At 45.5% G+C, this 144,179-nt stretch overlaps 1 protein-coding gene across 2 annotated transcripts; it reads left to right on the top strand.

Moving 5' to 3' along the window:
• Positions 1-40,319: 40,319 nt before the first annotated feature.
• RNF144A (ring finger protein 144A) lies at positions 40,320-137,556 on the top strand. Of its 2 annotated transcripts, none has more exons than XM_063915456.1 (8): positions 40,320-40,393; positions 80,914-81,059; positions 114,856-114,960; positions 120,734-120,794; positions 127,630-127,837; positions 129,192-129,339; positions 134,201-134,290; positions 136,711-137,556. In XM_063915456.1, the coding sequence occupies exons 2-8, from the start codon at positions 80,925-80,927 to the stop codon at positions 136,840-136,842; spliced, it is 879 nt and encodes a 292-aa protein (XP_063771526.1). In that variant the 5' UTR covers positions 40,320-40,393; positions 80,914-80,924; the 3' UTR covers positions 136,843-137,556. The 2 variants fall into 2 exon arrangements, with proteins under 2 accessions (XP_063771526.1, XP_063771525.1); XM_063915455.1 differs by lacking the exon at positions 40,320-40,393 and adding an exon at positions 40,816-41,017.
• Positions 137,557-144,179: the final 6,623 nt, after the last annotated feature.

Here is a 144,179-nt window from a genome sequence, read left to right as displayed (position 1 = left end):
ATTGTGTGAGTGCAGCTGCATGTATCTATCAATATATATATATATATATATATATTTATATATATATACAATAGCTTTGGTGCGGCACTCGGCTTGGAAAGAAAGATCAGTAGACTGGCGCATATAACAACGTTTCAGTGCTCCCTTTTATTGCACTATCATCAGGTTAAAAGAGGAATAACATACACAAACCTTTTATATGATCAACACCCATGTGAGACGCCGGTTCAGAAAACCCGCCCAGGGTCCCGTCCCGGAAACAATAACGTGTGACATCAGCGCGTTTGCGCTTACCAACCATCACCATAGCAACACATAAACAAAAGAAACAGACCTGCATCAGGAAAAGTTCATGTTAGTTTAAGAAACAATACATATATATGATCAATTAAGAAAATAGCATACAAGAACTGACTAGCTGAAACAAGCAAAGCTTATGTATTCATTGAGACACCGAGGTGATAATACATCAAGCCGATGTATCCATTGTGTCTCCCTCTGAAGTAATAATCTATTACGGTCACCTCCTCTGATAGGTTTCTGTACATAATCTATCATTCTATACCTCAAACTTGATATACTGTGTCTATATTCAGCAAAATGACGAGCCACAGGGTGTTCAGATTTTTTATCAGAAGTCAAAGCGGCTCTTATAGATGAACGATGCATTGACATGCGGTCTTTAAACCTACATTGGGTCTTACCTATGTATGAGAGGCCGCATGGGCAAACAATCTGGTAAATTACATAGGTAGAATTGCATGTGAGATGGTGTTTAATGCAATACTTCTTGCCTGTGTGGGGATGAAAAAACGTATCTCCAGCAATCAAAAAGGAACACGTGGTACAACCACATTTGAAACAGCCATTTTTCTTTTTAGGTAAAAAATGTGATATGGATTCTGTAGAGTAATTACCAATATCGGATTTTACAAGTATGTCCCTCAGATTGCGGCCTCTACTATAACAGGGCATTAAATGAAAATCATGAAAAGGTAAATTCTTGTCAGTCTGTAAGATACTCCAATGTTTTTTTAACTGCCTTGTTAACATTAACTGACTGAGTGTTGAATTGATTAACCATTGGAATTACTTTAGAAGTAGTGGGGTTCCTTTGTTTACATAACAGGGCTTCTCTATTCATATCCATAACACGTTTTTTTGTGATAAGGAGGTCTGATTTTGAGTATCCTCTCTGAATCAACTTAATAATCAGATCATCAATCTGAGTATTAGCCATCTCGGATTCTGTGTTGATTCTGCGAATCCGCAGCATCTGTGAGTAAGGTAAAGATTTTTTGAGGCCAGTAGGATGACAACTAGTATACTGTAAGAACGTATTACGGTCAGTGGTCTTACTAAAGACTGATGTGGGGAACTGCCCTCCACACTTAATATCCACATCGAGGAAATCAATCTGTTGCTCACTTATTCTTAATATAAATTTAATTGGACATTCCGATTTGTTATGTAATTCAATCAATAAACAAAATTCCTACTTACTACCTCCCCACAGAATAAATAAATCATCAATAAATCTTGTGTACAGTAAAATCTTAGATGAAACCGCCCTATCTGAAAAGAATATCCTCTGTTCGACATAAAACATAAATATATTGGCAAATGCCGGTGCCACCGATGACCCCATTGAACAACCGCTCAATTGAACATAATATTTCCTGTCGAACAGAAAATAATTTCTAGTGAGGATAAATTCAGTAATAAGCAAAACTCAAATTTCATGTCATACATATTGCATTGAATCAAAAATTCTTTAACAGCATGCATGCCCTCATTGTGCGGTATCACAGTATATAGGCTAACAACATCAGCACAAATCATTAAAGACTCATCTGTAACACCCTGAACTGAAGACAATTTGTTTAGAAACATAGTAGTGTCTAAAAGAAAGTTCTTGTGTCTTTGAACTAACGGTTGCAAGATAGAGTCAAGATAAATAGAGGCTGGTTGACTGAGGGAGCCTCGAGAGGACACAATAGGACGACCAGGGGGAGGGCTAATGCCCTTATGTATTTTGGGCAAAGTATATAACGAAGGTGTAATGGGATATTTAGGCCTCCATCAATTTATGCTCAATAATACCCTGATCGACTGCTGTATTTAGAATATCCTGTAGTTCTTTCTGAAACAACTCAGTGGCATCTTTCGGTAATTCACGGTATGTTCTGACGTCGGCCAACTGGCGTAAGATTTCCTCACGATAATCCTGACGATCCTGCAAAATATTGCTGGAGATACATTTTTTCATCGCCACACAGGCAAGAAGTATTGCATTAAACACCATCTCACATGCAATTCTACCTATGTAATTTACCAGATTGTTTGCCCATGCGGCCTCTCATACATAGGTAAGACCCAATGTAGGTTTAAAGACCGCATGTCAATGCATCGTTCATCTATTAGAGCCGCTTTGACTTCTGATAAAAAATCTGAACACCCTGTGGCTCATCATTTTGCTGAATATAGACACAGTATATCAAGTTTGAGGTATAGAATGATAGATTATGTACAGAAACCTATCAGAGGAGGTGACCGTAATAGATTATTACTTCAGAGGGAGACACAATGGATACATCGGCTTAATGTATTATCACTTCGGTGTCTCAATGAATACACAAGCTTTGCTTGTTTCAGCTAGTCAGTTCTTGTATGCTATTTTCTTAATTGATCATATATATGTATTGTTTCTTAAACTAACATGAACTTTTCCTGATGCAGGTCTGTTTCTTTTGTTTATGTGTTGCTATGGTGATGGTTGGTAAGCGCAAACGCGCTGATGTCACACGTTATTGTTTCCGGGACGGGACCCTGGGTGGGTTTTCCGAACCGGCGTCTCACATGGGTGTTGATCATATAAAAGGTTTGTGTATGTTATTCCTCTTTTAACCTGATGATAGTGCAATAAAAGGGAGCACTGAAACGTTGTTATATACGCCAGTCTACTGATCTTTCTTTCCAAGCCGAGTGCCACACCAAAGCTTTTGTATGTATATATACGGAGGTATATGTGAGGGCACCAGCTGATTACTTCATTCATTGGAGTGCCGGTCTAAGCATTGTATATATATATATATATATATATATATATATAATATATACATACACACACACACACACACGGCATGAATTCACTGCACTCACCACTCCTATATCCGGCGTGCATCTGGTATGTGACAACATACAGTACCACTGGGTCCCACTGCCGAAGCCGCAGCGAAGACGCCAGCCACCTCAGCAGCCACTGCCAGCACGCTGGGGACCAACAGAGAGGCACAGTGGTAAGTGCGGCAAATGCCGCTTAATGACATGAACACTTGCATTCATTGTCTGAATTGCACTCATACCTCCCAACATGACCCTCTCCAGGAGGGACACAATGCTCTGCTTCTGGCTTTCCTCTTAATGTATGATTGCCAGCACCAGTGGCGGAACTAGCAAGCGTTGAGCCCAGGTGCGACAAAATGCTTTGCCCCCCCCCCCCCCCCATCCCATCCAAGTCCACCCCCACACCCCTGGAGAGGATCTGGAGAGGGGGACCTGCTCAGGGCCAGAGAAATGGATACCTAGCAACAGTGCCGTAACTAGACATTTTAGCACTGTGTGCAAGAAACGACATCGGAGCCCCTCCCCTGCATGCAAAACAAGGGCCGTGCGCGCATACGGCGCGCGCAAAAATACATAGTGGCGTGGCTTCGTGGGGAAGGGGTGTGGCCACAAAATAATACCAATTCACAAAACGGTGCACAGTAGTCTCCATTATTCGAATTACGCCGCACAGTAGCACCACTACACCAGGTAGAGACCCTTTTACACCTTACGGCGGACAGATTCCTCTTTTTACACATTACAGCAGACAGCGTCCCCCTTTTTACACATAATGGCAGACAGCGTGCCCTTTTTACACATTGCAGCAGACAGCGTACACTTTTTACACATAACGGCAGACAGCGTGCCCTTGTTAAACATAGCGGCAGACAGCGTACACTTTTTACACATAACGGCAGACAGCGTGCCCTTTTTACACATAACGGCAGACAGCGTGCCCTTTTTACACATAACGGCAGACAGCGTCCCCTTTTTACACATTACGGCTGACAGCGTGCCCTTGTTACACATCACGGCAGACAGCGTCCCCCTTTTTACACATTACGGCAGGCAGATTCCCCCTTTTTACACATTGCGGCAGACAGATTCCCCCTTTTTACACATCACATCAGGCAGATTCACCCTTTTTACACATCACGGCAGGCAGATTCCCCCTTTTTACACATCACGGCAGGCAGATTCCCCCTTTTTACACATTGCGTCAGGCAGATTCCCCCTTTTTACACATTGTGTCAGGCAGATTCCCCCTTTTTACACATTGCGGCAAGCAGATTCCCCCTTTTTACTAGTGATGAGCGGGTTCGGTTCCTCGGAAACCGAACCCCCCCGAACTTCACCCATTTTACACGGGTCCGAGGCATACTCGGATTCTCCAGTATGGCTCGGTTAACCCAAGCGCGCCCGAACGTCATCACCCCGCTGTCAGATTCTCGCGAGATTCGGAATCTATATAAGCAGCCGCGCGTCGCCGCCATTTTCACTCGTGCATTGGAAATGTTAGGGAGAGGACGTGGCTGGCGTCCTCTCCATTTATTAATGTTGATGCAAATATTTGTGCTTATTGCTTAATTGTGGGGACTGGGGAGCAGCTGTATTATATAGTAGGAGTACAGTGCAGAGTTTTGCTGACAGTGACCACCAGTATACGTTGTCTGCCTGAAAAACACTCCATAATTGTGCTCAGTGTGCTGCATATATCTGTGCTCACATTGCTTAATTGTGGGGACTGGGGAGCAGCTGTATTATATAGGAGGAGTACAGTGCAGAGTTTTGCTGACAGTGACCACCAGTAAACGTTGTCTGCCTGAAAAACACTCCATATCTGTGCTCAGTGTGCTGCATATATCTGTGCTCACACTGCTTTATTGGGGGACTGGGGACCACCAGTATATTATATAGGAGGAGTACAGTGCAGAGTTTTGCTGACAGTGACCACCAGTATACGTTGTTTGCCTGAAAAACACTCCATATCTGTGCTCAGTGTGCTGCATATATCTGTGCTCACACTGCTTTATTGTGGGTACTGGGGACCACCAGTATAGTATATTATATAGGAGGAGTACAGTGCAGAGTTTTGCTGACAGTGACCACCAGTAAACGTTGTCTGCCTGAAAAACACTCCATATCTGTGCTCAGTGTGCTGCATATATCTGTGCTCACACTGCTTTATTGGGGGACTGGGGACCACCAGTATATTATATAGGAGGAGTACAGTGCAGAGTTTTGCTGACAGTGACCACCAGTATACGTTGTTTGCCTGAAAAACACTCCATATCTGTGCTCAGTGTGCTGCATATATCTGTGCTCACACTGCTTTATTGTGGGTACTGGGGACCACCAGTATAGTATATTATATAGGAGGAGTACAGTGCAGAGTTTTGCTGACAGTGACCACCAGTATATATATAGCAGTACGGTACGGAAGGCCACTGCTCTACCTACCTCTGTGTCGTCAAGTATACTATCCATCTAGATTCTATACCTGTGGTGCATTTTAGTTTTGCAGTTTGCTGACAGTGACCACCAGTATATATAGCAGTACGGTACGGAAGGCCACTGCTCTACCTACCTCTGTGTCGTCAAGTATACTATACATCTAGATTCTATACCTGTGGTGCATTTTAGTTTTGCAGTTTGCTGACAGTGACCATCAGTATATATAGCAGTGTCGTCAAGTATACTATCCATCCATACCTGTGGTGCATTTCAGTTGTGCGCAGTATATATAGTAGTAGGCCATTGCTATTGATACTGGCATATAATTCCACACATTAAAAAATGGAGAACAAAAATGTGGAGGTTAAAATAGGGAAAGATCAAGATCCACTTCCGCCTCGTGCTGAAGCTGCTGCCACTAGTCATGGCCGAGACGATGAAATGCCATCAACGTCGTCTGCCAAGGCCGATGCCCAATGTCTTAGTAGAGAGCATGTAAAATCCAAAAAACAAAAGTTCAGTAAAATGACCCAAAAATCAAAATTGAAAGCGTCTGATGAGAAGCGTAAACTTGCCAATATGCCATTTACGACACGGAGTGGCAAGGAACGGCTGAGGCCCTGGCCTATGTTCATGGCTAGTGGTTCAGATTCACATGAGGATGGAAGCACTCATCCTCTCGCTAGAAAACTGCAGTGCCACTCCTAGATGGGCCAGGTGTTTGTGTCGGCCACTTGTGTCGCTTAGCTTAGTCACACAGCGACCTTGGTGCGCCTCTTTTTTTCTTTGCATCATGTGCTGTTTGGGGACAATTTTTTTGAAGTGCCATCCTGCCTGACACTGCAGTGCCACTCCTAGATGGGCCAGGTGTTTGTGTCGGCCACTTGTGTCGTTTAGCTTAGCCATCCAGCGACCTCGGTGCAAATTTTAGGACTAAAAATAATATTGTGAGGTGAGAGGTGTTCAGAATAGACTGAAAATGAGTGTAAATTATGGTTATTGCGGTTAATAATACTATGGGATCAAAATGACCCCCAAATTCTATGATTTAAGCTGTTTTTGAGGGTTTTTTGTAAAAAAAACACCCGAATCCAAAACACACCCGAATCCGACAAAAAAATTTCAGGGAGGTTTTGCCAAAATGCGTCCGAATCCAAAACACGGCCGCGGAACCGAATCCAAAACACAAAACCCGAAAAATTTCCGGTGCACATCACTACTTTTTACACATTGCGGCATGCAGATTCCCCCTTTTTACACATTGCGGCAGACAGTCCCCCTTTTTGTACATGGAAAGACAAGAAAGAAAGAAAGAAAGAAAGAAAGAAAGAAAGAAAGAAAGAAAGAAAGAAAGAAAGAAAGAAAAGAATTATACTTACCCTTTCCGCTGGCTCAGGCTCCTCGGTGCAGCTTCTGATCACGATTCCCGGGCAGGAGAGAAGGAGGGAGGTGGAGGAGGGAGCCGCAGCAGCGCTGTGTTATTGGTGGAGGCGCTGCTGCTGCTGTCCCTCTGCTTCACTATAGGCTGTTCTCGGAAGACAGCCTATAGTGAAGCAGAGGGACAGCAGCAGCAGCGCCTCCACCAGTTACAAAGCGCTGCTGCGGCTCCCTCCTCCACCTCCCTCCTCCTCCTTCTCCCCCGTACCCGCTACGCTCCTCTCCTCTCTGTCCAGACGGCTGTGTGCTGCGGGCAGCGGTTGCCCGCAGCACACAGTCGCATGTAATGAGTCAGTTTGACTCATTACATGCTTTGGGCCCCTGGACAGTGGCGGGCCCCAGTGCAACGCACTGGTTGCACTGGTGGTAGTTCCGCCTCTGGCCAGCACCTGTCTTGAATAGATTTTTGGATAAGAAAGGTGTTTCAGCACAGGAGCTGGCAATCGTAAATTAAGAGGGAAGTCCAGGAGCAGAGCATTCTGTCCCTCCTGGAGTGGGTCATGTTGGGAGGTATGTTGCACTACACAGATGAAATGCATTGTTGATTTATTGCCTTTTATTTATTATTTATTAAGTTTCTTATAAAGCACAGCATATATTCCGTTGCGCTTTACAATTGGAACAACAATAATACATACCTCCCAACTTTCTATTCCCTCAAGGATGGACTTCTCGCGCGCCGAAAAAGGGGCGCAGCCTGCTGAAAAGGGGGCATGTCCTTGCACGGGTGACACACTCGCGCGCCATGCCCCCAATTTTCTGCACAGTGGGGGCATGGCCAGGGCTCTGCGACCTGCTGGCCATGCCCCCAGTCCCTCTGCCTCACTGAGCAGAGCAGCGAGTGAGAGGGAGCCCAACTGCGGGACACTGTGGGCCGCGGGAGGGACAGCGGGACAGACCCAAAAAAACGGGACTGTCCCGCGAAAAATCGTGACAGTTGGGAGGTATGATTGATAATAGAACAAAACTGGGTAAAAACAGATAAACATAGAGGTAGGAAGGTCCTGCTCGCAAGATTACAATCTATAGGAATCCATAATCCATAATCCAATACATATTTTTTACCCAAAATGCAATGCAAGTAAATGAGCCCTCAAGATTCAGTAAATAAAAACTATAAGTTGCACTATACCTGCAATGCTTACAAGACAGCCTTAGCAAATGTTGAAGCCATGCATAGAATATTTTTCTCTCTCCTAATGATCACTAACTCGGTTGCTGAGAGACAGACTGTGTCCATGACATTTCTCACTGTAATGTGTGTTTACCATGTAGATCCGTAGAGGCTTGATTCACTAAAGCACAAATGACAAAACAGTTTCTACATCAGCATTCATCCAGAAGCTGCTGCTGGAGCAGATGTTGCAGGCTGTGACCTCAGCTCTTAAGGTGCATACACACTAGGCAATTTGGTAAACAATATCGGCATTATGACCCTCCTGAGCTATTTTGTTTACAATATCGCCCAGTGTGTATACTACAAGAGGTGACTGATGCGTGCTCCTCGGGGCTGCTAACGTCCCCTTGCTGTCGGCTGGACTTGCAGCTCAATCTCACTATATCATCGGAAGCTGCATGTTTTAACCGGCCGCAGCATGATGTCACTGTGCAATATCGCTTGTGATCAATGCTGCATCTATGGCAGTACCGGTAAAAAATTGCCAGCCGGGTGGGGGGCTAATACAGTGTGGGGAATTTGTGTATCTTTGTGTATCTGGCACTGTGGGGAATTTGTGCGTCTGGCAATGTGGGGCATTTGTGAATCTGTCACTGAGGGGCATATGTGTATCTGCCACAGTGGCGTATATGTGTATCTGGCACTGTGGGGAATTTGTGTATCTGGCACTGTTAAAAGGGCTGCACATGCCTTTAATCTCATTAATTATTTAAAACAATGCATTTAATCAAGGCGAGGGACACAATATGCTACTCAAACCACCCCTCAGACCCATCACAATACCCAGTCACTGTAACCATTGGGTTAATTATTTGATTTCAACATAGCATATGGTTTAATACCTGTTTACAGCCCTTTGAGGCCTAAGGAGTTTGCCTTCGTGTTGAGATGGTTGTAACCTTTAGGCGCCCCATAAATTGAGAAGCCTATTGTACCTGTCATTTGTATTAGATGGTTTCTAAGAAAGAGTACCTTGGCCCTCATTCCGAGTTGTTCGCTCGGTAAAAATCTTCGCATCGCAGCGATTTTCCGCTTAATGCGCATGCGCAATGTCCGCACTGCGACTGCGCCAAGTAAATTTGCTATGTAGTTAGGAATTTTACTCACGGCTTTTTCATCGTTCTGGCGATCGTAATGTGATTGACAGGAAATGGGTGTTACTGGGTGGAAACAGGCCGTTTTATGGGCGTGTGGGAAAAACGCTACCGTTTCCGGAAAAAACGCAGGAGTGGCCGGAGAAACGGAGGAGTGTCTGGGCGAACGCTGGGTGTGTTTGTGACGTCAAACCAGGAACGACAAGCGCTGAACTGATCGCATATGCCGAGTAAGTCTGGAGCTACTCAGAAACTGCTACGAGGTGTGTAATCGCAATATTGCGAATACATCGTTCGCAATTTTAAGATGCTAAGATTCACTCCCAGTAGGCGGCGGCTTAGCATGAGCAAATCTGCTAAAATCTGCTTGCGAGCGAACAACTCGGAATGAGGGCCCTTATATGGTGTAGCAGTAGACATTTAGCTACATTCCAATGGACTGACCACAGGAAGCTAAGCATTGTGGGTCAATTCTACACAAAGGGCTTTAGAAACTGATGGTGTGGCTTCAGACATAGGTTGGTATTCAAATGATATATCATATATCATACCCAATCTCCTTTCTAAAGTGATCCCCGTTATCGCACATATAGCGCCCATAGAAATCAGGTTTAGCTGCACAAAGGGTTGGGTGCCTGGCTACCCCAGGGGTAGCGAGCTGAAAAGATGATATCACGCCTGTCAGCAGAAACAGAACGGGTGTGGAAGGGTGGTAAAAAGAATTTAATACCGTGGTTACCGCCCATTGTGTCTTGGGCTAGAGCTTACTGTACATGTGTAAGAGATAAACACTGGTACTAGCCAGTGACTGGTGCATTATTATTATTATTATTATTTTTGTTATTATTATCTTTTACTTGTATGGCGCCACAAGGGTTGCGCAACACCAAAACAAAGTACATAAACAAATGAGCAAAACAAGAAAAACAGTGACTTAGAGTACAAGGTATATTGCTACATCAGGGGTCAGGACACTGAAATAAGTAGCAAGGTGGCCGAAGCAGAGGGCTAGTTGCCAATATAAGGAGTAGAAGATAGTCTAAGTAAGAGAAGGAAAAACCAGAGCCGGCCCTAGGCATAGGAAAACTAGGCAATTGCCTAGGGCATTTGGCATGCCAGGGGGCATGCATGCCAAGCCTAGAGCCGGCTCAACCTGGGGCAGCGGTAGTTTTGTGGGGCACCTGATGCTGTGCAGGTCCCGTACCGCCTCATTCATGTTCCAGCCCCTGCAACCCCGCAGCTAGCTGCAGCACTGCCATCCGCGGTGAGGTGTGCCGAGCTCCTCCACGCACCATTCATTTAGCCAGCGGGAAGCGCTGCAGGAGTCTGTGTGCATGCTCTGCCCCCTCCCGATTCCGCCACTCTCTGGCCACAGCATCTCCTGGGGTCTCACTCCCAGTCTCCCATGACCACAGTGCCCTGCAGCCACGAGGTCCGCGGTGTTTGACTGAGATGGGGATGGGGGGAGGGGGATGCGGGTGGGCAGAGGGAGCAGGACTCCAGCCTGAGAGAGTCAACCCCGCCAAGTCTCCAGCAGCAGCATCAGGTGCACCCAGATTGGAGTGGGACAGCAGCAGCCAGCAGCAGTGACTCCGGTAAGACACATCTGTCTGTCACTGTCACCACTGTTTTGTCACTAATACCAATCCCTCCTGTGCGCTCTGTTCTGGCATGGCCCTGTCACCACTATCCTGGCCCTGTCACCCCTATACTGGCCCTGTCACCCCTGTTCTGGCCTTGTCACTCCTGTCCTGGCCCTGTCATTTCTGTCCTGGCCCTGTCACCCCTGTCCTAGCCTTGTCATTTCTGTCCTGGCCCTGTCACCCCTGTCCTGGCCCTGTCACCCTTATCCTGGCCCTGTCACAGTTATCCTGGCTCTGTTACCCCTGTCCAGGCCGCGTCACCCTTATCCTGGCCCTGTCACCCTTATACTGGTCCTGTCACCCCTATCCTGTCCTTGTAATTTCTGTCCAGGTCCTGTCGTCCCTATCCTGGCCCTGTCACCACTATCCTGACCTGTCACCCCTGTCCTGGCCCTGTCACCCCTGTCCTGGCCACATCACCCCTGTCCTGGCCACATCACCCCTGTCCTGGCCACGTCACCCTTATCCTGGCCCTGTCACCCCTGTCCTGGCCCTGTCACCCCTGTCCTGGCCACATCACCCCTGTCCTGGCCACGTCACCCTTATCCTGGCCCTTTCACCCCTGTCCTGGCCCTGTCACCCATGTCCTTGCCTTGTCATTTCTATACTGGTCCTGTCATCCCTATCCTGTCCCTGTCACCCCTGTCCTTGCCCTGTCATTTCTGTCCTGGTCCTGTTATTTCTGTCCTGGTCCTATCACCTCTATCTTATCCCTGTCACCCCTGTCCTGACCACGTCACTCTTATCCTGTCCCTGTCACCCCTGTCCTTGCCCTGTCATTTCTGTCCTGGTCCTGTTATTTCTGTCCTGGTCCTATCACCTCTATCTTATCCCTGTCACCCCTGTCCTGACCACGTCACTCTTATTCTGACCCTGTCACTCCTGTCCTGGCCCTGTCACCCCTGTCCTTGCCCTGTCACCCCTGTCCTGGCCCTGTAATTTCTGTCCTGGTCCTGTTATTTCTTTCCTGGTCCTATTGCCTCTTTCCTATCCCTGTCACCCCTGTCCTGGCCCTGTCACCCCTGTCCTGGCCACATCACCCCTGCCCTGGCCACGTCACCCTTATCCTGGCCCTGTCACCCATGTCCTTGCCTTACATTTCTATCCTGGTCCTGTCATCCCTATCCTGTCCCTGTCACCCCTGTCCTGGCCCTGTCATTTCTGTCCTGCTCATGTTATTTCTGTCCTGGTCCTATCGCCTCTATCCTATCCCTGTCACCCTTATCCTGGCCCTGTCACCCCTGTCCTGGCCCTGTCATTTCTGTCCTGCTCCTGTTATTTCTGTACTGGTCCTATCGCCTCTATCCTATCCCTGTCACCTTTATCCTGGCCCTGTCACCCCTGTCCTGGCCATGTCATTTCTGTCCTGCTCCTGTTGACCATCTCTCCTGTCCCTTTTTTTCTGTCCTTGCCATGTCACCCCTGTCCTTTTCCTGTCCTGTCACTCTGTCCTGAACCCACTGTACTGTCCCTGTCAACTCGGCACTGGCCTTGTCACCCTTGTCCTGGCCCTGTTCCTCCTCGTCTTGTCACCTTTATACTAGCCCCTCTATCCTGGTCCTGTCCCCATTGTCCTTATTCTGTCCCTTTCACCTCTGCCCTGGCTCTGTCACTTTTATTCTGTGTCTTTCACCTTTGTCCAGTCCTCTCTGTCCTGTCCCCACTGTCCTGCCCCTGTACTGTAGGCAGGGCCAGAGTAAGGCTTGTGGGGGCCCCCACTAATAAAATTAATTGCACACACGCACACATTCACACGTTACTGGAGAAGGAATCAGCCAGCGTCACAAAATGTCATCTGTCGCGACAGCGTTACATGTAAACGGTGCAACATGCATGGTGTGAAGGCAGCAATAACTGTGATAGGGTCTAAAGGCTGCAGCTGCTGAGAGTGGAGGAGGTGGCGCCACCATTCCCTGTCTTTCTGTATCCCCGCTTCCTCTCAGGTATGGGGCCCCGGAATTGTACTGGGAGAAGGGTGCTGGGTCATAGGTGGAGCTAGGGCTTGTGCTAGGTGTGCACCAGCCAAAATCTTGCCTAGGGCATCAAACTGGCTAGGGCCGGCTCTGGGAAAAACACATGCAGGGAGAGGGCCCTGCTTGTGAGAGCTTACAGTCTAAAGTGCATCTTAATATGGGGTCATATACAGCTGCAACAGCCAGTTTATCATATACTAGCTGGAGTACCCGGCGTTAGGGATGGCCATCGGTGGGTTATCCATCGTTGGTTACCATCGATGGATAACCTCAATGGTGGGAAACCATTTGCAAAGGGTACCATCGATGGTTTTGACCATCGATGGTAACCATTACCTCAGTAGTAAGCTAGCCATGGGCCAATCAGGGCCCACGGGCGTGGCTTTGCAGGTGTCAGGGGCGTAGCTATGCTCCGTGACCCTGACATCCTGGAGAAAAGATCAAAAAAAATTTGATAGATCTGGTTACCCCCCATCGATGGTAAAAGTAGTTACCATCGGTCATAGACCATCGATGATTTCAAATCATTGATGGTCGATGGCCATCCCTACCCGGCATTGCCCGGGTTTTTAAGAATGTCTGTTTACAAAAATAAATGTAAATATTAAACACACAGTATAAATATCATTGTAGATAGCTGAATACCCGTGCTTTGCTACGGGATGAGGATGGTAAATTAGAATGATAGTTGTTTGTTAATTTACGTTGGTTGGAGATCTAGTATATACTAGTGATGAGCGGGTTCGGTTCCTCGGGATCCGAACTTCACCCATTTTACACGGTTCCGAGGCAGACTCAAATCTTCCCGCCTTGCTCGATTAACCCGAGCGCGCCCGAACGTCATCATCCCGCTGTCGGATTCTCGCGAGATTCGTATTCTATATAAGGAGCCGTGCGTCGCCGCCATTTTCACTCGTGCATTGGAGTTGATAGCAAGAGAACGTGGCTGCGTTCTCTCAGTTTCTGTGTTCAGTGTGCTGCAAATATCTGTGCTCAGTGTGCTGCAAATATCTGTGCTCAGTGTGCTTGCAAATATCTATGCTCAGTGTGCTGAAAATATCTACGTTCTCTGCCTGAAAAACGCTCCATATCTGTGCTGCATTGTAGTATATAGTAGGAGGACAGTGCAGAATTTTGCTGTGACCACAAGTATATATATAGCAGTACGGTACAGTAGTCCATTGCTCTACCTCTGTGTCATCAAGTATACTATGCATCCATACCTGTGCTGCATTTTAGTTGTGCGCAGAATATAGTAGGAGGACAGTGCAGAATTTTGCTGACCACCAGTATATATATAGCAGTACGGTACAGTAGTCCACTGCTCTACCTCTGTGTCATCAAGTATACTATGCATCCATACCTGTGCTGCATTTTAGTTGTGCGCAGTATATAGTAGGAGGACAGTGCAGAATTTTGCTGACTACCAGTATATATATAGCAGTACGGTACAGTAGTCCACTGCTCTACCTCTGTGTCGTCAAGTATACTATGCATCCATACCTGTGCTGCATTTTAGTTGTGCGCAGTATATAGTAGGAGGACAGTGCAGAATTTTGCTGACCACCAGTATATATATAGCAGTACGGTACAGTAGTCCACTGCTCTACCTCTGTGTCGTCAAGTATACTATGCATCCATACCTGTGCTGCATTTTAGTTGTGCGCAGTATATAGTAGGAGGACAGTGCAGAATTTAGCTGACCACCACTATATATATAGCAGTACGGTACAGTAGTCCACTGCTCTACCTCTGTGTCGTCAAGTATACAATGCATCCATACCTGTGCTGCATTTTAGTTGTGCGCAGTATATAGTAGGAGGACAGTGCAGAATTTTGCTGACCACAAGTATATATTAGTGATGTGCACCGGAAATTTTTCATGTTTTGTGTTTTGGTTTTGGATTCGGTTCCGCGGCCGTGTTTCGGATTCAGACACGTTTTGGCAAAACCTCCCTGAAAATTTTTTGTCGGATTCGGGTGTGTTTTGGATTCGGGTGTTTTTTTACAAAAAACCCTCAAAAACAGCTTAAATCATAGAATTTGGGGGTCATTTTGATCCCATAGTATTATTAACCTCAATAACCATAATTTCCACTCATTTCCAGTCTATTCTGAACACCTCACAATATTATTTTTAGTCCTAAAATTTGCACCGAGGTCGCTGGATGACTAAGCTAAGCGACCCACGTGGCCGACACAAACACCTGGCCCATCTAGGAGTGGCACTGCAGTGTCAGACAGGATGGCAGATTTAAAAAATAGTCCCCAAACAGCACATGATGCAAAAAAAATGAAAGAAAAAAGAGGTGCAAGATGGAATTGTCCTTGGGCCCTCCCACCCACCCTTATGTTGTATAAACAGGACACGCACACTTTAACAAACCCATCATTTCAGCGACAGGGTCTGCCACACGACTGTGACTGAAATGACTGGTTGGTTTGGGCCCCCACCAAAAAAGAAGCAATCAATCTCTCCTTGCACAAACTGGCTCTACAGAGGCAAGATGTCCACCTCCTCCTCATCGTCCGATTCCTTACCCCTTTCACTGTGTACATCCCCCTCCTCACAGATGTCAAATTCGAAAAATATTCCAGTACACACATCACGTACTAACAACACACACATGCCCGCTGCGCGTGCACTTGTTCCGCCATGCGTGCACAAATCCGCAATTTGCGTATGGTCGCTCCCGCGGTCCTGCGAGTGGTGTGGGTATTTACTGCGGAGTTTGTGAACGCATGGAGGGCTATCAAAACATTACATATTTAATCCAAATAGTGCACATTGTACACATATCCCCCCTGCACCACATCAGCAAGTATTAACAGTTTAAATGATTTCAGAACAAAGGGATTCACCTTTGCATGATAGGAGGGGACAGACTAAGTTTATAAGGTGGTGTCTGGTATCCAGCTGTAGGGTATTTTAAGGGTAACATTCCGGTGTTGGTTTGCGGAAGATTGCATGTTCCTGTGGATAGTTATGTGCAGAAGCAGAATGTAGATATAAACTGTATTTACTGTATATTATGTATGCGGCGGGAATCCAGAGAAGACCACCCACAAGAGCAGTTGAGAAAGACATCACCCACCTTTTCAAATCAACCTATGACCTCTCCTGTACTGTAAAGATGCATCCCTGTGTCCAATGGACAAAGGGATTACAGTATCCATTGTATTGCTTTTGGAAGACTTGTATAAATAAAGCCTGCTGCAGGCCGGCCAGACACAAGACTCTTAACGCTATCTACCTGATTAGCGGAGGACTGGACCAGGAAGCACATGCGAATATTCTCACGTATGTACATTGACTGTAGCCATTTACTCTGTTGTATTGTAGTGTATGAATTGTTTTGTTATCCCCTTTCAGATATATTACTCTGTGGTATCGGAACCCAGTGTTTAACTACAAATCGGTGTTGTGTCCTCTTTTCCCTGCTAGGGTTTAAAGTGTATTACATTGCCTAACTGTATAAGATTCAAAAGTGTAATAATAAGGTGTGTACGTGCTGCGGGTACTTTGTACCGTCAGCGCTGCATAAGGTGTAAAGTATAATATCATTGCATTGCATTACTACGAAGGTTTAAGGTGTATCAATTGAGTGTGTACGCGCTGCGTGTACTTTGTACCCTCAGCGCGGCGTTTGTACGCAGAGTCCGTACGTGGTACGGGACTCATTACGCAAATAGCGTAAAAGGTACATAGAGTGAATATTAAGTTTAGCGGCCGTAGCGGCTCCATGGTAAAAGTGTGTTATAAGGTATAGCTTTATGGTTTAAGATAATATCGACATTATCAGATTATTAATTCGTCCCCACTGGAATCCACCATCTCAGGTCCCTGTATACTTTCTGGAGGCAATTGCTGGTGAATTTCTCCACGGAGGAATTGATTATAATTCATTTTGATGAACATCATCTTCCTCACATTTTCTGGAAGTAACCTCGTACGCCGATTGCTGACAAGGTGAGCGGCTGCACTAAACACTCTTTCGGAGTACACACTGGAGGGGGTGCAATTTAGGTAAAATAAAGCCAGTTTGTGCAAGGGCCTCCAAATTGCCTCTTTGTCCTGCCAGTATACGTACGGACTGTCTGACGTGCCTACTTGGATGCGGTCACTCATATAATCCTCCACCATTCTTTCACTGGTGAAAGAATCATATGCAGTGACAGTAGACGACATGTCAGTAATCGTTAGCAGGTCCTTCAGTCCGGACCAGATGTCAGCACTCGCTCCAGACTGCCCTGCATCACCGCCAGCGGGTGGGCTCGGAATTCTTAGCCTTTTCCTTGCAGCCCCAGTTGCGGGAGAATGTGAAGGAGGAGCTGTTGACGGGTCACGTTCCGCTTGACTTGACAATTTTCTCACCAGCAGGTCTTTGAATCTCTGCAGACTTGTGTCTGCCGGAAAGAGAGATACAACGTAGGTTTTAAATCTAGGATCGAGCACGGTGGCCAAAATGTAGTGCTCTGATTTCAACAGATTGACCACTCGTGAATCCTGGTTAAGCGAGTTAAGGGCTCCATCCACAAGTCCCACATGCCTAGCGGAATCGCTCTGTTTTAGCTCCTCCTTCAATGTCTCCAGCTTCTTCTGCAAAAGCCTGATGAGGGGAATGACCTGACTCAGGCTGGCAGTGTCTGAACTGACTTCACGTGTGGCAAGTTCAAAGGGTTGCAGAACCTTGCAAAACGTTGAAATAATTCTCCACTGCGCTTGACTTGCGGTGGCTGAATGCCGAAAGTGGCCCGCAATTCTTCGGGCCACCGACAGCATCTCTTGCACGCCCCTGTCGTTTTTTAAATAATTCTGCACCACCAAATTCAATGTATGTGCAAAACATGGGACGTGCTGGAATTTGCTCAGATGTAATGCACGCACAATATTGGTGGCGTTGTCCGATGTCACAAATCCCCAGGAGAGTCCAATTGGGGTAAGCCATTCTGCGATGATGTTCCTCAGTTTCCGTAAGAGGTTGTCAGCTGTGTGCCTCTTATGGAAAGCGGTGATACAAAGCGTAGCCTGCCTAGGAACGAGTTGGCGTTTGCGAGATGCTGCTACTGGTACCGCCGCTGATGTTCTTGCTGCGGGAGGCAATACATCTACCCAGTGGGCTGTCACAGTCATATAGTCCTGAGTCTGCCCTGCTCCACTTGTCCACATGTCCGTGGTTAAGTGGACATTGGGTACAACTGCATTTTTTAGGACACTGGTGACTCTTTTTCTGACGTCTGTGTACATTTTCGGTATCGCCTGCCTAGAGAAATGGAACCTAGATGGTATTTGGTACCGGGGACACAGTACCTCAATCAAGTCTCTAGTTCCCTGTGAATTAACGGTGGATACCGGAAACACGTTTCTCACCACCAAGGCTGCCAAGGCCTGAGTTATCCGCTTTGCAGCAGGATGACTGCTGTGATATTTCATCTTCCTCGTAAAGGACTGTTGGACAGTCAATTGCTTACTGGAAGTAGTACAAGTGGTCTTCCGACTTCCCCTCTGGGATGACGATCGACTCCCAGCAGCAACAACAGCAGCGCCAGCAGCAGTAGGCGTTACACTCAAGGATGCATCGGAGGAATCCCAGGCAGGAGAGGACTCGTCGTCAGACTTGACAGTGACATGGCCTGCAGGACTATTGGCTTTCCTGTCTAAGGAGGAAATTGACACTGAGGGAGTTGGTGGTGTGGTTTGCAGGAGCTTGGTTACAAGAGGAAGGGATTTAGTGGTCAGTGGACTGCTTCCGCTGTCATCCAAAGTTTTTGAACTTGTCACTGACTTCTGATGAATGCAGTCCAGGTGACATATAAGGGAGGATGTTCCGAGGTGGTTAACGTCCTTACCCCTACTTATTACAGCTTGACAAAGGCAACACACGGCTTGACACCAGTTGTCCGCATTTCTGTTGAAATAATTCCACACCGAAGAGGTGATTTTTATTTTTATTTTGACCAGGCATGTCAATGGCCATATTCGTCCCACGGACAACAGGTGTCTCCCCGGGTGCCTGACTTAAACAAACCACCTCACCATCAGAATCCTCCTTGTCAATTTCCTCCCCAGCGCCAGCAACACCCATATCCTCATCCTGGTGTACTTCAACAGTGACATCTTCAATTTGACTATCAGGAACTGGACTGCGGGTGCTCCTTCCAGCACTTGCAGGGGGCGTGCAAATGGTGGAAGGCGCAACCTCTTCCCGTCCAGGGTTGGGAAGGCCAGGCATCGCAACCGACACAATTGGACTCTCCTTGGGGATTTGTGATTTAGAAGAACGCACAGTGCTTTGCTGTGCTTTTGCCATCTTAACTCTTTTAAGTTTTCTAGCGGGAGGATGAGTGCTTCCATCCTCAGGTGAAGCTGAACCACTAGCCTTGAACATAGGCCAGGGCCTCAGCCGTTCCTTGCCACTCCGTGTCGTAAATGGCACATTGGCAAGTTTACGCTTCTCTTCAGACGATTTTGATTTAGATTTTTGGGTCATTTTACTGAGCTTTATTTTTTGGGATTTTACATGCTCTCTACTATGACATTGGGCATCGGCCTTGGCAGACGACGTTGATGGCATTTCATCGTCTCGGCCATGACTAGTGGCAGCAGCTTCAGCACGAGGTGGAAGTGGATCTTGATCTTTCCCTATTTTACCCTCCACATTTTTGTTCTCCATTTTTTAATGTGTGGAATTATATGCCAGTAATATATCAATAGCAATGGCCTACTACTATATATACTGCGCACAACTGAAATGCACCACAGGTATGGATGGATAGTATACTTGATGACACAGAGGTAGGTAGAGCAGTGGCCTACTGTACCGTACTGCTATATATTATATACTGGTGGACAGCAAACTGTGCAAAACTGAAATGCACCACAGGTATGGATGGATAGTATACTTGACGACACAGAGGTAGGTAGAGCAGTGGCCTACTGTACCGTACTGCTATATACTATATACTGGTGGACAGCAAACTGTGCAAAAGTGAAATGCACCACAGGTATGGATGGATAGTATACTTGACGACACAGAGGTAGGTAGAGCAGTGGCCTACTGTACCGTACTGCTATATATTATATACTGGTGGACAGCAAACTGTGCAAAACTGAAATGCACCACAGGTATGGATGGATAGTATACTTGATGACACAGAGGTAGGTAGAGCAGTGGCCTACTGTACCGTACTGCTATATAGTATATACTGGTGGTCAGCAAACTGTGCAAAACTGAAATGCACCACAGGTATGGATGGATAGTATACTTGATGACACAGAGGTAGGTAGAGCAGTGGCCTACTGTACCGTACTGCTATATAGTATATACTGGTGGTCAGCAAACTGTGCAAAACTGAAATGCACCACAGGTATGGATGGATATTATACTTGACGACACAGGGGTAGGTAGAGCAGTGGCCTACTGTACCGTACTGCTATATATTATATACTGGTGGTCAGCAAACTGTGCAAAACTGAAATGCACCACAGGTATGGATGGATAGTATACTTGACGACACAGAGGTAGGTAGAGCAGTGGCCTTCTGTACCGTACTATTATATAGTATATACTGGTGGTCAGCAAACTGTGCAAAACTGAAATGCACCACAGGTATGGATGGATAGTATACTTGACGACACAGAGGTAGGTAGAGCAGTGGACTACTGTACCGTACTGCTATATATACAGTTATACTGGTGGTCAGCAAAATTCTGCACTGTCCTCCTACTATATACTACAATGCAGCACAGATATGGAGCGTTTTTCTTGCGAGAATCCGACCGCGGGATGATGACGTTCGGGTGCGCTCGGGTTAACCGAGCAAGGCGGGAGGATCCGAGTTGCTCGGACCCGTGAAAAAAAAGGTGAAGTTCGGGTGGGTTCGGATCGTGAGGATCCGAACCCGCTCATCACTAGTATATATATAGCAGAATGGTACAGTAGTCCACTGCTCTACCTCTGTGTCGTCAAGTATACTACAAAAGTTCAGTAAAATGACCCAAAAATCAAAATTAAAAGCGTCTGATGAGAAGCGTAAACTTGCCAATATGCCATTTATGACACGGAGTGGCAAAGAACGGCTGAGGCCCTGGCCTATGTTCATGACTAGTGGTTCAGATTCACATGAGGATGGAAGCACTCATCCTCTCGCTAGAAAACTGCAGTGCCACTCCTAGATGGGCCAGGTATTTGTGTCGGCCACTTGGGTCGCTTAGCTTAGTCACACAGCTACCTCATTGCACCTCTTTTTTTCTTTGCATCATGTGCTGTTTTGGGACTATTTTTTAAATCTGCCATCCTGTCTGACACTGCAGTGCCACTCCTAGATGGGCCAGGTGTTTGTGTCGGCCACTTGGGTCGATTAGCTTAGTCATCCAGCGACCTCGGTGCAAATTTTAGGACTAAAAATAATATTGTGAGGTGGGAGGTGTTCAGAATAGACTGGAAATGAGTGGAAATTATGGTTATTGAGGTTAATAATACTATGGGATCAAAATGACCCCCAAATTCTATAATGTAAGCTGTTTTTGAGGGTTTTTTGTAAAAAAAAAACCTGAATCCAAAACACACCCGAATCCGACAAAACATTTTCAGGGAGGTTTTGCCAAAACGCGTCCGAATCCAAAACACGGGCGCGGAACCGAATCCAAAACCAAAAGACAAAACCCGAAAAATGTCCGGTGCACATCACTAGTATATACGCATATCTTGCTTCCCTAATGCACTTTGTGCAGTGGCTGGACCCCTTTTTGGTCCCCCAAGGGACCCTGCTCTTCCCAGTATACAACTCTCAGTCTGTGGCTTCCTGCTGCCTACATTCCCCTCCTCAGTGCCCCTGTAAAATGAACAATTTTTGCACAGTTTCTTATCTAGCGCAGCACATTATGTATCTCCTGATATACTCTGTGCTGCTGGGGGACCGTGCTACTTCCAGTATATAACTCTCAGTGTGTGGGACTGTACTACCTGCATTCCCTCCTCACATCATGTCACTGGCCCTGTCACATGCAGCCCTGTCATCACTGACATATCATGCATGTCCTAATATAGTGTGTGCTACTGGCCCACCTCTAGGGGTGTCTTATCCCCACAGTGTTTGCTCCCAGCTTGTAAGTCATATGTGTCCCGAGTTTGTTGTAAATTGGTCCAGGCATTTGGAAGTTATGCTGTCTCCTGAAATACTCAGTGCTGCTGACCCACCCATAGGGGTGCTAGGGGTGTCTAACCCCCACAGAGTTTGTTCCCAGATTGTATGGCAGATGTGTACCAAGTTTGATGTAAATTTCTCCAGGCCTTCCACAGTTATGCTATCTGCTGAAATACTCTGTGCTGCTATCCCACCCCTAGGGGTGTCTTCACCCCACAGTGTTTGTTTCCGGACTGTAAGGCATATATGTACGCAATTTTTTTTTTTTTTTTTAAATTGTTTATTTAATTTTCAAGTTGTACAGGGTTACATTAGCCCCCCACAACAGGTGGGGAGGGTATATCTGTAAAACAGCAATATTTTTATAGCAGAGATATAATCCAAAAGCAGAGATAGTGGGGTTCCCATGTTGGGAAAAAAAAAAGAACATTGTGGTGATAATAAAGGGAGTGGTGATAAAGTATACATTGAGAGTGACCAAAGCACTTTGACTAATTAGGAACCGGAGAAAAAGAAAAACATTCTCGTGGCTGTATCAATAGAGAGAAGAAGAATAAAGAGAGGGCGAGAAAAGAAAAGAAAGACGAGGAAAGTATAGAGTAGGAAGTAAAGAGGTAGAGTTGGGGGGTCCGCCGGCACGTCACTATATACAGCAAGTACAGCTCGAAGCGCCAGTGTAAAATAGGGGGCAATGCTCAAGGTACACGATAAGGTAGCATGCAGGGCGGTCACACACCTACTCTATATGAGGCGAGATTACTAAAATCACAGGAGGATTGCCGCGGAGCTCCCAGGGGCGCGAGCTCTACGTGCTGGAGCTTGAGAGTTAAACCACAATTCCCAAATCACTAGAAACTGGAAAGATCTGTTATGGAGGTATGCAGTGATTTTTTCCATGCTTGCGAAGAACCATACTTTATCAATGACCAACTTAATAGGGGGGGTCTCCTTCTTTTTCCAATAGAGAGCAATTGAGCAGCGAGCAGCATTTAAAATCTGTGTCAGTAATTTACCGGTATTTGGAGGTGTGTTAATAACGGGGAGACCCATGAGTACATTGCTCCAGGAATTCTAGAGTCATGCTGTCTCCTGATATAATCTGTGCTGCTGCCCCCCCCTCCCCCACAACAGGGGTGCTAGGGATTTCTAATTGTTTTAGTTGCCTCCGCCGTGTTTTAATACACGCATATGTAAAATTTCACGATCTTAGCTTGTAAACTGTGGATTTGTATAGAAAGACAGAAGGACAAACTTTCGCTTTTATATAGTAGATAAGCAGCAGAAGCTGCAGCCCCTGGGCGCTGACCATACAGTGCAGGGGGGCACTTAGCACATATAAATATAGCTGTTATGCCGTATGTAATATATGTGCTGGCTCGTTACCTGTGGATCGGCATCGCTGTGTGTATCACAACCACCACGTGGCACCAAGGACTCAGCAGCAATAGTCTTCACACTCCTTCTAAGCCCGTCCCCAGACTTACATTGGCTATTTTGACAGGAGTATGGGGGCAGGCTTACAAGGAGAATGAAGCTTTATGTTGAGTCCAGGCTTAATACACACAGCACTGTCAAACCCTGGGATAACAATCCAGCAGATATATTAAATACAAAACAACATTTATGTTTATACAGTGCATCCGAAAAGTATTCACAGCGCTTCACTTTTCCCACATTTTGTTTTTTACAGCCTTATTCCAAAATAATAATTCTTTTTTTCCCCTCCAAATTCTACACACAATACCCCATAATGACAACGTGAAAAAGTTTTTCTTTAGATTTTTGCAAATTTATTAAAAATAAAAAAAATAAAAAATTACATGTACATAAGTATTCACAGACTTTGCTATGAAGCTCAAGATTGAGCTCAGGTGCATCCTGTTTCTACTGATCATCCTTGAGATGTTCCTGCAGCTTAATTGGAGTCCACCTATGGTAAACTCAGTTGATTGGACATGGGCACACACCTATAAGGTCCAACACTTGACAGTGCATGTCTGAGCACGAACCAAGCATGAAGTCAAAGGAATTGTCTGTAGACAGGGCCGTCTTTTCGTATGGGCTCAATGGGCTCAATGGGCTCTTGCCCATGGGCCCCAGGAGTAAAATGGACCTAGGCTGATAGCTGAGGGTACCCTATTGTCAGGGGTACCAGATTTTTGAAAATCGGCCCTGGGGAACCGGAGATATCCGACTTCAAAGCAGTAGTCCCCATCCTAGCCTGATAATTGTTCTTCCCAATAATAATATTGTTCTTGTTTTAGCCCAGTTTTTGGTGTTTTGCTGCAAACATGTTTGCCTTTAGGGACAATAGAAAAGATCTTTTGAAAACCATGTTCTCGGATGTTGGAGAGAATGTGGATATTAATGACGAAAACCTTAGCTCTGCTTTTAAAAAATTGGAAGGGGTGATGTTGAAAGAGAATAGGATGTGGTGGGAGGTAGCGACTTTAGAACGCTACCAGGAAGCCCACCTGATACCAAAAGGTTTAAAAATTCAAAAAGCCCCCTCTTTCAACTCACCTGATTCCGATTTTAGGGATGAATGGGATAAGATCTTATATTCATGTTCATCAGCTCTAGTTGATCTAATTATTAGGGAAAGGAGGGTAAATTTAATCAAATTGAATGATGAAATTACCGTCCTTCAAACCCTCCTACATCCCTATAAAGATTTAGACGAATTTTGCACATTGGAGAAAGTTTTGTTACAAAAAATGAATAAAAGCACAAATGAGTTAAGGCAGGCTTTTTCAACCAGTGTGCCGTGGCACACTAGTGTGCCGCGACCAGTTGCAAGGTGTGCCGCGGAACCAGAGCAGCTTCCTGCACCTTCAGAGTGAACTGGGCTCTTCTTAGAGGATAAGTCGTACTCCGGCCATGACCTATGCCTTGAAAACTCTGTGATATCATAGGTCACGGCCGCCGTGTCTCACCAGCCAGCCCACCTGCCTGCATACACATCTTCCAATTCCCGCCTGCATACACAGCTTTCCTTCCCCACCCACATCCACACCTGCCCAACCGCCCACTGCTCAGTATTCGCAGAACTCCTCTATGAACAACGCCCGCCACTGAGGGACAGGGAGGAGGACAGCTGATAATATTTGTTATTTATTTCTCCTGTGGGGAACAATAGGATTTTAATAGAATTTATGTGGGGAGAATAAGGATTTATGGGGGGAACAATGTGAATAATTCATGTGGGGAGCAATAGGATTTATGTGGGGAGAAATGTGATTGATTTTTCTGTGTAGGCCAATGTACATGCAGATTTTTCTTTTACTGTGAGGGCCAATGTGTGTGTTTTGTTTTTTTCTGTGGGGAACTGATGGTGTGCCTTGGCAATTTTAAAATATTGTTCGGTGTGCCGCGAGTAAAAAATGGTTGAAAATCACTGAGTTAAGGGAAAGGAAACAAAAGAAATTTAAAAGAGATTCGATTGTATTAAAGCAAGCCGACTCTGAGATGAAGGTTCCCATAAGGGAGGTGGAACAAAAAGCCCCTATGAAGAAAACACCCTTTGTTAATGCAAGAAAAAGACTGCATGGTTTTATGAATACCCCTAAAGTTAACTACCATAATTACAATCCTACTCCAGAAAAACCTCCTTCATGGAGGAAAAACAAAAATAAAAACTTTCAACCTAGACATGAGAGAATGTACTACTATCCTCCTAGAGATGAGTACTCAAATAGGCCTCATAGAGATCAGTGGAGGGATAGAGAAAGGAGGACAGAGGATGATCAGAATATTAGAAGGGACGAGTATCGTCCGAGGTATAAGGGAACTAACCCTGTGAATAGGCCCTTTGAGGTAAAAAACCTCAAATAGATTTACATCATTAATGGACAGAGATGAGGCTGATCCTTCTTTTTAAGAGTTTGGTACAAGGACTCCATTGGGAAGGAGATAGTGAATAGGACTGATGTTACTACTAAACGAGATCAACATATAAGAACTAAAAGGGGAAAAAGGGCAGGTAAAAAGACTGGAATAAAACAATCTAAAATTAAAACCAAAACTATACCTGGGATCATTTTGGTTAATGATAATCAGATTCCAGCCCCTGACCCAGCCCCTGAGCCTCTTAGTGGAACCAGCCTGGAAGGTAAAATATTCAACCTTTCTGATAGATCACTATCTGTACATGAAACTAAGGTCTTACAGAAGGGACTTAATTTTGCACCCTCTAGTAAACCAAACTCGTTTGACATCTTTCTGGATGTACAAAAATTTGTCCGCAAGCTTACTATTAAACGTTTTTTTCTAAACAAAGAGAATGACTGTGTAGATGTTGAGACTCCTGGGGAGGTATCCCGTTTCAAGGCACCATCCACTTTTTACCATATTCAGTCTAGAGGGAATTGTCTTGATGTGTTTAATAAGGTGGTCTGTGAGGAAATTGAAAGAGAAATACAAAAGATCCCTAAAAAGAGTAGGCCCAATCTAACAAAAAAAGAATTTGAGGCTATTAGTTCACTAAGTGAGGATAAGGACGTGATTATCAAGCCTGCCGACAAGGGTGGAGGGGTGGTTCTTATGAAGAGGGAGACATACATGGAGGAAGTGTACAAGCAGTTGAAAGATGGAAGTACCTATCAGAAACTCAGAGCTGATCCCACAGTGCGTGTTGCTAAGGCACTTTTGGAACTAAGCACTTAGGCACTGGACAATAAGATCATCTCAAAAGGTGAATTCGAGTTTCTGAATATTAAAAATCCATCTATTCCTACCATGTATGTTCTCCCCAAAGTACATAAGGACCATCTCCACCCCCCAGGATGGCCAATTATATCTGTCTGCAATAGTCTAACCCAGTGGTTCCCAAACTGTGTGCCGTGGCACCCTGGGGTGCCGCGGGACACTTGCAGGGGTGCCTCGGGTTGGTGGTCCAGGACCAATTCAAAATATTTATTATCCATGTAATAGGAAAAACTAGTACTTGTGGCTGCCAGTCATAAAATATGCGTACAAACAGAAGCAAATCTTGTCCCTCACCACATAACTGAACCTAAGTATGACATATAAACATAATTTACTTAATTTCATATTTTTTTTATAAATTTCCCAATTAAAAACTTTAGGACTAGGGGTGCCGTGATAAAAATTCTGATACTCTAGGGCGCCGTGATTAAAAAAAGTTTGGGAACCACTGGTCTAACCAGTAACCTTTCTGCAATGGTTGACCACTATTTACAGCCTCTAGTGGTTAGTACTAGATCCTTTGTAAAGGATACAGGAGATATTTTAAGAAGTTTAACAGGTTACGAGTGGGAAGCTGGCGACTTTCTCTGTACAGCTGATGTGTGTACATTGTACACAATCATAGAGATGGAGAAAGGTTTAACCACGGTTTCCCACTTTTTAAATGTAAGTGGCTATAACGAGCTTACCAAAGCTTTTATACTGGAGAGCATTAAGTTCATTCTCCTTAACAATTATTTTTTCTTTGATGGGGCTTTCTATTTGCAGCGAGTTGGCACCGCCATGGGCACCAGGTTCGCCCCCAGTTACGCCAATTTATTTATGGCGTACTGGGAGGACATTAAGATCTGGCCAAGTGGCAGTCTGGTGGCGGGCCTGGTGTCCTGGCAGCGCTATATCGATGATGTACTGTTTATTTGGCGTGGAGGTGAGGAGTCTCTGCAGCTCTTTTGCGACACGCTGAATTTGAACGATATGGCTATCAAGTTCACGTTCACTAAGAGTGACACTGAAATATCCTTCCTTGATCTAAGCATTTATATCGCTGGTGGTCAAGTTCAATCTAAGACATACAGGAAGGATACAGATTCAAATAGTTTTATCGATAGGACAAGCCAACACCATGCTAACTGGCTGGACGAATACCGTTCAGCCAGTTTACAAGAGTTAAGAGAAATTGCACAAATGCTGATATGTGCGACCAACAGTTAGATGAACTCTCGGATCGTTTATCGCAAAAGGGCTACACATCAAGAACTCTTGACATAGCTAGAAGAAAGGTGAATCACATTGATAGGGCCAATTTGTTGTAAATAAAAGAAAAATCTGCTTCTCATGATGACAGACATAAATGGGCTTTTATTAGTCAGTTTAGTAGGTCGTTCAAAGGCATAGAAAGAATATTTAGTAAAAACTGGAACATTCTTAAACAGGACTCAGTAATAGGTGACATATTGCCTGAGAAACCCACCTTTATTTACAGGAGAGCCCAGTCCTTAAAAAATCACTTAGTAACAAGCAGTTTGGACACAGAGATCAGGCAGAGCATTAGGACTAAAGGTTTCCACCGGTGTGGTGATTGCCTGATGTGTAGAACGGTCAAAGTACCAGTAAGAAAGTTCACCGAGTACACTGTTAATGGCCAAACTTATCCCATCAGGGATTTTATCACGCGCCATACGAAAAATGTTGTATATGTGCTCGAGTGCACCTGTGGCCTTGCCTATGTGGGTCGAACAGGAAGGAGTGTCAAGGTTAGGTGGGCCGAGCACATATACAACATTCGCAAAGGTCTAGATACTCATAATGTCTCTTCCCACTTTAAGAGAGTACATAGTTCCAATACTTGTTGTTTGAGGAACTTTTGGGGTATACAAGTGGTACATCAAAAGTGGAGAACGAAGGACTTAGAAAAGAGACTTGCACAAGCTGAGATGAAATGCATACACCGTTTGGGTACCCTTACCCCCAGGGGTCTCAACGGGGACTTCGAATTGAAATGTTTTCTCACTTAGTGCATGTCTTTATGAGCTTCTACCATCACTATTATACTTGCTTTATATATATCTCCTGATATGAGACTGCTAATTCTTATTTGTTTTGTTTTTGTTTTCTATGTAATATATGCCAGTTCGGGACTTTGTTCTTGGGACTCTATATATATATATATATATATATATGCACATACCCTCCAACATGACCCGCCCCACTAGGTACAAAATGCTCTGTTTCTGGACTTCCCTCTTAATTTATTATTGCCATCACCTGTGAAGAAACAGCTTTCTTATCATTTAACTAGTTCAACACAGGTGATGGAAATCATAAATTAAGAGGGAAGACCAGAAACAGAGCATTTTGTACCTAGTGGGGCGGGTCATGTTGGAGGGTCTGTATGCATGGAGTTCTAATAGGTACTTTATCTATGGCTGCGGAGAGCAGACTATGGGACTTCCTGTTTAATGGAACGTATGAATAGCTAAGTTGTGCATCTAGAGCAGTGATTTTCAACCATTTTTTACTCGCGGCACACCGAACAATATTTTAAAATTGCCAAGGCACACCATCAGTTCCCCACAGAAAAAAACAAAACACACACATTGGCCCTCACAGTAAAAGAAAAATCTGCATGTACATTGGCCTACACAGAAAAATCAATCACATTTCTCCCCACATAAATCCTATTGCTCCCCACATGAATTATTCACATTGTTCCCCCCATAAATCCTTATTCTCCCCACATAAATTCTATTAAAATCCTATTGTTCCCCACAGGAGAAATAAATAACAAATATTATCAGCTGTCCTCCTCCCTGTCCCTCAGTGGCGGGCGTTGTTCATAGAGGAGTTCTGCGAATACTGAGCAGTGGGCGGTTGGGCAGGTGTGGATGTGGGTGGGGAAGGAAAGCTGTGTATGCAGGCGGGAATTGGAAGATGTGTATGCAGGCAGGTGGGCTGGCTGGTGAGACACGGCGGCCGTGACCTATGATATCACAGAGTTTTCAAGGCATAGGTCATGGCCGGAGTACGACTTATCCTCTAAGAAGAGCCCAGTTCACTCTGAAGGTGCAGGAAGCTGCTCTGGTTCCGCGGCACACCTTGCAACTGGTCGCGGCACACTAGTGTGCCACGGCACACTGGTTGAAAAAGCCTGGTCTAGAGAGAACAGGAAACATCATCTCCTGAGACGCATGTGGAACGCAAGATCTACTTCCGGTTCCGGCTATTGATGGCGTGGAACGCAAGAGTTATTTCCGGTTCCGGCTACTGACGGCAGTGGCGCATGCGCTCCTTCGGGCGCACGATGTTTAATGAGATGGACATCACCTGAGATCCCTAATGGATGGCCTTTATAAACTGCCTTGTGGAGTTAATGGGTCATGCTTCTGAAGAAGGACTTAACGTCCGATACGCGTTAAGCGTGACCCCTGTTTTATCCTGTTAAGTTGACTCTGACACTAACGGACTTTACCACCTGCTTGGAGATCGACCCTGTATGCTGCTGGGCATCCGGAGAGCCTGTCTGCATCCCACATCGTTTACATCTGTGGTCCTGGGTCCCTCTTGGTGATATACCCGCTGTGCTAGTTTATGGAGTCTTTATTGACATGCTGTTGTATTTTAACTTTTTTGTAAATTTAATCTGTGGTATTAAACCTGTGTGTGTTTTTAATCCGTACTACACTATGGTTTGCCATTTTTAGTACCTCTCATTATTCTCATTCATATTGGGAAGAGAGGTACTTCTTGTTTCAGGTTAACTAAGGATCTATCAGTCCTACCTGTGTCCTGTATGTGAAGGAAAAGATTTTTCCAGGAAATCCTTATTCCATTTGATCCACTATTAAGGATTATCATCCCATTAAGGGTGAATGTATTCAGTTCATATCATTATGTCCGTCATGTCACACATGGGGTTAATATGGTAATTGGTGAGCGCTTCTTTTGTATGTGCACTAATTCTGCCTCCATGTAATTGTTCTTCCCAGCCAGATATCTTGGGTTCTGTCTGACTTACAGTTTTTATGAGGGTATATTCCAAAAGCTGGGACTCTCCCCTTTTGGTGCACACTGGCAGCTTGTCTATACTATGCCCAGAACCAGAGATATCAGCCTTCCAGCAGCTGGTCCCTGCTCCAGCTCCACATGCCCAATATGCAGTTTTACATTTTCATTGGTGGATTACTCTAGCTCCTGAACTCTGATCCCCAAGTCCCCAGCACCTACTGAAAGGTGGGACTCTAGCTTTTTATCCCATTCAAAGCTAAGAAATCTATTTTCAGGAACTTGAAAGCATGGTGGTGGCAGCATCATGCTGTGGGTATGTTTTTCAGTGGCAGGAACTGGGAGACTAGTCAGGATAGAGGGAAAAATGAATGCAGCAATGTACAGAGACATCCTGGATGAAAACCTGCTCCAGAGCTCTCTTGACCTCAGACTTGGGCGACGGATCATCTTTCAGCAGGACAACGACCCTAAGCACACAGCCAAGGATATCAAAGGAGTGGCTTCAGGACAACTCTGTGAGTGTCGTTGAGTGGCCCAGCCAGAGCCCAGACTTGAATCCGATTGAACATCTCTAAAGAGATCTGAAAATGGCTGTGCACCGACGCTTCCTATCCAATCTGATGGAGATTGAGAGGTGCTGCAAAGAGGAATGAGGGAAACTGCTCAAAGAGCCTAATTCAGACCTGATCGTAGCCCTGCAAAATTTTGCAGGGCTACGATCAGGCACACCTGACATGCGGGGGGGACGCCCAGCACAGGGCTAGTCCATCCCGCATGTCAGCCCCCCCCCCCCCCCCCTGCAGAAGTAGAAAAGCATTGCACAATGGCGATGCTTTTGCACTTAAGGAGTAGCTCCCGGCCAGCGCAGCTTTGCGTGCTGGCTGGGAGCTACTTGTTGCTGCCTGGGTCGCAGCAACTGGGTGTGACTTCACACAGCCACTGCGGCCCGCCCCCCTGCACGGACCGGCCATGCCTGCGTTGGCCGCACCACGCCCACAAAACAGCGGCTAAATGCCGCCGTGCCGCCCCCTCCCACCCAGCGACCACCTCTGCCTGTCAATCAAGCAGAGGAGATCGCTAGACAATGACAGCCGTTGGATGTCAGCCATGCGCCGGCGCACTGCGGCGCCGGCACATGCACATTTCTGACCTGATCGCTGTGCTACGATGAACGGCAGCGTACGATCAGGTCAGAATGACCCCCAAAGATAGGTGTGCCAAGCTTGTGGCATCATATTAAAAAAGGCTTGAGGCTGTAATTACTGCCAAAGGTGCATCAACAAAGTACTGAGCAAAGGCTGTGAATACTTATGTACATGTTACTTCTTATTTTTTTATTTTTAATAAATTAGCAAAAATCTCAAAAACACTTTTTCCATGTTGTCATTATGGGGTAATGGGGGTGATTCAGACCTGATCGTAGATGTGCTAAATTTAGCACATCTACGATCAGCTTCCCTGACATGCAGGGGGATACTCAGCACAGGGCTAGTCCGCCCCTCATGTAAGGCACTACCAATTCCCCCCCCCCCACGCAGAAGTACAAAAGCATCACACATAGAGATTTCAAATAGGCCTGCTTTTTGCTGGCGTGTTTTGATAGTCATGCACGGATCATTGAGATCCGTACATGCTTCTCTGTGTAAAAGTGTCTAACAGTGTTGAAAAAAAAATGTTAAAAATTCCGGCCTCTTGGGCCGATCCTGGTTCCAAAAATACGAGGGACAAAAGACATAGGGGCTGCAGCTAACTGCAAGGTTAATTTTGGTCACTCTTGATTTAAGGGGTCCCCACTCCCCCAGGGAACCCCAGCCAGGGGTAAATAGGTGGGTGGGTGGTGGTGGTGATGGGGGGGGGATGGGGAAGTGATGCCATGGCCACAGGGACCTACATAAATGTGTTCCCTGGCTGTGGCATTATCTACCTGGCTAGCGGAGCCTGGTGCTGGTATCAAATAATACGGGGGACCCCTACGCAGGGGCGTTTCTACAGAGGAGGGGGCCCATGTGCACCTCCGTGTGGTCCCCCTCCTCTATACGGTGCTGTAGACTCCGGCATTGTTCCGGAATCAACTGCGCATGATCCGGAGACTAATTTGGCTACCGCGCATGCGTGACAGCCATTTTGGCTGAGATTTCCAGAGCGATCACAGCTCCCGGCGCTGGACTCAGGAAAAGTAAGTATTAAAATGGGTGCAATGGGTGCAGTGTGGCCCCCCCTGGACCCAGGGGCCCATGTGCACAGCACCCATTATAGAAACGCCAATGCCCCTATGTACACTGCTCAAAAAAATAAAGGGAACACTAAAATAACACATCCTAAATCTGAATGAATGAAATATTCTTATTAAATACTTTGTTCTTTACATAGTTGAATGTGCTGACAACAAAATCACACAAAAATTATCAATGGAAATCAAATTTATTAACCCCTAGAGGTCTGGATTTGGAGTCACACTCAAAATTAAAGTGGAAAACCACAGTACAGGCTGATCCAACTTTAATGTAATGTCCTTAAAACAAGTCAAAATGAGGCTCAGTAGTGTGTGTGGCCTCCACGTGCCTGTATGACCTCCCTACAACGCCTGGGCACACTCCTGATGAGGTGACGGATGGTCTCCTGAGGGATCTCCTCCCAGACCTGGACGAAAGCATCCGCCAACTCCTGGACAGTCTGTGTGCAACAGACTGTTGGTGGATGGAGCGAGACATGATGTCCCAGATGTGCTCAATTGGATTCAGGTCTGGGGAACTGGCGGGCCAGTCCATAGCATCAATGCCTTCACCTTGCAGGAACTTATGACACACTCCAGCCACATGAGGTCTAGCATTGTCTTGCATTAGGAGGAACCCAGGGCCAACCGCACCAGCATATGATCTCACAAGGGGTCTGAGGATCTCATCTCGGTACCTAATGGCAGTCAGGCTACATCTGGCGAGCACATGGAGGGCTGTGCGGCCCCCCAAAGAAATGCCACCCCACACCATTACTGACCCACTGCCAAACCGGTCATACTGGAGGATGTTGCAGGCAGCAGAACGTTCTCCTTGGCCTCTCCAGACTCTGTTACATGTGCTCAGTGAGAACCTGTTTTCATCTGTGAAAAGCACAGGGCGCCAGTGGCGAATTTGCCAATCTTGGTGTTCTCTGGCAAATGCCAAATGTCCTGCACGGTGTTGGGCTGTAAGCACAACCCCCACCTGTGGACGTCAGGCCCTCATACCACCCTCATGGAGTCTGTTTCTGATCGTTTGGGTAGACACATGCACATTTGTGGCTTGCTGGAGGTCATTTTGCAGGGCTCTGGCAGTGCTCCTCCTGTTCCTCCTTGCACAAAGGCGGAGGTAGCGGTCCTGCTGCTGGGTTGTTGCGCTCCTACGGCCTCCTCCACGTCTCTTGATGTACTGGCCTGTCTCCTGGTAGCGCCTCCATGCTCTGGACACTACGCTGACAGACACAGCAAACCTTCTTGCCACAGCTTGCATTGATGTGCCATCCTGGATGAGCTGCACTACCTGAGCCACTTGTGTGGGATGTAGGGAGGTCATGCAGGCACGTGGAGGCCACACACACTACTGAGCCTCATTTTGACTTGTTTTAAGGACATTACATCAAAGTTGGATCAGCCTGTAGTGTGTTTTTCCACTTTAATTTTGAGTGTGACTCCAAATCCAGACCTCTACGGGTTAATAAATTTGATTTCCATTGATAATTTTTGTGTGATTTTGTTATCAGCACATTCAACTATGTAAAGAACAAAGTATTTAATAAGAATATTTCATTCATTCAGATCTAGGATGTGTTATTTTAGTGTTCCCTTTATTTTTTTGAGCAGTATATTTTGTCCCCCGTATTTTTGGAACCAGGACCGGCCCAAGAGCCTGGTGCTGGTTGTATAAGTATGGGGAACCCTACGCAAATCCCCCCCCCCCCCCCAGTATTTTAACAACCAGGACCGGCTCAAAGAACCCGGCGCTGGTTATGTTTAGGAGGGGGGACCCCACGCAATTTTTTTCCCCCAACTATTTCTGTACTGTACACAATGAAGCCTTGCACAGATCTCACTGATCCGGCTGGGCTTCATTGTGTTAAGTCCGGCAGTGTTTTACTATTCTCTCTCGTAAAACACAGCCGGCAATACAAATTACTTGGCCATTGGTGGGTGTAAATTGAAAAACACAGTAGTTTAGTAAATTACTGTGTTTTTTCTCAAAAAGTTGCAATCTCACACTGCCGATGTCAGCCGAGATTGATCTCGGCTGAATTCGGCAGAAATACGAATTTTAGTAAATGTACCCCACGAATTGAAGCTATCCTGTGTTAAGAAGATGATGCATCTGTATTGTGTGGTCACATAGAGAAAAGTGAGTTTTCATCTTGTTTGTTATTTATTTGTTTGTTAGTTTTGTAAAAAAAAGTGTAAGTTTCTTTATACTCAGTTAATTGGTTACCTGTCAAAATATTTTGTCACAGCGCGCCTGAGCCTGGCACTTACCGGTTCCAGCAGCGCTGGTCTTTGCCATCTTCTGCAGGTCAGCGGGAGGGAGGTTCCCAGCGCCCACTGACTTAGTGCCCTTCCATCTAGTACAGACGGCTGAAGCTCCCACAGGGACGTGCGCACGCCACTCTGGGTAGGATATAAAGGGGCAGGCTTGCCAAATATCACGTCACGTTTGGTGCGAGATTTATAAATCCTACATATAAAAAGAAGACCCTCAGCACACCCCTGTGCCAGAGTATAAGCACTTATACATTACTACAGCATTCAGACTTGTGCTTCCCAATGTATTGCTTGCACGTCCTGTTCCTGACTTCCCTGTGCTCCATTCCTGGCACCTGTCTCCCTGTGCTCTGTTCCCGGTTTCTGCCATTCTAGTTTCTACTGTCTACTCCCTGATTCCGTACCTGTTCCTGACCTTCCCATCCAGCTCAAACCCTGCCTGGTCTCAATCGTCACCATGTTTATACACCTCACGGCCAATTCCTATACCAGACTCAGTGTGTGATGGAAGCTGTGTTATTCCCATTAATATATCACTGTGCAGTCCCCTCTCCTTTTAATACATAACAGTGTGAGCTAGTAAAACGTGTCACTTCCAGACCCCCTCTATCCCTCTAGTGGTTCTTTTGCTTTTTCTATCCTCCCCAACCACAAGCCCTCTGTGCCTCCTGTGTCTATTCAGCCTCCAACTCCTGTGCCAGCCCCCTCCAATTTACCTCCTTCATAAAGAGACATTTTTCTATCCAGATTCCAGAAGAACCCTCCTGCAAGTAGGGCAGTCAGACACACACACCTACAGGGCGCGAGGGCTTCAGGGATGTGATGGGGGGCAGAGCTTTGCAAGAAATTTCCACATCTGTATCACTATTTTCTCGTGCATGTGCAAAACGGTAAATGATGCCCAGGGCCGGTGCTAGGTTGTTCGGCGCCCTCCTGCAAACTATAATTTTGCGCCCTCCCTCCCTCCCTTAACTCATAAAGAGACAGCGCACGCCTAAGGCGTGTGCCGCAAAAAGGGTGTGGTCTCAAAAAAATAAATTAAAATAAACAAATGCTTAGTAAATCTGAGTGTGGGGTTCCTCACAAACTTCATATACAGACTATACAGAGGGCCCCCTGTCACTTACCTATTATATGCTTAAGCACTGCCTCCTCTCTTCTTCAGGGAGAGGCAGCCGTTTGGTGATTGCACGCCGCAGCTATCTAGCCCTTTGATGTAAAGAGACCACAGCGGAGACGGAGCTCGGGACAGGACTCTGCTAGTGCATTGCAGTCTTCCTGGACTTCACTAGGTGGACGGCGACAGCAGACGTTGATTAATTAATTTATGAAGATAGGAGTAATAGGTGGTCTGGTACATACTCGGACCACCCCTTGTTCTCGCCTAATCAGAAAGGACGCAGAGAGCTGGGGAGGCGAGCTCCGCTCTTCATGATGCCGGCGTCGCTGCTGGCTGTCACACAGTGTGACAGGTTGAGCAGCCGGCAGCGACAGATTACATCAGCAAGGTTGCAGAGCGGGGACAGCGCCTCTCCAGCACTGCGCCTCCCTGCTTTGCAGACCTTGCTGAGCGGATAGCGCCGGCACTGATGATGCCCGATCGAGGCTAAGCTCCGATGACGACAGGCAGGCCATCCGGCGGTGGCAGGCCCCATTCCATTGTTTTAAGAAAAGTAAACTTGGGCCGCAAAAGTATTGCGGCCCAAGTTTACTGGACTGCATGTGGCCTGCGGCCCGCAAATTTGACATGACTGGTCTAATGCTAGGTAGGCAGAGGCATCAGGTATATAAGTAGAGTAGTACCAATTAAAGAAAAAACCCTTTCCCACGGCTCTGCTTCATAATAAATGTTTGTGAATGTTTTGTAAAGTTATTTCTATTCTCGCTACATATGAATCATTGCCTGTAATTGTATCAGTTTCAAAGCAATTTTGCTTTCACAAAAAAAACCCAATGAGGTTGATTCAATTTATCAGAACGCTAACAGATAAAAACGATTAGGGAAGGCGAACTAATGGGCTCATTAGTGAGTACAGAATGTCACCCGGCAAACAAACAATTACAATTCACTTTTCATTAACATAAAAGGAAAAGATTTGAAAATCTACCAATAAATACATAAAAAGAAAGCACTATTATTAATGCATGTTATACTTTTATTGGAATCATTTATATAAAGTGATGGAAAGGAAAACGTTGCTGTTAGTGTGGGGTTCCAGAGCCGGATTGAGGGCCACATGGGCCTGGAGCTGAAAGTGTTTAAAGGTCTATACTGAGAAGGGGAGGAGCTGTGACTAGAGCTGTGTGGGTGTGGCCAGTGAAATGTGGGCGTGTACACCATCTACATTATCAGCCCCACTGTCTCTCTAAACATATAAAATTAGAAAAATGTAAATACTTTGTGGAAAAAAACCCATAGAAATATAATTTTAATACTTACGAGTTATGGCTGGCTGTGTGCCAGCTAGGCCCCCCTTACAAGGACTAATTAAGCATTTGGAAGTTTCTATTTATCTTAATTAGTCAGTAATTACTCACCTTCCAAAGCAGGGTCTTCTTTATCCAACATTGGGTGCCACGTTGTGGAGTGTGTATGAGTCTTTGAGTGTGTGTAGGTGTGTGTGTATGAGTGTGTGTGTGTGTGAGTCCTCCCCAGAGCCAGCCACTGGGAAAACCATATCTCCCAGCAGCCCTTACCAGTGTCAGACTGGGGCACAAAGGGCCCACCAGGGAAACACAGTGGTAGGGGCCCATGTATATGGGTGTGGCCAGGCTCCATAGGGGTAGTGTGGCAAGCCACCATATTGGTTTTCCTATCCACTAGAGTTGCATGGGCTAGGCACCTTGATAAATATATACAGTAAATACTGCTAATGAATGCATGATAATGTGCCAGATTAATAACAGAAATGCATTGTAGAAAATACACCATAGTCCTGTACAGTATAACGTGACATATGTACACTGTATAATTCAAGAGCACAGTCTGGAACCTGATTCCTAGAGTAAGAGGTGGACCCACAGGTGTTGAGGCTCACCAGGGGTTTCCCCTGTGTGCCTGTGGGCCAGTCCAACCCTGGCTCTTGTACCTCCCAGCACCCCTGGAGCCTTCCAGCAGCCCTTGGGAGTCACAGCAGCTCCCTCCCCAGACAGAAGATGGAGGGGGGACCACCGGGAGCTTTGGAGACCACTGGAGACCTCCGGACAGGTGAGTATATATTTTTTTCCACAAGGCAAGGTTTTCAGCACTGAAAACCCCGCAACCACTTTTTAGTTAATTGCATACTGCGGGTATCAGTAGCGCGCATACCCATGGTAATCCAAAATAATTTTTTTACCTCACTAAACCTTGCTGCCAATTAAATCTACCCCATGGGGTCCAATTCAGAGTTACTGCAGTTGCACTTGTCTATATCATAGTTGCTGACTTTAGTATTCTCTTCTCCGGGAGAAGGCCGCAGAGGAGATGCAGGTGGCTGCTGATGGGTGAGGCTGGACTCTTTGCATCATGAGGTCTCTCGCAGCATAAAAATGTCCTGAATCAGGGGTCTAGAAAGAAGGGACGGGGCCAAAATAACAGGATTCTCATTGGTTCATGCAGTATTGGTCCCTCCCCTTCACCATGGACCCGCAATTCACACCATTATTTTACAAATCCTGCCCACTTCACTAGAAGTGGGTGAGATGACGGAGGTACCCTAGCTCTTCTGGGGGCCCGGGGAACTCCAAAACTTCAGGAGTCACTCTGAAATTCTGGGAGAGTAGACAGCTATGTACTACAGTTATTCACCCGTCTACAGATTTGTTTGCATCTACCTCTTCTATCGTACATTTGAAATAGACACTTTGAGTCCTGCTGGAGAAAAGAGCTATATACAGTAAATCAAATTATTATTATTAATAATATCAAGGCGCACTACCACCAGCTGTATACTGGGTGTAAGAGATCAATCTGACATCATGGGGTTCTCTATATTTTGTCTGCATTCAAGAGAATGTCAACATGGTCATAATTTCGACATGCAGCTTGTCAACATTGACTATGTCAGCATTAATTATGTTGACACAGATGAATTGTCAATATGATTAGCATGTCAACAAAACAAGTGTCCCAGTGCAATGCTGACTTACCAGGTATCGGATCTCACATGACAATTAGTTATGTCTATCATGTGGTGAGGAGTTACCCCTAACCCTTCTCCTAACCCCAGGGACGGATCTAGACTTTTCTTTAAGGGGGGCGGTTTACTGTTTAATCTTGACTCCTCCCTCTACAGTCCCAACTCCTCCCATCTGCAATCCTAACTCCTCCTCTCTCAATTCTGACTGAACTTTTTGAGTGAGACTGAGATAGAGCTTTGTGATTGTTCTATGTACATGTGACTGTGCTATGGGGTAATTGTATTTATTAGCCCTAGTACCCACACACCAGCAAGTGAGGGGCAAATGCTCTGTAACCCTTGCTCTCCTCTCTCCTCTGTGCTGCTGTGGTATAAGCTGCAGCACATCGTTCTGCCTCAGACTCTCCCCGGAGAGCTCTCTTCTGCTCAAAAGTGGGCGTGGCTATGACTGTGTTAGGGGGGGCGGTCGCCCCCTTCACCCCCCCCCCTAGATCCGGCCCTGCCTAACCCTAGTCCTACTGTGTAACCATTACCTTCCCCACCCCGCCGACTAACTCTCCCCCTAGTACCTAACCCTTCCCCTGTAGCCCAATGCTAACTCTCTGATCCCACAGCCTTACCCAGATGTCAGCATTCTGTTCCATGTCGACGCATCTTTTATTTACACATAGTAAACAGATACTTTGCAGCTTTGCTTTCACACTGCCATTTAGAATACAGCTAAGGCACTGCCCTTCCCATCCAAACTATAAATCTGTGCACCATTAACATCTGCAGTGCAACATGGTATTGTCAAGGTGAAACTTATGACTTCTGTCTTTATCCTACAGTAACTCTGAACCAGTCCTTACAGAATATGCCTTGTGTCAGTTTCTTACAGCTCAGAGCTTCTGGTTGTACTGTAAGTAGCATCAACTCCTGCCAGCACTCGATCACACAGCATCTTCTACTGCGCATGAGCAGCTGGGAGCCTGCCTGCATTAAGCTGCTGCTGCTACCACCAGGGCTGTATCTCAATGCCTGCTGGTAAGTAAACCATTGTGGTTATTAATCATCTGTCTCCTGATATCCCTTTGTCTTCTATCTCTTTCCTATCTGACTGCATCCACCCTGCACTGTCCAATCACCTACAGTAGCAATATAAGAATGTCAATGGCCTTTTGCTTGTTGCTTTTAATGTGCAGACCCTAGATCGCTGGGGCTATAGTATGAGCATAGATACAATGCTAAGGCTAGTCCTCAACCTGTATGATCACTACTATTATTACTTTGGCACTCTGCGTTCTGCTGCTGGATCTAATCTGTCATGTATTCCTGCAGCATGCAGGGTGCAATGGGTGATATTCCCTAATAACTGTCTCACTACAGAGACTGAGCGGCATTCAGAGCTGGTGTGATTATCAGCAGCAGATAATGCATGCACCCCCTCCCTCCTCCCTGGGAGCCCTGGTTAGGAGGCTGGCAGCAGGCACTGAGCTCTCTCCCCTCCTCCTCCTCAGGCTGCAGGCGGCGCTGGTGAGGTCACCAGATAAGGAGGAAGAGGAGGGAGGAGGAGAGAGCTCAGTCTGCAGCCTGCCCTGTACCAGCTCCTGGAACTACGGGGCACCCAGAGCAGAGTGCCGCTGTCCGCTGTCAGAAGAAGCAGACTGGGTAAGAGGAGAATGGAGTGTGGGGTGCATAGGGGGGCGGGCACAGCCATAGGGTGATGGTAAGGGGCACAATGGGATACTATTCTTAAGCAGCTGGATGAGACAAAAAAACAAACAAACAAACAAACAAACAAACAAACAGGTAGGACTTATTTGTTAACATATACTTACATAACGCCACCTAATTCCGCTGCGCTTTACAAGGCATATGCTCTATCACTTGTGCCACTGCTTGCTGCACTTTATGTATTTATTATTTGTAAACAGTTGCTTGTAAATGTTGTGTGTATTCTACTCCTGGATACATTGTATCATCATGTTACACGTGAGCGCTGCAGCAGCAGCAGCTCCCTTCCCTTCCTCTGTGCAGCAGTCAGAGGGTTACTGCAGGAGATTGCCTGCACACAATTAGCGGTCTTGTGTTACACAGAGGGGGAGTCAGGTCCCACTCCTAACCCAGGGCTGCACAGTGTACATTGATTGTTCCCTGGGATCTGTGTGCCTGTGACACATGGATGCTAACACCAAGGCAGCCCTCCCACTGCTCATTTGACGAAGACTCCAGCACTTGATTTTGTTTTGGAAATGTGTCAGATCTGCAGTGTTTATATTGGTTTACTGTAAGTGTGACTGGCATTCACAGGAATAGCTTCTGTCAACAAAAGGTATTTACATTTGTCTCCTATAAAATAGCATTGCATCACAAAGCCGAAATAAAAGGGGCATAATCCTTATTTAAAGCAACAGTGGTCCGAGGCTTTGGAATAGTTCCTTATGTGCCCGTTTAGGCCGGCTGTCTAGCCAGAGCTGCTGCTGTCTAGCGGATACAGCTGTTATGGTGAAATGGATATGTGAATACAGTACATGGAGCTACAGTTGGGGTGTCGGAAGTTCTACCCATTTGTGTGTATGTTAGCACTGTGATGTGACCCATTATTAAATGATTATATGACATCAGCCAAAAATCAGGTTTGCAAGCAGGTTTTTTCTTCTTCCAGCATTTAATGCAAAGTCCAAAACATCTGTGTGCTACCAAGACTTTTGTAGAGTCTTCCTATTTAATGCTGCAGTAATAATTTAGCTTGGATTTCAGGTTGTGTGTTATCTTGTCTGTGACACTGGTTTGTCTGCTAGACCCCCTGCTAGTTCTAGGCAGGAAAGGTCAACACTGCAGATGTTAGGGGCTCTCGAGTGGTAGAGTTCAGCGTTACCCCAGGTCTCTGGTGCTGTTTTTGGCATTTGAACTTGTGTACTGCTGCCATCTAGCCATGTCTTGGCATACATGGCATTTCAATCACAAGTGAGGAAGAGGTGATGTGAGCAGCCCAATTATTTTAACATGTAGCTCTTTTTGATGGATAATTATCTGATCTAAGCGTAGCCACCAAGTATAAGTAATCAGGTAGAAATGTAGTTAATATCCCATCAGTCGGGAACCAGGCAGTCAGAATACAGATGCCGAGATCCTGACTGCCGTGAATGCTGACAGCTGCGCCATGGCTATTCCCACTCGTGGATGTCCACGACACCCATCGCTCATTTCACCTGGTGGGTGAAGTGAGCCCCCGTCCCCCTCGCTCAGCACACATCGCACTGTGCTGAGCGGGGGAGAGATCTGTGCTGAGCGGTCTGTGACAGATCGCTCGGCACACATCTCTGTAGTGTGTACTGGCCTTTACAGAGACATCATTGTGTGTAATGTAAATGTGGAGGCAGAGGCGGAACTACCGGCAGGGCAAGCAGTTCGTTGCACTGGGGCCCGCCTCTGTCCAGGGGCCCAAGCATGTAATGAGTCAAACTGACTCATTACATGCCGCTGTGCGCTGTGGGCAACCGCTGCCCGCAGCGCACAGCCGCCCACAGAGGGGAAGAGCAGCGGCACGGACGGGGGAAGGAGGAGGACCGAGGTGAAGGAGGGAGCCGCAGCAGCGCTTTGTTACTGGTGGAGGCGCTGCTGCTGCTGCCCCTCTGCTTCACTATAGGCTGTCTTCCGAGAACAGCCTATAGTGTAGCAGGGGGGCAGCAGCAGCAGCGCCTCCACCAATAACACAGCGCTGCTGCGGCTCCCTCCTCCACCTCGTCTACTGCCCGGGAATCGTCAAGCTGCACGAGGAGCCTGAGCCAGCGGAGAGGGTAAGTATGATTCTACTTACTTTCTTTCTTTCTTTCTTTCTTTCTTTCTTTCTTTCTTTCTTTCTTTCTGTCTCTTTCTTTCTTTCTTTATTTGTTTCTGTCTCTTTATTTGTTGGGACTGCCTGCCGCTATGTGTAAAAATGAGGGACTGCCTACCGCAATGTGTAAAAAGGGGGTACTGCCTGCCGCTATGTGTAAAAATGGGGTACTGCCTGCCGCAATGTGTAAAAAGAGGGGACTGCCTGCCGCAATGTGTAAAAATGGGGAATCTGCCTGCCGCAATGTGTAAAAACGGGGGACTGCCTGCCGCAACGTGTAAAAAGGGGGAATCTGCCTGCCATAATGTGTAACAAGGGCACGCTGTCTGCCGTAATGTGTAACAAGAGCACGCTGTCTGCCGTAATGTGTAACAAGGGCACGCTGTCTGCCGCTATGTGTAAAAAGTGTACGTTGTCTGCCGTTATGTGTAAAAAGGGGGACGCTGTCTGCCGTTATGTGTAAAAAGTGTACGCTGTCTGCCGCTATGTTTAACAAGGGCACGCTGTCTGCCGTTATGTGTAAAAAGTGTACGCTGTCTGCAGTAATGTGTAAAAAGTGCACGCTGTCTGCCGCTATGTGTAACAAGGGCACGCTGTCTGCCGTAATGTATAAAAAGGGGGACGCTGTCTGCCGTAATGTATAAAAAGGGGGACGCTGTCTGCCGTAATGTGTAAAAAGGGGACGCTGTCTGCCGTAATGTGTAAAAAGAGGAATCTGTTCGCTGTAAGGTGTAAAAGGGTCTCTACCTGGTGTAGTGGTGCTACTGTGCAGCGTAATTTGAAGAATGGAGACTACTGTGCACCGTTTTAGGAATTGGTATTATTTTGTGGCCACACCCTCCCCCGCAAAGCCACGCCACTATGTATTTTTGCGCGCGCCTAAGGCGCGCTCTGCCCCTGTTTTGCATACAGGGGTGGGGCTCCGATGCCGTTTCTTGCACACAGTGCTAAAATGTCTAGTTACGGCACTGTTGCTAGGTATCCATTTCTCTGGCCCTGAGCAGGTCCCCCTCACCAGATCCTCTCAAGGGGTGAGGGGGTGGACTTGGATGGGATGGGGGGGGGGGGCAAAGCATTTTGTCGCACCTGGGCCCACCGCTTGCTAGTTCCGCCACTGTGTGGAGGAATACATGGTGGCCTGGAGGGCAGACATCCCGGGAGATAGAGATAAGCTAGCACTTAGGACAGCACAGAACAATAGAGATATGTGTGACAAGGAGAAAATAGCCTTGAGCACAATCTGCAATCTATAGTAAGCAAAAGGCTGAGCAAACAGGTGATTTGGAATAGGGAATGTCAAACAACTTTTACTCCATTTAATTCCATGTTTCTTCAAATGCCGCTCGGTGAAGAGTCCAGTGTACATCTCTAGAGAGAGAGAAGTAAATTGAGATATGACTGCAATAGAATGTACTCTACATAGGAGGCAACTATTATGTGGGCAAAACCAAAAGCTTAGCCAGAACTTTGTGGGCCCCATAGCAGCATTTTGAAGGGGCCCCATTACATTGTTTCTAGAGATTCACCTCTCCGCAGCAGTTGTTCATTTTATGCCTTATAATGATGCCCTAGTTCATTTTCTGAACCCTAGAAGTGCCCTATTTCACTCATTGTAGGACCCTCAAACCAGTTCATATTATGCCCCAGTTGATATGATGTTCCATTATAATGCCTTCCAGTTCATTTTATACCACATTACAATGAGAAGGGCCCTTATGTACCACCCAGTGGTGAAACATGTATATAATACATGTAACTGTGACAAGGAAGATGGGCCACTCTCACCTCTGTGCCCCATAGCAGCTGCACTCCTTGCACCATACGCGCACGTGGGGGGGATGGGTTCCGAGTACCTAGAAACCCCCCTGGCCACCGGTGTATCACCCAACAGCTGACCGATGTTTTCTTCCTTTTTTCTTTGCAAAAGAGTCCGGAGCTTAGCCTCAGGCAGTGACGCAATGCGTGGCTGCAGCAGGCCAGCAGCTGCCTCCATTACGTACACGCAGCGAGGCTGCATGTAGGAGGAGCAGCTCCTCTCCAGCTGGTTACGAGTGGTGGGACTTCTGCGCATGACTTGGTGAGGACATGGTAGCGCCGTCGCTGCTTTGTGTCTTCACTCCACACAATGACTTCCGTGCAGCAGCGAACGCTGGGGGTCATTCCGAATTGATCGTAGCTGTGCTAAATTTAGCACAGCTACGATCAGGCACTCAGACATGTGGGGGGACTCCCAGCACAGGGCTAGTCCGCCCCGCATGTCAGTGCTGTCTGTCTATGGAGGGAGAGGGGGGTGCTGTCTGTCTATGGAGGGAGAGGGGGGTGCTGTCTGTCTATGGAGGGAAAGGGGGGTGCTCTGTCTATGGAGGGAGAGGGGGTGCTGGCTGTCTATGGAGGGAGAGGGGGGTGCTGTCTGTCTATGGAGGGAAAGGGGGGTGCTGTCTGTCTATGGAGGGAAAGGGGGGTGCTCTGTCTATGGAGGGAGAGGGGGTGCTGTCTGTCTATGGAGGGAGAGGGGGGTGCTCTGTCTGTCTATGGAGGGAGAGGGGGGTGCTGTCTGTCTATGGAGGGAGAGGGGGGTGCTGTCTGTCTATGGAGGGAGAGGGGGGTGCTGTCTGTCTATGGAGGGAAAGGGGGGTGCTGTCTGTCTATGGAGGGAGAGGGGGGTGCTGTCTGTCTATGGAGGGAGAGGGGGGTGCTGTCTGTCTATGGAGGGAGAGGGGGGTGCTGTCTGTCTATGGAGGGAAAGGGGGGTGCTCTGTCTATGGAGGGAGAGGGGGTGCTGGCTGTCTATGGAGGGAGAGGGGGTGCTGGCTGTCTATGGAGGGAGAGGGGGTGCTGTCTGTCTATGGAGGGAGAGGAGGGTGCTGTCTGTCTATGGAGGGAGAGGAGGGTGCTGTCTGTCTATGGAGGGAGAAGGGGGTGCTGTCTGTCTATGGAGGGAGAAGGGGGTGCTGTCTGTCTATGGAGGGAGAAGAGGGTGCTGTCTGTCTATGGAGGGAGAGGGGGGGTGCTGTCTATCTGGAGGGAGAGGGGGTGCTGTCTGTCTATGGAGGGAGAGGAGGGTGCTGTCTGTCTATGAGGGAGAAGGGGGTGCTGTCTGTCTATGGAGGGAGAGGGGGTGCGCTGGCTGTCTGTGGAGGGAGAGGGGGGTACTGGCTGTCTGTGGAGGGAGAAGGGGGTGCTGTCTGTCTATGGAGGGAGAGGGGGTGCGCTGGCTGTCTGTGGAGGGAGAGGGGGGTGCTGGCTGTCTGTAGAGGGAGAGGGGGGTGCTGTCTGTAGAGGGAGAGGGGGGTGCTGTCTGTCTATGGAGGGAGAGGGGGGTGCTCTGTCTGTCTATGGAGGGAGAGGGGGGTGCTGTCTGTCTATGGAGGGAGAGGGGGTGCGCTGGCTGTCTGTGAAGGGAGAGGGGGGTGCTGGCTGTCTGTGGAGGGAGAGGGGGGTGCTGTCTGTCTGTGGAGGGAGAGGGGGGTGCTGTCTGTCTATGGAGGGAGAGGGGGGTGCTGTCTGTCTATGGAGGGAGAGGGGGTGCGCTGGCTGTCTGTGAAGGGAGAGGGGGTGCTGGCTGTCTGTGGAGGGAGAGGGGGGTGCTCTGTCTGTCTATGGAGGGAGAGGGGGTGCTGTCTGTCTATGGAGGGAGAGGAGGGTGCTGTCTGTCTATGGAGGGAGAAGGGGGTGCTGTCTGTCTATGGAGGGAGAGGGGGTGCGCTGGCTGTCTATGGAGGGAGAGGGGGGTGCTGTCTGTCTATGGAGGGAGAGGGGGGTGCTGTCTGTCTATGGAGGGAGAGGGGGGTGCTGTCTGTCTATGGAGGGAGAGGGGGTGCTGTCTGTCTATGGAGGGAGAGGGGGGTGCTGTCTGTCTATGGAGGGAGAGGAGGGTGCTGTCTGTCTATGGAGGGAGAAGGGGGTGCTGTCTGTCTGTGGAGGGAGAGGGGGTGCGCTGGCTGTCTGTGGAGGGAGAGGGGGGTGCTGTCTGTCTGTGGAGGGAGAGGGGGGTGCTGTCTGTCTGTGGAGGGAGAGGGGGGTGCTGTCTGTCTATGGAGGGAGAGGGGGGTGCTCTGTCTGTCTATGGAGGGAGAGGGGGGTGCTGTCTGTCTATGGAGGGAGAGGGGGGTGCTGTCTGTCTATGGAGGGAGAGGGGGTGCTGGCTGCCTATGGAGGGAGAGGAGGGTGCTGTCTGTCTATGGAGGGAGAGGGGGTGCGCTGGCTGTCTGTGGAGGGAGAGGGGGTGCTGTCTGTCTATGGAGGGAGAGGGGGGTGCTGTCTGTCTATGGAGGGAGAGGGGGGTGCTGTCTGTCTATGGAGGGAGAGGGGGTGCTGTCTGTCTATGGAGGGAGAGGGGGGTGCTGTCTGTCTATGGAGGGAGAGGAGGGTGCTGTCTGTCTATGGAGGGAGAAGGGGGTGCTGTCTGTCTGTGGAGGGAGAGGGGGTGCGCTGGCTGTCTGTGGAGGGAGAGGGGGGTGCTGGCTGTCTGTGGAGGGAGAGGGGGGTGCTGTCTGTCTGTGGAGGGAGAGGGGGGTGCTGTCTGTCTATGGAGGGAGAGGGGGGTGCTCTGTCTGTCTATGGAGGGAGAGGGGGGTGCTGTCTGTCTATGGAGGGAGAGGGGGGTGCTGTCTGTCTATGGAGGGAGAGGGGGGTGCTGTCTGTCTATGGAGGGAGAGGGGGTGCTGTCTGTCTATGGAGGGAGAGGGGGGTGCTGTCTGTCTATGGAGGGAGAGGAGGGTGCTCTGTCTGTCTATGGAGGGAGAGGGGGGTGCTGTCTGTCTATGGAGGGAGAGGGGGGTGCTCTGTCTGTCTATGGAGGGAGAGGGGGGTGCTGTCTGTCTATGGAGGGAGAGGGGGGTGCTGTCTGTCTATGGAGGGAGAGGGGGTGCTGGCTGCCTATGGAGGGAGAGGAGGGTGCTGTCTGTCTATGGAGGGAGAGGGGGTGCGCTGTCTGTCTGTGGAGGGAGAGGGGGTGCTATCTGTCTATGGAGGGAGAGGGGGGTGCTTTCTGTCTATGGAGGGAGAGGGGGTGCTGTCTGTCTATGGAGGGAGAGGGGGGTGCTGTCTGTCTATGGAGGGAGAGGGGGTGCGCTGGCTGTCTGTGGAGGGAGAGGGGGGTGCTGGCTTTCTGTGGAGGGAGAGGGGGGTGCTGGCTGTCTATGGAGGGAGAGGGGGGTGCTCTGTCTGTCTATGGAGGGAGACGGGGGTGCTCTGTCTGTCTATGGAGAGAGAGGGGGGTGCTGTCTGTCTATGGAGGGAGAGGGGGTGCTCTGTCTATGGAGGGAGAGGGGGTGCTCTGTCTATCTATGGAGGGAATATACATTTTTATATATATATATATATATATATATATATATATATATATAGTGTGTGTGTTGCACACACGTGGAAACTATCCCCCCGCCCCAAATCCTGCGTTTGCCCCTGTGCACCTATTTCAGCTACGCGCTGTGGTGGAACCAATATTCACGGTTTGGGAGATATAGGGACTTAAAATTTCAACCTGTTGTAAAGCATTTTTTTTTTTTTTTTTTTACACTAAAGTGGTGCTGTTACGTCATTGTGACCAGTGGGGATAAGAACATTTTTTATTTTTAAATCCCTATTGCAGTGGAGGACAAGTGGGGCTTGTCCTCCACAGTTTTAACATGTATACGGAGGATGAACCCTACTCAACCTCCACAGCAAAGGAGGAGTTAAAGTAATATCAGATGCTGCTAATATCTATAATACACTATGAAAAATAATTTCCCCATTGTGTGATCACAAATTTTTCCTTTCTTAGACCTGTTTTTCTGGCTATTCTACATATGAAAAGTATTATGCATTAAACAAGACAGTAGAATTGCACATTTTTATTATGCTGACCTACTTTGCTTGATCATTTCACCTGATATGGGCAGAACTGCAATGTCTGGAGGAGTTGGTTGACCAAGTCTTTAGTGGACATTCCGGTTACTAGGGTAACAGGTTGTGTGGCTCAGGCCTGTATTCCGGAATGCAAATTTAAAAGAAAAACAAATTACCAGATTTATCCTTTCTCCCGACCAACATCTCTCAGAAATACATTTTAGATCTATACTTTATTTATTTTACAGATCGATAATAAATATTTTAGGATGAATGCATGGAAACAGTAATTGTTTAATGCACTATTGCTAATTTTGCACAGTAGTTACACATTTGTGTATAATTTGTCACTGTACTTATTGAAGTTCAGTTGAAAATTTCATTTATTTCTGTAGTTTATGTAGAGGGCATTTGTGTTGTAAGGAGCCAAATTGGCAAATTTGTTCCCATTCATTCAAAAGTTAGATCCGTGACAATGCATTTTGTAATACTAGTGAGGTTTATAACTGTGGCAGTATACACTTTAGAATGTAAGCTCTCACGAGCAGGGTCCTCTTCCCTCATGTGCTTTTACGTCTCTTACTTAACCTATCTTCTTTTCAATACTCCCTTTGATGGCTCAAATCCCTCGGTTTTCTGCCACCGATACTTATTTCAGTGCTGTTTACTGACACAGCTATGTTTATATACCCTGTACTTGTCCTATATTGTATTGAATTGTAAGCAGGGTCGGACTGGCCCACAGGGGTACCAGGGAAACCACCGATAGGCCCCACTGCCTGATGGCCCACTCCTTCCTCTAGGGATATGGTTCCAGACTGTGCACTTGTATTATACATGGTAGATATGTTGCATTACACTGCACTAAACTATTGTGTATTTCAAGCCTCTGTGGAGGCTGGCCACACCCCCTTTGTAGGCTGGCCACACCCCTATGTATGGGCCCCTATAACTGCATCCCCCTGGTGGGCCCTTCATGCCCCAGTCCAACACTGATTGTAAGTCACTGTCTTCATGTTTTGCTTATTTGTTTACTCCGTAATTGGGCGCTGCGGATCCTATGTGGGGCCATATAAATAAAGGATAATAATAATACATTGCAACCAAGTCACTGAAGTTGCAGGTGTTATTTTAGATGTATGTAATGCTGCATTCAGACTGCAAATGCCGGATCCTACCCGGTAAGACAAACGTGTACTTACCGGGTGGGATCCGGCATTTGCACTTCGCTGCTGGCTTTCCGACCCGGCAATATACCGGGTTGGTTGCCATAACAACGGAGCGCGCAGCAGGGGCGGGGGTGGAGGCGGCGTCGGGAGATGAGCTCATCTCCAGCGCCGCCTCTCCCTATCTTGTGAATGGGAACCGTGTCGCATCGACACGGCTCCCATTCACACCGCACCTGACCCGGTAATCAACCCGGGTAAAACCCTTCTTTTTTACCGGGTTGATTTACCGGGTCAGGCGACCCGCTAAATCAGCCAGTGTGCTTTCACATCGCACACTGACCCGGTTCGACACGGCAATATGCCGTGTCGGTACCGGGTTATTTGTGCGATGTGAAAGGGGTATAATTTGCACTGACCCGCACATCCTGTCCTATAGACGCTGTTTTAAGGAAGTCCGTTCTCTTCCTGCATCTGTAAAAGCAAAGATCTGTTCTTCACTTGTCACATTAATAAAAATGAATTGTAGTCATAGAAACAATCTGTAAGACGAGCCTTTAAGTCCTATGTAGCTTTCATGTTTGCATGCTTAATCAGAGAAGTTCAAATCCCTCAGGTTTTACTGAAAAGCCCCATTCATCCCTCTTCTCCAGAACTCTGCCTGCTCTCTTCTGACACATTCCTCAAGTTTCTCCTCCCTTAAAGGGCTACTTAAAGCTAAATACAAGTTGATTTTTATAAAAGAGCATCTAATAACGTTCACACTGCCTTGCCTACTCTCACGGAATTGCTATTGAAGGAGTTGGGATAGGGGCTTGCTGATGTGACTCGCTGCCAATCATGTCATCCTGACGTCAGCCACTGTGGCATTATGCCAGGATTTGTGGCATCGCTCACTACTTGCACCTCCCTTCCAAGACCCCAAAATTGTGAAGTTTTCCATATACACGGTATCCGGACTCCAGGTCGACAGCACAAAGGTCGACACACCTTAGGTCGACGCCAATTGGTCGACATGCCTTAGGTCGACATGGGCAAAATGTCGACAGGAACAAGGTCGACATGGAAAAAGGTCGACATGAGTTTTACACGATTTTTTCCTTTTTTTTAACCTTTTCATACTTAACGATCCACGTGGACTACGATTGGAACGGTAATCTGTGCGGAGCGAAGCGGTAGCGGAGCGAAGGCACCATGCCCGAAGCATGGCGAGCCATGCGAGGGGACGCAGTGCACTAATTGGGGTTCCCGGTCACTCTACGAAGAAAACGACACCAAAAAAACCTCATGTCGACATTTTTCCATGTCGACCTTGTTCCTGTCGACCTTTTGTCCATGTCGACCTAAGGTGTGTCGACCAATTGGTGTCGACCTTTGTGCTGTCGACCCTCAGTACCAGACCCCATATACACGTATGCACACACCAATGTACACACATACAGGGCGGGATGTACAGTACTAAGCGGAAAATGCGGTAAACCCTCTGTTTACCGCATTTTCCTGATGTACTAACCCCCGTCTGACAGGTCAGCACCGCGGCGGGGTTCGCCAGCTTTAGCTGGCGATAGTCCATAGAAGCCTATGGGCTTCTCTCCGCGGCGCTGTGTGAGGGATCCGATCGGATCCCTCCCAGCATGCCCTGCGGCCGCTCCCGTCACCCCACGCATGCGCAGACTGACTTCTGGGGCCGAATCCCGGAAGTCAGGCTGCCGCTGTGCATCGCGGAGGACAGCTCTTATCGGAAGAGCTGTACTCCGCAATGCTGATCGCATATGTTAGTACATATGCGATCAGCATCGTGGCGCAGGGCGGCGATGTACATTAGTACATCCCGCCCACAGTATGTATGTGAATGCATACCAAAGCAGAACTGGTCCACAGTAAGTGGCCAGTGGGCAATTAGCCATCAGCATCCAGTAGTTGCTACACACATACCTACAATAGATGTAAGCGGGGTATGGTGCCATAACTAATCTTGACAACAGTAAGAGGAGTCAGAAACAGATAGTTAAAGGGAAACCCTATATCCCAGGAGCGGCATAGGGAGTGATTTAGACCCGATCGCTGCTGAGCGTTTTCGCACAGCGGGGCGATCAGGTAGTACCTGCGTTTGCATCGCAATGCGCACGTGTGTCAGACAGCAAGAAAGGGTCAGCGACAGGATGGTGCGAAAAAATCAGAGCGCATGGGCGTTTGCAAGGTGATTGACAGGAGGAGGCCGTCCATGGGTGGTAACTGACCGTTTACTGGGAGTGTCCGGAAAAATGCAGGTGTGTCCAAGCGTTTTCAGGGAGGTTGTCTGACGTCAGCTCCGGCCCCGACCAGCCTGTTCTCATCGCACTGTAGGAGTAAGTCCTGGGCTGTGCAGAGACTACACGCAGTGGATTTTTGCAGCTCTGTGTACACATGGAATCGCACACTTGCACGGTGAATTTACACTCCCTCCTAGGGGCGTCGACTATCCGAGCGCATGACAGCAAAGTTTTGCAGCCCAGCGATCAGGTCTGAATTACCCCTTAGTCTGCCTAATCTTGTGGCTCAGGAATAGTGACCCTGTGACCTGAGTGATGGAGTAAGCCCGTCCAGTCATACATAGGGGCAGATGTATAATTTATCACATTTGGATTGCGATCCTCCCCTCCTGTCTTCGGGTGCTTACGAGTATTAACTTGTGCTCGCATACATCAAATCTACTTGCCGGGACAGCTCTTCCGAACTAGGCACTTGAAATACCCCTGTGCAGCCATCGGCCTCTGCATTCCGCAAGTAACGGAGACAAACAATCGCTCTCGGGTGATTTGTCCGAAAAGAAGACCACTGGATTCAGTAGCCCAGCCCATCCCATCTAATAATTCTAGCTTTGGAAGCAGTTACCGCATTTCATACATCCTGCCATTAATCACTATGCAGATGCTCAGATGCTCCCTGCATCTAGTCTTGCACACCAGTGCCTACTAGGTTGCTTAGTGCATAGGAGAAGCCCACATTTTCTCTTTACAAAGAGTTGTGAATGATTTCATGTTGTTCATCAAACCTGGTTAGAACAATACCGCACAGTCACCAAATAATGCAATGGAATTGTGAGATTCCCCTTAATGATTCTGGAAACCCCAGGCTGCATCACACTACCCCCGCTGCTGCCAAGTCCCACGGCCAGTTATGACTTACTGTATTTATGTGATGCAATTGGGGATTTCCATCCTCTTTGAAACTGGAATTGATTTTTCCTGTTATTTGTACAGTGTGTGTATACAGATATCTGGGGATTCTTGAAGTGGTGAACACTTTCCAAAAAACTTGTATAAGTACTTCCTAAGATGGGAATAGATGTGATGTGTTCATCTTACTAATGGTCCTCTCTTTCTGACCCTTCAGTTGGTGTAGCATTATTAGCGTATATTCATAGTACTACGCCTGACCAGAAGGTGAAAGGACATAAATGCACAATTACAGAGAGGAAAGCCATCGTAGGTCAATGGCAGTGCGAAGGGGCTTTTGGTATCCGGACTCCAGGTCGACACCCATAGGTCGACAGTGGGTAGGTTGACACTACAAATAGGTCGACGGGCACAAGATTAACATGAAAAAAGGTCGATATGAGCCTTTCACAATTTTTTTGAAAAACTTTTTGTCATACTTTATGATCCACGTGGACTACGATTGGGAACGGTAACCTATGCCGAGCGCATCGGTTGCAGAGCGAGGCACCTTGCTCACAGCATGGCGAGCGACGCGAGCCATGCAAGGGGAAGCCGTGCATTAATTGGGGTTTCCGGTCACTTGACGGAGAAAACAACACAAAAAAAAACACATAAAAAACCCACGTCGACCTTGTGCATGTCGACCTATCTGTAGTGTCGACCTACCCACCGTCGACCAGTGGGTGTTGACCTAATTGGTGTCGACCATGAATCTCATACCCGGGGCTTTTGCTGTAGGCACAGTTCATATTATGTTCATGCAAATGCATCTTATTCAGAGCAGCAGTCAGACATATATAAGCCTGCTTGGAAGCAAATACTCACTGATGATGATGACTTATCTCAAACCAGGGGCATATGCTGCTCTTTGCATGTGTGGAAATATTTACTATTAACTATTTATCTTTTTTCTTATTTTATTTATTTTTTAGAGTAATTTTTGCTTATTTTGTTGCCAACTCAACATTAGCCACTAACGGGCCTATTTACTAAGGCTTGGAGAGAGATAAAGTAACAACCAACCAGCTCCTAACTGTAATTTTTCAAACGTAGCCTGTAACATGGCAGCTAGGAGCTGATTGGTTGGTGCTTTGGGTGTGATTTAGACCTGATCGCTGGGCTGCTAAATTTGTTGTGCTGTGTTCAGATAGTCACCGCCCAAGGGGAGTGTGTATTCGCCGTGCAAGTGTGCGATCGCATCTGTGCGCTGAGCTGCGTAAAATCCCTCCAGTCAGCAGACAGCTGCAAATCCGTTCGCACCTCACTCACCAGTGAATGTTTTTTTTTTCCCTGTGTGCAGTCTGTGCGCAGCCCAGGACTTACTCCTACAGGCTGATCGGGTCTGGAGCTGACGTCACACACCCACCCTGAAAATGCTTGGGCGCGCCTGCGTTTTCCCTGACACTCCCAGAAAACAGTCAGTTACAGTATCACCCACAAACTGCCTCTTCCTGTCAATCAGCATACGAACGGCTGTGGTGATTGAAATTTTCGCACCAGCCTGTCGCTGTCCGACAATGGCTGTTGTCTGCCGACATGCGTGCGCATTGCAGTGCATGTGCAGTCTATCGCTTATCGTCCACTGTGCGAAAATGCACAGCAGCAATCACCTCCTGAATCGCCCCCATTATCTCTGCCAACGTTATCACTCTCCAACGCTTAGTACATAGACCCCTAAATCTTTTAACTCTTTTCTGTTAATGATTATTTTCAAAAGGAAGCATGCATGAGATGTGTGAACAGTACTTGGGTATGCAGTACGTGTACTTGATTTTAATTTGACATTTTTTGGCACTCCTGGCTAGCCCCTCTACAGAAGTGGTATTCAACATGTGGTCTGCAACCATGGACATTTGTGAGAAGCAGTAGTGCAGTCTTTGTCCTCCTGTGTCGTCACATTGTACATTGTCTCACACTCATTCTATGGACACCCTAAGTCCTTGTCATTCTTCAGAAGGAAGAAGTACAGTATTGCTACATGAAGGGGAGGGGAGAATATGGTGATACAGGGCGGAAGAGGGAAGAATGCGGTGCTTAAGGGGAGGGGAACATGAGGGGAACATGTGCTGCTAGAGAACAGAGATATGAGAATTTGGTGCTATAGGCGAATAGGGGATAATGTATTGCTACATGGAGGTGAGGGAAAAAATGTGCTGCTACAGGGTAGATAAAGGTAATATGCTGCTACAGAGAACAAATGGTGAGAATGTGGTGCTACACAGGGTGAGAGGAGAATGTATTGCTACATTTAGGAGAGGGGAGAATGTGGTGCAACATCACACCCTTCAACATTTTACACCAAAAAATTGGTACAAATTAGGAAAAGGGGAGTGGCCACGGGTAAATGGGCGTGGTCTCACCCCTTTTCCTATACATTCAATGGGAGTTTGGAGAGCCAAAAATCGGTACAGACCACAACTAAAAAGGTACAGTTGCAGGGCATGCAACATGGGTAGAATGTGGTGCTAAAGTTCATGGTGAGAGAGGAGAATGTGGTGCTACATGTGGGAGTGTGGAATATGTGGTGTCACAGGAGGCAGAGGGAAGAATGTTGTGCTACATAGGGAGATGAAAGAATGTGGTGCTACAGTGAGGAGAGGGAAGAATTTGGTGCTACATGGGGAGTGTGGAGAATGTGGTGTAAGGGGGGGAGAGGGGAGAATGTGGTACTAAAGGGGGGGGGGGGGAGAAGAATGTGCTACTATAGTGAGAAGAGAGGAAATGTTGTGCTGCGGGATGCGGTCAAGATCCCGCCGGGACAGGATCCTGCCGGTCGAAATACCGACCCTGGGATCCCGACCAGCACAATCCCGACATATTCTCCCTCTGTGGGTGTCCACGACACCCATAGAGGGAGAATAAATTAGTGTGCCGAGCGTAACGAGGCACCGTGCCCGCAGCGGGGCGAGTGCAGCGAGCCCAAAAGGGGCTACGTTGCACTCGCCCCCCTGTCGGGATTGTGCCAGTCGGGATCCCGGTGTCGGTATTCCGACCGCCGGGATCCTGTCTGGCAGGATTTCGTACTGATCCCTGTGCTGCAATGGGAAAGGTAACAATGTGGGAGGTAGGCCCAACTGCGGCAACTTGACATCAGACGCTGGGTTAAGTGTTGTCTCAGGAGGAAAATGAAGGAAGAATGCGATGCTAGAGAGGGGAGATAATACAGAGGAGAGAATGTGGTGCTATGTGGGGAGAGAGCGGAGAATGTGCTACAACAGGGTGGAGAGGTAGGGCCGCGACTAAAGCACATTTAACCATAGATTCAGGGTTAAGTGCCCCGAGCTACAGGTTAACGTGACCGCGGTAAGGGCAGAAAGCCCTACTTACTGGGGATTTCTACACCTTGCTCCAGAAGGTGTGAACAGAAATCCGCAGTAAGTGCAGCATTCATGTACGGTAATTGAATCTGGCCCATAGTTTACCCTGTAAATCCTTACTGTTTGGTGTGTACAGCTACCCTATGTTATTTAATCAAGGAATTCCGAATATTTGTGACTGAGCTAAGAATAACTGTGCTTAATAAATGTTGAGAAATAAAGTCTCTATTACTATAGGTGTTAAAAAAAAATAAACTACGTTTATTCCTGGAAAATTGTTTTCTGAAAAAAATAAAAGATTTTAGTCAGTGGGATTTGCCTCTTACAGGTTGTCTAGTATATTTTATAATAATACTAATAGCACCTCTTGTGGACCCTGTGAATAAATCCCTGTTGTCCTGTATTGCTTTTCATCTGATGACGCACATGGCATTCATTCTGTGAAAAGTTTTTTTTTTTTTTTTTTCAGAAACACTTTCTGCCCTTCATGTTCAGTATATTAACAGTGAAACGCCTTACCACATATTTCTCTATCGTCCTAGTGGATGCTGGGGTTCCTGAAAGGACCATGGGGAATAGCGGCTCCGCAGGAGACAGGGCACAAAAAGTAAAGCTTTAGGATCAGGTGGTGTGCACTGGCTCCTCCCCCTATGACCCTCCTCCAAGCCTCAGTTAGATTTTTGTGCCCGGCCGAGAAGGGTGCAATCTAGGTGGCTCTCCTAAAGAGCTGCTTAGAAAAGTTTAGCTTAGGTTTTTTTATTTTACAGTGAGTCCTGCTGGCAACAGGATCACTGCAACGAGGGACTTAGGGGAGAAGAAGTGAACTCACCTGCGTGCAGGATGGATTGGCTTCTTTGGCTACTGGACATTGGCTCCAGAGGGACGATCACAGGTACAGCCTGGATGGTCACCGGAGCCTCGCCGCCGGCCCCCTTGCAGATGCTGAAACAAGAAGAAGGTCCAGAATCGGCGGCATGAAGACTCCTCAGTCTTCTTAAGGTAGCGCACAGCACTGCAGCTGTGCGCCATTTCCTCTCAGCACACTTCACACGGCAGTCACTGAGGGTGCAGGGCGCTGGGAGGGGGGCGCCCTGGGAGGCAATGAAAACCTATTTTTGGCTAAAAATACCTCACATATAGCCTCCGGGGGCTATATGGAGATATTTAACCCCTGCCAGAATCCGTTAAGAGCGGGAGACGAGGCCGCCGAAAAAGGGGCGGGGCCTATCTCCTCAGCACACAGCGCCATTTTCCCTCACAGAAAGGCTGGAGGGAAGGCTCCCAGGCTCTCCCCTGCACTGCACTACAGAAACAGGGTTAAAACAGAGAGGGGGGGCACTAATTTGGCGTTAAAAATATATAAAAAAGATGCTATAAGGGAAAACACTTATATAAGGTTGTCCCTATATAATTATAGCGTTTTTGGTGTGTGCTGGCAAACTCTCCCTCTGTCTCTCCAAAGGGCTAGTAGGTCCTGTCCTCTATCAGAGCATTCCCTGTGTGTGTGCTGTGTGTCGGTACGTGTGTGTCGACATGTATGAGGACGATGTTGGTGAGGAGGCGGAGCAATTGCCTGTAATGGTGATGTCACTCTCTAGGGAGTCGACACCGGAATGGATGGCTTATTTAGGGAATTACGTGATAATGTCAACACGCGGCAAGGTCGGTTGACGACATGAGACGGCCGACAAACAATTAGTACCGGTCCAGACGTCTCAAAAACACCGTCAGGGGTTTTAAAACGCCCGTTTACTTTAGTCGGTCGACACAGACACAGACAGGGACACTGAATCCAGTGTCGACGGTGAATAAACAAACGTATTCCTTATTAGGGCCACACGTTAAGGGCAATGAAGGAGGTGTTACATATTTCTGTTACTACAAGTACCACAAAAGAGGGTATTATGTGGGATGTGAAAAAACTACCGTAGTTTTTCCTGAATCAGATAAATTAAATGAAGTGTGTGATGATGCGTGGGTTCCCCCCGATAGAAAATATGGGCGGTATACCCTTTCCCGCCAGAAGTTAGGGCGCGTTGGGAAACACCCCTTAGGGTGGATAAGGCGCTCACACGCTTATCAGAACAAGTGGCGGTACCGTCTATAGATAGGGCCGTCCTCAAGGAGCCAGCTGACAGGAGGCTGGAAAATATCATAAAAAGTATATACACACATACTGGTGTTATACTGCGACCAGCGATCGCCTCAGCCTGGATGTGCAGAGCTGGGGTGGCTTGGTCGGATTCCCTGACTAAAAATATTGATACCCTTGACAGGGACAGTATTTTATTGACTATAGAGCATTTAAAGGATGCATTTCTATATATGCGAGATGCACAGAGGGATATTTGCACTCTGGCATCAAGAGTAAGTGCGATGTCCATATCTGCCAGAAGATGTTTATGGACACGACAGTGGTCAGGTGATGCAGATTCCAAACGGCACAAAGGTGTATTGCCGTATAAAGGAAGAGGAGTTATTTGGGGTCGGTCCATCGGACCTGGTGGCCACGGCAACTGCTGGAAAATCCACCGTTTTTACCCTAAGTCACATCTCTGCAGAAAAAGACACCGTCTTTTCAGCTTCAGTCCTTTCGTCCCTATAAGAGTCATATCTGCCCAGGGATAGAGGAAAGGGAAGAAGACTGCAGCAGGCAGCCCATTCCCAGGAACAGAAGCGTTCCACCGCTTCTGACAAGCTCTCAGCATGACGCTGAGACCGTACAGGACCCCTGGATCCTACAAGTAGTATCCCAGGGGTACAGATTGGAATGTCGAGACGTTTCCCCTGCGCAGGCTCCTGAAGTCTGCTTTACCAAGGTCTCCCTCCGACAGGGAGGCAGTATGGGAAACAATTCACGAGCTGTATTCCCAGCAGGTGATAATTAAATTACCCCTCCTACAACAAGAAAAGGGGTATTATTCCACACTATATTGTGGTACTGAAGCCAGAAGGCTAGGTGAGACCTATTCTAAATCTAAAAAAATTTGAACACTTACAAAGGTTCAAATCAAGATGGAGTCACTCAGAGCAGTGATAACGAACCGGGAAGAAGGGGACTATATGGTGTCCCGAGACATCAGGGATGCTTACCTCCATGTCCCAAATTTGCCCTTATCACTAAGGGTACCTCAGGTTCGTGGTACAGAACTGTCACTATCAGTTTCAGACGCTGCCGTTTGGATTGTCCACGGCACCCCGGGTCTTTACCAAGGTAATGGCCGAAATGATGGTTCTTCTTCGAAGAAAAGGCGTCTTAATTATCCCTTACTTGGACGATCTCCTGATAAGGGCAAAGTCCAGGGAACAGTTGGAGGTCGGAGTAGCACTATCTCGGATACTGTTACAACAGCAGGGGTGGATTCTAAATATTCCAAAATCGCAGCTGATCCCGACAACAAGTCTCCTGTGCTTAGGGATGATTCTGGACACAGTCCAGAAAAAGGTGTTTCTCCCGGAAGAGAAAGCCAGGGAGTTATCTGAGCTAGTCAGGAACCTCCTAAAATCAGTGCATCATTGCACAAGGGCCATGGTAAAAAAATGGTGACTTCCTTCGAAGCAATTCCAGTCGGCAGATTTCATGCAAGAACTTTTCAGTGGGATCTGCTGGACAAATGGTCCGGATCGCATCTTCAGATGCATCAGCGGATAACCCTGTATCCAAGGACAAGGGTGTCTCTCCTGTGGTGTTTACAGAGTGCTCATCTTCTAGAGGGCCGCAGATTCGGCATTCAGTTTTGGATGTTGGTGACCACGGAGGCCAGCCCGAGAGGCTGGGGAGCAGTCACACAAGGAAAAAATTTCCAGGGAGTGTGATCAAGTCTGGAGACTTTTCTCCACATAAATATAGCTAAGGGTAAATTTATAATGCTCTAAGCTTAGCAAGACCTCTGCTTCAAGGTCAGCCGGTATTGATCCAGTGGGATAAAACATCACGGCAGTCGCCCACGTAAATAGACAGGGCGGCACAAGAAGCAGGAGGGCAGTGGCAAAAACTGCAAGGACTTTTCGCTGGGCGGAAAATCATGTGATAGCACTGTCAGCAGTGTTTCATTCCGGGAATGGAAACTGGGAAGCAGACTTCCTCAGTAGGCACGACCTCCACCCGGCAGAGTGGGAACTTCATGGGGAAGTTTTCCACATGATTGTAAACCGTTGGGAATTACCAAAGGTGGACATGATGGCGTCCCGTCTGAACAAAAAACGGGACAGGTATTGCGCCAGGTTAAGAGACCCTCAGGCAATAGCTGTGGACGTTCTGGTAACACCGTGGGTGTACCAGTCGGTGTATGTGTTCCATCCTCTGCTTTTCATACCTAAGGTACTGAGAATTATAAGACGTAGAGGAGTAAGAACTATACTCATGGCTCCGGATTGGCCAAGAAGGACTTGGTACCCGGAACTTCAAGAGATGCTCACAGAGGACTTATGGCCTCTGCCGCTAAGAAGGGACTTGTTTCAGCAAGTACCATGTCTGTTCCAAGACTTACCGCAGCTGCGTTTGACGGCATGGCGGTGGAACGCCGGATCCTAAGGGAAAAGGCATTCAGGAAGAGGTCATTCCTACCCTGGTCAAAGCCAGAAAGGAGGTGACCGCACAACATTATCACCACATGTGGCGAAAATATGTTGCGTGGTGTGAGGCCAGGAAGGCCCCACGAAGAAATTTCAACTCGGTCGATTCCTGCATTTCCTGCAAACAGGAGTGTCTATGGGCCTCAAATTGGGGTCCATTAAGGTTCAAATTTCGGCCCTGTCGATTTTTCTTCCAGAAAGAATTGGCTTCAGTTCCTGAAGTCCAGAAGTTTGTCAAGGGAGTATTGCATATACAACCCCCTTTTGTGCCTCCAGTGGCACTGTGGGATCTCAACGTAGTTCTGGGATTCCTCAAAACACATTGGTTTAAAACCAGTCAAATCTGTGGATTTGAAGCATCTCACATGAAAAGTGAACATGCTCTTGGACCTGGCCTGGACCAGGCGAGTGTCAAATTGGTGGTTTTTTTCTCAAAAAAGCCCATATCTGTTTGTCCATTCGGACAGGGCAGAGCTGCGGACTCGTCCCCAGTTCTCTCCCTAAGGTGGTGTCAGTGTTTCACCTGAACCAGCTTATTGTGGTGTCTTGCGCCTACTAGGGACTTGGAGGACTCCAAGTTGCTAGATGTGGTCAGGGCCCTGAAAATATAGGTTCCAGGACGGCTGGAGTCAGGAAAACTGACTTGCTGTTATCCTGTATGCACCCAACAAACTGGGTGCTCTTGCTTCTAAGCAGACTTTTGCTAGTTGGATGTGTAATACAATTCAGCTTGCACATTCTGTGGCAGGCCTGCCACAGCCAAAATATGTAAATGCCCATTCCACAAGGAAGGTGGGCTCATCTTGGGCGGCTGCCCGAGGGGTCTCGGCTTTACAACTTTGCCGAGCGGCTATTTAGTCAGGGGCAAACACGTTTGTAAAATCCTACAAATTTGATAACCTGGCTAAGGAGGACCTGGAGTTCTCTCATTCGGTGCTGCAGAGTCATCCGCACTCTCCCGCCCGTTTGGGAGCTTTGGTATAATCCCCATGGTCCTTTCAGGAACCCCAGCATCCACTAGGACGATAGAGAAAATAAGAATTTACTTACCGATAATTCTATTTCTCGGAGTCCGTAGTGGATGCTGGGCGCCCATCCCAAGTGCGGATTATCTGCAATACTTGTACATAGTTACAAAAATCGGGTTATTATTGTTGTGAGCCATCTTTCAGAGGCTCCGCTGTTATCATACTGTTAACTGGGTTCAGATCACAGGTTGTACAGTGTGATTGGTGTGGCTGGTATGAGTCTTACCCGGGATTCATAAATCCTTCCTTATTGTGTACGCTCGTCCGGGCACAGTATCCTAACTGAGGCTTGGAGGAGGGTCATAGGGGGAGGAGCCAGTGCACACCACCTGATCCTAAAGCTTTACTTTTTGTGCCCTGTCTCCTGCGGAGCCGCTATTCCCCATGGTCCTTTCAGGAACCCCAGCATCCACTACGGACTCCGAGAAATAGAATTATCGGTAAGTAAATTCTTATTTTTATCTGTATGCTGTAATGAGTCTGCTGTAAACATCTATTTTCATGAATTGTATAAATGCGTAGGTAATGCCCAATACAAATACACAATTTTGAGTTGTATTGTGAAACATCTACAGTATGTTAGTACACAGGGTCACATAATTTACTAAGTCACTAAGTGCTTTCACTACTACAGACAATTAGTGGCATTATTGGTCAACAAACATTTAAGGTGGTGAGAAGACGTCATCAACCAGTTATAGATGATCATGCTACATAGACCGCACCCTGTGCTAACCCGGCGTCTGATGTCAAGTTGCCGCAGTTGGGCCTTAAATCACAGGGATAAAATGCATGCACTAAAAAAAGTGAGCATATCCATGCAAGGCTGTAATATACACTGGTGCCAGGTTTACCTTTTAGGAATACAACTCTTACACACCTTTCACACAGAGTGAAAAACCCAGGAGATTGCCAGGGCAAGCTGGGACAATCCTGTATCTTTCCCCGTATCCACCTGAATCCCGTGTCCTCAGACCCACAATATTCCTGGGTTGGCTCCGTTAAAAAAACACAGCAGCTGTGTGCAGTCTGGGTGTAGTACGGTATGCCGGCGCTCGGGCTTCCGGCGACCAGCATAACGGCACCGGGAGCCGGCATACCAACAGCGTGGCGAGCGCAAAGGAGCCCCTTGCACTATTTTATTCTCCCTCCAGGGGGTTCGTGGACACCCACGAGGGAGAATAGCTGTCGGTATGCAGGGTGTCGGGATTCCGGAGCCGGGATCCCGACATTCGGCATGCTGAAGACCACCCGTGCAGTCTTTCTGTTCTGCCAGTGCTTGATATTACATCACCTCCAAATGCCAGAGATTCTGCTCTCCATAGGTTTGCAATGGGACCCGGGTCACGCATTTACACTACACCTTTACCCAGGTCCTTCCCGGGTTCAACCCTGGTAGCTACCCGGGTCGGATTTCAGATTCCCAGTCTAGACTGGGTAATTTTTGTTCTGACCCTTTTTCCACTGAGCAGCGATCTGGATTGACCTGGCAATAACCAGCAGCGGAAAAAAAGTACCAGTGTGAAATTATCTGACCGGCTATTCTCTGGTAGTCAGCGGTGTGAATGGTGCGACTCTGGATATTCAACCCGGATTACCTTTCAAAGCTGCTGTGTAACTGGATGTAAAAGCATACTTGCTTACTCTCCTGGAAGCTGTGGGAGACTCCAGATTTTGCAGGTGGTCAACCACACTCCCAGAAGGGGTGCTCTTCAGTTTGCCGGCTGTCGGGATCCCGGCGCACAGTATACTGGCGCCAGAATCCCGACAGCCGGCATACCGACACATATTCTCCCTCTTGGGGGTCCACGACCCCCCCTGGAGGGAGAATAAATAGCGTGGCGCGCGTAGCGAGCCCGCAAGAGGCTCATTTGCGCTCGCACGCTGTAGGTATACCGGTAGTCGATATCCCGGCGCCGGTATGCTGGTCGCCGGGAGGCCTGCCGCCGGCATACCATACTACACCCTCCCAGAAACATAGAAACAGAATTTGACGCCAGATAAGAACCACTTGGCCCATCTAGTCTGCCCCTTTTTTTTTTTTATCCTTTAGGCAAGCTCAACCCTTTTTGAACCTTAATTCTTTGTAAGGATATTCATATGCCTATCCCAAGCATGTTTAAATTGCTCTACAGTCTTAGCCTCTACCACCTCTGATGGGAGACTATTCCACTTATCCACTACCCTTTCTGTGAAGTAATTTTTCCTTAAATTTCCCCTGGACCTCCCCCCCTCCAGTCTCAGTGTATGTCCTCGAGTTCTAATACTTCTCTTCCTTTGAAGAATGTTTCCCTCCTGAACTTTAAGACCCTTGATATATTTTAAAGTTTCTATCATGTCCCCCCTTTCCCTTCTCTCCTCCAATCTATACATGTTAAGATCTTTTAGCCTTTCCGGGTAAGTTTTGTGATGTAGGCCATGCACCATTTTAGTTGCCCATCTTTGTACACTCTCTAATGTATTTATATCCTTCGGGAGATATGGTCTCCAGAACTGGACACAGTATTCCAGATGGGGCCGCACCAATGACCTATACAGTGGCATTATCACTTCTTTTTTCCTGCTACTGATTCCTCTCCCTATGCAACCAAGCATCTGACTTGCCTTTCTCATTGCTTTGTTGCATTGCTTTCCTGCCTTCAAGTCACTTGAAATAGTGGCTCCTAAATCCCTATCCTCCTCAGTAGTTTCCATTATAGTACCCTTGATACTATATTTAGCCTTTGGGTTTTTGAGACCCAAGTGCATGATTTTGCATTTTTTAGCATTAAACTGTAGTTGCCACGTTCTTTACCATTTCTCAAGCCCACCTAGGTCATCAATCATTTGTTTTACCCCTCCCGGTGTGTCTACCCTGTTGCATATCTTTGTATCATCTGCAAAAAGGCATACTTTCCCTTCAATACCATCTGCAATGTCACCAACAAAGATATTACAGAGAACTGGACCAAGTACAGATCCCTGGGGTACTCCACTGATAACATTTCCCTCCATAGATTGCACTCCATTAACTACAACTGTCTGTTTCCTATCCGCAACCAGGTTCTTATCCATTTAACTGTTTTATAATCTACCCCCACGCTTTCAAGTTTATTTATCAGTCTGCGATGTGGGACAGTGTCAAATGCCTTACTAAAGTCTAGATATGCTACATCTACAGCTCCCCCTAGATCTATTATTTTCATTACAGAGTCAAAAAAGGTCAATAAGATTTGTTTGGCATGATCTCCCACCAGTAAATCCATGCTGTTTTTGATCCTGTAAGAATAGGTGGATCTCCTGCACCCTACCTACTTCCTAGTGAAGTGGCCAGGATGGGGGAATAATACCAGGAATCCCTCTATTTTAGCCCTATTCCTTCCCTTTGGTCTTGATACTCATGGTATTTTGCCAAAAGTCCTAATGACGCCTCCCTGAAATGGCCTGCTGTATCTCCTGTCCGGAGCAACTAAAAGTCGGCAAGTATGCTTAACAGTAATTGATTTTAAAAACTGAATATTCAAGCATTAGAACAATAAGTACTTGTATTTTACAGTAGCAATTTCCAGGTTCAGGTTAACAGGCTCATTATAAGCCTTATTCATGGTTAAGAGTAAAGGTAAATCCATGTTGCACTGCAGGAGGGGCAGATGTAAAATATACATAGACAATTAGAGTGGGGAAGGGTCGTGTCCTGACTTAAGTCTACATTTCAGTCTGCAAACTGCCCAGTATATGTTTGCTACATACGAAAGCAGGTGGTATTTTCCCTGCATGCAAAAATATAAAAACATTCACGCAACATGGATTGTTTCAGGAGCTGTTTGCTCCTTATTTTACTCTAGTGATCTGCTGTCAATGTGTCATGGTAGCTATTCCAACTTCCTCTTTAATGGAGGTACAGTATTAGGGGCAAACAGATGGGACATTAAGAAGCAGCAACTATTGGATCATTTTTTGTATTCCTGGATAATGGATGGAAAGTTTTGTAAGATCTAAGTAACTAATTTGGTGTACGTCATGTGGAAACTGCTGTTTTAGAAAGTTTTATGGGGCCTTATAACTCTATGAATTTGCCCCAAAAGCTCCTGTAAATGTCAGTTTATTATTTGAACATAGTTCATTCAGGTTTAGCACTAGAGAATCAATTCTGTCATGCATCAGGTGGTCATAAAATGCTGCTTTCCCTGTGTGCAGGTGGCAAATAGACTGCAGTCTCTTCAGTGCTATCACTATAAGATTTACGGCAATGGCTATCCAACACTGAGGAAGGAAATTCTGTTTCAGTTAGCACAAATGTACACGTACAAAGCTATTTCCACAATGAAGCTTGATCGCTTTATAGAGAACATTATTCCCATGTTTCACAATTAACCTGCTAACAGTAGCGGATCTTGCCACGGGCAAGCAGGACTTTTGGCCGGAGCGCCGCCTTCCGGAGGGCGCAGGGCGCCATCCGGAGGGCGCCGCACCAGGGCAAGATCCGCTGCTGCTGTGTGCCCCCCGCTGCCCGCTGCTCCCCTGCTGCCGCTGGCCGCTGCCCCCCCGCTGCCGCTGTGAAGGGAAACTAGACGCGTACGCGTCTAGTTTCCCTTCGTGGAGAGGTCTTTTACTGTGCGGTGCGCGATGACGTCATCGCGCACCGCACATCATTTCAGTCTGTACAGGGGGCGTAAATGACCACGCCCCCTGTACGAAGCCACGCCCCCTATTGCCGCCCGGGGCGCACAGAGCGCCAGAACCGGCCCTGCCTGCTAAATAGCAAGTACCTCCAAAAATATGATCATGAGTTTCCTGCATGAGAGGTGTGATCTGGGGGCCTAATTCACTAAGGGGTCTATTCATGAAGCAGTGAAAAGAATGGTGAAGTTGCCCATGGCAACCAATCAGCATTGATGTAACATTTATAATTTGCATACTATAACATTATACAAAGCTGCTGATTGGTTGTCATGGGCAACTTCTCCACTCTTTTCACTGCTTCATGAGTATACCCTAAGGATTGCAGTTGCAAAGTTGTTTGCAGTGGACGTGCGGTGAGCTAAATGGCTCAGGAGGCACTGGCTAGCACCAAAGCCAGATTTACACACAATAATAAAAATGTATATATTACCCTGATATCTTTGAAAAAGTTGCAAGCTATACGCAGTGAAACGCGTCAGGTGTTCTTGCATGGGTCAGGATTCTTCATCCATTTGCACCTACATTAACCCTTGGCATTGATTCCTCCATCAGAGGAGACTTAGAGAGAATTCTGGCACATTACAGACACCGTACTGCATGAGGCCCCCACAAATAACCCGGGACATTTCTCAGCCATTTGTTCCTCTAACGGTGCACGGGATAATAATCCACTACCGGACTCTCCACTATTAAAAGAGACTCCTGCTGTTTTGGACGGACATTATTCTTTACAAGGGCCATTTGGAATGGATCCTTCCATCTATCCATTCATACATTTCCTGAACCATACAATCAGGATAATATATACCTTTTTATTATTGCACGTGAATTCACGCTACTGAATGTTTTATGGATGCAATTGTGTTTTATTCAAATTAAATTGTCTTTTTTTTTTAACCTTATTTATTTAAATTAGTTTTCATTGTGCAACTTCAAATTTCTCTTTTTTCTCTCTTATTTTTGTGGGAGTGACTTTCCCTCATATCAGGCTGCTGCTTAGCGAAACATCTCCTACCTTCAGCGCCCGAATACATCTTGGTACTTCCATCTTTTGCAGATTTACACACAATATATGAGCCAAAGGGTACATCTGGGCATTATACACAGGTGCAACAGTATATACATGTGGGCATTATACACAGGTGCAGCAGTATATACATGTGAGCATTATACACAGGTGCAACAGTATATACATGTGGGCATCATACACAGGTGCAGCAGTATATACATGTGAGCATTATACACAGGTGCAGCAGTATATACATGTGGGCATTATACACAGGTGCAGCAGTATATACATGTGGGCGTTATACACAGGTGCAGCAGTATATACATGTGGGCGTTATACACGGGTGCAGCAGTATATACATGTGGGCGTTATACACGGGTGCAGCAGTATATACATGTGGGCATTATACACGGGTGCAGCAGTATATACATGTGGGCGTTATACACGGGTGCAGCAGTATATACATATGGGCGTTATACACAGGTGCAGCAGTATATACATGTGGGCGTTATACACGGGTGCAGCAGTATATACATGTGGGCGTTATACACGGGTGCAGCAGTATATACATGTGGGCGTTATACACAGGTGCAGCAGTATATACATGTGGGCGTTATACATGAGTGCAGCAGTATATACATCTGGGCGTTATACACGGGTGCAGAGGTATATACATCTGGGCGTTATACACGGGTGCAGCGGTATATACATGTGGGCGGTATACACGGGTGCAGCAGTATATACATCTGGGCGTTATACACGGGTGCAGCAGTATATATATCTGGGCGTTATACACGGGTGCAGCAGTATATACATCTGGGCGTTATACACGGGTGCAGCAGTATATACATGTGGGCATTATACACAGGTGCAGCAGTATAAACTCATGGAAATTTTGTGTAGTTTTGATCAGAGATGTGCGGAAAAGATAGGGAGGTAAGGCACTGCCTCACCTGCCATATACTTTTTTAGTCCAGAGTTTGGGCTATAAAAATTATTAGAATAATACAAAGAAGATATTTCAAACATATTCTTTGTATTTTTCATATACTTTATACAGTCAAAACTCTTAGCACGAACGTTAGTATGACAGGAAAGGCTCTGCCTCACCTGCCTCACCCCACCGCACGTCACTGATAATAATGTATCTCTGTGCTGCAATAAATTTATTAATTTTCCAATCTGAATATGAAGCTCAGTCTAGTGCAGTGGTGTATTTTTCCTTTCTTTGTCCAGAGCTGCTTATATTTGGGGTTATGTAGTTAAATCAGAAAATGATCAGCGCCAGACTTTTTTGGTTATAATTTATCTGTGCCGATACCTATAAGCCATTGCACCCAAGATTCATTGTTCCCATGTTCCTACTACTCTATTATTTTAACCTGTGTTTTAAATACATTAACCATGTGTGTATAGAAATCTGGTAAGATCGGGCAATAGGTCCAATGTTCCCATGAGGAATTTCATATTGAGAGTGAAAATATAGGAAATAATATGGAGCTGACTATTACTCTGGAGCCACTTTCGGAAAAGCATTATACATAACTGGGAGTGGTAGAATCGTAGTTGTCAATTGGTACTAAACCATTAGGTGCCTTATAATATGAACAACTTAACACAGAATACAGCATATGAACAACTTAATACAGAATACAGCTTAACACAGAATACAGGTTGAACCCGGTTTTGCCTCTTTTCAACCTCACTAACTATGTAACTATAACAACATGTTAAATGCTATAAACTTTATTAATCTGATTTTAGGCATTTGTTCTTTTTTAATGTTTGAGTTGTCCTTTACAGCTAAAGAATCAATTGGAGAAGTTCCTGATTTAAGCTTAGATTTATACATTATTTTCTACTTTTGAGCATAGTGACATTTTACAGAATATACTTCACTATTAGGGAGAAGAAAGACTATTTAGATAGCTAATATAAATGATAGGGTTGCTAACATGGTGCCAAGATGGGTTCAGTATGACTTCCCGATGGACTGGTTGCCTTCGGTAAGAATCCTGACAGCCCCCTCCTAAAGTACCCTAACCTTCCTCTGCCCCCTACCCTAACTCTCCCGGGTGGTGCATAACCCTAACCCTCCCTCCCCGCAGAAGAACGCCAGCGCGTCCCGCTGTCAGGATGATCGGGATGCCAGCTGCCGGTATTGTGACTCCGGAATTACGTCCTCCTTCGGGAGAATATCGACCACCGGGATCCCATCGGTCGGGAAGCATTGACATTGGATTGACATTGTCGGAAATGGGGCCAAAATCTGTGGGATTTGTCCATTAAATCCGACAAAACACATGGATCCTCGGCTAACCCGCCTGTCGGGAAAAACGGCAGCCCCATCATGATTCTACCTAAAAAAAAAAAAAAGTTAAAAGTCGGAAACTGACGTCTTTTCCGACAAGACGGCAGTTCCAAATATAATTGAATACATCCCTAAGTCTCTTTACAGGACGGACGCAGGGCTGTGGCACGTTACTAGTCTGACCCCTGTTGGGTGAGAGTTTTTAACAAAACAACACAGTTAGCGTGCAGATTGTGGGACAGCCAACCCTTAAGTAAAGGGGAAATTTACATTCAGGTTGTTTTCTTATTTTCAGTTGCAAGTATGCTCCTGCATGGATTGTGTGTGTATATGTGTGTGTGTATATATGTATGTATGTATGTATGTATGTATGTATTAGTGGTGGGCAACGATTAAAATTTCTAATCGCGATTAATCGCATGATTTTCTCAGATTAATTGCGATTAATCGCATTGTTATGCGCAAGATTCAATAATGAATTCAAAAGTAGTGTATTGCGCTCCTGGTTGGCTGCCAGTACTCGAGTTCCGATTGGCTCGCTGGTGGCCAGCAATACACTTGAAATGGCACCGGCGCTGTCACGGTCTCCATGGCTGCCTGCAGCTAACTACTGTATGCACCACACATGTCCCCCCAGTGCCAGATATCCCCCAGTGCCAGATAAGCCCCCAGGGCCAGGTATACATGCTCCCCAGTGACAGATGTACCCCCAGTGCCAGGTATACATGCTCCCCAGTGACAGATATACCCCCAGTGCCAGGTATACACGTCCCCCAGTGCCAGATATCCCCCTAGGGCCAGATATGCCCCCAGTGCCAGATACACATGTCCCCCCAGTGCCAGATATGCCCCCAGTGCCAGGTACACATGTCCTCCCAGTGCCAGATATCCCCCAGTGCCAGGTAGACAAGTCCCCCCAGGGCCAGATATCCCCCAGTGCCAGATAAGCCCCCAGTGCCAGGTATACATGCCCCCCAGGGCCAGATATGCCTCCAGTGCCAGATATACCCCAGTGCCAGGTACACAAGTCCCCCCAGTGCCAGATATGCTCCCAGTGCCAGGTATACATCCCCCCCCCCCCCCCCAGTGCCAGATATCTAAGTTCCCGCGTACTTGCACTGCTGCCCATTCCTCCCCCCTGCATTCTACAAAACTTACATTTTGAGGGGACCCGGGAGGCAGCAGCAAAGATCGGGACAGGGCCAGCTGCCTGCGAACTGCCAGGCAGCCACGGCATGGAGGAACAGAGCTGCAACGCTATTCTAACTACAATGCCGTCCGTGAGCCAATCGGAGGTCACGGGCTGGCAGCCAATCAGGAGCTGCCAAATGGCAGCTCCTGATTGGCTGCCGGTCCGTGACCTCCGATTGGCTCACGGACGGCATTGTAGTTAGAATAGCGCCGCGGCTTAGCTTCTATCCTTCCAAGGCAGCTGCCGGTGCGCAGCGTTAAAATAATTGTCGCCCGTTAATTAGTTAATGCGTTAACGCGATATTATTGCGTTAACTTGCCCAGCCTTAATATATTATATATATATATAATTATAAAGCACTGACTGACTGACTGGCTCAATAATAATTCTCTTACTTCCCGATATGTTAGGAAGCTGAAATGTAACATAGGTTTTCTTCAGGTGGGAAATAGGAAAGCTGTGTAATCAGAATTTTAATAAACCTAACCAAAGGGGATGAGAAGGGGGATGACTTAATAACATCATTACCGATGCATGGGTTGCGTTGCTTAAACGATAACACCCAAATGGACAATCTGATCAAAATTTGGATTACACCTCCAGTGTGTAGAATTTAATAAACTACAAAAATGGTCTTATCACATTTTACTGTATCTGCTACGGGTGATCCTCTGGTAACGCCAAGAACCATGGATTAATATTTACTTACATTAAGACGTCTCAGATTTACATCTCTATAGATTTACCAAATTTTTAACACTTTTATATGTACAACTGTGAAAATCGGAAACTCCTGTGGGAAGAACGGATAGAACAGCTACTGTTTGTATTTGTGTGTGTGTGTGTGTGTGTGTGTGTGTGTGTGTGTGTGTGTGTATATGTGTGTGTATATATATATATATATATATATATATATATATATATATATATATATATATTACTGTATGTGCCTTGTAAATGGGTGAGTTCTAAGTACAGTTATATGATTATATGAAGATTCAGAGATCACCATTCCTTATATACATTAGACATTTAAAATTGCCCACAGACACTCGGCTACATTTGCCACCTGCTGCCACAAACCTAGCCAGGCCAATTACGTCCTTAGGGCATAATCTTGTCATTGAGTAAATCGGTTATTAAGATTGCATGCAGTCACTGCAGTTTAAGGAAATAATTATTTGGTTAATTTACTTTGACTGCAGTCATTAAATTCATATGGTCTCAGTGCCTTAGGGAAGGCCAGATGAGAGATGTGGGAGGGGTCTAATGCGTTTACAATGTCTGTACTTGGAGGACAGACATATGTTTGGAGGGCACTTTCACACTGTTAAAAATTACTTCTTGAGTCCAGTTTGAGAATCCACTGGATGTGAATTCCCATTTCTCTTACGTCCTAGAGGATGCTGGGGACTCTGTAAGGACCATGGGGATAGACGGGCTCCGCAGGAGACATGGGCACTTTAAGAAAGACTTTAGGTATGGGTGTGCACTGGCTCCTCCCTCTATGCCCCTCCTCCAGACCTCAGTTTACTACTGTGCCCAGAGGAGACTGGGTGCATTACAGGGAGCTCTCCTGAGTTTCCTGAAAGAAAGTATTTTGTTAGGTTTTTTTATTTTCAGGGAGCCTGCTGGCAAAAGACTCCCTGCATCGTGGGACTGAGGAGAGAGAAGCAGACCTACTTCTGTGAGTTTCAAGGCTCTGCTTCTTAGGCTACTGGACACCATTAGCTCCAGAGGGAGTCGGAACACAGGTCTCACCCTGGAGTTCTTCCCGGAGCCGCGCCACCGTCCTCCTCACAGAGCCGGAAGATAGAAGCCGGGTGAGTATGAGAAGAAAGAAGATATCAGAGGCGGCAGAAGACTTCAGATCTTCACTGAGGTAACGCACAGCAGTTAAGCTGTGCGCCATTACTCTCACACAGCACACACAAACGGCAGTCACTGTAAGGGTGCAGGGCGCAGGGGGGGCGCCCTGGGCAGCAATATAACCTCATTTTCTGGCAAAAGTAGATATATACAGCTAGGCACTGTATATATAAATAGCCCCCGCCAGTTTTTTTAGCGGGACAGAAGCCCGCCGCTGAGGTGGCGGGGCTTCTTCCTCAGCACAGCACAGCGCTGAGAGGAAGCTCCCCGGACTCTCCCCTGCTTATCCACAGTGAAAGAGGGTTTTAAAGAAGGGGGGGGCACATAATTTGGCGCAAAAATAAAGATTACAGCGCTATCTGGGTAAACATATTGTGTGTTTTTTTTCCTGGGTCATATAGCGCTGGGTGTGTGCTGGTATACTCTCTCTCTGTCTCTCCAAAGGTCCTTGTGGAGGAACTGTTTTCAGACAAGAGGATTCCCTGAGTGTGTGGTGTGTCGGTACGCGTGTGTCGGCATGTCTGAGGTAAAAGGCTCTCACAGGGAGGAGGTGGAGTTAATGACTGTGGTGTCTCCGTCGGCAACACAGAGGAAGGATATGTGGAATGTTTTAGTGCTAATGTGAATTTATTGCACTGAGTCTAGGGAATGTACAGGTGTCAAACCCTGCCTTTCCCATATGTCACAGGGACCTCCGGGATCTGAAAAGCGCCCACTATCCAAAATAGTAGACACTGATTCTGACTCCAGTGTCGACTACGATGATGCAAAGTTACAGCCAGAATTGGCAAATAGTATTCAATATATGATTATTGTAATAAAAGATGTTTTGCATATCACAGAGAAACCCCCTGTCCCTGACACGAGGGTACACATGTATAGGGTAAAGAAACCTGAGGTAACCTTTCCCCCATCTCATGAACGAGTTATTGAAAAGTCTTGGGAATCTCCAGACAAGAAACTGCAGATTCCCAAAAGGATTCTTAGGGTGTATCCTTTCCCGACTAAGGACAGGATACGGTGAGAATCTTCCCCAAGGGGGGAAAAAAGCGTGGACACGCTTATCCAAAAGAGTAAAGCTGCCATCCCAAGATATGGCTACCCTCAGGGATCCGGCTGATCACAAACAGCAGGCTACCTTAAAGTCCATTTACACACATTCTAGTACCTTACTCAGACCGGCAATAGTGTTGGCTGGAGTTGTAGCGCTGTAGCAGCGTGGATAGGTACCTTATCGACAGAAATTGATACCCTGGATAAGGGTACCATTTTATTGACCCGGGGTCATATTAAAGATGCTCAAAGAGACATTGGCCTACTGGGTTCTAGAATCAACGCTATGTCGATTTCCGCTAGACGAGTCCTATGGACCCGGCAATGGACAGGTGATGCCGACTCAAAGAGGCATATGGAGGTTTTACCTTACAAGGGTGAGGAATTGTTTTTGGGAAGGTCTCTCGGACCTGGTCTCCCATGCTACAGCTGGTAAATCTAAATTTTTGCCTTATATTCCCTCACAGCCTAAGAAAGAACCACATTATCAAATGCAGTCCTTTCGGTCACAAGAAACAAGAGAGTACGAGGTGCGTCCTTTCTTGCCAGAGGTAAGGGCAGAGGGAAAAAGCTGCACAACACAGCTAGTTCCCAGGAACAGAAGTCCTCCCCGGCCTCTACAAAATCCACCGCATGACGCTGGAGCTCCGCTAAGGGAGTTCGCCCCAGTGGGGGCACGTCTTCGACTTTTCAGCCACATCTGGGTTCACTCACAGGTGGATCCCTGGGCAATAGAAATTGTTTCTCAGGGTTACAAGCTGGAATTCGAAGACGCGCCACCTCGCCGGTTTTTCAAATCGGCCCTGCTGACTTCTTCCCCAGAGAGGGAGATAGTGGTAAATGCAATTCACAAATTGTATCTTCAACAGGTGGTGGTCAAGGTTCCCCTACTTCAACAAGGGAGGGGATATTACTCCACCCTGTTTGTAGTCCCGAAACCGGACGGTTCGGTCAGACCCATTTTAAATTTAAAATCCCTTAACCTATACTTGAAAAGGTTCAAGTTCAAGATGGAATCGCTCAGGGCGGTCATCGCCAGCCTGGAAGGGGGGGATTTTATGGTATCTCTGGACATAAAGGATGCGTACCATCATGTTCCCATATCCACCTCATCAGGCGTACCTAAGATTTGCGGTACAGGATTGTCATTACCAATTTCAGATGTTGCCGTTTGGGCTTTCCACGGCCTGAGAATTTTCACCATGGTAATGGCGGAAATGATGGTGCTCCTGCGCAAGCAGGGTGTCACAATTGTCCCGTACTTGGACGATCTCCTCATAAAAGCGAGATCACGAGAGCAGTTACTGAACAGCGTGTCACTTTCACTGAAGGTGTTACAGCAACAAGGCTGGATTCTCAATATCCCGAAGTCGCAGCTGGTTCCTACGACTCGTCTGATCTTCTTGGGCATGATTCTGGATACGGCCCAGAAAAGGGTTTATTTTCCAACGGAAAAGGCTCAAGAACTCATGACTCTGGTCAGGAACCTATTGAAACCAAAACAGCTGTCAGTGTATCACTGCACTCGAGTCCTGGGAAAGATGGTGGCATCTTACGAGACCATTCCGTTCGGCAGGTTCCATGTGAGGGCCTTCCAATGGGACCTACTGGACAAGTGGTCTGGGTCACATCTACAGATGCATCAGTTGATCACACTGTCCCCCAGGGTCAGGGTATCTCTCCTGTGGTGGCTGCAGAGTGCTCACCTTCTAGAGGGCCGCAGGTTCGGCATTCAGGACTGGGTTCTGGTGACCACGGACGCGAGCCTCCGAGGTTGGGGAGCAGTCACACAAGGAAGAAACTTCCAGGGTCTTTGGCAAGTCAAGAGACTTGTCTTCACATCAACGTCCTGGAGCTGAGGGCCATATACAACGCCCTTCGTCAAGCGGAGACCTTGCTTCGTGACTTACCATTTCCGATCCAGTCAGACAACATCACCGCAGTGGCTCATGTAAACAGCCGGGGCGGCACAAGGAGCAGAATGGCAATGGCGGAAGCCACCAGGGTTCTTCGCTGGGCGGAAAATCATGTAAGCGCACTGTCAGCAGTGTTCATTCCGGGAGTGGACAACTGGGAAGCAGATTTCCTCAGCAGACACGACCTGCATCCAGGAGAGTGGGGACTTCATCAGGAAGTCTTCGCACAGATTGTAAGTCAGTGGGGACTGCCCAGATAGACATAATGGCGTCCCGCCTCAACAAAAAGCTGTAGAGGTATTGCGCCAGGTCAAGAGACCCTCAGGCGATAGCTGGGGACGCCCTAGTGACACCGTGGGTGTTCCAGTCGGTCTATGTGTTTCCTCCTCTTCCTCTCATCCCAAAGGTTTTGAGAATAATAAGAAAAAGAGGAGTACAGACAATTCTCATTGTTCCAGATTGGACACGAAGGGCCTGGTATCCGGATCTGCAGGAGATGCTCACAGAAGATCCGTGGCCTCTTCCTCTAAGACAGGACCTGTTGCAACAGGGGCCCTGTCTGTTCCAAGACTTACCGCGGCTGCATTTGACGGCATGGCGGTTGATCACCGGATCCTAGCGGAAAAAGGGCATTCCGGATGAGGTCATTCCTACTCTGATAAAGGCTAGGAAGGACGTGACAGCTAAACATTATCACCGTATATGGCGAAAATATGTTTCTTGGTGTGAGGCCAGGAATGCTCCTACGGAAGAATTCCCTCTTGGCCGTTTCCTTCACTTCCTACAAACTGGAGTGAATTTGGCTCCATTAAGGTTCAGATTTCGGCCTTATCCATTTTCTTTCAAAAAGAATTAGCTTCTCTCCCAGAAGTACAGACTTTTGTGAAGGGAGTGCTGCATATTCCGCCTCCTTTTGTATCTCCGGTGGCGCCTTGGGACCTTAACGGGGTGTTGAGTTTCCTTAAGTCGCATTGGTTTGTACCACTTAAAACAGTGGAGTTAAAATATCTCACTTGGAAAGTGGTCATGTTAGCCTTGGCTTCGGCTAGGCGAGTGTCGGAATTGGCGGCTTTGTCTCATAGTTTTCCATATGGATAGAGTGGAATTGCGGACCCATCCTCAATTTTTGCCTAAGGTGGTGTCGTCTTTTCATATGACCCAACCTATTGTGGTGCCTGGGGCTACACGAGACTTGGAGGATTCCGAGTCCCTTGATGTGGTCAGGGCTTAGAAAATTTACGTGGCCAGAACGGCTAGAGTCAGAAAAATAGAAGCACTGTTTGTCCTGTATGCAGCCAACAAGGTTGGCGCTCCTGCTTCAAAGCAGACTATTGCTCGCTGGATCTGTAACACGATTCAGCAGGCACATGCAACGGCTGGATTGCTGTTACCAAAATTGGTCAAGGCCCATTCCACTAGGAAGGGGGGCTCATCTTGGGCGGCTGCCCAAAGGGTCTCGGCACTACAGCTCTGCCGAGCTGCTACTTGGTCGGGTTCAAACACATTTGCAAAGTTCTATAAGTTTGATACCCTGGCTGAGGAGGACCTCCTGTTTGCTCAATCGGTGCTGCAGAGTCATCCGCACTCTCCCGCCCGTTTGGGAGCTTTGGTATAATCCCCATGGTCCTTACGGAGTCCCCAGCATCCTCTAGGATGTAAGAGAAAATAAGATTTTAAACCTACTGGTAAATCTTTTTCTCGTAGTCCGTAGAGGATGCTGGGCGCCCATCCCAAGTGCGGACTACTTCTGCAAGACTTGTATATAGTTTTGCTTACATAAGGGTTATGTTATAGTTTTCATCGGTCTCCGACTGATGCTATGTTGTTTTTTCATACTGTTAACTGGTTAGTTTATACACAAGTTATACGGTGTGAATGGTGTGGGCTGGTATGAATCTTGCCCTTGGTTTAACAAAAATCCTTTCCTCGTACTGTCCGTCTCCTCTGGGCACAGTTTCTCTAACTGAGGTCTGGAGGAGGGACATAGAGGGAGGAGCCAGTGCACACCCATACCTAAAGTCTTTCTAAAAGTGTCCATGTCTCCTGCGGAGCCCGTCTATCCCCATGGTCCTTACGGAGTCCCCAGCATCCTCTACGGACTACGAGAAAAAGATTTACCGGTAGGTTTAAAATCTTATTTTTTGTGTTATCATGCAACCAGCCAATTCTACTATTTTGGTTTATTGATATGAATGACCTATGGACGATTTTCAGTCCTCCATTATGGCATTGCATTCATTTTAGAAAATTTTTTTTTTAAAGATTTATTTCTTACTCTTGAAGTAAAGATGGATGAAACGCGTAGGGTTACTGGTGCCATGTCTATACACTAAGCTGGAGAATCCTGCCAATTAAGCTCACAGCCATAAGGGTTGTGGCAGGAATATACCATCACCTCAACTGGGCTGCACGGATGGTGTAATGGGTAGCATTACTGCCTTACAGCACTGAGGTCATGGGTTGGAATCCCACCATGGCCCTAACTGTGTGGAGTTTGTATATTCTCCCCGTGCGGATTTCCTCCCACAATCCAAAAATATACTAGTAGGTCAATTGGCTCCCAACAAAAATTAACCGTAGCGTGAATGTGTGTGCATGTACATGTGGTAGGGAATAAAGATTGTAAGCTCCACTGGGTCAGGGACTGATGTGAATGGCCGAATATTCTCTCTGTAAAGTGCTGTGGAATATGTGTGCACTATATAAATAATTGGTAATAAATAAATAAAAAGTAAAAAAATATTTACTGATTGACCATTTGGCCTTTTTCTTGTTGGGTGATCATTGGTGAGATGGTATTTTTAGAAACATTTTGGATATATCGGCCTCTACAATTCTACATGTTGGGGGATCATGGAAAGGACTTGTAGACACCGTAAAGATGGCCCACTAATCTTATTATAAGTTATTATTATTTCAGCTGTACAGTGCCCCTGGTTTGTGTGTCTGTGTGTTTGTGTATATAATATTCACACACACAGAGTATGTATATATAAAATAACACAGTGCAAGACCTAAGTGGCACGAAATTGGTCAGCGCTATTACGTTACATAGTTTGGCTGCGGAAGAAAGAACAGTTAGCTAATCAGTGTAGCTGCTTGACCTAATGCAAGTTGAGTTTGAACAACATCTGTATGGGGCAATTGCCCTAACAATAACCACAGCAGAGAAGTCGGAGGTCTCCAGCTCTCATACCTATAACACACAAAAGCCCATCCGGCCAGTTGGTACTGCTGACCCCAGTGTATTGAAGCAGAGCACACCTCTCTAGCTCAACAAGATGGCTACTTGACTGCCGTTCTTTCCTGCCAACCATGAAGCTGAACAAATGACATTCAATAAAAGGCAGAGGAGGGAAATTTATTAAACGGGGGAAGAGCACAAGCCAACCACCTACTATAAACCTGAAGACACACGCTAAGCTCTGCCCCCACACAGCTATAGGCTGATAATCTGTCATCCACATAAATCACAGAATGGAGACAGCAATGAAAATGTCATGTTTCACACCATCTGTCCCAGCCTTGAGGCTTATAGTCCTTCACACTTATTTCATTGTTTTGTTATGTCTTTTAGGTATACTTAGTTCATAAGTACAGTACAGGTTGAGTATCCCTTACCCAAAATGCTTGGGACCAGAAATATTTTGAATATCGGATTTTTCCGTATTTTGGAATAATTGCATACCATATTGAGATACTAAATCATGGCGATGGGACCTAAGTCTAAGCACAGAATGCATTTATGTTTCATATACACCTTATACACACAGCCTGAAGGTAATTTTAGCTGATATTTTTAATAACTTTGTGCATTAAACAAAGTGTGTGTACATTCACACAGTTCATTTATGTTTCATATACACCTTATACACACACAGCCTGAAGGTCATTTAATACAATATTTTTAAAAACTTTGTGAATTAAACAAAGTTTGTGTACATTGAGCCATCAGAAAACAAAGGTTTCACTATCTGACTCACTCAAAAAATTATGTATTTCCAAATATTCCGTATTTCGGAATATTTGGATATGGGATACTCAACCTGTATGTTATTTGATCTAATTACTTAAAGAAAACAAAAACAGGAGAGGGCACCTTGTTACAGGAGCTTACATCCTAGGGGGATGTGGGTGGGCATAAAAATGGGAGAGGGTACTTGTGTATTTACGACTGTTTTCAATTCTAGACACATAGGCTGGACATTATGTGCAGCTTTGCCATGTTTCAGAATGTTTCAGGAATGTCTGTGCAGATTTCTCAAGTCACAGAATTATCTGCACCAGCAAAGACCGATATGTGTCAGTTCAGCAACAGACTGTTTCTGTCATTGACAATAAAATGAGCAGTTGTCAGAACTGAAGAAGTGCTTGGAGCTGTTAGAAGCCATATCCACATCAGTGTTGCCTCCATTAAAGTAGTCATAAAAAAGTACAGTATATGATAAAAAAAATAAGTGAATGAAAAAAAGTAATACCATGTTAATTTTTTTATGGAGTCTCTGTTGTATGCTCTGGTTATATATTTGTAAGTATTTTTACTGTGCTTTGGAATTTTTAGTAAATATTTACAGTATATTCCTTTTTTAATTGCAGGCTAATCTGCCATGACTACAGCAAGGTATAGGCCAACGTGGGATTTGGCTTTAGATCCACTGGTTTCCTGCAAACTTTGTCTTGGAGAATATCCTGTGGAACAAATGACCACAATATCACAATGCCAATGCATTTTCTGCACACTGGTATGTATTGTTATGTTTGCCACTGTTTCCATTGTTTGTCTCTGCTTGTGTATGCCTTTAATATGCTACAATAGTGGTGTGACCATGGCACCTTGGCGAGGAACGCATGTACAAAATATGGCAGATCAAATAAAGAAGTAGCAGACATATCCTCTAACTTTGTCAATAGTCTTCACAGCATAACATTAAACTATCTTACATTGGCATCTCCTTTTACTACGGCTGTTCAACATAAACACATAAACAAAAGAATGAATCAAAGAATGTGTACAGCTCTTCTGTGAACCAGTATGATGACCTCCCACCTTCATCAGGCTCGAGATTAGAAGTCTGTCCCTACTTCACCCTAGCAGGTTCCGTGCTGTGGCCATGGTAAACAGCTATTACAGTATCTAGCAAGTTATTGTACTTCAGCACCTCAGCCTATGTAATACTCAAGGTGTTGTCAGACTTCTGCACGCAGCCAGGTGTTTTCCAGTTACTGCAGTGCAACTAAAAGCAGGTAGCCAGCAGTGTGACTGCTCAAACTGGATGTAGTCAATCAGGACAGAGGTTCCAATGCACTTTCATCATATAATGGCTTTTTCCCTTGAAAAAGTCATGGTATGATGAAACGTGCGTTGGCTGAGGCGCTAACACGTTTATGTTTAATGGCCGCTGTAACTAATTAACTACATCGGAAATTCTTTTTCACACTTTAATGTTTACAGTTACTTGTCAGTGCTTTCATTCATTAACTAATTATTGAGCAATTTATATTGATATTGAATGAACCATAGGGGAGCATTTTTCGTTCAGTGTACTTATCCTGGGATTTTTCTCAAATTTAGCAAAAATATATCCTATAGTACCGAAAATGTCTGTTATATTATAATATATATAAAAAAGAATATATAATTATACATTTTTTTTTAACTCTTTTTACATTATGGACAGGACTGTGGCTGGTAGGTTGAGGTTGGCATAGGACTATTTGCAGAGGACTCTAAACCTGGGTGGGCATAAAGCTTTCATTATGGGCATAGGGCATAAAGTGTTTGCGGTGGGCATGACAAAGTTATACTTGAACAATTGGCTAGCCACGTTGGGCATGTGGCTGTTGTGGTGATGGGGCTATTGTGTTATACAGAGCTATGTATGGTGTGTATGGCGTTGTATGTAGTGGGCATGAGACAGCTTTTTTCGACTCTTGGATACTCATGATGGCCATTAGCAAGTTATTTTTCATTACTGGATTGTGAATGGTGAACACACTCTCCATCCACAGTCCAGTAATGAAAATATCAACATAAGTATGCGGCCGGCTTACTACTAGTCCTCATCATCACTGCACACGTCCACCTACCCTATAGACAGTGCAAAAGGTACACACATTAGTAAGATTACGAACTGGTCTCCATGGCTTTCACACCCCCATTTTACACCCCTTTTTCGCCACTTTGGTCATAAGTGTCAATGCACCCTAAATGTGTATGTACTCATACGCAGCGGGCTGGGGCATATATAAAATGTGTGGGCGGAGTTCACCCCTCAGCCCTAGTTCATCGTGTCAGTATAAACTTGCACAGTTTGTTTTCTCTGCATGAAAAAATTGCATTTACCCCTCTTACTTCAGAGCAATGATTAGCCAGGTGCAATTTACAGCCTTTAGGTGCTTGATTTACCCCTAAATGAGGCCCATTGTATGTTATGTTACCCCCAAACTGCCGAGGATATACTTGATGTTGTAGCACTGGACTACATACTAAATGCCGTTGGTCGGGATGGCGGCGTCACATGACCAACCGTTGCATCCCGACACTGAAGATCCTGACATCTGAGGGGGCAAGTATTTCCAACACCCCCATACCCTAACCCTAGGGGAGTGGCGGCTAGAGCTAATGTTAACCCTCCCCTGGGCCCTAACCCTGACCCCCGATACATTCGGGATGTCGGCTGTCAGTGATCCGGCGCCAGTCCTCTTAGTGGTGTCTAGATTCCAGCGTCAGTCACATGACCGCCGGCATCACAACAGCCTGGATGCTGACCGCATCCCGGTTCACTAACCATGCCCCCTCTGTTATCTGAAGCTTAGGACTTGACTTTTCCTTTCAATCTTAGAGAATGTGCTTTACAGGTATGGTTTATATATAATCCAATGTTTCCAAGGCTTACCATTTAGATAGCAGAGAATGGCAAGTGAGACACCTCGTATGTTATATTTTTTTCCTTCTTTTTATTGTACATTTACATTGACGTTACATCTTGTTTAATGTCATCTTTATGGACTAATGCTTTGAGCTCCTGGCTCCACAACAAATGTAAAAAGCTCAGACGTAATTAAAATGATAAAATGTGCTATCAGACAATAAACGACTGCAGTTGGCAGTGTACTTGGGTTGCTGAGGTAATCTAGTGCATTTCTCTCTGGCCAAGGTTGCTAAGCAATTATATGTCGGTGTACAAAGACTTATTTCTTAACAAACACCCTGTTGTTTATCATTACAAGAGAATAGCATAAGGTTGGCAGAAATTGCTGGCTGTAATGACGCCTCCCTAATCCCTCTTTGTCTCTCTTCCTTCTCCTGATAGACAGCTCTATAAAGTAAACAGAATAGACATGTCCAGCTTCAATGTAGAGATACCTCATTGCATTACACATCTCTGATCTGAAAGGGACTGCAGTATTATGATTTTTAAATTCCTTTTTCTTTTTATAACTGCCTGGGTTATTGATCCCCGTAACAGGTTTACCCTAATGTACAAGGGCTACTTTTCTCTGTCAAGTAGACTGGATGCTTAATTTCTCCCACTCTGATCCCCCCCCCCCCTCTAAGTACCAAAAAAGGGCCGTTGTCAGCATGCAGAAGGAGGTTTAGGACATTCTTGACAAGTAGAGGATGATGGGGAGTATAGGTGACAAGGAGCGGCAAATGTAGAGTTTACTGTAGCAGCCAATCAGATTCTGTCAGGTTATTAAAACATCCCGGTGTTTTAAAAACCCAACAGGGGCAAGGTAATTATGTCATCTCCTCTACCCTACCCCTCCCTTCCCGCAGCCTAACCCTAACCTCCCCCTTAGTGCCTAAACCTTACTCCCCCCCCCCCTCCCCCTTCCCTGTAACCTAATACTAACCCTCCCCCTTATTGCTTAAACATCCCCAAGGTGGCACCTAACCTCAACCCCCCCCCCCCCCCCCACACTCACTTGGTTTTGCCTTGTAAGTGATTGCCTCTTTAAAAAACGTCCGATTTCAGCCGGCATCCCGCACAGCCGCCGGACTCAGGCGGCATTATTGTTGACCCTGACAATTAGTGATGAGCGGGTTCGGTTTTACTCGGTTCTCAAAACGGCATCTTATTGGCTATCCAAAACACGTGACATCCGTGAGCCAATAAGATGCCGTTTTGAGAACCGAGTAAAACCGAACCCGCTCATCACTACTGACAATATTGTTGACCCTTTTGTGGACTTTTTGCCAATTTTAATAGGATAGGTCAGAAGTGCCATATGGCAACAGCCATCAGCAACCCAGATCGGCTACCTTCTTGCGTGGTGTGGATCCTACTCTTCCATGCAGATGTGTAAGTGTAGCATATACTAAAGTATTGGAGTATATGTCCACTCTCTTCATTAACGATTAGTTCCGTGTGATAGATGAGAATGTCTCAGATGATGCAAATAGATTCTAAAAATAATTAGATATAATTGTGGTCCGTTCTCAGGGATACTTACAGTATTAGGGGCCCATGCAGAGCTCAAAGCATTTGTGCCAGACCGTACGCAGTAAATCACATTTACACGCATATGTTAGGTCAGACACCTATCAAGGTGCATCCAGCTGTATGTCCGTAGCATTAGGAGGAGGTTTACGTCAGGAAAAACAGGTGTAAGTGTATATACAGTATACGACCCAGAGTAGCATAAAGAAAGCATACAGATGTGGCATGAGTTCTTTGTAGGAAATGAGAAATTTTATTTGTACAAAGTATAATAATGTAGCAAAGTGTTATATTTACAACCAAGATAAGTGTGGAATTTAAATTTGGCATATAAAATGTCATTACAAAATAAATTCTATATAAACACCTTTTTATGGTCTTAAAAATAGTGAGTCTTCTTTCCCATCACAGTCCATATAGAATTAGTATTGTGAATGGGTTGAGTATATTTTGTTGACATATTGTAGTTAGAATGTCGAAATGCAGCATGTCGATATTGATAAACTATTAACATTATTAGAATGTTGACATACAGGTGGTTCTGCGGTGACTTGCCTTGTTCGGCAGGTCCAGTGGCAATGTCTTCTGGGTCCATTAGTGATATGATGATGACTTCTGGCATCCAGTAGTGATTAACCTCTAGCTCCTCCCCTGGTGCCTAACCTTATCCCTCCCCTAGGACCTAACCCTGCCCTCCCATAGCCTAGAATATCGACAAAACAGTCCCAGTGGTTCTGTGGTGACTTGCCTTGTTGGGCAGGTCTGCTGGCTCCAGCAGTGTCATGTGGGTCCAGTAGTGACGTGATGATGACTTCCAGCATCCAGCAGTGAGTTACCTCTGACTCCTCTTTTAGTGCCTACCCTTAGCTCTCCTCTAATACCTAACCCTCCCCTCCCACAGCCTTACCCTAACCTATGCTTCCGCAGCCCTAACCCTAACATCACCATTCTGCAGAATGTCCACGTTTCACATATCCACATTTCAACAATGTCGCCATTGTGACTGCATCCCATGACAATAGGCAACCACAACTTCTTACAATACAGCAGCCACACTAATGATTGAAATACTAGAGGCCTACCGGCGGTCTACCATTTAGAAACAGCTATTATGTGCTGATCATTGTCAACATAATTATTTTACACAAAGATAACCAACATATCCAACTCTTCGTGAACCCTTAGATGTTCAACTTTGGGGAATGCAATCTCAGACTGCAAACTCAAACAGTTATGGTTGCAGGGCCTGATTCAGAGATGGATAGAATTGCAGAGCTTCACACAAGTGACTTTGCAATTTCATCCACTAAAATACAAATGTAGCCATAGGTGTTTATATGAAATAGATACCTCCTGCATTGCATTTGTAATCCGAGTGAAGCTGCCTTGGATCATCATCGCGACCATCGGTTGCGATAGCTGCAGGTTTGGACAGGCTGTGTAAGCTGAGGCTTACTCAACCTGGCCAATTCCTGGTAGCTTGCGAGGCCAGGAAATATGCGTACAGCCATGCAGCCCCAGCCTTGTCCCTTCCAGAAAACAGGGGTAACACGCCCCAGTTTCCGGGAACCCTAGCCAGGAAAGGCCCCTCTCTGCCTCCCTAATGCTGTACAGTAGCATGTCAATCAAGTTGTGGCTGGGAGACACAGCGAGCAGACTCGCAGATAAAGGACTGCACATGTGCAGTCTTCCCACCATCGGAGATGTGCGCTAACCATTGGGTCCAGTGTTTTTGCAAATAATATTGTTTTATTTTGTAGGATGTTGGGCCTAGTTAGCTAGCTGAGTTCTAAGAAGGTAGCATTAGTCTTTTCTTGAAAAGAATAAAAATATAGCAATATTCAGAGCTAAAACTAGTATATATAGTACAGAATAACAGTAATAAACAGTAAGCTGTGCCACTCTGGAAAGATACTGTACACTTCACTTGTAATAAACATCAAATTCATTGTCAGCATGAATTCTTTAGGTGTATACAACACAAGCACGCTGTAGACTTTTGATCTTTTAAAGTAAGAAGCACTTTAAAAGCCTTTTAAATTGGAAAATGAAACGAGGATGACACAATTTAAGGTACACTAGAGAATACAATTGTATCTGGTAGCTGAGCTCCCTTTGGCAGATGTTCAGCTTAGTTCTGTCTGTTAGACTTTGCCCTCATTCACTTTTATCATTGCTACTATTACTGGAATGCCTCAGTCCGATATGAAGTCACAGTTTGGAGCATGTAGATTTTCTTTGTAATCACTTTAATAACAATGTAACAACATACTGCCAGTCTATGCTCTAGTTTATTTGCTCCTCAGTACAAATTAAAGCTGCAATCACATAAAAAATAATATGCTGTTTATAAAAACAGCCCCCCCCCCTTAAATGACATGGTAAGTATACACATCAGTTTGTTCTCCTCTTCTTCTTCTTTTTTTTTCTTTTTGTTTTTCTTTCTTCTTCAAGCTGGTATTACTGCAGGCAGGGCAGGTTCTAGACCAAGTGGACCCCCCCCCCCCCTTCCCTTTTATTTATTTATTTATTTATTTATTTACAAAATAGGTGCACCTGCAGTGCACATGGTTTTGCCCATTAGAGGAACATGTTGTTTTGCAATCAACCTTGAATTAGGCCCTAAAAGCGGATGTTTTTAAGGGATATGCCGCAAATATTACTTGATAAATAAGCCCCTTCTATTTTCTTTGCTCCCACTTACCGTATTTCTTAGTTAAATAAATAAATATACTGAGCTGTGAACTACTGTATGTAACTAACATCTTTGTCTACAGAATTAAAAGTGAATAATACTTAACTAATTCTAGAATAATTTAGCAAAAAAGATTATTGCATACTAAATGTTGCTTATTATTTCTTACCCCTCTATGACTGTTTGCCACTTACAGCATCAGTACATGCCTGTGTTACATTGCTGTCTTCGGCAGGGTCCACAGGTTATCCACAGGATAACGATGGAATATGATGGAGCAACAGCGGATTGGCACCAAACGATCAAAAGCTTTCAGGCCTCCCAGGATGCAACGGGCCCGTCCATATATCCCAGCCCACTGGCTCAGGCAAATCAGTTTTTTGTTTGGTGCGGCAGGAGCCGGACCATGATCAGAGGGCTGCTGTTCCTTTTAGCAGTCCTAAGCTTTCTTATGTTATTTTTTTAGTCTTACTAGTTTTTTGAGTGATCTTTCTAAACAGCGTCTTATACGCTTAGAAAGAGTCGCTCCAACAACTCTCTGCCGGGCCGCGACAACGCTTACCCACGAGTACAGTGCTGTTTCGGCGGGCGTCTGTGTCGGATATTCTAGCAGGTCCAGCAGATGTTACCAGGCTGTGGCCGGAGTACGGAGAGAAGGTAAGGCATCGATTCCGCTTAGTAGATGGAATACGGACACAGCCGCACTGTATTGGGAGGAGACTACCAAACAGTAGCTGACGCGGCTGCCACCGCGGGAGCACCAGCGCTAGGCCTTAGGGATCTTAGGCACCAGGAATAGCATGAGGCCGCGATCCCTAGGGTTGATGTCAGCAGGGGGAGTTAGACGCTTTCCTGGTCGCCCCTCCTCCCCGGTTCATGACCAGTTTCCGCCGAGTCTCCCGCAATGAACTGTTTCCTCGCTTCCATCCCAGACGCTACCATGAGGGGACTCGATTGCAGCATAGGCCGCTGTGTCTGTGTTCTCTAAGCGCTACCACGAGGAGACCCGGTCGCCGCGTAGGCGGCTGTGTGGCCGGTGCGTCTGTGTTCACTATAGGTTCCCGGAGTGACGGTGTACACTAGTAGCGTCTGGATCCACTTGGCGTTCGCTAACGTATTGATCGATCCTGGAAGCGAGGTGAGTCTCCCTGTATCCCACTCTACTGAGTACAGGCTATACAACACTAAATTCTATCTACTTTTTTCAGTATGAATAGTTAAGATAAGTGCCTATTGCATATGAGTCTGTGTACATTTACTGTGGTTTTCTCTGACGTCCTAGTGGATGCTGGGAACTCTGTAAGGACCATGGGGAATAGACGGGCTCCACAGGAGACTGGGCACTCTAAAGAAAAGATTAGGTACTATCTGTTGTGCACTGGCTCCTCCCTCTATGCCCCTCCTCCAGTTAGAATCTGTGCCTGGCCAGAGCTGGGTGCTCCTAGTGGGCTCTCCTGAGCTTACTAGTAAAGAAAGTATTTATTAGGTTTTTTATTTTCAGTGAGCTTCTGCTGGCAACAGACTCACTGCTACGTGGGACTGAGGGGAGAGAAGCAAACCTACCTGCTTGCAGCTAGTTTGTGCTTCTTAGGCTACTGGACACCATTAGCTCCAGAGGGTTCGAACACAGGCACCTGTCCTCGATCGTCCGTTCCCGGAGCCGCGCCGCCGTCCCCCTTGCAGAGCCAGAAGAACAGAAGCTGGAAGACGACGAAATCGGCGGCTGAAGACTCCTGTCTTCATTAAGGTAGCGCACAGCACCGCAGCTGTGCGCCATTGCTCTCAGCACACTTACACACTCCTGTCACTGTAGGGTGCAGGGCGCTGGGGCGGGGCGCCCTGGGCTGCAATTGAAGTACCTTTGGCATAAAAACATACATATATACAGTCTAGCACTGTATATATGTAAAAACCCCCGCCATTTTTTTTACATGGAAAGCGGGACAGCAGCCCGCCACTGAGGGGGCGGGGCCTTCTTCCTCAGCACACCAGCGCCATTTTCTCTTCACAGCTCCGCTGGAAGCAGCTCCCCAGGCTCTCCCCTGCAGTATCCAGGTACAAGACGGGTTAAAAAGAGAGGGGGGGCACATAAATTTAGGCGCAAACAATACAAAAAAAGCAGCTATTGGGTAAATCACTTATTAGCAGTGAAAATCCCTGTGTTATATAGCACTGTGGTGTGTGCTGGCATACTCTCTCTCTGCCTCCCCAAAGGACTTTGTGGGGTCCTGTCCTCAGTCTGAGCATTCCCTGTGTGTGTGCGGTGTGTCGGTACGGCTGTGTCGACATGTTTGATGAGGAAGGTTACTTGGAGGCGGAGCAAGGACAGATAAGTGTGGTATCGCCCCCGTCGGGGCCGACACCTGATTGGATGGATATGTGGAAGGTCTTAAATGACAATGTAAACTCCTTACATAAAAGGTTTGATGACGCTGCAGCCTTGGGACAGCCGGGGTCTCAGCCCGCGCCTGCCCAGGCGACTCAGAAACCGTCAGGGGCTCATAAACGCCCTCTATCTCAGATGGTTGACACAGATGCCGACACGGAGTCCGACTCCAGTGTCGAAGATGATGAGGCACATTTACAGTCTAAAATGACCAAGGCCATCCGATACATGATTATTGCAATGAAAGATGTATTACACATTTCTGAGAGTAACCCGGTTAATACCAAGAGGGTTTATATGTTTGGGGAGAAAAAGCAGCCAGTGACTTTTCCCCCATCTGATGAATTAAATGAATTGTGTGAAGAAGCGTGGAGTTCCCCTGATAAGAAATTAGTGATTTCTAAGAGGTTACTGATGGCGTACCCTTTCCCGCCAACGGACAGGTTACGTTGGGAAACATCCCCTAGGGTGGACAAGGCGCTGACACGCTTATCTAAAAAGGTGGCCCTGCCGTCTCAGTATACGGCCGCCCTAAAGGAGCCTGCGGATAGAAAGCAGGAAGCTATCCTGAAGTCAGTGTATACACACTCTGGTACTTTACTGAGACCTGCTATTGCTTCAGCCTGGATGTGTAGTGCTGTAGCAGCGTGGACAGATACTCTGTTAGACGACATAGATTCCCTCGACAGAGATACTGTTTTGCTAACCCTGGGCCATATCAAAGACGTCGTCTTATATATGCGAGATGCTCAGAGGGACATTTGCCTGCTGGGCTCTAGAATTAATGCTATGTCCATTTCTGCCAGGAGGGTCTTATGGACTCGGCAATGGACAGGAGATGCTGATTCTAAAAAACACATGGAGGTTTTGCCTTATAAGGGTGAGGAATTGTTTAGGGACGGTCTGTCGGACCTCGTGTCTACAGCGACAGCTGGAAAGTCCACTTTCTTGCCTCAGGTTTCCTCACAGCCTAAGAAAGCACCGTATTATCAAATGCAGTCCTGTCGTTCCCAAAAAGGCAAGAGGGTCAGGGGTGCATCCTTTCTTGCCAGAGGCAGAGGTAGAGGTAAGAAGCTGCACCATGCAGCCAGTTCCCAGGAACAAAAGTCCTCCCCTGCTTCCACTAAGTCCACCGCATGACGTTGGGGCTCCACAGGCGGAGCCAGGTGCGGTGGGGGCGCGTCTCCGAAACTTCAGCAGCCAGTGGGTTCGCTCACAGGTGGATCTCTGGGCTATACAAATTGTATCTCAGGGATACAAGCTGGAATTCGAAGCGACTCCCCCCCGCCGTTACCTCAAATCAGCCTTGCCAGCTTTCCCCATGGAAAGGGAGGTAGTGCTGGCGGCAATTCACAAGCTGTACCTCCAGCAAGTGATTGTCAGGGTCCCCCTCCTTCAACAGGGAAGGGGTTACTATTCCACAATGTTTGTGGTTCTGAAACCGGACGGTTCGGTGAGACCCATTCTGAATTTAAAGTCCTTGAACACTTATATAAAGAAATTCAAGTTCAAAATGGAATCGCTTAGAGCGGTTATTGCTAGCCTGGAAGAGGGGGATTTTATGGTGTCGCTGGACATCAAAGATGCTTACTTGCATGTCCCCATTTACCCACCTCACCAGGAGTACCTCAGATTTGTGGTACAGGACTGTCATTACCAATTCCAGACGTTGCCGTTTGGCCTGTCCACGGCACCGAGAATATTTACCAAGGTAATGGCCGAAATGATGATACTCCTTCGGCAGAAGGGAGTTATAATTATCCCGTACTTGGACGATCTCCTTATAAAGGCGAGGTCCAGGGAGCAGTTGTTGATCAGCGTAACACTCTCTCAGGAAGTGTTACTACAGCACGGCTGGATTCTGAATGTTCCAAAGTCGCAGCTGATTCCTACGACGCGTCTGCTTTTCCTGGGCATGATTCTGGACACAGAACAGAAGAAGGTGTTTCTCCCCGTGGAGAAGGCCCAGGAATTAGCATCTCTGGTCAGGGACCTCCTGAAACCAAAACAGGTATCGGTGCATCACTGCACGCGAGTCCTGGGAAAGATGGTGGCTTCATACGAAGCTATTCCCTTCGGCAGGTTCCATGCAAGGATCTTTCAGTGGGATCTGTTGGACAAGTGGTCCGGATCGCATCTTCAGATGCATCGGCTGATCACCCTGTCCCCAAGGGCCAGGGTGTCTCTTCTGTGGTGGCTGCAGAGTGCTCACCTTCTCGAGGGCCGCAGGTTCGGCATACAGGACTGGGTCCTGGTGACCACGGATGCAAGCCTCCGAGGATGAGGGGCAGTCACTCAGGGAAGAAACTTCCAAGTGCTGTGGTCAAGTCTGGGGACTTCTCTACACATAAATATACTGGAATTAAGGGCCATTTACAACGCCCTGAGTCAAGAGCCCCTGCTTCGAAACCGGCCAGTGCTGATTCAGTCAGACAACATCACGGCGGTCGCCCATGTAAACCGCCAGGGCGGCACAAGAAGCAGGATGGCAATGGCGGAAGCCACAAAGATTCTTCGATGGGCGGAGAATCACGTGCAAGCACTGTCAGCAGTGTTCATTCCGGGAGTGGACAAGTGGGAAGCAGACTTCCTCAGCAGACACGACCTCCACCCGGGAGAGTGGGGACTTCATCAAGAAGTCTTCCAACTGATTGCAAACCACTGAGAACTACCACAGGTGGACATGATGGCGTCCCGCCTCAACAAAAAGCTAAAAAGATATTGCGCCAGGTCAAGGGACCCTCAGGCGATAGCTGTGGACGCCATAGTGACACCGTGGGTGTTCCAGTCGGTATATGTGTTTCCTCCTCTTCCTCTCATACCAAAAGTACTGAGAATAGTAAGAAAGAGAGGAATAAGAACAATACTCATTGTTCCGGACTGGCCAAGAAGGACTTGGTACCCGGAACTGCAAGAAATGCGCACAGAGTACCCATGGCCTCTGCCTCTCAGACAGGACCTGCTGCAACAAGGGCCCTGTCTGTTCCAAGACTTTCCGTGGCTGCGTTTGACGGCATGGCGGTTGAACGCCGGATCCTAGCGGAAAAAGGCATTCCGGATGAAGTTATTCCTACGCTGATAAAGGCTAGGAAAGACGTGACAGCAAAGCATTATCACCGTATATGGCGGAAGTATGTTGCTTGGTGTGAGGCCAGGAAGGCCCCTACAGAGGAATTCCAACTGGGTCGTTTCCTGCACTTCCTACACAGTCAGGGGTGACTATGGGCCTAAAATTGGGGTCCATAAAGGTCCAGATTTCGGCCCTATCCATTTTCTTTCAAAGAGAACTGGCTTCACTGCCTGAGGTTCAGACATTTGTTAAGGGAGTGCTGCATATTCAGCCCCCTTTTGTGCCACCAGTGGCACCCTGGGATCTTAACGTTGTATTGGATTTCCTGAAATCCCACTGGTTTGAGCCACTTAAGACCGTGGAACTAAAGTATCTCACGTGGAAAGTGGTCATGCTGTTGGCCTTAGCATCGGCTAGGCGTGTGTCGGAATTGCCAGCTTTGTCATGTAAAAGCCCATATCTGATCTTCCATATGGACAGGGCAGAATTGAGGACTTGTCCCCAATTTCTCCCAAAGGTGGTGTCATCGTTTCATTTGAACCAACCTATTGTGGTGCCTGCGGCTACTCGGGACTTGGAGGACTCCAAGTTGCTGGACGTAGTCAGGGCTTTGAAAATATATGTTTCCAGAACGGCTGGAGTCAGGAAGACTGACTCGCTGTTTATCTTGCATGCACCCAACAAGCTGGGTGCTCCTGCTTCAAAGCAAACTATTGCTCGCTGGATCTGTAGCACGATTCAGCAGGCTCATTCTGCGGCTGGATTGCCGCATCCAAAATCGGTGAAGGCCCATTCCACAAGGAAGGTGGGCTCTTCTTGGGCGGCTGCCCGAGGAGTCTCTGCTTTACAGCTTTGCCGAGCAGCTACTTGGTCGGGTTCATACACATTTGCAAAGTTCTACAAGTTTGATACCCTGGCTGAGGAGGACCTTGTGTTTGCTCATTTGGTGCTGCAGAGTCATCCGCACTCTTCCGCCCGTTTGGGAGCTTTGGTATAATCCCCATGGTCCTTACGGAGTTCCCAGCATCCACTAGGACGTCAGGGAAAATAAGAATTTACTCACCGGTAATTCTATTTCTCGTAGTCCGTAGTGGATGCTGGGCGCCCGTCCCAAGTGTGGGCTTTCTGCAATACGTGTATATAGTTATTGCTTAACTAAGGGTTATTGTTATGAGCCATCCGTTGAGTGAGGCTCAGTTGTTGTTCATACTGTAAACTGGGTAAGGTTATCACAAGTTGTACGGTGTGATTGGTGTGGCTGGTATGAGTCTTACCCTGGATTCAAAATTTCCTTTCCTTGTAATGTCAGCTCTTCCGGGCACAGTTTCCCTAACTGAGGTCTGGAGGAGGGGCATAGAGGGAGGAGCCAGTGCACACCAGATAGTACCTAATCTTTTCTTTAGAGTGCCCAGTCTCCTGCGGAGCCCGTCTATTCCCCATGGTCCTTACGGAGTTCCCAGCATCCACTACGGACTACGAGAAATAGAATTACCGGTGAATACATTCTTATTTTCTTCACATTGCGCCTGAATACGTTAGATCTGTGTAAAACAGGATTCAGTAATATGTACTCCTACATACTTTAAAATGTGTTTGTAGTTGATGATGTGCTCATATGACTAATATATAACATGTGACTGACTGCTAGTGTGATTGCTGACTTTAATATATGTTTGTCAGTTGTTTCTTCTGATCCTCAATGCTGGTGCATGGGTAGGGTCAGATTGATGTCACTTTAGAAGGTTAAAGTGATTACAGTCACCAATTGTGTAGTACACTGTGAAAGTGCTGATTATTATCATGTCTAAGAGCGGCAAAAGTGACGAAGGTACACTTAAAGTAACACCAACACTCATATCATGTTTGTCTTGCAAAACTATATTCTATCTCAGGATCTGGTTCAGGATGGTTTATGTGCAAATTTGTTTTGCTTTTCAGCAAAATACAAGGCAGATCCCTGTACAACGTCACGTACAGATGCATCCACCTTGGGCTATGTTTGCACAGACCTTGTCCAGTATAGCTGAACGGGTAATTCCTACAGCTTCTTTACCAGGAATGGGGTACACTATTAACCCATACTGCAGCTCCCTACCTACGGTATATAATTTCCCCCAGCAGCTTCTCAAATGAAACAAGCTGATAAACCGATGGTAAGTAAACCTTCACCTTCACAGGCTACACAAGATGATTCATCGGAAGATGAAAACTCAGTTTACTCTACTTCGGCATACGAAGAGGAGGAAGAAGGTCTCAGCTCAGTGGATATAGCTGAATTAATTATAGCAATTAAGGCCATTCTATCCTTAGAGGATTCAGCAGAGCCTGTGTTAAAAACCATGGCACCTGTATTAAACGTCCCAAAACAGTTAAGACTGAGTTTCCAGGGTCAGACCAGCTGACGGAAATCATGGAAGAGACTTGGGCTACACCCAATAAAAAAAATAAAGAATTCCCAAAAAATGGGATTCCAATTATCCTTTTCCAGCAGGGGACTGTTTAAAAATGGAGGTGGCTCCTAAAGTAGATATGCATGTGATTAGATTAGTGCGAAAATTTATATTGCCTTTGCCGTCAACCTCATTAAATGATGTCACGGATAGGAGAGTGGATGGTTTTCTGAAAACCATATTATCTATGTCTGGGGCAGTCATAAGGCCAGCCATGGCTTCAGCTTGGATGGCAAAGGCAGTGGCTGCCTGGGCTGATGCACTGGAAGAGGATGTTTTCTCAGCTTCTAGAGAGCAAAAATCCTATATAGCTCATATTAAACAGGCTGCAGTATTCTTGGAAGAAGCAGCATTAGATATTGGTACTGTTGCTTCTTGGGCATCAGCCTCAACAATAGCTGATCGTAGAGCACTTTGGTTACGTACGTGGAAAGCTGATTCAGAATCTAAGAAGGTTTTGGAATCTTTGCCTTTTGCTGGAAATATTATTTTTGGTAAAGAATTGACACAAATTCTGGAGTCAAAGGTAGACTCCAAGAAGGTCAAGTTTCCTTCCACATATACCCCCAAACCTAAGGGTCCGGCGTTTTGGCCTTTTCGGTCGCAAGGAAAAGGGAAGGGAAAAAGTGATCGTAAGCAGCCCCAATACAAAAAGTTGGGTAACTCAAAGAAGCATTGGGCTACCAGAGGGCCAGCTTTCAAACCAGAAGATAAGCCGTCAGCCTGATGGTGCGGGCCTCCTCCGGGGGGACCCCAGGGGTGGGGGCCGGCTTCTTGAGTTTGCACAGATCTGGCAGCAGTCTACAACCGATGTGTGGGTGCAAGAAGCGGTATCTCTAGGTTATGTTTTCCCATTCAAGAAGCATCCTCCTCGAAGGTTCTTCTGCACCAGCCCGTCTCGGGTGGAGGCGAAGACAAGGGCTTTGCAAGAAGCAGTTCAGAAATTGCTTCAGTCAGGAGTAGTCATTCCAGTACCCCCTGCACAACAGGGACAGGGGTTTTACTCCAACCTGTTGTCTTTTCGACCCATTCTCAATCTCAAAATGCTAAACAAATACATTTGGGTACCACGGTTTCACATGGAGACATTACGCTCCATAGTTTTGGCAATGGAGCCAGGGGATCATATGGTATCCCTGGATATTCAGAATGCATACCTACATGTTCCTGTAGCACTGTCCTATCAGTGTTATCTCAGGTTCGCCATCCTCCAGCAGCATTTTCAGTTCCAGGCCTTACCCTTTGGGTTAGCCAGAGCCCGAAGAGTATTTACCAAGATCATGGTGGTTATGGCAGCTTATTTCCGCAAGCAGGGATTAAGAATTTTTCCATACCTCAACGACCTTTTAATCCTGGCACAATCACAGGAATTGCTCCTGTGCCATCTCCAACTGACAATAACATGTCTTCAGAGGCACGGGTGGCTCATAAATTGGGCAAAGTCGTCTCTAGTTCCGTCACAACGTATGATTCACTTGGGGGCTGTACTGGATTCAAATCTGCAGAAAGTATTTTCACCTCGGAACAATATATCCAAGGTACAGTCAAGGACTCAGGAGTTGGTACACAGTCAAACAGTATCAATTCACGTAGCAATGCGAGTGATGGGTTTGATAGTGGGGGTCATTCCGAGTTGATCGCTAGCTGCTTTCGTTCGCAGCGCACCGATCAGGCAAAAAATCGGCACTTCTGCGCATGCGTATGGTGCGCAATGCGCATGCGCAACGTACTTTCACAAAAACCGATGCAGTTTTACACAAGGTCTAGCAACACTTTTCAGTCGCATTGCTGGCCGCAGAGTGATTGACAGGAAGTGGGTGTTTCTGGGAGGTAACTGACCGTTTTCGGGGAGTGTGTGGAAAAACGCAGGCGTGTCAGATACAAACGCAGGCATGCCTGGGGTAACGCAGGCATGGCTGGCCGAACGCAGGGCGTGTTCGTGATGTCAAAACAGGAACTAAATAGTCTGTAGTGATCGCAAGCTAGGAGTAGGTCTGAAGCTGCACAAAATTATTTAGTAGCCACTGTGCGATCCTTTCATTCGCACTTCTGCTAAGATACACTCCCAGAGGGCGGCTTAGCGTTTGCACGGCTGCTAAAAGCAGCTAGCGAGCGAACAACTCGGAATGAGGGCCAGTGTCAACATTCGACATGGTGGAGTATGCACAATTCCATTCAAGACATCTGCAGCATCTGATTCTGGCCAAATGGAATGGAGTACATCAGACAATAAAGAAACAGACTCAGAACTGGTAAGAAAGTCATTAGTCTGGTGGCTACAGACATCCCATCTAGACAAGGGGAGTCCCTTTTGGATATCAGATTGGGAGATCCTGACAACAGAAGCCAGTCTTCAGTGCTGGGGAACAGTGTCCGGAAAATTATGGTTCCAGGGACAATGGACCACAGAAGAAAGTTGACTGCCAATAAACCTGTTAGAACTTCGGGCCATATACATGGCACTGATTTAGGCAAAGGACACTCTTCAAGGAAAACCAGTCCAGATCCGCTCGGACAATGCAACGGCAGTAGCGTACCTCATCCATCAGGGAGGAACCCGCAGCCAAACAGCAATGAAGGAGGTAAGTCACATACTAAAGTGGGCAGAACTCCGTCTCCCAGCCTTGTCCGCAGTATTCGTTCTGGGAGTCCTAAACTGGGAAGCGGACTTTCTCAGTCGACACGCCATTCAGGTAAGCGAATGGGCTCTACACCCGGAGGTCTTTCAGACTCTAGTAGACAAGTGGGGATTGCCAGAGATAGATCTCATGGCGTCCCGTCTGAACAACAAAGTGCCCACATATGGGTCAAGAACAAAGGATCCCGAAGCGATCTTTGTGGACACCTTGTCAGTGAAATAGGACTTTCATCTGGTGTATCTGTTTCCTCCGATCATCCTGTTACCCAGCGTGGTGAGGAAAATAAAGCAAGCAAAGGGTGCCGTGATTCTAATAGCTCCGGCTTGGCCCAGAAGGCATTGGTACACAGATCTGCAGAGAATGTCGATGGATGCTCCATTTCTGCTCCCTCAACGTCCAGATCTACTAATGCAGGGTCCTTGTTATCACAGACATCTGGATTGACTGTCTTTGAAGGCGTGGCTCTTGAAACATCTATCCTGGAGTCAAGAGGATTTTCGCAACCGGTAACTCAAACAATGCTCAGAGCAAGGAAACCCTTTTCAGCTTGTATTTATCACCGAATATGGCAGGCCTATATTCATTGGTGCAGTGAAAGAAGTATGGACCCGAAATCTTTCAGCGTTTCCAGGATCTTAGCTTTCCTTCAGGCAGGAATGGATAAAGGTTTGAAGGTGGCTTCCTTGAGAGTGCAAATATCAACATTGACTGTATGGCTCCAAAAGAAAATGGCCAATTTACAGGATGTGCGTACTTTTTTCCAGGGAATGCTGTGCATTCAACCTCCTTTTATTCCTCCTATAGTAACTTGGGACTTAAGTCTAGTCCTGAAAGCTCTTCAAGTTGCCCCGTTTGAACCACTTAATAAAGTAGATCTTAAATGGTTGACAGCTAAAGTTCTCTTTTTACTGACTATTGCATCAGCTAGAAGAGTGTCAGATTTAGGAGCGCTGTCCTGTCGTTCCCCTTCTCTGATTTTTTTTTTTATCCAGATAAAGCAGTTCTCAGAACTAGGTCTGGGTATCTTCCTAAGGTGGTGTCTAAATTCCACTTTAATGAAGCAATTGTAGTCCTGGCTTTTCAGGTATCGGGACTTTCTGCGGGAGATGCGTCGCTGGACGTGGTCCGGGCATTAAGAATCTACGTGGATCGTACCAGTGCCATCAGAAAGACAGATTCTCTCTTTATTCTCTACGGATTTCACAAGAGAGGATGGCCTGCTACTAAACAAGCATACTTTCAAGCTGATCTCCCTGTTCCGGCGAATGTCTCTGCTCACTCTACTCGTAAGATAGGTCCTTCATGGGCAGCACAACATGGTGCTTCAGCAGAACCGATGTGTAAGGCAGCCACATGGTTTTCCATTAACACATTCATTAGACATTATGCTTTGGATACTTTTGCCTCTCATGATGCTGAATTCGGGTGTAAGGTTCTCCTGTCCAATCAGGAGTGTCCCCACCACTAAATTGCTTTGGAAAATCCCATTGTTATCCTGTGGATAACCTGTGGACCCTGCCGGAGAAATATACGTTATGGTAAGAACTTACCGTTGATAACGGTATTTCTCCTAAGTCCACTGGGATCCCACCCTGACACACCTTAATTGAGGATCCTTCTACTCACTAACCTCTTCCTTCTTGTACGGCAGGGTGTGCATGTGTGTTCTTCTCTCCTGATTAGGGCTCTACATGATGCTCCTGCCTAGTGCTTTGGAATACAACTGATTTGCCTGAGCAAGTGGGCGGGGATATATGGACGGGCCCGTTGCATCCTGGGAGGCCTGAAAGCTTTTGATTGTTTGGTGCCAATCCGCTGTCGCTCCATCATATCCCATTGTTATCCTGTGGAACCTGTGGACTTAGGAGAAATACCGTTATCAAGGTAAGTTCTTACCATAACGTGTATTTCTCTATTCTAATTTGCCTGGGTTGCCAGGGAACTGAAGACTGCATTAATAGAAGTTCATATTGGATTCACCACTAACTCATCCACTTCTTCTAATGGATGATTGATAGCTTGCCATTGGTGCTGGGTCTGTCAATCAAAAAATTACACTGTCAAGGGTATGAATTCAATTATAAGCTATGGAACGAGATACCGGCACTCGGGACCCCGGCGCCTAGCATGCCGGTGCCGGGATCCTGACCGCTGGAATGCCAGCAGCGGGGTAAGCGCAAAAGAGCCCCTTGTGGGCTCACTGCGCTCTCCACGCTGTGGGCACAGTGGTGCTATACGCGCCACGCTATTTATTCTCCCTCCAGGGGTGTTGTGGACACCCCAAGAGGGAGAATAGTTGTCAGGTTCTTGGCGCCGGTATGCAGACCCCTGGGATCCCGACAGCTAGGATATCGAGTACCTTCCAGTCAAAAGAGTAGTAAGTCAAATCAGAAGCAGTTTGCACCTGGAACAAACCATGTTGCAATGCAAGGGGGACAAATGCATTTATGTTTTTTATATGCAAAATATCATCTGCTTTCGCAAATAGTGTAGAAATACTGGGCAGCTTTGTTTTTATACTGAAATTTAGAATTAAGCTACGACACGACCATTCCCAACTATAAATCTCTCTGCATATTTTACATCTGCCTCACCTGCAGTCCAAAATGGTTTTGCCAAGGTAATTGCCCTTTTTTTTTTTTCAATTGCTCCTAACTTTGAAACCATAGATTTATAAGGGTTCGGATTGATATGCCAGTGATCGGAATGCCGGCAGTCAGAATACTGACCGCGGCATCCCGATGGTTAGAATCACAACAGGGGCAGGGTAAGTATACTTACCTTACCCCAATGCCCCCCTAACCCTCCCTTCCTCTAACCTAATCCTCCCCCTCCCGCAGCCTAACACGAAGTCTACCGGGTGGTGCCTAACCCTAACCCTCCTCCCCGCAACCTTACCCTTACCCTCCTTCTTCAACCTAAACCTAACCTCCATCCCCCTCTGTGGCTTACCTATCCAATGGGCTGGCAAACACTCGTTCGGGATCCCGGTATCGGAATAGTGAGCCTTGTCAGGATGCCGGCGCCGGCATTCTGAGCAGTGTAGGTAATGCAACTGCCGGGATCCCGACTTCTGGGTTCTTGACCGGATCCTATTCATAATAACTGAAAGTTTTCATTTCCTCAGAGTATTAATTTCCTTCAGTCAGTGATTACATGAAAGGCTTGCTGGGCAAACAATAACTGGTAGATTTACTTTCTAAGTTATTGCAGCAATTATATCCTGGGCTAATCCTTCTTTGTAAAGAAGCCAGTTGTGTGTTTTAGGCCAGACATCCCTGACGGCAGGAGGGGAAAAAGACACAACCTATCCCTGACTCTTGTTCTCTGAACAGTAAGAAAGCTGTACTCATTTATAATCGTAATTTAGAATACTGACAGCTTGTGTATCATAATGCAGTCATCTATAGTTATAGTGTATGGAGTTGATACCAGATATGGCTCTGCATAATATACTTGGTAGCAGATAACGCTTTGCATTATGGGCTTGATTCTAAATATGGCTCTGCGTATAGGCTTGGTACAATATCATGGTACAAGTTATAGGCTTGGTACAAGATATTTTATTACATACTATACTTGGTGCCAGATATGACGCTGCATAGTGTACTTGTTTGTATAGTAGTAAAGGCTTGATATTAGATATGGCACTACATAATAGGCTTAGTTCCAGTTATGTCTTTGCATAATATAAATACTTGGTAAAGGATATGGTGCTGAACTATAGGCTTGGTATCCAATATGGCTCTGCATTATAGACCTGGTATAAGATACTTGACTCTTGCTATCTGCCCATAAAGTGTAATTAAAATACCAAATATGCATTAGTGTGTATGATTGTGGTAAAACTGTTGTTACCTTTCCAACCTCTCCCAAAAGCAGGTACTCCATTTTTTTTATTTTTGTTTACACTAATGGAAAGATGGTGAATTTGTTTTCCCTGTCTCGTTTGCATATTCTGGGGTAATTCAGATCTGATCGTAGATGTGCTAAATATAGTACGTCAACGATCAGTTTCTCTGACATGCGGGGGGCACCCAGCACAAGGCTAGGCCCTACTCCCGCCCCCCCCCCCCCCCCCCCTTCCCCCTGCAAGGGTGCAAAATCATCGCACAGCAACAATGCTTTCGCACCCGGCAAGTAGCTCCCTGCCTGTGCAGCCTAGCTGCGCTGGCAGGCGGCTACCCACCGCATCCCGGGTCACAGCGGTGGTCCGGACACACCTGCGTTGTCTGGACCTCACCCTGGCAACGGCGTTCTAATGCCGTTGGCACGCCCCCTCCCTCCCCGCGACCGCTTTTACCTGTCAATCAGGCAGAGGTGATCGCAGCCCTGAGATGCTGTTAGCATATCACTGGGAGCGTGTGCGCACTCCACAATGGGCTTCAGACTGCGATCACTGCCACTGCAGTGACCAGTCTGAATTACCCCCTCAGTTCACTCTCATTTAGTCAGAAGTTAAAGTGGGGAAAAAGAAGACAAATAAGAAAAACTATAAGCATGAAACAAACAGTAAACACGATATTTGACTAGTTCATTACAGGCTTATTCTGGCATTTAATTATTTGGCACTCTGTAACCCCTGGCAATAGCAAAGGTCTCACATTGGAGTGTTACCATGTTTGAATGGTGGATGGCGTGAGTCGGGAGAAGTGGGGTTGTAGATCTTAATAAAATGTGTTGAACTTGGTTAAGAACTTAAGTAAATTGTGTTGATCCTGGCTTATATAATGGAAGTTGGCGCTGCTTCAAAACTTTCTGGCTGGGCATGCTGGGACTTGTAGATTTGCAACAGCCGGAGCATCACATGCTGCGGCCTGCCGCTGGTTTACAGGGCACAATGGGGTGAAAGAAGCCGTTATAGTATTTTTAGCGTAAGCTGATTCATTTCCAGAAGCCACTGCATAAACCATATGTTTGGCGGCTACATCAGTATTTCGGTAGCTAAGGATAACGGAGCGAGTAAGAAGCTTGAGTCACGACGCAGAGTTATGTGGCGTACATTACAGTATGTAAATGAGTTGCAGTACTAATCTTCAAGAATGTGCCACTTCTTTCTGCCAAGATGAGCTTTAAGGCACTCAACCAAGCTTTCCTTGGCAGACGGGACACTGAAATTGATGCCAACACTTGAAGAACAAAAATTGACTTTTTTCTAGGTCTCTGTATGAAGCAAATTGTTCCTTTTAGATAGCAATAATAGAAATGTTTCATAGATAATGTAAAGAACAGTTGACATAAAATATCATCTATCCTAACAACATGTAAATGAGTGTTTCCCAAACTCTGTCCTCAAATCTCCCTGACAGCCATGGTTCTAAGGAAATCCATACTTGAGTATGTGTGACTTAATTACTGTAGCTACTCAGTCGTTTTTATATAACCGGCTGTGGTCGAGCATAGATATTCTTAAGACCTGCACTGTAAGGAGCTTGGAAGGCAAAGTTAGGGAAACACTGATCTAAAAAATAAGTCAGAAAAGTGCAGCTGGAACCAGACCGGCAAACCAGTAACCACGTGGCATCTGTTTACTTTCTGCCATTTCATTTGGACACACGAGTTCACTTCTTATCTGTCCTATCAAAGAACCAGTTATACATATTGCATTTTAGTGTAGTCTTACAACCTTTTTTTGTTCTTTCATGAATGATTTTTATTCTATGTTTTATCTGTATAGAACTTATGCAGAATATGGGATGTGTGTGCATTACATAGTGTAGATTTAGTCATTTTACTAGCATATTCCATAATACTTTATATTATAGGTATTTTTGCATATGGTATATTAGTAGAACATTTTATTAATTTTTAATTTTGAAAGGCAGGGAGAGCAACAATATCTAAAGATTTATGGGACAATTTATTTATTCCAGGGAAGAAATAATTATTGCTACTAGAATGGATATTTATAGGTCTTTTACTCACCTTGATGATACTGCAATCACCTGCTGTAACATAAGTTTGTTTATTTAATTATTAAATGAGTTTATATTTTATTTATGATTTTTATTTATTATTATAATTTTTTTACATTTACTTTTTTTTTTTTTTATTAGTGCAAGTATATGCATAAGCTAGTTAACTGGTACAGACATGTGCATAGCTACTAAGACTGGCCCAACAAAGTGCCAGATTAGCCTTTAACTAGCCCTGTAATAGTGACTGCGATGAGATAATCAGATAATTACTGTATCTATCTTATACATCTAGACTGGTGTAGCAGTCAATAAATGCATAGTGTTTACTATTCTTATTTATTTATTTATGTTAATTGATTTGTATCAAGTAAACCTCATGCACTATGGGGGTCAGTTAGGAGTGAAGGGGCGAGTTGTTGGCAACAGCACCCGAACTCGTCCCCCTTGCAGCTCAATCTTGCACTGTACTCACTGATTTTTGTATACAGTGGGGATTGAAAGTTTGGGCACCCCAGGCAAAAAATCATTTTAATGTGCAAAAAGAAGCCAAGGAAAGATGGAAAAATATCCAAAAGGCATCAAATTACAGATTAGACATTCTTATAACATGTCAAAAAAAGTTTTATTTTATTTCCATCATTTACACTATCAAAATAACAGAAAACAAAAAATGGCGTCTGCAAAAGTTTGGACACCCTGCAGAGTTAATACCTTGTACTGCCCCCTTTGGACAGATGAGACCTGGCAGTGTCATGGATTGTTCTCAATCATCGTCTGGAAAGACCAGGTGATGTCAATCTCAAAGGTTTTAAAAGCCCAGACTCATCTGACCTTGCTCCAACAATCAGCGCCATGGGTTCCTCTAGGCAGTTGTGTAGAACACTGAAACTGAGAATAGTTGATGCTCACAAAGTAGGAGAAGGCTATAAGAAGATAGCAAAGCGTTATCAGATGCCCATATCCTCTGTTCGGAATGTAATTAAGAAATGGCAGTCATCAGGAACAGTGAAAGTTAAAGCAAGATCTGTAAGACCAAGAAAAATATTAGACAGAACAGCTCGCAGGATTGTGAGAAAAGCAAGTCAAAATCCACTTTTGACTTCACGATCCCTCCAGGAAGATCTGGCAGACACTGGAGTTGTGGTACACTATTCCACTATAAAGAGATACTTGTACAAATACGGTCTTCATGGAAGAGTCATCAGAAGAAAACTTCTTCTATGTCCTCACCACAAAAATCAGCGTTTGAAGTTTGCAAATGAACATATAGACAAGCCTGATGCATTTTGGAATAAAGTTCTGTGGACCGATGAGTTTAAAATAGAACTTTTTGGCCGGAATGAGCCGGAATGAGCAAAGGTACATTTGTAGAAGGAAGGGCACAGAATTTAATGATAAGAACCTCTGTCCAACTGTTAAGCATGGGGGTGGATCAATCATGCTTTGGGGTTGTATTGCAGCCAGTGGCACAGGGAACATTTCACGAGTAGAAGGAAAAATGGATTCAATAAGATTCCAGCAAATTTTGGATGCTAACTTGATGCCATCTGTGAAAAAGCTGAAGTTGAAGAGAGGCTGGCTTCTACAAATGGATAATGATCCTAAACACACCTCAAAATCCACGGTGGATTACATCAAGAGGCGTAAACTGAAGGTTTTGCCATGGCCTTTACAATCTCCTGACCTCAACATAATTGAAAATCTATGGATAGACCTTAAAAGAGCAGTGCGTCACAGACAGCCCAGGAATCTCAAAGAATGGGAAGACTTTTGTAAGGAAGAATGGGCGAAGATACCTCAAACACGAATTGAAAGACTCTTGGCTGGCTACAAAAATCGTTTATAAGCTGTGATACTTGCCAAAGGGGGCAGTACAAGGTATGAACTCTGGAGGGTGCCCAAACTTTTGCAGACGCCATTTTTTGTTTTCTGTTCTTTTGAAAGTGTAAATGATGGAAATAAAATCAAACTTTTTTTGACATGTTATAAGAATGTCTAATCTGTAATTTGATGCCTTTTGGAGATTTTTCCATCTTTCCTTGGCTTCTTTTTGCACATTAAAATGAATTTTTGCCTGGGGTGCCCAAACTTTCAATCCCCACTGTATAGGGCTGCAAATAAAAAAATCAGCGAGTCTGGTGGCAGCACTACACCCGCACCTACACACCCGGGCGAGAGCATTGCCCCTGATTGAATGGACCATTATGAATGAAAATGTCAAGATACAATAACTGCAATCAACTAACACTTATGATAAAAATAAAAACAACCAGTCAGGTTCTAAATGCCCCTTTTACAACAGCATAGGTACGTGCTTTATTTTTGTGAATGAAATCCCTTTGGGTCTGCAGAAAATTTGGCGATAACTATCAAATTTGATGTTCTGGAGAGGAGGAACAAAGAGAGGGATTGGTACCTGAAACATATTTGCAGCTGTAATGCATGTTTCTTATAGCTTCACTTGCTGCAAAAAGTACATGGCTGTTTTTTGTGCTCAATGAAATATTTAGCTTTGAGCACCTCCTGCTTTTTGGTTAGTGCCACACTCCTGATACCATTGAGCTACCACCATTAGTGAATGTATATGCTGTTCCTCCCAAGTTATTTATGCGTACATGTCTCCTTGTATATAGTCTACCGGAGAATACAGCTGGAGATAAGGGGCCTAATTCAGAGTTGATCGCATCAGCAAATTTGTTAGAAGTTGGGCAAAACCATGTGCACTGCAGGGGGGGGCAGATATAACATGTGCAGAGAGAGTTAGATTTGGGTGGGGTGTGTTCAAACTGAAATCTTAATTGCAGTGTAAAAATAAAGCAGCCAGTATTTATCCTGCACAGAAAAATATAAACCACCCAAATCTATTTCTCTGCACATATTATATCTGCTCCCCCCTGCAGTGCACATGGTTTTGCCCAACTGCTAACAAGTTTGCTGCTGCGATCAACTCTGAATTACCCCCAAGAGTTCTTGCCATCCACACATCCATTCTATCCTCTACACACAGCGGATAAACTTTAGTTTTACACTGATAGGGGTCAATTCAATGATGCGCTCTGCAGTGCGCATAAGTATGGTACATACAGTAGCTCCTAAATTGTTCATTTTAATACATACCCTGATTAGACTGTGGCCTGAAATGTGCGATTTATGGGTGGTATTTCTCTGACGTCCTAGTGGATGCTGGGAACTCCGTAAGGACCATGGGGAATAGCGGGCTCCGAAGGAGGCTGGGCACTCTAGAAAGATTTATGACTACCTGGTGTGCACTGGCTCCTCCCACTATGACCCTCCTCCAAGCCTCAGTTAGATTTCGTGCCTGGCCGAGGTTGGATGCACACTAGGGGCTCTCCTGAGCCTTTAGAGAGAAAGTATAGAAATTAGGTTTTTTATGTTCAGTGAGACCTGCTGGCAACAGGCTCACTGCAGCGAGGGACTAAGGGGAGAAGAAGCGAACCTGCCTGCTTGCAGCCAGCTTGGGCTTCTTAGGCTACTGGACACCATTAGCTCCAAAGGGATAGACCGCAGGCCCAGTCCTTGGTGTTCGGTCCCGGAGCCGCGCCGCCGTCCCCCTTACAGAGCCAGAAGCAAGAAGAGGTCCGGAAAATCGGCGGCAGAAGACATCAACTAAATTTAAGGCGCAGTATACAGTTATATAGAAAAAGCAGCTATAGGGGACATAACTCAGTTAGTCCCTGTATTATATAGCGCTCTGGTGTGTGCTGGCATACTCTCACTCTGTCCCCCCAAAGGGCTTTTGTGGGTCCTGTCCTCTGTTAGAGCATTCCCTGTGTGTGTGCGGTGTGTCGGTACGGCTGTGTCGACATGTTTGATGAGGATAATGATGTGGAGACGGAGCAGATGCCTTTAGGAGGGATGTCACCCCCTGCGGGGCAGACACCTGAGTGGATGACCTTATGGAAAGAAATGAGTGTACGTATAGACTCTTTACATAAGAAATTTGACGACATACCAAATGTGGGACAGCCGACTTCTCAGCTCGTGCCTGTCCAGGCGTCTCAAAGGTCATCAGGGGCTCTGAAACGCCCGCTACCTCAGACCGCAGACGCAGATGTCGACACTGATACTGACACCAGTGTCGACGACGATGAGTCTAACCTGATGCCCACTAAGGCCATTCACTGCATGATTGAGGCAATGAAAGAGGTGTTACACATTTCTGATATAAATACAGGTACCACTAAAAAGGGTATTATGTTTGGGGAGAAAAAACTACCCGTAGTTTTTCCCCCATCAGATGAATTAAATGAAGTGTGTGAAGAAGCGTGGGCTTTCCCTGATAAAAAATTGGTAATTCCTAAGAAGGTACTAATGGCGTTCCCTTTCCCGCCAGAGGATAGGTCACGTTGGGAAACACCCCCTAGGGTGGATAAAGCGCTCACATGTTTGTCTAAAAAGGTGGCACTACCGTCTCCGGATACGGCCGCCCTCAAGGAACCTGCTGATAGAAAGCAGGAGGCGATCCTGAAGTCTGTATACACACACTCAGGCATTATACTTAGGCCAGCTATTGCGTCAGCTTGGATGTGCAGTGCTGCCGCTGCGTGGTCAGATACACTGTCAGAAAATATTGACACACTAGACAGAGACACGATCCTGTTAACCATAGACCATATCAAAGACTCAGTCTTATATATGAGAGATGCACAGAGGGAAATCTGCCGGCTGGCATCAAAAGTAAGTGCATTGTCCATTTCTGCTAGGAGAGGCTTATGGACTCGCCAGTGGACAGGAGATGCAGATTCTAAAAGGCACATGGAAGTTTTGCCTTATAAGGGTGAGGAATTATTTGGGGATGGTCTCTCGGACCTAGTTTTCACAGCAACGTCTGGGAAGTCAGCATTTTTACCCCATGTCCCCTCACAGCCTAAAAAGGCGCCGTTTTATCAGGTTCAGTCCTTTCGGACCCAGAAAAACAAGCGTGGAAAAGGCGGGTCTTTTCTGTCCAGAGGCAGAGGTAGGGGAAAAAGGCTGCAACAAACAGCTGGTTCCCAGGAGCAAAAGTCCTCCCCCGCTTCTTCTTCCAAGTCCGCCGCATGACGGTGGGGGGCCGCCTCACGATCAGTGGGCTCGCTCACAGGTGGATCCCTGGATCCTTCAAATAGTATCTCAAGGGTACAAACTGGAATTCGAGGCGTCTCCACCCCACCGGTTCCTAAAATCTGCCTTGCCGATTGCTCCCTCAGACAGGGAGGCGGTGCTAGCGGCAATTCACAAGCTGTATTCCCAGCAGGTGATAATCAAGGTACCCCTACTTCAACAAGGCCGGGGTTACTATTCCACACTATTTGTGGTGCCGAAACCGGACGGTTCGGTGAGACCCATTCTAAATTTGAAATCCTTGAACACATTCATAAAAAAATTCAAGTTCAAGATGGAATCGCTCAGGGCGGTTATTGCAAGCCTGGACGAGAGGGATTACATGGTATCCCTGGACATCAAGGATGCTTACTTGCATGTCCCCATTTACCATCCTCACCAGGAGTACCTCAGATTTGTGGTACAGGATTGCCATTACCAATTCCAGACGCTGCCGTTTGGACTGTCCACGGCACCGAGGGTATTTACCAAGGTTATGGCGGAAATGATGATACTCCTTCGAAAAAAGGGAGTTTTAATTATCCCGTACTTGGACGATCTCCTAATAAAGGCGAGGTCCAAGGAACAGTTGTTGGTGGGAGTAGCACTATCTCAGGAAGTGCTGCACCAGCACGGCTGGATTCTGAATATCCCAAAGTCACAGCTGGTTCCGACGACACGTCTACTGTTCCTGGGTATGATTCTGGATACAGTCCAGAAAAAAGTGTTTCTCCCGGAGGAGAAAGCCAGGGAGTTGTCATCTCTAGTCAGAGACCTCCTGAAACCAAAACAGGTATCGGTGCATCATTGCACGCGGGTCCTGGGAAAGATGGTAGCTTCTTACGAAGCAATTCCCTTCGGCAGGTTCCATGCCAGAATTTTTCAGTGGGACCTGTTGGACAAATGGTCCGGATCGCATCTTCAGATGCATCGCTTAATAACCCTGTCTCCAAGAACCAGGGTGTCTCTACTGTGGTGGCTGCAGAGTGCCCATCTTCTAGAGGGCCGCAGGTTCGGCATACAGGACTGGGTCCTGGTGACCACGGATGCCAGCCTTCGAGGCTGGGGGGCAGTCACACAGGGAAGAAACTTCCAAGGACTATGGTCGAGTCAGGAGACTTCCCTTCACATAAATATTCTGGAACTAAGGGCCATTTACAATGCCCTAAGTCAAGCAAAATCCCTGCTCCTACACCAGCCGGTGCTGATCCAGTCAGACAACATCACGGCAGTCGCCCATGTAAATCGACAGGGCGGCACAAGAAGCAGGATGGCAATGGCAGAAGCCACAAGAATTCTCCGATGGGCGGAGAATCATGTACTAGCACTGTCAGCAGTGTTCATTCCGGGAGTGGACAACTGGGAAGCAGACTTCCTCAGCAGACACGACCTCCACCCGGGAGAGTGGGGACTTCATCCAGAAGTCTTCCAGATGCTGGTAAACCGTTGGGAAAAACCACAGGTGGACATGATGGCGTCCCGCCTCAACAAAAAGTTAAAAAGATATTGCGCCAGGTCAAGGGACCCTCAGGCGATAGCTGTGGACGCTCTAGTGACACCGTGGGTGTACCAGTCGGTTTATGTGCTCCCTCCTCTGCCTCTCATACCAAAGGTATTGAGAATAATAAGAAAGCGAGGAGTAAACACAATTCTCGTGGTTCCGGATTGGCCGAGACGAGCGTGGTACCCGGAACTTCAAGAGATGATCTCAGAGGACCCATGGCCTCTGCCACTCAGACAGGACCTGCTGCAGCAGGGGCCCTGTCTGTTCCAAGACTTACCGCGGCTGCGTTTGACGGCATGGCGGTTGAACGCCGGATCCTGAAGGAAAAGGGCATTCCGGAGGAAGTCATTCCTACGCTAATTAAAGCCAGGAAAGATGTAACTGCAAAGCATTACCACCGCATATGGCGGAAATATGTTGCTTGGTGCGAGGCCGGAAGGGCCCCAACAGAGGAATTTCAACTAGGTCGATTTCTGCATTTCCTGCAAGCAGGAGTGAATATGGGCCTAAAACTAGGCTCCATTAAAGTACAGATCTCGGCTCTGTCGATTTTTCTTTCAAAAAGAACTAGCTTCAGTACCTGAAGTTCAGACATTTGTGAAAGGTGTGCTGCATATTCAGCCCCCGTTTGTGCCTCCTGTGGCACCTTGGGATCTCAACGTGGTGTTGAGTTTCTTAAAATCACATTGGTTTGAGCCACTAAAAACCGTGGATCTGAAATATCTCACGTGGAAAGTGGTCATGTTATTGGCCTTGGCTTCGGCCAGGCGAGTGTCAGAATTGGCGGCTTTATCATGTAAAAGCCCTTATCTGATTTTCCATATGGATAGGGCAGAATTGAGGACTCGCCCCCAGTTTCTCCCTAAGGTGGTGTCAGCGTTTCACCTGAACCAGCCTATTGTGGTGCCTGCGGCTACTAGGGATTTGGAGGACTCCAAGTTGCTAGACGTTGTCAGGGCCCTGAAAATATATGTTTCCAGGACGGCTGGAGTCAGAAAATCTGACTCGCTGTTTATCCTATATGCACCCAACAAGCTGGGTGCTCCTGCTTCTAAGCAGACTATTGCTCGCTGGATTTGTAGTACATTTCAGCTTGCTCATTCTGTGGCAGGCCTGCCACAGCCAAAATCTGTAAATGCCCATTCCACGAGGAAGGTGGGCTCATCTTGGGCGGCTGCCCGAGGGGTCTCGGCTTTACAACTTTGCCGAGCTGCTACTTGGTCAGGGGCAAACACGTTTGCATAATTTTACAAATTTGATACCCTGGCTGAGGAGGACCTGGAGTTCTCTCATTCGGTGCTGCAGAGTCACCCGCACTCTCCCGTCCGTTTGGGAGCTTTGGTATAATCCCCATGGTCCTTACGGAGTTCCCAGCATCCACTAGGACGTCAGAGAAAATAAGAATTTACTCACCGGTAATTCTTTTTCTCGTAGTCCGTAGTGGATGCTGGGCGCCCATCCCAAGTGCGGATTGTCTGCAATACTTGTAAATAGTTATTGTTAACTAAAGGGTTATTGTTGAGCCATCTGTTGAGAGGCTCTGTTGTTTTCATGCTGTAAAACTGGATATAGTATCACGAGTTGTACGGTGTGATGGGTGTGGCTGGTATGGGTCTTACCCGGGATTCAAAATCCTTCCTTATTATGTCAGCTCGTCCGGGCACGGTGTCCTAACTGAGGCTTGGAGGAGGGTCATAGTGGGAGGAGCCAGTGCACACCAGGTACTCATTAAATCTTTCTAGAGTGCCCAGCCTCCTTCGGAGCCCGCTATTCCCCATGGTCCTTACGGAGTTCCCAGCATCCACTACGGACTACGAGAAAAAGAATTACCGGTGAGTAAATTCTTATTTTTCCCTCTTGTACACTTGTAACATTCTCTCTCATTTAACCGGAAATTCCACAAAAATGTTAGCGTGTAAAATATAGTAAGCACAATATATTTGCACTTATTTACATGCTCACTGTGGCATTAAATTAATAGGGACAATTTAACCACTTTACTGGCAATGGCAAAGCTCTCATGTTGGCACATTACCATACTTGAGTGGTTGATGACGTGAGTCATCGAGATGCAGAGGGGAGGAGTGTAGATCTTAATTCAGTTTGATTGATAAAGAACTTATATAAATCATATAGATACTGGCTCACATAATGGAAGTTGGAGCTGCTATAAAACTTTGTCACAAAATGGGTACTTAAACCTTCCTACACTAACTGGCACTGCCGATTCACTGGCTTGCGCAGGTCAGCTGGCCAGTCATGTCAAGATTCTTCTCTAGCTGCAATCTGGGCAGCAAGGATGCCACCATTTTGTCTGAGGTCAGCTGAGTAATTCCTACCCTGCACATGACTCACACATCCAATCCACTGATAGAACTCCTCAATTAAACTGCCCCTTGACACCTGTACCTTGCCAGTACAATAAGTCTCCTAGAACTCCTTGTCCCCTGTGGCAGGAGCTGTTTCTAGTTCCTGAGCTCCAGCGTCTGAAAGTTACCTGCATTATTTACCTGAGTGTTCCTAATCTTTGGATTCATCCTGTATCGCCTCTACCTATACATCAGCTGTACATCTGTGTATCTATCAGCTGTCCCTATACATCAGCTTCCACCAACACCAGTGTGCTGTCTGCACCTTGCAGCTGTACCTGTGCTTCTTCCAGCCTGCTTCCAAGCCTCCTGTATACAGTCTACTGACTACTACCACCTGTGTCCTGAGCTGCTACTTTCTGTCCAAGTTATTCATCTGCTACTGCAGATACACATGTAATAGGGCTAGACGCATCATCGCTTGGAACGTGATAAAATGGGGAGTGAAAACGCACCAGCCAATCAGCTCCTAACTGCCACGTCACAGGCTGTGTTTGAAAAATGGCAGTTAGGAGCTGATTGGCTGGTACTTTTTCACTCTCCATTTTATCACTTTCCAAGCGGGATCCGGTCTGAAGATCGACCGTATCTAGGTCGACAATGTTTAGGTCGACCACTATAGGTTGACAGTCACTAGGTCGACATGGATGGAAGGTCGACAGGGTTTCTAGGTCGACATGTGCTAGGTCGACAGGTCTAAAGGTCGACATGTGCTAGGTCGACAGGTCTAAAGGTCGACATGAGTTTTTCACATTTTTTTTCTTTTTTTGAATTTTTTCATACTTAATGATCCACGTGGACTACGATTGGAACGGTAATCTGTGCCGAGCGAAGCGGTAGCGGAGCGAAGGCACCATGCCCGAAGCATGGCGAGCGAAGCGGTGCACTAATTTGGGATCCCGGTCACTCTACGAAGAAAACGACACCAAAAACAAAAAAAATCCTCATGTCGACCTTTAGACCTGTCGACCTAGAAACCCTGTCGACCTTCCATCCATGTTGACCTAGTGACTGTCGACCTATAGTGGTCGACCTAAACATTGTCGACCTAGATACTGTCGATTTGATGAACCACACCCTTCCAAGCAATGATGCATCTGGCCCATAGTGTGTTCACAGAATGATCTATCTAGTACTCGCTAAGCACTCATTTGTACTAGGCTAGTATTGCTACCACAGTCAGGCAGCATACTGTTTAACCTAGATTTGCGCTCTCTCCTTCAAATCCATATTGGTTCCTTTGAAGGGGATCAGTATGGTATCCCGCTGCACAGGATGCCGAAGGTCAGTATACCGACATCCGCATCCCGAGCGGTGGAATACAGGTAGGGGGGCGAGCGCAATGAAGACCCTTGCGGACTTGCTGTGCTCGCCACGCTGTGGGCTCGGTGGTGAGCTACGCTCACCATAGGATCTATTCTCCCTCTATGGGTGTCGTGGACACCCATAGAGGGTAAATCACCTACCTAGCTGGTATACTGGCGGCGGTATGGTGCCCCAGTCGGGATATCGGCGTTGGTATTGTGACACCTGGGATCCCGACGAGCGATATGCTGATCGTATACGCTTTGAAGCAGTATTATTCTGCCACCTTGCTTCATTCATCCTAGCCATAGCCAGTCCTGTCCTGGACCCCAGCTCCGGGTACGATACAAACTGAGAATCTAATAAAACTTACTAACTGGGCATGCTGGTACCTATAGGCTCCCATCAGCTGGAGCATCACATACTGGTTTAAAGGGCACAATGAGGTGAAAAAAGTGGCAGTAGTATTTTTAGATTAAGCGGATTCATTTCCAGAAGTAAATGCGCAAACCGTTGTGGCGGCTACATCAATATTTTGGTTACTGGCTACTTAAAAAAACCAAAGCGGGTAAGAAGCTTGAGTCATGATGTGGTGGTATTAATTACAATCACTTAATAATGAAACATAAATATTGTTCCCATTCTCTTTTCTCAACAGTGTTTGAAACAATACATTGAACTTCTTATCAAGGAAGGTTTAGAAACTGCAATCAGCTGTCCAGATGCCGGTTGCCCTAAGAGAGGCCATTTACAAGAAAATGAGGCAAGTAGACCTGAGTTTAAGGGGAATATTTACTAAAGATTAGTTTTTGAAAGTGGTCCATTCTCAAGGGCAATAGTAATGCCCACAAAACAAGAGTTGCTTCTGTGCACTGGGGTATTTATAATGGGTGCAGTATGGTATTAATTTAAATGTTCGTTAGAGGTAAAACCTCTGCGCCTTCAGTGCTGTAGCAGTGACTAGTCTTTGAGTATAACTCTATATAAGTTATGTGCGTACCAGACGTTAGATGAGAGAGTGCCCGCCAGTGGCGGTCACATGACAACTTAGAATCGTGTACTTGCCCTATAATCTCCATACATGGAATGCACTGTGTGCAGGATATCGCAAGATCGTGGCACCTAGCGTACTTGCATCCGGGGAGCTCAAGTTTTTTTGAACACAGTCTCGCGTGTCCATGATAACGTGGCACTTAGCGCGCGTGCATCCTGGGAGCTGTAGTCTTTGAGCACATTCTCGCGAGTCTGTGGACTGCCGCGAGACTACGGCAATGTGGCGCATGCGCAAGAGACACTTCTGGTCGCGGACAATCCGGAACTAATTGGAATCAATTAGTGAGCATTTAAAAAGTGTCTAGGATGCAAGGTGACTTACACTTACCCCTGAGGAAGTCCCACATAAGACGGAAAAGGGACGAAACGCGTTGGAGTATTCGCTGCTACCTCTCCAATGATGAACTTTGTCAGATAAGCATGTTTCTATTTTTAAATTGCATGAACCCATCTTCATGTATGTTATTGTGAATAAAAACTGTTAAAACGATATCACACTATTAGTTTCCTCTTTTTCCCGATTGGGAAAAATTGGGTTTTAAGGTATCACTTTCTATTGAAGACCACACAGCAAGAGCAGTGCTCTCAAAGAAGTGAGTTGCCGTTTTTCTTTAAACCCACATGTATCACAAGCGTGACTCTCTAGATTATTTAAATTTAAAATCACACGGTTTTTTATAGTGGCTTTCACTAAAATTTGCACGATATCACTTATCACTTTATGAGAAGAGCACTTTATTTACACAATTTTCTATCTGCCCATGTGACTGCACCACCTGATGAGGGCATCCACATAAGGAACAAAGGACAGAGGAAAGGAGTTCCTACAAAGATACTGATATGGGCAGTCTCTCATCTAATGTCTGGTACGCACATAACTTATAAAGATTTATACTGAAAGACTAGTCACTGCTACAGCACTGAGGGCGCAGAGGTTTTACCCCTAACGAACATTTTATTTGTGACTCACCGAAATATGAGTCAATAGAAAATCTCTTTGGCTGCCACTATATTTTGGAGTGCTGCTATAATTTTATTGAGCTATTTTATTGTTGATGTTGTTAGCACTATTTATTGTAAACATGTAAGGTGAAAGCGCTTTTTTACATTCCTATTTAGCCCATTAATTTAAATACTTAACCTTCGGCATCCCGTGGCGCAGCAGCTGTGCTGCGGAAATCAGTGGGGAAATGGCGCAACAACATATTATTGGCAGGGCCGGTTCAAGCCCGCTCTGCGCCCTGGGCAGGAAACTGGGTGTGGCTTAATACAGGGGGCGTGGTCAGTTACGTCCCCTGTACATTAGTAGCGCCGCTTGAATGCTGAGCGGTGCGCGATGACGTCATCACGCACCGCACAGCAAAAGGTCCTCTCCACGAAGGGAAACTAGACGCGTAGCGTCTAGTTCCCTTCGTGGAGAGGACCTTTGCTGTGCGGTGCGCGATGACGTCATCGCGCACCGTTCAGCAAAGGTACTCTCCACGAAGGGAAACTAGACGCTACGCGTCTAGTTCCCTTCACAGGAGGCACAGACGGGGGACACAGCGGGCAGCGGAGGGCACAGCAGTGGCGGATCTTGCCATGGTGCGGCGCCCTCCGGATGGCGCCAGCGCCCTCTGGAAGGCGGCGCCCCGGGCAAAAGATCCGCTACTGATTATTGGTGATTCGTGCATGCGCAGTAGGAAAGTCACTGGGAAAATGGCCACCGCGCCATTTTCCCGGTGATTTGCGCATGCGCTCTAGGCTCTGGGACAGCGCTAGTGCTGTACAGCGCTGCCAGGTAGGGAGGAGGGGGCCCAGACGGATCCTGCACACAGGCCTCCTCCTTTCTAGAAACGCCCCTGCTTCTATGTGTATTACTGTTGCCCTTTTAAATTGAAACAAGGCTTTTTAGTAAATATATCCAAATTCCTGCCATAGTACATGTTGTGTGTTTAAACAAAATACTTGTAGAGACTGTAGTGAATAAAGTTGTTGGATTTATTCATTGGAGTGTATTTTTTAAATTCAGCTTCATGTACACATTACAAGAGTTTAAAATATATATTTTACAACCTTGCCCTGTACTAGACATTTATTAGATGATATGAGGTTGTGCTTGCACAGTCTGGAAGTATGGCTTTAGTGCACTGGTATAAATGCCAGGAAAGTGAAGTGGCACACAAGGGGCCGGATGTAATGCCGCCGAGTTCAGCAGCCATGCGGGATGCCAGCCGAACTCTGACTTTTTTTTAAAGGGGCAATCATTTACATGCAAAGTAATTTATGTTAAAGTTACAGCTGAGCTGAATGTGTTGCGAAAAACTAACATTCATTTGCCTTAAAGGTTAATTTCCGTATAACCTAGAGGTCAACTACAGTAATACACACAGTCAGGTCCATAAATATTGGGACACCAACACAATTCTCATTGTTGGGCTCTATACACCACCACAATGGATTTGAAATGATACAAACAAGATGTGCTTTAACTGCAGACTTTCCGCTTTAATTTGAGGGTATTTACATACAAATCAGGTGAACGCTGTAGGAATTACAACAGTTTCTATATGTGCCTCCCACTTTTTAAGGGACCAAAAGTAATGGGGCAATCGACTCAAAAGCTATTTCATGGACAGGAGTGGGCTATTCCATCGTTATTTCATCATCAATTAAGCAAGTAAAAGGTCTGGAGTAGATTCCAGGTGTGACATTTGCATTTGGAATCTGTTGCTGTCGACACTCAATATGAGATCCAAAGAGCTGCCACTATCAGTGAAGCAAGCCATCATTAAGCAGAAAAATCAAGACAAACCCATCAGAGAGATAGTAAAAACATTAGGTGTGGCCAAATCAACTGTTCGGAACATTCTTAAGAAGAAAGAACGCATCGGAGAGCTCAGCAACACCAAAAGACCCGGAAGATCACGGAAAACAACTGTGGTGGATGACAGAAGAATTATTTCCCTGGTGAAGAAAAACCCCTTCACAACAGTTGCCCAGCTCAAGAACACTCTCCAGGAGGTAGGTGTATATGTGTCAAAGTTAACAGTCAAGAAAAGACTTCACAAGAGTAAATATAGAGGGTTCACCACAAGATGTAAACCATTGGTGAGCCACAAAAACAGGAAGACAAGATTAGAGTTTGCCAAACAACATCTAAAAAAGCCTTTACAGTTCTGGAACAACATACTATGAACAGATGAGAAAAAGATCAACTTGTACCAGAGTGATGGGAAGAGAAGAGTATGGAGAAGCAAAGGAACTGCTCATGATCCAAAACATACCACCTCATCAGTGAAGCAAGGTGGTGGTAGTGTCATGGTGTGGGCATGTATCCCTTGTATTTAGTGATAATGTGACTGCTGAAAAAAGCAGCAGGATGAATTCTGAAGTGTTTCGGGCAATATTATCTGCTCATATTCAGTCAAATGCTTCAGAATTCATTGGACGGTGCTTCACAGTGCAGATGGACAGTGACCCGAAGCATACTGCGAGAGCAACCAAAGAGTTTTTTTAAGGCAAATAAGTGGAATGTTATGCAATGGCCAAGTTAATCACCTGAGCTGAATCAGATTGAGCATGCATTTCACTTGATGAAGACAAAACAGAAGAGAAAATGCCCCAAGAACAAGCAGGAACTGAAGACATTTGCAGTAGAGGCCTGGCAGAGCATCACCAGGGATGAATCCCAGCATCTGGTGATGTCTATGCGTTCCAGACTTCAGGCTGTAATTGACTGCAAAGGATTTGCAACAAAGTATTAAAAAGTGAAAGTTTGATTTAGTATTGTTTAGTTTGTCCCATTACTTTTAGTCCCTTAAAAAGTGGGAGGCACATTTAGGGGTATATTCAATTGAACTCTGATCCATTCCGGCATTCATTCGTCAGAATGGATCCGACCTGGGCTATTCAATGTCATATCAATTCTACTTTTAAAAAAGTCGAATTGAGAAGCGGGAACTGAGACCGGGGAGAGCCACGGGCAGACGAGGGAGAGCAGCGCCACCGCAGCGGCTATATAGCCACTGCTGTAGCGCTGCTCTCCCCCGTCTGCCTGCGTGTCTCCTCCCTCCCCCCCCCCTATTTCCCTGCCTCTCCCTGTCCCCGCATCACTGCCGCCGCTCACGGCAGCGTCCACCTGGCTCCACCAAGCGAGGTCTCGCTTGCTGGAGCCGGGTGGATGCTGCTGTAGCGGCGGCTGTGACATCCTCTGGTGCTGCTCTCCCCATCTGGCTGCCCGCTACTCTCCCGGTCTCTGCTCCCGCATCTCACTTCAACTTTTTTTAAAGTCGAATTGAGATGGTCGAGGTTTTGGCCCCGTTTTTGACACAAGCACGTGGATCGGCAGCTATTCCGCCGATCCACGTGCTTTTAGACAAGTCGAATTTCTCGACTTTTCGAATAATTTGGGGTAAGATTGAATAGGTCGGAACCCCTTCTGACTTAAAAAAAAGTCGAAAACTGCCGTCTTTTCGACAGACATCAGCTTTCGACTTCGATTGAATATACCCCATAGAAACCATTGTAATTCCTACACCGTTCACCTTCAAATTAAAGCAGAAAGTCTGCAGTTACAGCTCATCTTGTTTGTTTCATTTCAAATCCATTGTGGTGGTGTATAGAGCCCAAAATATGAGAATTGTGTCGATTTTCCAATATTTATGGAACTGACTATGTTAAGAAATAGAATTGTTGATTTTGTAGTTATTTATATAGCACATGCATATTCTGCAGCAATTTACAGAGAATAGTTGACCAGTTGCATCAGTCCTTACCCCAGTGGAGTTTATTTGCCCTGCACTGTATACTCATACTAGGGTTATTCTTTGTCTGGAGCCAATTAACCGACCAATACAGTTTTAGATTGTGGGAAGAGTACCCATAGGAAGCCCACCCAAACATGGAGAGAGTATACTCAAACAGTTTGGGCTATGGTAGGAATTAAACCCAATACCTAGTGCAATCAAGCCAATAATGCTTACCATTATACCAACCTTGTTGTCCTTAACTTTCTGATTATTTTTTATAATAAAATACATGCACATTACACTACAACTGGGTTCCTGTTTGCAGTAACTAATCATCACTTTTGTAGAATTTTTTTTTTTTTTTTTTGAAACTTTCATATGTTTACTTGTGTTTTTCTCTCTAGCTCTTTGCCTATAATTTGGCTTCCTACTTGTAATGGTTTCTACTATTACCTATATGGCTCTATAAATATTACGCACATCCCTAGTTCATGGGTTTTAAACCAAGTGGTGCTTTATCGCAGATAACTCTGCACATAGAATATTATGCTGCAGTGGACTGCCGAACAGCATCCTACAATAAAATGAATGTTATGGCTGACTTTGCATATAGTAGTTTCATAGATTTTACATATAAATAATGCAGTTTGTGTGAAACAAAGGTACTACTCATAGGAATAATTTTATAGATTATATTATACATATATACTTTGATTATTTGTATTTAATGTATATTTTCCCTTTTTTTAACAGATTGAATGCATGGTTGCAGCTGAAATAATGCAGAGATATAAGAAATTGCAGTTTGAAAAAGGTAAATTGCCTGTTTCTTAAGGGAGTTACTCACGGAGCAATCGCTGCTTAAAATCGAAGCAATCTGACTAGATCGCTGCTTAAAATCTAAGCACTCACTCCGTGCGTACCCCTCACAGCGATAGCGATGCGCAGCCCCACGCATTGCTATTGCTCGTGCTAGATTGGCCTGCATGGCAGGCCAATCTAACAGGTCGCTCACTTCACCCGCTGGGTGAAATGAGAGCCCCCTCTCCGTCTTCCCCCGCGCGATGTGTGCTGAGCGGGGGGAGAGATGTGTGCTGAGCAAACCGCTCAGCACACATCTCTCCCCATATCGGCCCGTGAATACGGCCCTTTAGTGTAGAAGTCCTGAAAAGATCATTTAAGTCCTGTGATTTGGGAAAAGGCGTCGCCTGTCATCCAGAGATGAGAGCCGTCGGAAGTGTCCTCCAGTACGTTAGCTGAGTAGTAAAGGGAATTATGCATAGGAGTGTGCATAATGATACCCCTTTCAGACCAAAAATAGCGGGTTGCTCCCGGTACTTGTACACGGTTCTTTCCCGGGTGCGGCCTGCTTGAGACCCCTTTCAGACTGCGGCTTCAACCTGACATATTGCCGGATTAGTGACATCAGCGGTAAGACATCCCAGAGGTGGCGCACCCGGGTTGCTGTGTGTTCATGTGCAAAACCAGGGTTATTGCTGGTGGTCTGAAAGGGGTATTAGAAAGAAGATTAACAATGTGTGTATATAGACAAACATTACATCTGTTTAAATGTTGCTTGGATTTTTAGATGTTTCCAAGATAAAGATATTCAGATGCCTCAGTCACACAGTAGATGGACTTGTAATGTAATGTAATGTAATGTAATGTAATACAATTAATTGTATTTTCTTCACATTAGATAGAAATAATAAGCAAAAATTGGAAGTACATACACTAGTGCAATATATCTTCCCATAGTCCCTTCTATGCAATTAGCACAGCCCCAGATGATTACATAAAATGTGAATCAGTGCCAAGTACAGGGTTTTTTAATAAGATTTTATAGATTTCATGTTTGCTTATACTTACATAGCAGCCTTTAATGTCTAACATCTGGATACAAGAAATATAATGAAGGGTCCACATAAGAAATATTTGGGAAAATATTAATCCACTATAAATTGCATTCCAGCTTGATTTGTGTCTACAGGCCGTGAGATCCGTTATAAAAAAAAGAAAAAAGCAGGTGTACACTTCAAGCACTAAGAATACTAATAATGAGAACTATCATAATAAACTCTACAATTTAACATAAGAAGGTTTCTTAGTACGTTTGGCCACAAATGTAAGCCCACCTACCACGGCAAGGTGAACCTTGAACATGTGACTCCCCAACATCCCTAATACTGACACATTATATAAATTTATCCAGGATTTACCTTTCATAATGCCATGTGTAGACTTTTAAGCAAGGACCATACACTAAATGAAAATCACCTAAGGGCAAGTGGGTGGGGCGCTAGTCCAGACAGGAGTCTCACCTTCAAGTGTACAATATATGCACATATATAGAGGGGAAAAAAGGGGGGAGGGGCTGGATTGCACATTCTAATTTGAAACATAAGAGGTGCTACTATGCTGTCACACAGAAAAAAAAAGGAAAAGCAGGTGCACACTTCAAGCACTAAGTATACTAAAAATCAGAACTATTATAATTAACTTCTACAATTTTTAACATGGAGTAATAATACGGTTTCTTAGTACATGTTTGACCAGAAATGTAAGCCCACCTACTGTACCACTGTAAGGTGAAACTTTTATCATGTGGATTCTAAAATCCCTAATACTGACACATTATATAAATTTATCCAGGACTTACTTTTGATAGTAAGACCCGTTAGAATAAAAAGAAAATATCTTCTGCTGCTCACATGGCCACTAATTAATCCACTTCAGTCACTGTGAGGAGCACTGATAAACAGTATGGGAGAAGGGGAGCGTCGAGGCAATGTGATGAAGGGGGTCATTTTAAATGTAACTTTATAGTCACCCGCTCCAAGTCATGGGGAACATAATCTTACCCTCCAAGCCCCTAAAGAAAAAAATTAGAAATGAATACTACTATAGACAGATTATTGATTTAATTAAGCAGCTTTTGTAATTATTTTTATAACCTCTTACTAAAATCTAGCCAATAAGTTGTCTCTTTCTGTCCTATTGTAAAACATATTTTCTCCTAAAGGATGTCACTTGCATGCTGGAACTTGTAGTTCCATAGTAGCTGACAAAATACTAGTTTGGTAACTTTTCTGTAAAGGGGAGGTCATATAATAATAATCATAAATAATACAGTCAAGAAAAACTCAGTATTTTAGGCTGCGTTTCCATGCAATTGAATTTTCATAATTGTCTTCTCAGTGTGGTTCAGATCAAAGATTAGAAAATCAAACATTCATAAATGTATCTGATGAATCTCCAGCCGGTCCTTTGCTCGTACTGCCCTGTCCTTTCATCTCTGTGCTAAAACGGAATAATTCATTTAATAGCAGGCTTTTCTGAGCACACAGCTTTGATTATAATAACCGTATTTGAAAGAAGGTTAAATAATTTACTTGAGACTTCCTCTTCTCATCCAGCATTCCCATAAGGATTAATAATGGCATTTGTAAAGAGGACCTGTCAGCTTTCCTGAAGTGTCTGACCATTCTGAATCATGTGTATTCCATAACGCATAAACCATGCAGCAATTTAGAAATGTTTAAATATTCATCATTACTATTTTCTCTGACCCTCCCTGTATCAAACATATTACTTGTATGTGCAATAACCTTATAGCTGGCCAGCACTGAATGCTCTTATTTACACTGTACTTTCTCATTCAGCCACCAGGAATTACTAGCACCTTATCGCTGTTTGTGTGAAGGAATGGCGGTGGTGGCGGGGAGAGGGGGGGATTTAGAGTTGTGTGCAATCCAGCCACTTCTCCACTTCATGCCGAAGTGGAGTAACTCAGTGATAACGGCATGGTTGCCCGTAGCCTTAGGTGTGTTGACAGGGTTCATTAAGTTTTACCGCCGCAGGGGATGCCGAATGTCAGTTTACCGACAGCGGCATCCCGAGCGGTGGAATGACGGCAGGGGGGCGAGCGCAGCTAAGCCCCTTGTGGGCTTGGTGCGCATCTCCACGCAAGTTCTATTTTTCCTCTATGGGTGTCATGGACACCCATGGAGGGGGAATCCCCTACCTCGCCAGTATACTTGTGGCGGTATGGTGCCCCCATCAGGATACGGGCGTCTGTATTGTGACCAAGGGATCCCGATGATTGGTATACTAACCACATACAGGTGAAACTCAGAAAATTAGAATATATGAGAGACATGAGACCAAACCATGCAGAAGAGCTGAAGGCCGCTATTGAAGCATCCTGGTCTTCCATAACACCTCAGCAGTGCCACAGGCTGATAGAATCCATGCCACGCCGCATTGAGGCAGTAATTCATGCAAAAGTGGCCCAAACCAAGTACATATGCATGATTATACTTTTCAGAGGGACGGCATTTCTGTATTTAAAATCCTTTTTTGATTGATTTTGGGGCCAATTCAGTAAGGTTAGCTAATTCTGCTAATCAGCATTGTCTGAGATTTTGGATATGGGGTTTTCTTAAGCTACAGTATAAGCCACAATCCTCAAAATTATAACAAATAAAGGCTTTAAATATCTCACTTTACCTGTAATGAGTCTATATAATATATTAGTTTCACCTTTTAAGTTGAATTACTGAAATAAATAAACTTTTGCACAATATTCTAATTTTCTGAGTTTCACCTGTACTGTGTTGACAGCATGACGGGCAATGCTGAGCTGTGAATTCAGAGTTCCATCTATCTTCAGGTAGATCGCTTGCGCCATGTGTAGGGATGGTGTAAGTGTGTATTGATAATGATGATGGTTATTTTACCAAGTGTATGACTAGGAGCAGTGCTGTCACATAGATATGTATATGTACGTACAGGTGAATATCCCTGTTTATCTCCCAGTACACAATGTGGGTGTACTTACAGCCAACCTGATACAGCACTGAGTTGGATCCTATACACTCAGCACTACCAAACAGTCCAATGCCAGAAGTCTATCTTTGATCACTTTGTGTGAAGACTTCTACTTTCAGAGAGATAAAGTCCCAGCCAATCAGCTCCTAACTCCCATGTTACAGGCTGTGTGTCACAACTGAGGGCCTGAGCTGACGGGAGGCAGCCTCAGTTGTAGGGGCTGAGATGTACCGGAACCTGGGAGGTTGTATCAGACCCCTGGACATGTAAGTAACATGAATAATAACTGCCCGAAGGCGTGACCACGACAACTTGGATAAAAGTCAATGATGTTTATTATGACAACTCCGCAACACAGCAGCAGTAAAAGAAAACGTAAAAGTCAGCAAAGAATAAATACAGTTCCTGGGTACTACAGGATGGCAGGAGCCACAGGGCACTGGTAGTGTGAGATAGTTCTTATGATCTTCTAGATGGAAAGTCCTTACCAGGCCCGACTGTAGCAATGGAGATAACCCAGGATTGTGCCAGCTGGTGTTCCAGGAAAAGCTGGGTTGCTGAAGATAAAACAGCTGCTGTGGATACTGGCTGGAACCAGTTAAATAATAAATGAACTTGGGAGCGATGAAATATGAACTGAAATGTAGAACTTGAGAGCGGAGAAATAATAATACCGGTGGAGAGTGGTAAAGTGTAGAAAGGACACCGGCCCTTTAAGGGAAGCTGTACTCTGCTGGAAGCTGAGCTGGAAGCAGGTAATGTTGTAGCTGGAAACAGATGAATCCACAATGGATTGGAGAGTCAGGCTACACCGCAGGTGGAATGCTGGTGCGGGTCTCTATGGTGGAAGTCTTGAGACAGGAGCTGGAACCTGGAAGACAATCACAGGAGAGAGACAAACAGGAACTAGGTTTGACAACCAAAGCACTGACGCCTTCCTTGCTCAGGCACAGTGTATTTATACCTGCAGCAAGGAAGGGATTGGCTAGGCAATTATGCAGATTATCAATACTGAGAACAGATTGGTGGAAATGATCAGCTGACAGAATCCAAGATGGCTGCGCCCATGCAGACACTTGGAGGGAAGTTTGGTTTGTAATCCATGTGGTAATGAAAACAGTAATGGCGGCGCCGGCCACCGGAGACAGGAGGCGCCAGGCTGACAGATGCACATCCAACCACGCGGACACAGCGGAGGCCGCGGCTGACGTAATCGCCACTCAGACACTCTGCATGCAGAAGTTCAGGGACGGCGGCGGAGGCCGCGGGAGACGCCATGCCAGGTGTAATATGGCGTTTACTGTGACAGCGTCCCAGAGTGACAGGAGAGGATACAGGAATGTACACATCAGGATAACAGATGGGATCCGGTCCTGGAGCGCTGAGCCAGCCTTAGGAGGCATCTAATGGGTAAGAAATGGCGTCCAGATACCCGGATCGTGACACTGTGTTTGAAAAACAAGTTAGGAGCTGGTTGGCTGGTACTTTATCTCCATCCATTTTATGTCTTTCCAAAGCTTAGTACATAGACCCGTTGGTGAGGGAAATCCGGTGGAGTTCACAGGGGCAGATTTAACAGCGAGTGATATTCTTGTTATTACTCGTTTACGAATGACAAATGGTGCTCCAGCCAATCAGCTCCTAGCTGTCATTTCTTAAACACATGACAGGAGATGATTGGCTGGAGCACCATTTATCATTCATAATGAGTAATAACAAGAATATCACTCGTTGTTAAATCTCCCCTTTAATGAGTTTTATACTACATATGTGAAAATCTGGTTTGGGGGGAAGATCAGTGAGAAGGGAATGGCAATAGTTTAATGGGGAAGATTAAGAATGCACCAATTCAAGTTGTTCTTCTTCCAGTTGCCTGGCCTATCCTCTAGTACTTCAAACTCCATTTTGTTACCTTATTTTTAACCATTCGCTCTCTGCAGAAAGATTCAAGCAGTACTGTAGCTGCTCCACCCATGTTGCAGGCATTGGTGTGATGGAAGTTAAAGGGGATCCGGTTTCTATGTCGACAGTAACTAGGTTGACCACTATTGGTCGACAGGGTCTCTAGGGCGACATGTTCTAGGTCGACAGGTCAAAAGGTCGACATGAGTTTTTCACAATTTATTTTTCTTTTGTGAACTTTTTATACTTAATAATCCACGCGGACTACGATTGGGAATAGTAACCTGTGCCGAGCGCAGCGGTAGCAGAGCGAGGCACCTTGCCCGAAGCATTGCGAGGGAAGCTAGTCATGCGAGGGGACATGGTGCACTAATTGGAGTTCCCGGTCACTGTACGGAGAAAACGACACCAAAAAAAATAAAAAAACTCATGTCAACCTTTTGACCTGTCGACCTAGTTACTGTCGACCTTTCATACCACACCAGAGTAAAAGACCTGTCTTTAATTTGTTTTATAGTGTCAGTTAATTATTTGACAGTGTACATATGAAATATTATATAGTAAGGGGCTGTTTCAGGTTGATGCAGCCGCAAAATCAACGACTGGACCTGCATACGCATGTACAGGTCCCCTCCTGCGCATGCGCCCGCAGTTAATGCGGTTGGCTCACCTTTGCCTGATTGACAGACAGAGGCTGCGCCAGCAGGAGGCATCCACACTTTCTGTAATTACGCTGAAATTGTGGTGCGATCGCAGTTACAGTGGGTGAGCGGCAGAGCGAATGCTGGGCGGCCTTGCCCTAGGATGGGCGGCCCCAACATGCGATTGCAGATTCTGCTAAAAAGCAGAATCTGCAATCCTTACTGAATAAGGTCCCAAGTTACTTACCAATAAGTGATTTTTATATGTCTTTATAGAAGTACTTTTGGATCCGTGTAGGACTTGGTGTCCCTCATCGTCCTGCCAAGCGGTATGCAAATTACAGGAGCAAGGACCACAGAATCCACAGCTGGTACAGTGCACATCTTGTGACATCGAATTCTGCTCATCTTGTAAGGCCAATTGGCACCCAGGACAAGGCTGTCAGGAAAATATGCCGATCACCTTTCTGCCTGGGGAATCAAGGTAGAGAGACTTTTATCAGCTAATAGTGACCTAGATGGCTAACGGTTTCTTCAGTTGCATTAGCATTATGGTTGCACCCTATTCACAGCAGCTGGAGCTGTGTACACATTACATGCTACTAAGAGTCAGGCATAGTATGTAAAAAAGAAATGTTGGTTATGACAATACATTCTGTGTAGAATTAATGCAGACCTTTGTATCGAATATATTAACAGCTTCAGGGTACAACTCCAGGAAAGATGTTTGGTGCGAGGGTCTGTGACACCTGGTGCGGCCAAGAGACCCCTTGCGCATGCCGAAGGCGCACATAAAAGGTGTGTGGCCTAACGTGAGCCCCATTGACCTCACTAAAGGAGCCGTTGCATCACGGGGGAAGCTCCCAATTACCTCACCTGAGGGGCAAGCCGGCTGCTTCCGGAGACTCTTCCAGCACTGCCGGCTCCTTTTCAGTGACAGGAGGCGAGTGCTACAGATTAATAACACATTGCAGCACCCGGTTCCTGTCACAGTGGAGGAGTCGGCATTGTGATGTCACCCCCTGGAAGGGTGACACCCGGAAGCAGCCCACACCTCCTGCACCCCCGTTATGACGCCATTGGTTTAGTGCTCTAGTTTTTAGTGTGTTGTGACAAAATTAGAGATGAGCGGGTTTGGGTTTTACTTGGATTTACTCGGTTCTCAAAACGTCATCTTATTGACTTTCCAAAACAAGAGACATCCACGAGCCAATAAGATGCCATTATGAGAACCGAGTAAAACCCAACCCACTCATCTCTAGACAAAATGTCATAGTGTATCTAATGGCACCTCTCTAATGCTCAGTCCAGTTTGGAGGTTTATATATTCCTATTGTGTTTCTGTCAAACAGGAAGAACGTCAAGCAATGTTGTTGGATTTTTCAGTCTATACATATCCGTGCTTTACAACAACACAACCACTATTTTAATACTTTTGTCCATTTTTCCTGTTCCGTTTTACACATTTGCTTTTGAACACCAGTTACAGTAACTTTTATTTTAAATAGCTATAAACAAAAGTTGCATTTTATAATTCCCACCAGTGTGTTGCGACTACTCTTTCTTCAATGGCTATTTTACTTTCTCTTTAAATGGTTAATGCTTTGATAGTTCTCTGGATACATATTCTATAGAGTACAGTACATCAGGGTCGGAACTATGGGCATGCAAGCAGTGTCGCCTCCCAGGGTGCGTGAGGTGGGCAGGGCTCATTCTAAAGGGAAGAGAGACTTGCTAGTAGATCCTAGCACATATACTGTACATACATGTTACAGTTCTCTTGTCAATGACCTATAAGTGATATTTTTGTGCTTCAATCTTCGTTTCTGTTCTTTCAGCTCTGCGTTAAAAATGATAGAAGTTGACGTACCAATTAAACGTTGTCCTAAGTGTAAAGTCTACATAGAACGAGACGAGGGCTGTGCCCAGATGATGTGTAAGAACTGCAAGCATGCCTTCTGCTGGTACTGTCTGGAGTCGCTGGATGTGAGTATATCTGTATCTGTCAGATTTTCTGATGTACAAAAGTAATAACAGATGATTTTAGCCTACAGTGTTCACAAACACATTAGACACATATCTGCCCACTATTGCTTTACTCCCAGGCAGGGGCGTAGCTATGCCATTTGGGGCCCCATAGCAGAATTCCTTCCCCCCGCCCCAACTGCACAGATTTGCCCCCTGGGGAACACTTCTCTCTTGCTGTCCATTCTCCAGAGACAGTGTGACTGCAACAGTGTGCTGCTGTCAGGGGGTGGGAACACAGAGACTTACAGAGAGAGGCAGGGAGGATTAGAGACACTAGCTGCCATATGCAGTAAGATGGCTGGTCCCCTGGGAGGGACCAGACTGTCAATCATCCCGCATAGACCTGTGAGGGGCCAATAAACCTTCAAGGGGAGTTCACAGGAGACCTGACCTGATCCGGCTCTAGAACCCCCTGAACTGGGCTTTGATATAGGTTTTTTTTTGTACTATAGCCACAAATAAGTACCTGGGAGGAGAGTGGAGGAGGTCACAGAAGGTGAAAACAGCAGCTGCACCGCGAGGTAGAAGGGAAGTCCGCACTCCGCAGCTCTGCATGCCGTGCCCCGGCCATAACTAAAGTCAGACTCAGCGGTGCTGTCATTCAGAATCTTGCGCCTATTGCCAGTCAATCAGGACTCAGAGCTACTACAGCAGCTGCTCCTGATTGGCTGCTGGTCGGATTCAGAATGACGTCAGCTCTGACTATCACATGGCTGCCTGACCTGCCGGTGAGACAGCAAAGTGTGAGCAGCTGATGTCGCGACACCAAATCTATACTAGGCGAGTGGTGGGTGGCGTGCTGCAGCCGCAGTGAGAGTCCGTGAGAGTGGGTGCAGGGGAAGGCTCTGGCCCCAGAGACGACTCGGGCCCCATAGCAGCCGCATCCCCTGCACCTATGGTAGCTATGCCCTTGCTTCCAGGGGCGCTACTGTGATCAGTAAAATAAAGGTAATGTTCTTCTCTCTCTGTTACTCTGTAAAAGTCCAGTCACAACTATGGTATAAGTCCAAATAGAGTAGTTTACAGATGATGCATTGAAATTCCACAGTCTGAAGACGCTGGCTGAAGACACAAATGAAAGAAATACTGTTAAAGAGATCACTTAGAGGACAGGATACTTGATAACTGTGGTTAAAGAACACTGAAGAATGAATACTTGATAACTATGACTGAAGGACACTGAAGAATGAATACTAGATAACTGTGGTTAAAGAACACTGAAGAATGAATACTTAATAACTGTAGCTGAAGAACACTAAAGAATGAATACTTGATAACTGTGACTGAAGGACACTGAAGACTTAATCCCTGTCAACTGTGACTGAAGGACACTGAAGACTGAATCCCTGTCAACTGTGACTGAAGGACACTGAAGACTGAATACTTGATAACTGTGACTGAAGGACACTGAAGAATGAATGTTTGATAACTGGGACTGAAGGACACTGAAGAATGATTACTTGATAAATGTAGCTGAAGGACACTGAATAATGAATACTTGATAACTGTGGCTGAAGTACACTGAACAGTGATTACATGATAATTGTAACTGAAGGACACTGAAGAATGATTACTTGATAACTGTGACTGAAGGACACTGAAGAATGAATATTTGATAACTGTGGCTGAAGTACACTGAAGACTGAATATTTGACAGTGTCCATATAGAACTGGCAAGTGAAGGTTTTAGGCAGTAAAATAAACAGGTAGCAAATCCAGATAGTTACTGTAGAGGCAAAAATTACAATGATGTAGTTCAGAATAGTTAATTGCAGGATGCAGTAAGTGATGCAAGGTGAAGTCCAGTCAAACAAATGTAGACTTGTGTGAAGCCAATGAACAAAGTCCCAATTAGCGAATATATTACACACTGAGGGTGCAGAGTAGTGCCAAGATAACTCACATGAGGATAGCAGGTTACACAAGACCAGGACCTAGAGTCGGCAGGAGAGCACAGGGTGTGTTTGCTAGTAGCATGATCCAAAAAGTGCAGACACTGAGGCATACTTGACATAATGAGCTGACAACAGGGAGCTTGTTTGGCTGATCTATATAGGGAATTCAGGTGCTGCTCACAGCTGCGGTAACGGCTAATTATCAAGCTACAGATACAGACTAGATTGCTGAAGCACCAGAGCAGAGGCCGACACCCCAGGCATGGAAGAGAAACTGCAGGGATTGTGACAGAAAAGAGCCCCAGTTCGTACTTGCCTACCTGACCCTCTCCATGAGGGAGAAAATACTCTGTTCCTGGACTTTCCTGGTAATGTATGATTGCCATCACCTGTGGTGAAACCCCTTTCTTATGAAATAACTAGGTCACCACAGGTGATGGAAATCATACATTACCAGGAAAGTCCAGGAACAGAGCATTTTCTCCCTCATGGAGAGGGTCAGGCAAGTATGCCCCAGTTACTCACAGTCATAGCCATTTAATGAATGATGTTCTTTGTGAGTTTGGCCTGCACGCAGTTTTGGAGCACCATACTCTCGATTTACGTACTTCCAATTCTGTTTGATACACTTTTTGTTTAAGGACTCGTTCACACCTACTGTATATGGTGTTTCTGTGCTTTTCACAAATATATAAATGCATGAACAGTACTTTACAGTCCAATAGTGTCATTACAACAATTGCATTCTGCATTTTTAATGCCGGTTTAAAAATGTTAGACCGTTGCACAACCTAATTCTTATGCATCAACGCTCACTAACCGTACAACATATTGTGTAACACATGAAAATTCATTACAAATGCATGACTAAAAAGCATCTAAAATGCATGAAAACTTAATTTTCATGTATTTTACCCATATTCCTAACACACCTGTGTGAACGGGCAGTAAAAGTTCTCCAACGTTCCCGAACCCTGTGAAATGTTAATACAGGTTGAGTATCCCATATCCAAATATTCCGAAATACGGAATTTTTTAAGTGAGACTGAGATAGTGAAACCTTTGTTTTCTGATGGCTCAATGTACACAAACTTTGTTTAATACAATATTTTTAATAACTTTGTGTATTATAAGACCTTCAGTCTGTGTGTATAAGGTGTATATGAAACATAAATTCATTGTGTGAATGTACACACACTTTGTTTATTGCAAAAAGTTATTAAAAATATTGGCTAAAATGACCTTCAGGCTGTTTGTATAAGGTGTATATGAAACATAAATACATTCTGTGCTTAGACTTGGGTCCCATCGCCATGATATCTCATTATGGTATGCAATTATTCCAAAATACGGAAAAATCCGATATCCAAAATACATCTGGTCCCAAGCATTTTGGATAAGGGATACTCAAACCTGTATAATATTTTTTTTAACCAATTTGCTGTCAAAAATCAAGCAGGACTTGCCCTTCACATACATCTTAAGATTGCAGACCAGTCCCTCTCATCCTCCGCAGTGATGGCTGCCCCCCCCCCCCTCCCAAAAAAAAAAAAAAGAATACCATACCTCCCAGTCCTGAGTAAAAAGCATGAGCGTATGGAAATAAAGTCCCTATATAAGTCCCACCATGGTATCTGGATGGCACACACGTGTTTGAAATTAGATTTGAAATTAGATGCCCCCACAGAAGTTGTTGCATTGTGATTAGTTGGATCACCACGCAATGTCCCCTGCACTACAGAAAATCATGGAGCAAAGGGATAGGGGAAGATCTCCCACACTCTTAAATTTAGGGGCACCCACAACTGAAAGAGTGGTCTCCCCTTTTTCAAATGATGCGACTCCCTAGTAGGTATTGCTACCTTATGCTACAGAAAACATTCATTGTATGTATATTGGTACAGGATACTGCTCGACCTTTCACCCCTACAATTGCATTTGTACACCTGGGGGGTGGGGATTTTGTTATGATATCCCGGTAGTCGGGATCACAACGAACAAAATCCTAAAGGTGGGTACACACTGGAAAGATATATCTGCAGATCAATTGATCTGCAGATATATCTATGGACGGATCGGACAGTGTGTTGAGCATACACACTGCCCGATCCATCGGGGACTGACGTCATGAACTGGGCGGGCGTGTACACACGCCCGCCCAGTTCAGCTGTCAATCACCGCCGGCCTCCGCTGCATGTGTACGGGCTGTCGGCCGACCGCCGTACACACACAGCGTTAGATATATTGGGCGTCCGCTGTGCTGCGGGGCCGACGCGATACGTCTGTGAACGACTGAGTTCACAGACTTATCGGCCGTACACACTGGCCGACGGACCCGCGATATATATCGCCCGTTCAAGAGAATGGGCGATATATCGGCCAGTGTGTACGGGCCTTAACTCTGAGAATGGCGGTGGCTTCCGGGTAAGCATTTACCCTAACCGTCCCCTCCTGCAGTCTAACTCTAACCATCCCTTCGTGCAGTCTAACTCTAACCCCATTGTACACTACCTCACCCATACTAGCCAAAACACATCTGGGACACCTTTGTTTTGAGAGAAGGGAGTCGCCTCTTTCAAACAATATCCCCACTTTGTAATTGTTGTCTGGTGAGAACCAGATAGTAACGGTAACACACGCAAAAAATAAGATTTTCCATAAATTGGGGGGCGGTTCTGATATCAGATCTTCCCACATCTTGTGCTAAACAAAAAAGCATATTTCCTCAATCAATACGATTGGTTTGGTTTTCCAGTTTAAAACATGGCAGGCCTTGTTGGGCTACTCTATTATTCCAACACATTGTAAGCATTTAAATCAACATGGTGAATATTAGCAAAGTAATATAAAAAAATGTGTTATCATTTTTAAGTGCAGATTTAATTTTTATTCTTGTTAAATATAATATATTTTTGCTTTACCAGGATGATTTCCTGCTCATACATTATGATAAAGGGCCTTGTCGGAACAAATTAGGTCATTCCAGGGCTTCAGTCATATGGCACAGGACACAGGTTGGTGAAAATGTTGTGTAGAATTTCATTCAACAATTTGAATTGGAAAATATCAGCAATTATAAAGGTATCTTTGTTTATACAGTGCATGTAAAGCGTGATCAATGGTTAACAGTGTTTGCATATTGTGACAGTTAAATTTCCACATATTTATTCTATGATTTGCAATGTTCCTTTTAGACTGCTGTATACTTGCATCACTTGTCATTTTTTGCTGACCAGCGCCCCCTTGTGTTGTAAAAATAATATACATGTAGACATACACAAAACAATTCTTTCATTTCATGATATGCTAGTGCTGAAATATTAAAATACATAAAGATAGAATTCTAAATTAATAATGCTTTAATAAAAATAATTTTCAGATTTGATCATTACTTTGTATTGTTATTTACCGGTATTTTTTTTTTTTAATAGGTTTTACTGGTACTATTACTCAATACCTATGAACTGTGCCAAGACAGTGTATTGTTAGGATGATGATGATAATACTAATAGTACTATACTGTTTTAGACATTTGATGATGGCTATTTAGATGCCTCTTCTCAAACAGTTAAGGGCCATATTCACGGGCCGATTTGTGGAGAGATGTGTGCTGAGCGGTTCGCTTAGCACACATCTCTCCCCCCGCTCCGCACAGCGCGATGTGTGCTGAGCGTGCGGGGGGGAGGGGCGCTTACTTCACCCAGCGGGTGAAGTGAGCGACCTGCTAGATTGACCTGCATGCAGGTCAATCTAGCACCAGCAATAGCGATGTGCGGGGCTGCGCATCGCTATCGCTGTGAGGGGTACACACGGAGCGATCATGCTTAAAATCGAAGCAATCTAGTCAGATTGCTTAGATTTTAAGCAGCGATCGCTCTGTGAGTACCCCCCTTTAGTACAAATCTGGTCTATTTATACTAGTTTTATAAATCAAGTTTAGTCTAGTAAAGAAAAAGGAGAAGAGAACAAGTTTGGCTATGTGAAAAAGGAAATCATTATAAGCTCACACATATACAGCTAAACCGACATATTGAGAATCCAGTCTTTTAGGATTTTCTATCCACTTGCTTCTAATGAGGTCTATTTACTAAGTTCTGGATGTGGTTAAAGTGGCCGGAGATAAAGTACCAGCTAATCAGATCCTAACTGCCATGTCACAGGCTGGGTTTGAAAAATGACAGTTAAGAGGTGATTGTCTGGTACTTTATCTCCATCCAAAGTTGAGTAAAGAGACCTCTATGTCATTACTGGTATTTTCAGCATAAGTCTTACAAGATCTGTCACACTGCCCCTAGTGGTAGATATCTGACATTTCCAACAACATACACTATACCAATTAAATGTTTTTCTTTTTGTTTTTTAAATCAAAGTTTAAAAAAAGTTTAAATAAAAAAAACTAAAGTAGGAAAGAAAGAAAAACACAGACACAGAAAAACATTTAAAACATTTTATCACTGTAACTTTTTATGTTTAGTGATAACATGTTTTAAATATGAGCAGAATAGAATAAGAGGTGTTTATTGTAGGTTAGGAATTTTCATGAAATTACTGTAGCTCAGGGAAGAATAACGAAAGCCTTCAGTCTCTTTCAGTAGTGCTGAAGAGGGGGGCGGGGGGGTTGGGAGGGGGGGGGGGAGAGTGCGTTACTAGTTACCCAGGCCTGGGCATGCTGTGAAGCCGTCTGTGCCATGAATGCTCTACCATTTTTTTTTCTTTTGGAAGGGGTATGGCCACGCCTCCCCAGATTTGGTCATGCACCCTTCAGTACCCGAGCCTGCGAGCCTGTGGTTGTTCTTGGTGGACCGAGTCCCCTTCAAATGCTTATACGTTCATAACTTGGTACAAAATAAATCTGTCTTCTGTCTTGAAAAAACAATGGGAGTATTCAATAAGTGCAGTTTTTTTGACCAGTTGAAAATAAATTCACTTTTCGCCTGTTTTTACATTCGACCTATTCAATGCCCGTGCCATTTTTTCCACTGGTCGAAAAATCCAGCACTGGCAAAAACCACGTGTATCGACGGTGAATTTGCCTGCCGATACACGTTTTGGCAAATTCATGGGTGTTTTCGCACGTTTTGGGCGCAATTTTTGCCCATGCTGATTTAATGAAAAAAAAGTGAAAATGGATTAAAAAAGGGCAAAAATGCCCGAAATTAAATGCACTGTGTTGAATTAGTGCCGTTTTTTCGACCAGACGAAAAAACGGCACTTAATTGAATACCCCCCCCCCCATGAACATTAGCTTGGCTATATTTAAAAAAAACTTGGTAAAAATTACACAAATTATGAAGACTTTTATGGTTATCTTTGTGGTGTGCAGACACAAAGTTTGGAACAATATACCAGATGATATATAAACATTCTACCATGAGAAATATATACTATATATACTGTACTACATCTAACACTCACTTTATACTCTCTTCTGCAGGTGGTTGGGATATTTGCAGGATTCGGCCTTTTGCTCTTAGTAGCGTCACCTTTCCTGTTATTGGCCACCCCATTTGTTCTGTGCTGTAAATGCAAATGTAGTAAAGGGGACGATGACCCTTTACCAACTTAACACTAAGTGGAGTCGTGGATTAATACTCCTTCCCAGTACACTGTTTATGGCTGCATTTTACAGGGGCATTTTCCTGGCTCAAGCAGCCTTCGGAGACGCTGACTGCGCCATTGTACTAAAGTCACCTATTCTTGCTGTGTCTGGAATTTCTCTAGCGCCGTGATGTCTACGTTGCCGAAGAGATATGAGGATTCGTGCGCACAATGTACAGAAGATCTGCAAAACCCACTTGTGTAATTGATGTGTGCTCTGACATTTATTTAAAAAGTTGATGCACATTTGCCCATTTTTTTTTTATATTTGTAAACTTATCCTCATCCATGTTTTTACTTTATGCATTCCGTATTTCTTACATACATGTATTTTATTATTTTTATTTGATTTGGGATATTTTGCTATAAAATGCTGCATATTCCTTAAACTGCGTTGATCTTAAAGGGAATGTTTTGCTGTTGATTTAACTGTTTTTGGAAAACATATGTTATGGTACAAATTGCACTGAGCCTCCATTTGTTGCGTGCATCACAGTCGCAGTCTGGATCTACCAAATGTTCATTGCATTTTTTTACATGTATATTTTTATTCCAAACATGCTTATTTGTACATTTTCACTTTTTTATGTGTATATTTTGTTGGCCAAACATTTTGTTAAATCAACAACACATTGCAATGTGTAAATTGGTAAATACAGGTTTTTCTATTTAATTTGAGGTATGTGTTTGCCTCTAACGTACCATGCAGATTTTCACTCTCTCCACACGTGCGTCTAATTGGCTATTTGTCCACCTAGCGAATTTAAAGGTGCGCACCCCATGTTTTTGGGTTTAAAAATACTCCCATAAATTAATTCTCCATTGTCCAAGTAGCATTGTAAGTGCTATTTGTCACTTTCATAAATCCACTAGAAAAGAGTTAGGGGGTGATATGTTACAGAGAGATAAAGTACCTGCTTATCAGCTCCTATCTGCCATACAGGTTGTGTTTGAAAATGGCAGTCACATGGCAGTTAGTAGCTGATTATCTCTGTCCACTTTATTTCCTTCCAAGGCTTAGTACATAGGGGTCTGTTTACTAAGCTTTGGCTGGAGATAAAGTACCAGCCAATCAGCTCCTAACTGCCATGTCTCAGGCTATTTTTGAAAAATGACAGGAGCTGATTGGCTGGTACTTTATCTCCATCAAAGGCTTAGTAAATAGACCCCATAGTCTCCAAAATTCCAACCAACCAGCTCCTGTTATTTTTCAAACCCAGCCTGTAACATGATATTTAGGAGCTGATTGGTTGGTAGTTTATCTCTCTCCAAGGCTTAGTACATACCCTTAATGAGAAACTGCCTGTGTATACCATAGGTACAGGTAATCTTGTCTGATACATATGGCAATTAATTTCATGTCCCCATGAATCTGATAATTTTCTGTATTGTCTATAGAAAGATACAGAGAATTTGTTTCATGAAAATATATATTTTTTTAAAGTATTCAAGGTCTAAGTGAAATGAGCACATTTGTTCTTCTACATGGACCCATTCTCCTTTTTTATTGCTGGAGGCACAAGAAAACCAGGGTGCTTTAATTTTTTTTTTTTTTTTTTGTATATTTCAGCATTCAGGTCTGTGTTTGGTGCATGACCCAGTATAAATGTGTCCTCATACACCTGTCCTTTTAGTGGCATATTATGCGAAACACTTGGTGCGGCTTAAATGCTCCAGTTTGGGTAGCAATTCCCATTTTCGTGTACTCTTTTCTGAATTTTAGGTCTTAATTCACTAAAAGTTCACTAAGGGCCTGATTCAGAGTTGTATGCAATGCTGATATTTGCAGATTTGGTTGGGTTTTCTTGTACTGCACATATGTCCTGAAGACTTACCGATGGCGGTAGCAGTGAGGATTTACAGATAGTGATTGACAGTAAATGAGGGTTTGCCGGAGATAACAGAGGGTGACGAGTCAAACGCAGGCGTGTCGCGACCAGTTCAGCAGCAGTTCTGAGCCTGCAGCTCACACAATAGAAATGACAATAGTTACAATAGCTCTTTTAAAAATAAAAAAAATTGTTGGTGCTGAATACTAAAAAGTGTGTATGTATATATGTGTGTATGTATATGTTTAATACAAATTGAGAAATACAGATGAATAACATAAAAAAAGGAAATAATAACAGCTAGTCCCTAATACCGAATGAGTGGCCAGATTCAAACCAATATAGGTAAATAAAACAAAAAGCGTGGAGCGGCGCTTATAAAAAATGTGTATTCAGAAGTCAAGACATGTTTGTAGAGAAAAAATATAATATATATAATTATTGTGATTGTCCATAAAAAAGTACATACAGTTTTTAAGTGGAAGTCAAATGTTCAAGTCTAATTCCAACAGGACTTGATTGGACCTCAATGTGGAACGGTTATTCAATGGAGCTTGAACCACCAGATAATATATTCAGCAAGATAATGACCTGGAAGATACCCTCTCACCAGAGAAGACACCCCAAACACTGCACCAGAGTCCTTTTAGTCCCTTTAGTAATAGAATATCTGACATTTATTTATGACGTTCAAATAATATTGAACGTCATATTTAAAATAATATAGAAATTCATTATTACATTCTAAAATAGGTGTGGTCCCATTTATCAACCACATCACAATGGCTCTGACGGCTTACTTTCAACAGATATTCAAATGATCGATATTGTGACCGATGTGTTTCTGAAGGTGGAATTAAGATGTCGCTAGTGGGCGGCTCAATTCAAGTCCCATCGGCTGCGTCATTTGCATATTTTCCCCAAATCACTGGATACAGGATTGCACTTGCAATGGGACTTGCATCCACCTATATATCCGCCCCTATGTAGCTAATGATACACTGAGGGCCTGATTCAGAGGAGTACGCAAAGCTGACGGAACTGAGCGATTATCAGCAAACTGCGCATGCTCCTGTAGCACTGCGCGTGTGTCATGGTGCCACTGCGAACCTGCATGCAATGAGCATTCCTGCGCAAAGTGATTGACAGGAAGTAACCGTTTGGGAGTGTTAACATATTGTTAGTGGAGTGGTTGTTACAACGCAGTTGTGTCATGGTTGTTTTCAAGGCGTGTATCTGATATCTGCTGCGAGCCCTAACATACAAAAATGTGTCCAGTCTGCATAGCCAGAGGTCTACTTTTATGCCAGATGATTCTTGTACTTGTGTATAGGCTGCGACTATTTGGCTCTGGTGGGCAGTGAACCAAACAGGAATAAAGAAATCTGCTCCCCCAACACAGAGGTATTGTTTCTGCAGGCAAAGGGAATAGGAAGCATATCCACAGCAACAGAAGATAATTCAGATCAAAACCAAATAAAAATAGGCAGAGAGAAGAACATAGCTAGGAACAGAAAAAGCACAAACAAAACTCTAAAAGCTATGTGTGCAAATGCTAGGAGCTTAGGAAATAAAATCCCAGAACTAACTGCAATAATGACAAGGGATGATCTAGACATTGTGGCAATTACAGAGTCATGGTACAATGAAAATCATGACTGGGACATAGCTATACCGGGATATACTTTATTTAGGAAGGACAGAATTGGAAAAATCGGAGGAGGGGTAGCAATGTATGTAAAAAATGCCATAAATACTACATTAATACAAAGTATTGAAGAAAAAACTGAGGCCCTTTGGGTGACCATAGAAACAGGGGAAAAGTTGATTATTCGTATTGGCGTGATATACAGGCCACCAGGTCAGGAAGAGGAACTTGACAAGAACCTATTGCAGGACATAACTAAAATGGCATTAAAAGGAGAGGTAATAATCATGGGAGACTTTAATCTTCCTGATGTAAACTGGGAGGTGTCTGTTGCTAGTTCCACTAGAAGTAGGAACATTTTAAATTCCCTTCAGGGAGCATCCCTCCACCAATTGGTGAGGGAGCCCACTCGGAAAGACGCAATATTAGACTTAATACTTACAAATGGAGACAGATTATCGGACGTAAAAGTGGGTAAAAACCTGGGATCCAGTGATCATCAAGCAGTATGGTTCAGCATTAAGACAGAGACTGACTCGTCCCATACAAAAACAAAGGTGTTGGATTTTAGGAAGGCTGATTTTGTAGGGATGGGAAAATGTGTAAGAGATTCTTTGGCAGAGTGGAGGAACTTGGAAACAGTGCAGGAGAGGTGGGAAACATTAAAATGTGCAATATTGAAGGCAACAGACCTTTGTATCAAAACTGTTAGGAAAAACACAAGGAAAAGGAAGCCAGTGTGGTTTGCAAAAGAAGTAGCAAATATTGTGAGAGCAAAAAAGAAAGATGGCTTTTAGGAAATATAAGCAGACACAAAATAATGAAGACAAAAAGATATATCTTGTTAGACAGAAGGAGACAAAGAAGGTAATCCGATGTGCAGAGGGAAAAGCTGAGGAGAAAATGGCCCAGTCAGTGGGTAAAGGAGGCAAAACTTTTTTTAGGTATATAAGCGAAAGGAGAAAAACAAAAGGCGGAATTATAAAACTAAAGACGGACACTGGGAGTCTTGTTGAAGGAGACAATTTAATAGCAGATCATCTTAATGATTATTTTTGCTCAATATTTACTACTGAAAGAGAGGGAAAGGGGCCGCAGTTAAGTTGCAGGGATATTCAGGAAAATGAAACAAGTACATTTACAGAGGAGAAGGTCCTAACAGAACTCTCAAAGCTGAAAGTGGACAAATCTATGGGGCCAGATGGGATACATCCAAGGATACTAAAAGAACTTAAAGAGGTGCTGGTAGCACCATTGACAGAATTATTCAACCAGTCATTAGCTACAGGAGTAATTCCAGGGGACTGGAAAAGAGCAAACGTAGTCCCACTGCACAAAAGTGGAAGCAAGGAAGAGGCAAACAACTACAGACCAGTGAGTCTTACATCAGTAGTAGGGAAATTGATGGAAACACTCTTAAAAGAAAGAGTTGTAGATTATCTCAAATCCGGCAATTTACTGGATCCCAAACAGCATGGATTCACTGGGGGGAGATCATGTCAAACAAATCTTATTGACTTTTTTGATTGTGTGACTAAAGTGATGGATAAAGGTGGAGCCATGGATATAGCTTATCTAGACTTTAGTAAGGCTTTTGACACAGTTCCACATCGCAGACTGCTAAATAAACTTGAAAGTTTGGGATTGGATATTAGGATTATTGAATGGATAAGATCTTGGTTGAAGGATAGAAAACAGAGAGTTGTGGTAAATGGAGTGCATTCACAGGAGGGAAATGTTACCAGTGGAGTACCCCAGGGATCTGTACTTGGACCAGTGCTTTTTAATATCTTTATTGGTGACATTGCAAATGGCATTAAAGGGAAAGTATGCCTTTTTGCAGATGACACAAAGATATGCAACAGGGTAGACACACCAGGTGGGGTAAAACAAATTATTGAGGATCTAGGTAGATTAGAGGAATGGTCAAGAGTCTGGCAATTACAGTTTAATGCCAAAAAATACAAAATCATGCACTTGGGTCTCAAAAATCCTAAAGCTAAATACAGTATTAATGGCACTATACTGGAAACTACTGAGGAGGAAAGGGATCTAGGACTCACTATTTCAGATGACTTAAAGGCAGGTAAGCAATGTAACAAGGCAATGAGGAAGGCTAGTCAGATGCTTGGCTGCATTGGGAGAGGAATCAGCAGCAGAAAGAAAGAAGTAATAATGCCACTGTATAGGTCATTGGTACGGCCTCATCTAGAATACTGTATTCAGTTCTGGAGGCCATATCTTCAAAAGGATATTAATACATTAGAAACTGTACAACGGAGGGCAACTAAAATGGTGCATGGCCTACATCACAAAACATACCCAGAAAGACTAAGAAATCTCAATATGTATAGTTTGGAGCAGAGAAGAGAAAGGGTGGACATGATAGAAACTTTCAAATATATCAAGGGTTTTAACAAAGTCCAGGAGGGAAACATTCTCCAAATGAAGAGAAGCAATAGGACACGAGGACATGCACTGAGACTGGAGGGGGGGAGGTTCAGGGTAAAATTTGCGGAAAAATTATTTCACAGAAAGGGTAGTGGACAAGTGGAATAGCCTCCCATCAGAGGTGGTAGAGGCTAAGACAGTAGAGCAATTTAAACATGCATGGGATAGACATAAGGATATCCTTACAAAGAAATAAGGATCAAATAAGGTTAGAGTTAAAAATAATATAAAAAAAAAAAAAGGGGCAGACTAGATGGGCCAAGTGGTTCTTATCTGCCGACAAATTCTATGTTTCTATGTCTCTTTTCCATTTCTGGGCCGCAGTTTCACTTGCTGATATCTGCAGTTGCATTGCGTAGAAAATCGCACTTGCTGCTACATTATCATCCATCTCTGAATCAGGGCCTAAATAGGATTAGTATTTTTTGTCTCATATTAATCTGGATTAAGTATAAAAATGCATGGTGCAAGTCACTCAACTCTCTGTCTTTTTACCCAGATTGCATTTTTTCCCCTCTAAATTTTGCTCTAATAGTATACTACATTGTAAATAGTGTAATGCACTTAGGGTTAGTATTCTTGTCGCAAAAGAATTTTAAGAAAAATCACATGACACATCTAAGTCGTAAAGTCAGTGGCGCCAAATGGGTCTGTTTGGCGCTACTTGAGGGTAGGTGTATGTGGACACATCTGTAATCATCACACAATCCATTAATTGTCAGCGGCAGAGATGTTGGATTAGAATTCCTTCTGCGATGTTCGTTCTTCATTCCAACAATATTTACTTTTTGTGCAAATGGTTAAGTCTTGAGTGTGCAACTTCTTTACTTTCTAACAAATAACAAAGACCATTTCTTATAATCAAATTGTGGTATACATTTTTATATTGTCCATTCATGCGTTTGTTCACAATTTCCTTGGCTTTTGAGTCCAGTGAAAAGGCTACTTTGGTGACCTAAAATAAATGAATGGTTTACTTTTTGGCATTCAGTGATACAGTAATTCCCACAATGCATGTAACAGTCTGAGCAGTTGATCTGTATGAATAGGGGTTCCAAAGGGGAGGGGCTTTGACAATTCGAACAAGGGTACTCACCAAGTCATTAGGCTGCAAGGAATTAAAAGTAGTATTCTTTATGGGTTTTTTTTTTTTTTTTTTTTACTTTATACCAAAGTTAGGGGAAGCTTTATAAAACATTATAAAGAGATTTATAATAACCAATCAGATTTGACCTATTATCTAGTACAGTCTATAAAATGATAGCTAGAATATGATTGTTTTACAGTGTCAACATCTTCACTTGTCCTCCTTAGAAAGTTTGTGTGAAGTTTACTTTCAAAATTACATATTTAGGGCTTAATTCAAGTTTGATGGCA

The sequence above is a fragment of the Pseudophryne corroboree genome, chromosome 4, assembly GCF_028390025.1.
Source record: "Pseudophryne corroboree isolate aPseCor3 chromosome 4, aPseCor3.hap2, whole genome shotgun sequence".
Lineage (NCBI taxonomy): Eukaryota > Metazoa > Chordata > Amphibia > Anura > Myobatrachidae > Pseudophryne > Pseudophryne corroboree.
This window is presented reverse-complemented; position numbering and strand designations above follow the sequence as displayed.

Bases quoted from the DNA above. Each gene is read 5' to 3' on its own strand.
- RNF144A (XM_063915456.1), top strand. From the start codon at position 80,925: ATGACTACAGCAAGGTATAGGCCAACGTGGGATTTGGCTTTAGATCCA. The intron at 81,060-114,855 runs GTATGTATTGTT...TTTTCTCAACAG, and splicing joins AATGCATTTTCTGCACACTG to TGTTTGAAACAATACATTGA. The intron at 134,291-136,710 runs GTTGGTGAAAAT...TCTCTTCTGCAG, and splicing joins TCATATGGCACAGGACACAG to GTGGTTGGGATATTTGCAGG.